General features: G+C 40.5%; 1 long non-coding RNA gene across 1 annotated transcript; it reads left to right on the plus strand.

Moving 5' to 3' along the window:
* The first annotated feature begins 54,829 nt into the window (after positions 1-54,829).
* On the plus strand, positions 54,830-114,309 carry LOC139748628 (uncharacterized). Its single transcript, XR_011712785.1, has 3 exons — positions 54,830-55,709; positions 108,708-108,873; positions 109,549-114,309. It is a non-coding gene; the product is annotated as an uncharacterized lncRNA (long non-coding RNA).
* Positions 114,310-144,179: the final 29,870 nt, after the last annotated feature.

Raw genomic sequence — 144,179 nt, forward strand, 5'->3', positions numbered from 1 at the left:
TTGCTCTTATTCACATTTACTCTTAACTTTCTTCTTCCACACACTTTACCAAACTCAGTCACCAGCTTCTGCAGTTTCTCACATAAATCCGCCACCAGCGCTGTATCATCAGCGAACAACAACTGACTCACTTCCCAAGCTCTCTCATCCCCAACAGACTTCATACTTGCCCCTCTTTCCAAGACTCTTGCATTCACCTCCCTAACAACCCCATCCATAAACAAATTAAACAACCATGGAGACATCACACACCCCTGCCGCAAACCTATATATATACATATATATATATATATATATATATATATATATATATATATATATATATATATATATATATATATATATATATATATACATATATATATGTATATATATATATATATATATATATATATATATATATATATATATATATATATATATATACATACATGTACATATTCATACATACTGCCTTCATCCATTTCCGTTGTCACACCACCACACATGAAGTGGCACCCCCTACCCCCGTGTGTGCACGAGGTATCGCTAGGAAAAGACAACAAAGGCCACATTTGTTCATACTCAGTCTCTAGCTGTCATGTGTAATGCACCAAAACTACAGCTCCCCTTCCACATCCAGGCCCCACAGAACTTTCCAAGGTTTACCCCAGATGCTTTACATGCCCTGGTTCAACCCATTGACAGCACATCGACCCTGGTATACCACATCACTCCAATTCACTCTATTCCTTGCATGCCTTTCACCCTCCTGTATGCTCAGGACCCAATCGCTCAAAATCTTTTTCTCTCCATCGTTCCACCTCCGATTTGGTCTCCCATTTCTCCTCGTTCCCTCCACCTCTGACACATATATCCTCTTTGTCAATCTTTCCTCACTCATTCTCTCCATGTGACCAAACCATTTCAATACACCCTCTTCTGCTTTCTCAACCACACTCTTTCTATTACCACACATCTCTCTTAACCTTTCATTACTTATTCAATCAAACCATTTTACACCACATTGTCCTCAAACATCTCATTTCTAACACATCTACCCTCCTTGCAACCCTGTCTATAGCTCATGCCTTGCAACCATATAACATTGTTGGAACCACTATTCTTTCAAACATACCCATTTTTGTTTTCTGAGATAACGTTCTTGCCTTCCACACATTCTTCAATGCTCCCAGAACCTTTTACCAGAAAAACAGATTGTTATGATGGTATGAATGAATATTGGCTAGAGCATGGAACATATTTGACAAATAGAAATGGAGAATAAGATGAAATTAGAATTGTAGCAATATTATGAATACCTCAGAAACCCACGTGAGAAATGGAATTCTTTTTTATTAGAGAACCAAATAGGGAAAGTTGTAGCAGATATAGGATAAGACCTATAGTAGAATTACCCAGTATGATAGGAATTAAAATCCTCTTTTGAAAATGGAAATTAGATAACTACACATGAAACATTAGATAATATGAGGGAAGACACAATAACCAGAAACCATCGGAGGACTGATAAAGGCATAGTAAATCCTTGAAGAATGATATATATAAACATACAAACTCTTATAAGTGAGAGCGCTATAATCAATATTGATTACATCATTGAATACTCAAAGAATAAGAACAGAATTCTGGTTAGTGTGTCAGAAACTTGGTTGATGAAAATGTAAAAGATGAAGCAAACATGGAACTGTGAAACGTTCAGAGCAGACAGAACCAAATTTAAACAAGGAAAAAAGATAAAGATGAGTTAGAATAAATGTGAGCTAATAATAGTGATGATCAAACCATAAGCATAATAGATGTGGTATTGTACAGACCACTAAAAACAAGATGAAATGACCTCCTAATGATTTCAATAAAATAGGAATAGATTATGGATGCAGATACCATTACGAAAGAAAAAATAATGGATGAGCAGGGAAAGAGAATGGTTCCAAAGACTATTGAATTTATGTAATTCATTCAGCCTTGGTGTAGGTAAACCACAGACCAACAAGAGGGAGTAATATCACAGACATTATTTTTACAAATGCTTTGGTACTATGCAGTTTTCAAATACCAATATCATAGAAGTCACTTGAGTATATGAAATGGAAATGATTGATTATGAACATGAAACAACAGTAAATGACAATGAGTTGTGTGATATGAATTTTCAGCTTGCTAATCAAACAGGAAAAATAGATTGAGGAAATTGTTGACACAAACTGAAACAAGGTCTTTAGAGTCAGTAACATAGTGACAAACATATAAGTATACTATAAGAGATAAGGCCAAGTAATAATTGAGCAGATATCAAAGAGAAAGAAAAGTACAAAATGGAAATTACTCAGTGACATAAATCTGTGGATACATAGAAGGAAGGTAGGGAAAATGAAGTGGATAGTGGTGAAAGAAGCAAGAATAAGAGAACTGGATGGTAAAATAAACAATGCTTATGTTGGAATATTCACATCTCAGTAAGAATAACAAAAAAGTAAAAAAGTTATACAGAACATGGAGAGGAATCTAAAGCTACTGTTCACATATATGAACAAAGCAAAAATCAGGAAAACAGAGACAGGACCATTGAAGGTTGGAGATAGATATGAAAATGAGTCCAAAGATGCCTCTGTATCTGTCAGATGCATAGTAGAGGTTTTTCTTGCAGGAATGGAAGCATTAATCCCCTCTTCCTCAAAGATGACTTCTTCATCCAATCCATGGTTCAACTGTTCCTTTTCTAAGGCTATTCAGGCATAGGATTGGGCATATCGGGCATGGAAAAATTCCCATTCCGCAAGCTTTCATTCTGCCTTTATCACTGCCCGTAATCAATGCAAGCATGTTATCCATGAGGCAAAGCATTCCTCTATTCAAAGTAAGTGCAATAACCTATCCACGACATCAACTGATAGGTCTTTCTAGTTTTTACCTAAGGGTGTAGCAGTTAGTGTTCCTTACTGTGACGCATTCACAGGCCACCCAGGGTTGAGCACATAGGTTCGAATCCTGGTTGCAGCAGTCAGTCCACAATCAACCCAGCTGTTCAATCACCCCTAGGGATTGGTCAATAAATTGAGTACCTGGCTCAGGCTAGGGGATCCTATTTCGTGTTTGGCAGAGTGGTGATGGGAGTGGATGAAGGGAGCAAGTATGGATATGTACACACACACACACACACACATATATATATATATTTTATATTTTATTTTTATTATACTTTGTCGCTGTCTCCCGCGTTTGCAAGGTAGCGCAAGGAAACAGATGAAAGAAATGGCCCAACCCCCCCATACACATGTATATACATACGTCCACACACGCAAATATACATACCTACACAGGCTTTCCATGGTTTACCCCAGACGCTTCACATGCCTTGATTCAATCCACTGACAGCACGTCAACCCCGGTATACCACATCGCTCCAATTCACTCTATTCCTTGCCCTCCTTTCACCCTCCTGCATGTTCAGGCCCCGATCATACAAAATCTTTTTCACTCCATCTTTCCACCTCCAATTTGGTCTCCCACTTCTCCTCGTTCCCTCCACCTCCGACACATATATCCTCTTGGTCAATCTTTCCTCACTCATTCTCTCCATGTGCCCAAACCACTTCAAAACACCCTCTTCTGCTCTCTCAACCACGCTCTTTTTATTTCCACACATCTCTCTTACCCTTACGTTACTCACTCGATCAAACCACCTCACACCACACATTGTCCTCAAACATCTCATTTCCAGCACATCCATCCTCCTGCGCACAACTCTATCCATAGCCCACGTCTCGCAACCATACAACATTGTTGGAACCACTACTCCTTCAAACATACCCATTTTTGCTTTCCGAGATAATGTTCTCGACTTCCACACATTCTTCAAGGCCCCCAGGATTTTCGCCCCCTCCCCCACCCTATGATCCACTTCCGCTTCCATGGTTCCATCCGCTGCCAGATCCACTCCCAGATATCTAAAACACTTCACTTCCTCCAGTTTTACTCCATTCAAACTCACCTCCCAATTGACTTGACCCTCAACCCTACTGTACCTAATAACCTTGCTCTTATTCACATTTACTCCAGATCCATAAATGCTACATACAAATCCATTTGCTTTTCTAAGTATTTCTCACATACATTCTTCAAAGCAAACACCTGATCCACACATCCTCTACCACTTCTGAAACCACACTGCTCTTCCCCAATCTGATGCTCTGTACATGCCTTCACCCTCTCAATCAATACCCTCCCATATAATTTACCAGGAATACTCAACAGACTTATACCTCTGTAATTTGAGCACTCACTCTTATCCCCTTTGCCTTTGTACAATGGCATATATATATATATATATATATATATATATATATATATATATATATATATATCCCTGGGGATAGGGGATTAAGAATACTTCCCACGTATTCCCTGCGTGTCGTAGAAGGCGACTAAAAGGGGAGGGAGCGGGGGGCTGGAAATCCTCCCCTCTCGTTTTTTTTTTTTTTTTTTTTTTTTTTTTTTTTTTTTAAATTTTCCAAAAGAAGGAACAGAGGGGGCCAGTTGAGGATATTCCAAAAAAGGCCCAGTCCTCTGTTCTTAGCGCTACCTCGCTAACGCGGGAAATGGCGAATAGTTTAAAAGAAAAAGAAAAAGATATATATATATATATATATATGGGAGCGGGGGGCTGGAAATCCTCCCCTCTCATTTTTAATTTTCCAAAAGAAGGAACAGACAAGTAAGGCTAAAGTGAGGATATTTCCTCAAAGGCTCAGTCCTCTGTTCTTAACACTACCTCGCTAACGTGGGAAATGGCAAATAGTATGAAAAAAAAAATATATATATATATATATTTTTTTTTTTTTTTTTTTTTTTTTTTGCTTTGTCGCTGTCTCCCGCGTTTGCGAGGTAGCGCAAGGAAACAGACGAAAGAAATGGCACAACCCACCCCCATACACATGCCTTGATTCAATCCACTGACAGCACGTCAACCCCGGTATACCACATCGCTCCAATTCACTGTATTCTTTGCCCTCCTTTCACCCTCCTGCATGTTCAGGCCCCGATCACACAAAATCTTTTTCACTCCATCTTTCCACCTCCAATTTGGTCTCCCTCTTCTCCTCGTTCCCTCCACCTCCGACACATATATCCTCTTGGTCAATCTTTCCTCACTCATTCTCTCCATGTGACCAAACCATTTCAAAACACCCTCTTCTGCTCTCTCAACCACGCTCTTTTTATTTCCACACATCTCTCTTACCCTTACGTTACTTACTCGATCAAACCACCTCACGCCACACATTGTCCTCAAACATCTCATTTCCAGCACATCCATCCTCCTGCGCACAACTCTATCCATAGTCCACGCCTCACAACCATACAACATTGTTGGAACCACTATTCCTTCAAACATACCCATTTTTGCTTTCCGAGATAATGTTCTCGACCCACACATTCTTCAAGGCTCCCAGAATTTTCGCCCCCTCCCCCACCCTATGATCCACTTCCGCTTCCATGGTTCCATCCACTGCCAGATCCACTCCCAGATATCTAAAACACTTCACTTCCTCCAGTTTTTCTCCATTCAAACTCACCTCCCAATTGACTTAACCCTCAACCCTACTGTACCTAATAACCTTGCTCTTATTCACATTTACTCTTAACTTTCTTCTTTCACACACTTTACCAAACTCAGTCACCAGCTTCTGCAGTTTCTCACATGAATCAGCCACTAGCGCTGTATCATCAGCGAACAACAACTGACTCACTTCCCAAGCTCTCTCATCCCCAACAGACTTCATACTTGCCCCTCTTTCCAAAACTCTTGCATTTACCTCCCTAACAACCCCATCCATAAACAAATTAAACAACCATGGAGACATCACACACCCCTGCCGCAAACCTACATTCACTGAGAACCAATCACTTTCCTCTCTTCCTACACGTACACATGCCTTACATCCTCGATAAAAACTTTTCACTGCTTCGAACAACTTGCCTCCCACACCATATATTCTTAATACCTTCCACAGAGCATCTCTATCAACTCTATCATATGCCTTCTCCAGATCCATAAATGCTACATACAAATCCATTTGCTTTTCTAAGTATTTCTCACATACATTCTTCAAAGCAAACACCTGATCCGCACATCCTCTACCACTTCTGAAACCACACTGCTCTTCCCCAATCTGATGCTCTGTACATGCCTTCACCCTCTCAATCAATACCCTCCCATATAATTTACCAGGAATACTCAACAAACTTATACCTCTGTAATTTGAGCACTCACTCTTATCCCCTTTGCCTTTGTACAATGGCACTATGCACGCATTCCGCCAATCCTCAGGCACCTCACCATGAGTCATACATACATTAAATAACCTTACCAACCAGTCAACAATACAGTCACCCCCTTTTTTTTATAAATTCCACTGCAATACCATCCAAACCTGCTGCCTTGCCGGCTTTCATCTTCCGCAAAGCTTTCACTACCTCTTCTCTGTTTACCAAATCATTTTCCCTAACCCTCTCACTTTGCACACCACCTCGACCAAAACACCCTATATCTGCCACTCTATATATATATATATATATATATATATATACAAACAAAGTGCATAGGAACGTTCACCTTCATAGAACATACAAACCTCCAACAGCCAGGATCAAATGCAGGACCCATGTGTAACTGGTGGGAAGGAAACAGACGAAAGAATGGCCCAAACCCATCCACATACACATGTATGTGGGGATAGGGGAGAAAGAATACTTCCCACATATTCCCTGCATGTCATAGAAGGTGACTAAAGGCTGGCGGAAACCCTCCCCTCCTTGTATTTAACTTTCTAAAAGGGGAAACAGATATATACAGGTACACCTCTGAATTTCCAGCAGCTGATGGTTCGGTACCTCCTTTAGTCTAGATAAACTTACATGAGTGAATTTGAAATTACCGCGGCCACCAGACTAGTTTACTGGGCGGCCACAGATGGCATTGTGTGTAGGACGTGCTTATTTACATTCTTTACACTGCACTTGGTGGTGATACCGCAATTCTGCGAGATTCGTAGCTTATTTTGCTTAGAATTAACCCTAGCTATGGCTTCTAAGACATATAAGAGTGTCATTTGTGGCATCAAACATAAACACCAGTTCATATCGATCCAAGATAAAGTAGAACTGTTGTAAAAACGGACCATGGTGTTTCGGTGCATAAGCTGTGTGACATCTCCATATATACACATGTACATACTCATACATGTTGCCTTCATCCATTCCCATCGCCACCCCACCGCACATAAAATAGCACCCCTTTCCCCCCACATGTGCACGAGGTAGCACTAGGAAAAGACAACAAAGGCCACATTCATTCACTCAGTCTCTATCTGCCATGTATAATACACCGAAACCACAGCTCCCTTTCCACATCCAGGCCCAACAAAACTTTCCATGGTTTACCCCAGATGCTTCACATGCCCTGGTTCAATCCATTGACAGCACGTCGACTCCAGTATACCACATTGTTCCAAATCATTCTATTCCTTGCACTCCTTTCACCCTCCTGTATGTTCAGGTCCTGATCGCTCAAAATCTTTTTCACTCCATCCTTCCACCTCCAATTTGGTTTCCCACTTCACCTCGTTCCCTCCAACTTTGTCAATCTTTCCTCACTCATTCTCTTCATGTGACCAAACCATTTCAATACACTCTCTTCTGCTCTCTTAACCACACTCTTTTTATTACCACACATCTCTCTTACCGTTTAATTACTTACTCAATCAAACCACCGCACGCCACATATTGTCCTCAAACATCTCATATCCAACACATCCACCCTCCTCTGCACAAACCTAACTATAGCCCATGTCTCACAACCATATAAAATTGTTAAAACCACTATTCTTTCAAACATACCCATTTTTGCTCTCTGAGATAACATACTCACCTTCCACACTTTCTTCAACACTCCCAGAACTTTTGCCCCCTCCCCCACCCTATGATTCACTTCTGCTTCCATAGTTCCATCCACTGCCAAATCCACTCCCAGATATCTAAAACACTTCACTTCCTCCAGTTTTTCTCCATTCAAACCTACCTCCCAATTGACTTGTCCCTCAACCCTACTGTACCTAACATCCTTGCTCTTATTCACATTTACTGTCAGCTTTCTTCTTTCACACACTTTACCAAACTCAGTCACCAGCTTCTTCAGTTTCTCACATGAATCAGCCACCAGCACTGTATCATCAGCGAACAATAACTGACTCACTTCCCAAGCTCTCTCATCCACAACAGAGGAGACTTGTGTGAGGAAGTACCAGGAGAGACTGAGTACAGAATGGAGAACAAAGGACGTAAGGGGAGTGCGAGAGGAAAAGGGATGTATTTAGGGAAGCAGTGATGGCTTGCGCAAAAGATGCTTGTGGCATGAGAAGCGTAGGAGGTGGGTTGATTAGAAAGGGTAGTTAGTGGTGGGTTGAAGAAGTAAGATTATTAGTGAAAGAGAAGAGAGAGGCATTTGGACAATTTTTGCAGGGAAAAAATGCAAATGAGTGGGTGATGTATAAAAGAAAGAGGCAGGAGGTCAAGAGAAAGGTGCAAGAGGTGAAAAAGAGGGCAAATGAGAGTTGGGGTGAGAAAGTATTATTAAATTTTAGGGAGAATAAAAAGATGTTTTGGAAGGAGGTAAATAAAGTGCAAAAGACAAGGGAGCAAATGGGAACTTCAGTGAAGGGGGCTAATGGGGAGGTGATAACAAGTAGTGGTGATGTGAGAAGGAGATGGAGTGAGTATTTTGAAGGTTTGTTGAATGTGTTTGATGATAGAGTGGCAGATATAGGGTGTTTTGGTCGAGGTGGTGTGCAAAGTGAGAGGGTTAGGAAAAATGATTTGGTAAACAGAGGAGGTAGTAAAAGCTTTGCGGAAGATGAAAGCCAGCAAGGCAGCAGGTCTGGATGCTATTGCAGTGGAATTTATTAAAAAAGGGGGTGACTGTATTGTTGACTGGTTGGTAAGGTTATTTAATGTATGTATGATTCATGGTGAGGTGCCTGAGGATTGGCGAAATGCTTGCATAGTGCCATTGTACAAAGGCAAGGGGGATAAGAGTGAGTGCTCAAATTACAGAGGTATAAGTTTGTTGAGTATTCCTGGTAAATTATATGGGAGGGTATTGATTGAGAGGGTGAAGGCATGTACAGAGCATCAGATTGGGGAAGAGCAGTGTGGTTTCAGAAGTGGTAGAGGATGTGTGGATCAGGTGTTTGCTTTGAAGAATGTATGTGAGAAATGCTTAGAAAAGCAAATGGATTTGTATGTAGCATTTATGGATCTGGAGAAGGCATATGATAGAGTTGATAGAGATGCTCTGTGGAAGGTATTAAGAATATATGGTGTGGGAGACAAGTTGCTAGAAGCAGTGAAAAGTTTTTATCGAGGATGTAAGGCATGTGTACATGTAGGAAGAGAGGAAAGTGATTTGTTCTCAGTGAATGTGGGTTTGCGGCAGGGGTGTGTGATATCTCCATGGTTGTTTAATTTATTTATGGATGGGGTTGTTAGGGAGGTGAATGCAAGAGTTTTGGAAAGAGGGGCAAGTATGCAGTCTGTTGTGGATGAGAGAGCTTGGGAAGTGTCAGTTGTTGTTCGCTAATGATACAGTGCTGGTGGCTGATTCATGTGAGAAACTGCAGAAGCTGGTGACTGAGTTTGGTAAAGTGTGTGAAAGAAGAAAGTTGAGAGTAAATGTGAATAAGAGCAAGGTTATTAGGTACAGAAGGGTTGAGGGTCAAGTCAATTGGGAGGTAAGTCTGAATGGAGAAAAACTGGAGGAAGTAAAGTGTTTTAGATATCTGGGAGTGGATTTGGCAGCGGATGGAACCATGGAAGCGGAAGTGAATCATAGGGTGGGGGAGGGGGCGAAAATTCTGGGAGCCTTGAAGAATATGTGGAAGTCGAGAACATTATCTCAGAAAGCAAAAATGGGTATGTTTGAAGGAATAGTGGTTCCAACAATGTTGTATGGTTGCTAGGCATGGGCTATGGATAGAGTTGTGCGCAGGAGAGTGGATGTGCTGGAAATGAGATGTTTGAGGACAATGTGTGGTGTGAGGTGGTTTGATCGAGTAAGCAATGTACGGGTAAGAGAGATGTGTGGTAATAAAAAGAGTGTGGTTGAGGGAGCAGAAGAGGGCGTTTTGAAATGGTTTGGTCACATGGAGAGAATGAGTAAGGAAAGATTGACCAAGAGGATATATGTGTCAGAGGTGGAGGGAACGAGGAGAAGTGGGAGACCAAATTGGAGGTGGAAAGATGAAGTGAAAAAGATTTTGAGTGATCGGGACCTGAACATGCAGGAGTGTAAAAGGCGGGCAAGGAATAGAGTGAATTGGAACGATGTAGTATACCAGGGTCGACGTGCTGTCAATGGATTGAACCAGGGCATGTGAAGCGTCTGGGTAAACCATGGAAAGTTCTGTGGGGCCTGGATATGGAAAGGGAGCTGTGGTTTCAGTGCATTATTACATGGCAGCTAGAGACTGAGTGTGAACGAATGGGGCCTTTGTTGTCTTTTCCTAGCACTACCTCGCACACATGAGGGGGGAGGGGGTTGTTATTACATTTGTGGTGAGGTGACGATGGGAATGAATAAAGGCAGACAGTATGAATTATGTACATGTGTATATATGTATATGTCTGTGTGTGTATATATATATGAATATGTTGAGATGTATAGGTATGTATGTTTGCGTGTGTGGACGTGTATGTATATACATGAGTATGTGGGTGGGTTGGGCCATTCTTTCGTCTGTTTCCTTGCGCTACCTTGCAAACGCAGGAGACAGCGACAAAGCAAAATAAATAATAAATAAATAATTTTTTTTTTTTTTGCCGCTGTCTCCCGCGTTTGCGAGATAGCGCAAGGAAACAGAGGAAAGAAATGGCCCAACCCACCCCCATACACATGTATATACATACACATCCTCACACGCAAATATACATACCCATACATCTCAATGTGCACATATATATACACACACAGACATATATACATATATACACATGCACACATTTCACACTGTCTGCCTTTATTCATTCCCATTGCCACCTCGCCCAACATGGAAAAACATCCCCCTCCCCCTCATGTGTGCAAGGTAGCGCTAGGAAAAGCGCTCCTTCCAAAGTGCGTAAGACAAGGGAACAAATGGGAACTTCAGTGAAGGGAGCTAATGGGGAGGTGATAACAAGTAGTGGTGATGTGAGAAGGAGGTGGAGTGAGTATTTTCAAGTTTTGTTGAATGTGTTTGATGATAGAGTGGCAGATATAGGGTGTTTTGGTCGAGGTGGTGTGCAAAGTGAGAGGGTTAGTGAAAATGCTTTGGTAAACAGAGAAGAGGTGGTAAAAGCTTTGCGGAAGATGAAAGCCAGCAAGGCAGCGGGTTTGGATGGTATTGCAGTGGAATTTATAAAAAAAAAGGGGGTGACTGTGTTGTTGACTGGTTGGTAAGGTTATTCAATGTATGTATGATTCATGGTGAGGTGCCTGAGGATTGGCAGAATGCTTGCATAGTGCCATTGTACAAAGGCAAAGGGGATAAGAGTGAGTGCTCAAATTACAGAGGTATAAGTTTGTTGAGTATTCCTGGTAAATTATATGGGAGGGTATTGATTGAGAGGGTGAAGGCATGTACAGAGCATCAGATTGGGGAAGAGCAGTGTGGTTTCAGAAGTGGTAGAGGATGTGTGGATCAGGTGTTTGCTTTGAGGAATGTATGTGAGAAATACTTAAAAAAGCAAATGGATTTGTATGTAGCATTTATGGATCTGGAGAAGGCATATGTTAGAGTTGATAGAGATGCTCTGTGGAAGGTATTAAGAATATATGGTGTGGGAGGCATGTTGTTAGAAGCAGTGAAAAGTTTTTATCGAGGATGTAAGGCATGTGTACGTGTAGGAAAAGAGGAAAGTGATTGGTTCTGAGTGAATGTAGGTTTGCGACAGGGGTGTGTGATGTCTCCCTGGTTGTTTGATTTGTTTATGGATGGGGTTGTTAGGGAGGTGAATGTAAGAGTTTTGGAAAGAGGGGCAAGTATGAAGTCTGTTGTGGATGAGAGAGCTTGGGAAGTGAGTCAGTTGTTGTTCGCTGATGATACAGCGCTAGTGGCTGATTCATGTGAGAAACTGCAGAAGCTGGTGACTGAGTTTGGTAAAGTGTGTGAAAGAAGAAAGTTGAGAGTAAATGTGAATAAGAGCAAGGTAATTAGGTACAGTAGGGTTGAGGGTCAAGTCAATTGGGAGGTAAGTTTGAATGGAGAAAAACTGGAGGAAGTAAAGTGTTTTAGATATCTGGGAGTGGATTTGGCAGCGGATGGAACCATGGAAGCGGAAGTGGATCATAGGGTGGGGGAGGGGGCAAAAATTCTGGGAGCGTTGAAGAATGTGTGGAAGTCGAGAACATTATCTCAGAAAGCAAAAATGGGTGTGTTTGAAGGAATAGTGTTTTGAACAATGTTGTATGGTTGTGAGGCGTGGGCTATGGATAGAGTTGTGCGCAGGAGGGTGGATGTGCTGGAAATGAGATGTTTGAGGACAATATGTGATGTGAGGTGGTTTGATCGAGTAAGTAATGTAAGGGTAAGAGAGATGTGTGGTAATAAAAAGCGTGTGGTTGAGAGAGCAGAAGAGGGTGTTTTGAAATGGTTTGGTCACATGGAGAGAATGAGTGAGGAAAGATTGACAAAGAGGATATATGTGTCAGAGGTGGAGGGAACGAGGAAAAGTGGGAGACCACATTGGAGGTGGAAAGATGGAGTGAAAAAGATTTTGAGTGATTGGCGCCTGAACATGCAGGAGGGTGAAAGGCGTGCAAGGAATAGAGTGAATTGAAACGATGTGGTATACCGGGGTCGACGTGCTGTCAATGGATTGAACCAGGGCATGTGAAGCGTCTGGGGTAAACCATTGAAAGTTTTGTGTGGCCTGGATGTGGAAAGGGAGCTGTGGTTTCTGTGCATTATTACATGACAGCTAGAGACCGAGTGTGAACGAATGGGGCCTTTGTTGTCTTTTCCTAGCGCTACCTCGCACACATGAGGGGGAGGGGGATGTTATTTCATGTGTGGCAAGGTGGCGATGGGAACGAATAAAGGCAGACAGTATGAATTATGTACATGTGTATATATGTATATGTCTGTGTGTGTACATATATACGTATATGTTGAGATGTATAGGTATGTATATTTGTGTGTGTGGACTTGTATGTATATACATTTGTATGTGGGTGGGTTGGGCCATTCTTTCATCTGTTTCCTTGCGCTACCTCACTAATGCGGGAGACAGCGACAAAGCAAAATAGATATAAATGAAAAAAATATATATATATCAATTAATTAATTATTTGCTTTATTATACTTAGTTGCTGTCTCACACGTTAGCGAGGTAGCGCAAGGAAACAGTTGAAAGAATGGCCCAACCCACCCACATACACATGTAATACACACATAAACACACACACACACACACACACACATATATACCTGTACATTTCAACGTATACATACATATACATACCCAGATATATACATGTAAAAACATGTACATTTTCATACTTGCTGCCTTCTTCCAGTCCCGTCGCCACCCCACCACACATGAAATAGCACACCCCTCCCCCCACGTGTGCACGAGGTAGCACTAGGAAAAGACAGCAAAGGTCACATTCGTTCATACTCAGTCTTTAGCTGTCATGTCTAGTGCACCAAAAGCACAGCTCCCTTTCCACATCCAGGCCCCAGAAAACTTTCCATGGTTTACCCCAGATGCTTCACATGCCCTGATTTAATCCATCGACAGCATGTCGACCCTGGTATACCACATCGTTCCAATTCACTCTATTCCTTGGATGCCTTTCACCCTCCTGTATGTTCAGGCTCCGATAGCTCAAAATCTTTTTCACTCCATCCTTCCACCTTCAATTTGGTCTCCACTTCACCTTGTTCCCACCACCTATGACGCATATATCCTTTTTGTCAATATTTCCTCACTCATTCTCTCCGTGTGACCAAACCACTTCAGTACACCCTCTTCAGCTCTCTCAACCACACTCTTTTTATTACCACACATCTCTTTTACTGTTTAATTACTTACTTGATCAAACCACCTCACACCACATATTGTCCTCAAACATCTCATTTCCAACACATCCACCCTCCTCCACACAACCCTATCTATAGCCCATGCCTTGCAACCATATAACATTGTTGGAACCACTATTCTTCAAACATACCTACTCCTGCTCGCCGAGATAACTTCTCGTCTTCCATACATTCTTCACCATTCCCAGAGCCTTTGTCCCCTCCCCCCCTGTGACTCACTTCCTCTTCCATGGTTCCATTCACTGCTAAATCCACTCCCAGATATCTAAAGTACTTCATTTCCTCCAGCCTTTCTCCATTCAAACCCACCTTCCAATTGACTTGTCCCTCAACCATACCAAACCCATCAATCCTGCTCCCATTCACATTCACTCCCAGCTTTCCTCTTTCACACACTTTGCCAAACTCAGTCACCAGCTTCTGCAGTGATATAGCCACCAGCACTATATCATCAGTGAACAACAACTGACTCACCTCCCAAGCCCTCTCGTCCACAACAGACAGCACACTCCCCCCCCCCTCCTCCAAAACTCTTGCATTCACCTCCCTAACAATCCCAACCACAAACAAATTAAACAACCATGGAGACATCACGCACCTCTGCCAAAAACCAACATTCGCTGGAAACCAATCACTTTCTTCTCTGCTATTTCCTGTGTGGTGTTGTGGTGACAGGAATGGATGAAGGCAAAAAGTATAAATGTGTACATGTGTATATATGTATGTCCATGTATGTGTATGTATGTGTATGTTGAAATGTATATGTACGTATATCTGCGTGTGTGTGGGCGTTTATGTATATACATGTGTATGTGGGTGGGTTGGGCCGTTCCTCATCTGTTTCCTAGCGCTACCTCGCTGACGCAGGAAACAGCGATTAAGTATAATTGAATAGATAGTTTGATATATACACACACACACACACAGACACACACACACACACACACACACACACACTCACACACAAGGGGTCCTTGACTTATGATCAGGTTATGATCCTGACCCTGTTCATAAGTTGAACTGTTTGTAATGTGGAAAAATAAAGAAATGCATAATGATAGAATTAATACTCATACCTGACTGTAATAATGTATTAGATGTTGTGTTCAGAAATAAATATAGTTGATAGTTAGTTATATTAAGCAACATGTAATGAAAATAGATCCTCATTTAAGTAGTTCCATGGTTCATAAGTAATTGATTTTACATCAGGCTAGGAATCAGATATTTTTTGAAGCTTCTATGTAAGTATAGATGTTCTTTTGTAATACATTCAGGAACCTCCTTTATTACAGAAGGAACTCATGGATAGGAAATGATTAAGTATTCCAACCTGCTTCCTGCCCCAGGAGTCCCTCCTCACTTTATGTGGCTCATACACCCAGGAGCTGGCCACGTCCACTGATCAGGACCCCTGGTCATAAATTGCTGTGATTTGTATGTGTTTGTGTGTAGAGAGTGCAGGGCAATTAAATAGTAAGTGCTTGGTGTCTTCTTTATGGTAATTGCATTGTGGGAATAAAGAATCTTGAGATATGTTGAAAGAGTGTTTGCAGTGTTGTAGTGATGGATGATATCGAGAGTGTATATGGGAGAGAGTGACTCATGTTTGTTTGGGGACTGTGGCTTTAGAAGGGTGTATTTCTGGCAGGTTGAAGTTTAAGAATGTATTGGGAGGTAGGTTGTTTATTTTTCTCAGGTCATATCAGTGAGTATGTGTTTTGTCAATGCTATATTTGTTGATTGTATAAGGGGTCAGTGAGTAAAGGTTAGTGCAGTATGAAGCAGGTATAAGCTTTTTATTTCTTCATGATGTTTGGTGTTTAATATAGAATATCCTGGATGGGAAGGGTTTAGTGCTTTTGCATAGAGTTGTGTGCCAAACATGTTGAGGTAGGACTGAAATGGGATGATCTTTCTTTCATTGTGAAGGTGTCGAGTGTTTGCGGTTTCTAAACATTCTGTGATAGTTTCAAGTTCACTGTTTTGTTATATTTACCTTTGAGTGATCGGGGCCCGAATATACAGGAGGGTGAAAGGCGTGCAAGGAATATAGTGAATTGGAACTATGTGGTATATTGAGGGTTCACATGCTGTCAGTGGATTGAACCAGGGCATGTGAAGCATCTGGGGTAAACCATGGAAAGGTCTGTGGGGCCTGGATGTGGAAATGGAGCTGTGGTTTCGATGCATAACACATAACAGCTAGATACTGAGTGTGAACGAATGTAGCCTTTTCCATCTGTTCCTGATGCTGCCTTGCTGGAGGAGGAGGAGGGGGGTGGGGTGGATGCTATTTCATGTGTGGCAGGGTGGCGACAGGAATGGATGAAGGCAACAAGTATGGATATGTACGTGTGTATATATATGTATATGTCTGTGTAGGTATATGTATGTATACATTGAAATGTATATGTATGTATATGTGTGTGTGTGGGTGTTTGTGTATATACATGTGTATGTGGGTGGGTTGGGCCATTCCTCGTCTGTTTCCTTGTGCTACCTTGCTAACACGGGAGATGGTGGTTAAGTTTAATGATAATCATAATAATAACCTTTGAGAGGGCGGAAGACAAGACAGGTGATGTATAGTTTCAAGTGGAGCTGATGAATTGTTTGTAGAGAATGTTGAGGGAATTTTTTGGCCAAATCTGATGCAGGTTAGTGTACTGAGGCCATTTTATGTGTTTCTTGCTTTTGTTTTGATGTTACTGGTATGGGTCACTCCCATACCATGTGAACCATATGTGATGCATGGAATGTCTGGTGATTTGTTCTTTGGGAGTGACTGTCCATTCAGAAAAGTGGAAATGCAGTAGCCACTCAGACAGGAATTCCCAAATCCCCATCATAAATCCCTTCACCTTCAGCAGAATCATGTGACAAACATCACAGAATGCACACTGTCACTCTTCACAAACAGAAGCCCAGCTACAGATGGAATATTTTGCATCTCAACACCTCTGGCATTAGAAATAATAATACAAAAATAAGCATCCAACTTATAAAACACAACACCCACATAACCCTCATCCAAGAAACAATACTTGCATCCAGATTTACTCTCCCACTTTCCTACAACTACATGACTAAAAGAAATGACAGACAAGGACAAGGACTCATAACACTGGTCCACTAAACTATGCTTTCTCCAACAACATTGACACCAAAGACAGCTCACAGACAATGACAACACTCCAGAAATAAAATCCACAACCCCCACAGAAACACTCCCCAACAGCAGAACCTCACCAACATGCCCACAATCTATCTCTGGAGATTCCATTGCCCACCACTCCTGGCTTTACTGTCACATCCATAATCCCTTAGGTGAAATACTTAGAAATTAGTTGCAACCTCTCAATATCCTCAACCTATGCAATCAGTTAACCAGTCTGCCACCTCCAGCAGCTGACCTTGGCAGACATCACATTCTCCTAACCAACACTGCTCATAAGGACCAACTGGAGTGCCCTACATGAACTATCCTCTGGCCATTTGTCTATCATGATGACACTCCATCAAGCCAGCCCAGTCAACACAACCTCAGAAAAAATTTCACAAATTATAGGAGAGCAGACTAGCCATCATTCATACAGTATATAGAAACAAAAATCCAAAACTTCACTTTATATGATTTCTCATCCCTAGATCTTGCAGTCTTACACTTCATCAATATCACCAACCAAGTGAAAAAAAAATACCACAAGGGCACTGAAAGAAATACAACCTAAACTTCTGACAAGTTTACAAACCTCATGAAACAAAGAAGTCAACTCAGACACAGCCACTCACTGTCAGTAGAAATCAAGATACTATTCCAAACTTAACACCATCACTAACTTAATCACTTAAATACAAACTGAAAGCTAGCACTCTTTCCTCAGTACAGTAAATCACAAGACCCACAATTCTGGCTCAAACAAAAGAAAAATTTACTCTTATTGCACCAGTCCATCCTCAACTCGTGAAGCAATCGTGACCCATTCCAATGAAATCCTTTCGCCCAAAGAAAACACAAACATACTCATGAGGCACAGTAAAAAAATCAACCACAACCCAACTCTTACCTATTGAATAGGAAAGTCATGAAAAACCTAAATAAGTTCTATCCAGAAACAACTACCTACCCACCCTTCATTCCCATTGATAAAAGCAATGCAATTAAAATCTTGAAGAGAAGACCTCAACTGCTACAGGCCTTAGCAACATAATGAATTTTCACATAAATCACTACAGCTTGTTTGCAGTCCGTGCACTTACAGATATTTTCAACTTTAGGCTTCTCAACAAAATCCCCTACATTTGAAACTTGCCAATATAATACCAGTCCTAAAACCCTCCAAACCACCCAGCTCCCTCTCCTCCTACCACCCTGTATCGTTTCTATCCTCAGTATCCAAACTCTTTGGAAAACTAACCCACAACAGAATTCTCTCTCTCTCTCTCTCTCTCTCTCTCTCTCTCTCTCTCTCTCTCTCTCTCTCTCTCTCTCTCTCTCTCTCTCTCTCTCTCTCTCTCTCTCTCTCTCTCTCACACACACACACACAGACACACACATTACTGGTTGCAATAGACATCCAAGCATCTGACATTACCCCTGATATATCCTCACACATGACATTTTTTATACTACCCTCCACAACAATGACAAAAAGTGGTTTGCCAATATCATAGCTGGCCACCATGCAAGTCACTCACAATTCCTCATCTCTAAAGCACTATTTCTACAGTGAAGTTCCCCAGGAGCAGTTCTTTCTCCAACACTTGATAGTCTTTAGCAGCATGACTTCCCACTTACCTCAGGCAAACCTCAACATCAAGCTCCTTTCACATGCAGACAATCTCACTATCACATCACAACACCCAGCCACCACAGTAGTAACATCAAATATGCTGGAACACATTACAGAATTGGAACAACGGCTCATCATGAATGAAAATGTCTGCATCTCCACTCTGTTAAACCTAGACTGACATGGGTCTCACTCACACCCTCCAGTCACTTGTATTAACCAAAGTAGACAAGATATTACAAAGCATAAGAAAACCTTAGCCAATAGTGACATAATTGAGAGACGTCAGTTTTAACTTTATGGAACAGGAAGAACAAGGTTGTGGATTTGATAATAAAACAATAAATGATAGATGAGGATATGAAAAAAAGCATTTAAGGAAAGTAACAAAATTGAACCTGATAAAATTTTACCAAATAATAACAAGGGATGATGTCACTTTAGATCTTACATGTGAAGTAGCACTCTTCATAGACATTGGAATGATTTGAATAAGTACACCAGATCATATCGTTATGAATATAATTAGAACTTACTGCATAGACTTAGAGGAAGAAAGTGCTAAAGCAGTTGTCCATTTTGAAAAGATAAACAAACAAGAATTGAAATGATGAATAGATAAAATTTTCTCGAACTTTTTTCCTCCATATGTGTTCCTGTCCATTTTTCTCTTGAACCTCCTTCTGTCTCTCACTATATTGCCTCCAACTTCTTTCCTTTATTCTATCTTGGTTGTAAGCATGTCTATGTTAGTACTTGTACTTTTTCTGCCAACACTCATTATTATCATTTTCATCCCACAAAGTAGTATTCTTTGTTTTATTTGAAATTTGAACATGCATTTCTCATCCCTCATACACTCTTGGAATTTTTTGTAGCAACAGCTGATTTTGTCTTCTTTTGGGTTTAGTGGATATTTCTGCATTTGTCCTCCAATTTGCAGTTATAGAGAGAAAACAATGGATTTTTCTTATTTGTTGGACTTAGTAGATGCAAGTCTGCATTTGTAACCACATTAGCAATTAGAGGAAGGGGGATTATAATAGAGCTTGAAGAAAAAATTTGAAATGCTGACAAAGAGTTAAAAGAATTTTATTAAAAAGATCAGAGAATAGATGGAGGAAATGTATAAGCATGAAAGAGAATCCAAATTTATTCATTTATGAACAAAATAAAGAACAAAAGAGTTGAGATGTGGTCTGTGAAGCCAAAGAAAAGTCTGTAAATGACCAAGAAGAAATATGCACATTGTATGTAAGTCAGATTTCAATGTATGAAACAAAGAAAATATGGAGGACATGATATTTAGCAATCTGACAGAAATATAATCACAGATGTTTAAGTAAATCCACAGGATGTGATGATAGCGATTGATGAAGTCAAAGAAAATGTAGCTGTGGGACAAGATGGAATTCAAGCTATTTTCTTTAAGAAATACAAAAGATGTCAGATGCAAAATTGATGAGGTCAAATGTTGATGCAGAGCCTAGTGGCACTGTAGCATTAATTCACAAAATAGCTCATGTGTTAGCAACTCACTAAGGGGGATCTAAGCTTCTGATAAAACAATAAAGATATACATTTGACTTCATAGGTAATGAAAGCTTTCATTTACTAATGAACCCTTTAATATGAATTGACATTTATTGCCCTAAGTCTATCAACATCTATAGACATATACAATATCTTCTTTTTGAGAATTCCTGCCACATAATTTTCAAGGCTACTTTGTGGGTAGGGGGATACATGTGCATACCAAATGCTTTTACACGACAGTCACTCACAGTTACTATGCAGGTATGACAGGGAAGGGAAATGCACAGTTTTTTAATGTTGCCAACATTTGCCAATTACTGCTGCTGTATGTACAATATTTATTTATTCATTTATTATACTTTGTCGCTGTCTCCTGTGTTAGTGAGTTAGCGCAAGGAAACAGACGAAAGAATAGCCCAACCCACCCACATACACATGTACATACATAAATGCCCACACACACACTTATATACATACCTATACATTTCAATGTATGCATACATATACATACACAGACATATACATATATACACATTTACATATTCATACATGCTGCCTTCATCCATTCCCATCGCCACCCCGCCACACATGAAATGGCACCCCCCTTCCCCGCACACGTGCGAGGTAGTGCTAGGAAAAGACAACAAAGGCCGCATTCGTTCAAATTCAGTCTCTAGCTGTCATGTGTAATGCACCGAAACCACAGCTCCCTTTCCACATCCAGGCCCCACACAACTTTCCACGGTTTACCCCAGATGCTTTACATGCCTTGTTTCAATCCATTGACAGCATGTTGACCTTGGTATACCCATTGTACCAATTCACTATGTCTTGCACGCCTTTCACCCTCCTGTATATTCAGGCCCCGATTGGTCAAAATGTTATTCACTCCGTTCTTCCACCTCCTATTTGGTCTTCCACTTCTCTTTGTTCCCTCCACCTCTGACACATATATCCTTTTTGTCAATCTTTCCTCACTCATTCTTTTCATGTGACGAAACCATTTAAATACACCCTCTTCTGCTCTCTCAACCACTCTCTTTTTATTACCACACATCTTTCTTACCGTTTCATTACTTACTCGATCAAACCACCTCATTTTCAACACATCCACCCTCCTCTGCACAACCCTATCTATAGCCCATGCCTTGCGACCATATGACATTGTTGGAACCACTATTCCTTCAAACATACCCATTTTTGCTCTTTGAGATAACATTCTCGCCTTCCACACATTCTTCATGTACAATATATCTGTAAATATTATTGATAAAGTTACTAGAAAATATGTTTGTAAATTAGTATTTTTGTAGAGTAATCAAAGCAACATAACAGTCTGTTCATAAATAAGAACGGTAGAAAATATAGATATTGAGACATACATGAGAGTATCACTGTCCACTCATATCACTCATAGCAGTGGAGTGATAGCCCTTCTGTGAGTATTACAAGGCTAGATTTACCTTTATGCTGTTTATCTCTAATTTTGTAAGGACATAAACATCTGTAAGGGTACAAAATCGTTTTAATATACAAGAAAGAAAGAGAAAAAATAAAACTAGAGTTGAAATACATAACAACTCATCAGCAATAACATGAATTTTCACTGGGCAAAAGTACACAGACTTTGTTATTAGCTCACTACATAAATATGAAGCTCTCCTGTAAGGAATTAGAATGAACATTAATATCTTCTCCAGGATTGGTTTGTCTCGTGAGCAATGAGAGATGTCCAAGACCCTCAGGAGAGGTATCTCAGAGTTCCTAACTCCCTACTGTACTGGTGATTCATATGCCCTTTACCCAACATTAATCACCTTCTGGGTAGTTAATGATTTGTCTCAGCATAGGTCTGCCTTCGAACCAGTCAGCAACCTCCACTCAGTGATGATATCATTGTCCCCAAGTTATTGGTTGAAATTCATTACATTACTTTGCAGACATGATGGCTGATTTGTGGCTAGCTAGCTGCTTCCATCCTAAGATGGATTGCATATTTTTTTATTTAGCTAGGACTATGGGTACTATATAATTGACTGATACAATACAGTATTTATATTATAGAAGTTAGTGTTCATAAATACTTCTAAGAAGAGATATGCACTCTTGGTATTCCTGCATAAGATGTGTAAAGAGGGTTTAGTGTATGGTAAGTTATTTCATATGTAGCTTTCTATCTTATACTAGTCACATGGCAGTCTCTTCACTGTTTGCATAGATCATATATACTCTCTACTTCCTACACAATTTTTTTGTTTTGTTTAATTTTTTTTCTTTTCAAGTGAAGGCATTCAGTTTATGGAACACTTCCAGAGGAAGTGCACAGGGAAAGGAACTAGAGAGGTATTGTTCCAGAGTAACAATACTGATTCAAAGCTTAGCGTTGTGATGCATTGTGTCAAATATCACTTAGTCAAGCCTCCTCCGTTAGGGTTCTCTCCTCATTGACCTTGACTGGTGTTTCAGTAGATGAGACTTCCTTAGCATGATCCTAGAGGAAGGGAGTTTCCTTTTCATTGACAAATTTTCCTATAGGGTTGTTAGTACTGGGGGGCAACTTTTAGACAAAGTTCAACCCCTAAGTCTGAGTGTGTAGATTGGATCATTTGTCCCACTTATCTGGCAGTTCCACACCTCAACCATTGCTGCAGAGTGAATCATTGGGTGACCATGGACACATGAAGGGCACAAACAGATAGTAACCTTTAGAAGGGCCAAGCTCTATATATAAAGGAATTTTTTTTTTTTTCTTTTTCGCTGTCTCCCGCATTTGCGAGGTAGCGCAAGGAAACAGATGAAAGAAATGGCCCAACCCACCCCGATACACATGTATATACATACGTCCACACACGCAAATATACATACCTACACAGCTTTCCATGGTTTACCCCAGACGCTTCACATGCCCTGATTCAATCCACTGACAGCACGTCAACCCCAGTATACCACATCGATCCAATTCACTCTATTCCTTGCCCTCCTTTCACCCTCCTGCATGTTCAGGCCCCGATCACACAAAATCTTTTTCACTCCATCTTTCCACCTCCAATTTGGTCTCCCACTTCTCCTCATTCCCTCCACCTCCGACACATATATCCTCTTGGTCAATCTTTCCTCACTCATTCTCTCCATGTGCCCAAACCATTTCAAAACACCCTCTTCTGCTCTCTCAACCACACTCTTTTTATTTCCCCACATCTCTTACCCTTACGTTACTTACTCGATCAAACCACCTCACACCACACATTGTCCTCAAACATCTCATTTCCAGCACATCCATCCTCCTGCGCACAACTCTATCCATAGCCCAAGCCTCGCAACCATGTAACATTGTTGGAACCACTATTCCTTCAAACATACCCATTATCTCGGAGATAATGTTCTCGACTTCCACACATTCTTGAAGGCTCCCAGGATTTTCGCCCCCTCCCCCACCCTATGATCCACTTCCGCTTCCATGGTTCCATCTGCTGCCAGATCCACTCCCAGATATCTAAAACACTTTACTTCCTCCAGTTTTTCTCCATTCAAACTTACCTCCCAATTGATTTGACCCTCAACCCTACTGTACCTAATTACCTTGCTCTTATTCACATTTACTCTTAACTTTCTTCTTTCACACACTTTACCAAACTCAGTCACCAGCTTCTGCAGTTTCTCACATGAATCAGCCACCAACGCTGTATCATCAGCGAACAACAACTGACTCACTTCCCAAGCTCTCTCATCCCCAACAGACTTCATACTTGCCCCTCTTTCTAAAACTCTTGCATTCACCTCCCTAACAACCCCATCCATAAACAAATCAAACAACCATGGAGACATCACACACCCCTGCCGCAAACCTACATTCACTGAAAACCAATCACTTTCCTCTCTTCCTACACGTACACATGCCTTACATCCTCGATAAAAACTTTTCACTGCTTCTAACAACTTGCCTACTACACCATATATTCTTAATACCTTCCACAGAGCATCTCTATCAACTCTATCATATGCCTTCTCCAGATCCATAAATGCTACATACAAATCCATTTGCTTTTCTAAGTATTTCTCACATACATTCTTCAAAGCAAACACCTGATCCACACATCCTCTACCACTTCTGAAACCACACTGCTCTTCCCCAATCTGATGCTCTGTACATGCCTTCACCCCCTCAATCAATACCCTCCCATATCATTCACCAGGAATACTCAACAAACTTATACCTCTGTAATTTGAGCACTCACTCTTATCCCCTTTGCCTTTGTACAATGGCACTATGCACGCATTCCCTTTACTTTCGACATGTTGAATTAGTAAAAGTGTATTTCAGCTCCGTAACGAATTAGCCCTGAGAAATTACGCCTTACCTTATGTTTTGGGCAACATGGGGTTTCAAATGCTGTATGGAATGAAGCTACCATATTTGATTTCATTGAAGATGATATCTTCTTTGAGGTAATCTATCCTGAGAAGGTAAGCTATACATATTGCCTACGTCAAGCAAAAAACTTTGGAATACCATTTGGATTGTTCATTTGTCAGCAAAGCAGTGAAAGCTGAAGAAGCTGGTGCACTTGCTGTTATTGTAATGGATAGCAATCCTGAAAATGATGAACTCTATATTGAGATGGTTGATGATAATACCAACCGAAAGCCAAAGATACCAGCAGCCTTTCTCTTAGGGAAAAGCGGCTGATGGTGGTGCTTGCTGTGGTAACATGGAGATGTTATCCCTTCACTCTCAACGCAGCGAGTGATGCTACTACGTTTGTGAATCAAGAACCATTGCAACACAAACTTCGCCAGGTGGTAGAGTGTCCCGCAGTGTATCGAGACAGACTTCCCCAGAACTTTTTTAAAGGGGAAGTAAATGTTTATAGTTGTGTTACTGGAGTGATAGTTTTCATACGTGGTGCTTTGACAAGAAAATAGTGAAATTGGAAAAAAAAATGTAGCTTAGACATTGAAGCTTATTGATACAGTGGTTAAATTGATGAGAACTACTATTGACGTTTGTGTAAATAAATTATACTTTTCCCTTTTCCATAGCCAGAGGTTGAACCATTATGTGACATTCATTTTCTCATTTCATTTCAAGCTAGAAGTTTCAGTTTTCTAAATTATTTCTTACTTTTTTCATATGTATATATATGTATGTGTGTGTGTGTGTGTATATGTGCATGTGTATGTGTATGTATATATATATGTATATATATATATATTATCCCTGGGGATAGGGGTGAAAGAATACTTCCCACGCATTCCTCGCGTGTCGTAGAAGGCGACTAGAGGGGACGGGAGCGGGGTGCCAGAAATCCTCCCCTCCTTGTATTTTTTTAACTTTCTAAAATGGAAAACAGAAGAAGGAGTCACGCAGGGAGTGCTCATCCTCCTCAAAGGCTCAGACTGGGGTGTCTAAATGTGTGTGGATGTAACCAAGATGTGAAAAAAGGAGAGATAGGTAGTATGTTTGAGGAAAGGATATAAAGGAATGTGAGTATTTATAAAGAAGAGCATGTTTTCTGAGGTATATATAGGTTGAAGTTTGATACCCTCTCCAGCTTCTCTTATGCTATTTCAGATGATGTCCTTTCCCAGAACAGCTTGATTATGGGTTTGGAGACAAGATCAAAGTCAAGTGGTTTTGAACCCTGTTGATATAACAGAGTATTTACAAGCTTAAGATTTTTGACAGGAGGTGCCAATCCCTTCTAAGGTTATAGCTCAGTGTGAGTCCACTACCAGATCAGATAGACCATTGTATGTGCTCCATGTATATGATGGGTATATTTTTATAGAAAAAGATAAGTCTTGAACCTTTAATCATCTCCAGGAGATGTAAGAGATAATATAAGCTGTCCATGTCCTTGAGATAGCACCACAGGTATTAAAGTTTAGGGAGGTTGTAATTACCTATTTATTGCTTATTTGTACTACATGAGAGGGAGTTTTACACTCATGAGACCCTATCCCATGAACATTTTCCACTATGATATGATTTTTGAATTTATGGATAATGTTTGCATTAACCATGCCCTCAGTCAGTATTTTTAATTCATCCACTACTCTTATACTATAAAAGTACTTTACATCTTTTTTAGAAGTTACATGTTTAATTTCATGATATCTCCTGTGGTTGCTCTATCCCTTTATCTCAGAGAATTGTTCACTGTCCACATTCTCTGTTTTAAAGACTTCAAGATTTTATCAGAGCACTCTTCGTTCTTCTTTCTTCCAAGATGAGTAAATCTAAGCATTTCATCTTCCCAGTAACTTGGCTCTCTTAATTCTGGTACCATGTTTTTTGCCCTCCTCTGGACTTTATGGACTTTATTATCTCCAAGTGCTTCTTTAGGTGTTATGACCAAACTTGGGAAGCATGTTATAGTTTTGGCCTTACATAGAATATGAATAGCTTCCTTAAATTTTTTTCCTATCTATATACTTGATAGCTGTTTTGATAGTTGCCAGGAGACAGTTTGTCTCCTGTACCATTTTCCTAATGTTGGACTCTGGCAGCAAGTTACGCACAATGTTGAGTCCCAAGCCCTTCTCACACAAAGAATCCTGAAGCTTATCTCCAGCTAGATAATGATCATGTATAGGCCTTCTTTCACTTTTTCTCATCCCCATTACTTTTGCATGGTTAGAATTTCATCAGTTTATTAAATCAACTTTAGAGTGTTTTGGTCTCTTTGTAAGTTTATGCAATCCTCCACTCTTTTCACTTTTCCTCATGGCTTTTGCTCCATCTGCAAACATATTTAGGTAGAAGTACTTTCAGGCAAGTCTTTCACATAGATCAAAAAGAGTAAAAGTCCCAAAGCAAAACCTTGGGGCACTCTAATGGTGACCTCTACCCATTTGGAGAAGGCTCCTAAAGCATGTGTCCTTTGTTCCTTTCCATTAAGATAATCTACCCATCAAAGTACTCCCCATTATTTCTGCCTGGTATTCCAGCTTCTTAACCAGCCTCTCATGTGATATTGTGTCAAAATGCTTTTTGGCAGTCAGCATATTAACCATTTACCCAGTCTTTCTTTTTGTGTGAGACAGAGCTCACTTTCTCATAGAAATCTAAGAGGGTTATTACGCATAATCTCCTTACCCTAAAACCATGTTGCTTTTCACTCGATAGAATGTCATCCTTTTGCTTTCTGATTAACATTTCCATTATTTTTCAGACCACACTTGTCAAGGAAACTGGTCTGCAGTTCAGTGCCTCTTCCCAACCATTTCTCTTATAGATGAGTGTGACCTTTGCTCTTTTCCACTCCCTTGGCAATTTGCATTTCTCCACTGACATCTTGAACAGTAATTCAGCAGGTTTATCCAGTGTATCTACACATATCTTCAGCACATATGGTGAAATTTCATCAAGACCATGAGCCTTGTATGGATCAAGAAATTGTAATATTCTGTTTATATCTTTTCTAGTTTCTCACTGTTATCTAAAGACTCCTCCCTATCTTATCTCACTAGTGATGGAGCTAGAGTGTCTTCCATTGTGAAAACACTTTTGAACTTGTCACTCAGTTCCACACATATCCTCACATCATCTATTTTTCCATCTGAATCCCATTATCTGAATAGGTTTGTGTGGATCAGGTGTTTTCTTTAAAGAATGTGTATGAAAAATACTTAGAGAAACACATGGATTTGTATGTGGCATTTATAGATCTGGAGAAATCATACAATAAGGTTGATAGAGATACCTTGTGGAAGGTCATAAGAATATTAGGTGTGAGAGGAAAATTGCTAGAAGCAATAAGAAGTTTTTATCAAGGGTGTAAAGCATATGTATGAGAAGGATGGGAGGAGTGTGAATGGTTTCAAGTTAAGGTTGGTCTGCAGCTGGGGTGTGCAATGTCACCATGATTGTTTCATTTGTTTATGGATAGAGTAGTGAGCAAAGTAAATGTTAAAGTCTCGGAGAGAAGGGTGAGTATGCAATTTTTAGGAGATGAGAGGGCGTGGGAAATGAATGTTATTTTTTGCTGATGATATACCACTGGTGGCAGATTCGAGTGAGAAACAGCAGAAGTTGGAAGTGTGTGAAAGGAGGAAGTTGAGAGTAGATGTGAATTAAACCAAGGTAATTTGGTTTAGCAAGGTTGAGGGACAGGTAACTTAGGGTGTGAGTTTGAATGGAGAAAACTTGGAGGAAGTGAAGTGTTTTTTGATATCTGGGAATGGACTTGGCAGCAGATGGAACCATGGAAGTGAAACTGAGTCAAAGGATGGGTGAGGGGGGCGAAGATTCTGAGAGCATGAAGAATGTGTGGAAAGAGCGATCTTTATGTGGGAGGGCAAAAATGGGGATGTTTGAAGTTGTAGTAGTCCCAAAATATCACATGGATGTGAGGCATGGCTATAGATAAGGTTGTGTAGAGGAGGGTGGACATGGAAATGAAATGTTTGAGGACAGTATGTGGTGTTGGGTGGTTTGATTAAGTAATGAAAGGGTAAGAGAGAAAGGTGATGATAAAAAGAATGTGGTTGAGAGAGTTGAAGAGAGTGTGTTGAAATGGTTTTGACATATGGAGAGAATGAGTGTGGAAAGGTTGACAGTGAAGGTATATGTGGAAGTGGAGGGAACAAGGAAGATTGGAAGACCAAATTGGGGATGGAAGGATAGAGTGAAAAAGGTTCTGAGTGATTGGGGCTTGACCATACAGGGGGGCAATTTGAACAATTTGTATACAGGGGTTGACATGCTGTCAATGGACTGAATCATGGTGTCTGAAGCATTCAAGATAAACTATGAAAAGACCCTGTGGAGTTTGGTTGTGAATAGGGAGCTCTGGTTTTGGTGTATCTATTCCTGACACTGCCTCTCTAATGTGGGAAATAGCGATCAAGTATGAAATATATATATATATATATATATATATATATATATATATATATATATATATATATGTATATATATATATATATATATATATATATATATATATATATATATATATATATATATATATATATATATATGGGAACAAACGGGAACTTCAGTGAAGGGCGCAAATGGGGAGGTGATAACAAGTAGTGGTGATGTGAGAAGGAGACAGAGTGAGTATTTTGAAGGTTTGTTGAATGTGTTTGATGACAGAGTGGCAGATATAGGGTGTTTTGGTCGAGGTGGTGTGCAAAGTGCGAGGGTTAGGGAAAATGATTTGGTAAACAGAGAAGAGGTAGTAAAAGCTTTGCGGAAGATGAAAGCCGGCAAGGCAGCAGGTTTGGATGGTATTGCAGTGGAATTTATTAAAAAAGGGGGTGACTGTATTGTTGACTGGTTGGTAAGGTTATTTAATGTATGTATGACTCATGGTGAGGTGCCTGAGGATTGGCAGAATGCGTGCATAGTGCCATTGTACAAAGGCAAAGGGGATAAGAGTGAGTGCTCAAATTACAGAGGTATAAGGTTGTTGAGTATTCCTGGCAAATTGTATGGGAGGGTTTTGATTGAGAGGGTGAAGGCATGTACAGAGCATCAGATTGGGGAAGAGCAGTGTGGTTTCAGAAGTGGTAGAGGATGTGTGGATCAGGTGTTTGCTTTGAAGAATGTATGTGAGAAATACTTAGAAAAGCAAATGGATTTGTATGTAGCTTTTATGGATCTGGAGAAGGCATATGATAGAGTTGATAGAGATGCTCTGTGGAAGGTATTAAGAATATATGGTGTGGGAGGAAAGTTGTTAGAAGCAGTGAAAAGTTTTTATCGAGGATGTAAGGCATGTGTACGTGTAGGAAGAGAGGAAAGTGATTGGTTCTCAGTGAATGTAGGTTTGCGGCAGGGGTGTGTGATGTCTCCATGGTTGTTTAATTTGTTTATGGATGGGGTTGTTAGGGAGGTGAATGCAAGAGTTTTGGAAAGAGGGGCAAGGATGAAGTCTGTTGGGGATGAGAGAGCTTGGGAAGTGAGTCAGTTGTTGTTTGCTGATGATACAGCACTGGTGGCTGATTCATGTGAGAAACTGCAGAAGCTGGTGACTGAGTTTGGTAAAGTGTGTGAAAGAAGAAAGTTAAGAGTAAATGTGAATAAGAGCAAGGTTATTAGGTACAGTAGGGTTGAGGGTCAAGTCAATTGGGAGGTGAGTTTGAATGGAGAAAAACTGGAGGAAGTAAAGTGTTTTAGATATCTGGTAGTGGATCTGGCAGCGGATGGAAGCATGGAAGCGGAAGTGGATCATAGGATGGGGGAGGGGGCGAAAATTCTGGGAGCCTTCAAGAATGTGTGGAAGTCAAGAACATTATCTTGGAAAGCAAAAATGGGTATGTTTGAAGGAATAGTGGTTCCAACAATGTTGTATGGTTGCAAGGCGTGGGCTATGGATAGAGTTGTGCGCAGGAGGATGGATGTGCTGGAAATGAGATGTTTGAGGACAATGTGTGGTGTGAGGTGGTTTGATCGAGTAAGTAACGTAAGGGTAAGAGAGATGTGTGGAAATAAAAAGAGCGTGGTTGAGAGAGCAGAAGAGGGTGTTTTGAAATGGTTTGGGCACATGGAGAGAATGAGTGAGGAAAGATTGACCAAGAGGATATATGTGTCGGAGGTGGAGGGAACGAGGAGAAGAGGGAGACCAAATTGGAGGTGGAAAGATGGAGTGAAAAAGATTTTGTGTGAGCGGGGCCTGAACATGCAGGAGGGTGAAAGGAGGGCAAGGAATAGAGTGAATTGGATCGATGTGGTATACCGGGGTTGACGTGCTGTCAGTGGATTGAATCAGGGCATGTGAAGCGTCTGGGGTAAACCATGGAAAGCTTTGTAGGTATGTATATTTGTGTGTGTGGACGTATGTATATACATGTGTATGGGGGTGGGTTGGGCCATTTCTTTCGTCTGTTTCCTTGCGCTACCTCGCAAACGCGGGAGACAGCGACAAAGCAAAAAAAAAAAAAAAAAAAAATACAGCGCTGGTGGCTGATTCATGTGAGAAACTGCAGAAGCTGGTGACTGAGTTTGGTAAAGTGTGTGGAAGAAGAAAGTTAAGAGTAAATGTGAATAAGAGCAAGGTTATTAGGTACAGTAGGGTTGAGTTTGAATGGAGAAAAACTGGAGGAAGTGAAGTGTTTTAGATATCTGGGAGTGGATCTGGCAGCGGATGGAACCATGGAAGCGGAAGTGGATCATAGGATGGGGGAGGGGGCGAAAATTCTGGGGGCCTTGAAGAATGTGTGGAAGTCGAGAACATTATCTCGGAAAGCAAAAATGGGTATGTTTGAAGGAATAGTGGTTCCAACAATGTTGTATGGTTGCGAGGCGTGGGCTATGGATAGAGTTGTGCGCAGGAGGATGGATGTGCTGGAAATGAGATGTTTGAGGACAATGTGTGGTGTGAGGTGGTTTGATCGAGTGAGTAACGTAAGGGTAAGAGAGATGTGTGGAAATAAAAAGAGCGTGGTTGAGAGAGCAGAAGAGGGTGTTTTGAAGTGGTTTGGGCACATGGAGAGAATGAGTGAGGAAAGATTGACCAAGAGGATATATGTGTCGGAGGTGGAGGGAACGAGGAGAAGAGGGAGACCAAATTGGAGGTGGAAAGATGGAGTGAAAAAGATTTTGTGTAATCGGGGCCTGAACATGCAGGAGGGTGAAAGGAGGGCAAGGAATAGAGTGAATTGGAGCGATGTGGTATACCGGGGTTGACGTGCTGTCAGTGGATTGAATCAAGGCATGTGAAGCGTCTGGGGTAAACCATGGAAAGCTGTGTAGGTATGTATATTTGCGTGTGTGGACATATGTATATACATGTGTATGGGGGGGGGTTGGGCCATTTCTTTCATCTGTTTCCTTGCGCTACCTCGCAAACGCGGGAGACAGCGACAAAGTATAAAAAAAAAAAAAAAATATATATATATATATATATATATATATATATATATATATATATATATATATATATATATATATATATATATGAGGAAGTACCTCGGAGAGACTGAGTACAGAATGGAAGAAGGTGAGAACAAAGGATGTAAGGGGAGTGGGGGAGGAATGGGATGCATTTAGGGAAGTAGTGATGGCTTGCGAAAAAGATGCTTGTGTCATGAAAAGCGTGGGAGGTGCGCAGATTAGAAAGGGTAGTGAGTGGTGGGATGAAGAAGTAAGATTACTAGTGAAAGAGAGAGGCATTTGGATGACTTTTGCAGGGAAATAATGCAAATGACTGGGAGATGTATAAAAGAAAGAGGCAGGAGGTCAAGAGAAAGGTGCAAGAGGTGAAAAAGAGGGCAAATGAGAGTTGGGGTAGAGAGTATCATTAAATTTTAGGGAGAATAAAAGTGATTGGATCTCAGTGAATGTTGGTTTGCGGCATGGGTGCGTGATGTCTCCATGGTTGTTTAATTTGTTTATGGATGGGGTTGTTAGGGACGTGAATGCAAGAGTTTTGGAAAGAGGGGCAAGTGTGCAGTCTGTTGTGGATGAGAGGGCTTGGGAAGTGGGTCAGTTGTTGTTTGCTGATGATACAGCGCTGGTGGCTGATTCGGGTGATAAACTACAGAAGCTGGTGACTGAGTTTGTTAAAGTGTGTGAAAGAAGAAAGCTGAGAGTAAATGTGAATAAGAGCAAGGTTATTAGGTACAGTAGGGTTGAGGGACAAGTCAATTGGGAGGTAAGTTTGAATGGAGAAAAACTGGAGGAAGTGAAGTGTTTTAGATATCTGGGAGTGGATTTGGCAGCAGATGGAACCATGGAAGCAGAAGTGAATCATAGGATGGGAGAGGGGACGAAAGTTCTGGGAGCTTTGAAGAATGTGTGGAAGTCGAGAACGTTATCTTGGAAAGCAAAAATGGGTTTGTTTGAAGGAATAGTGGTTCCAACAATGTTATATGGTTGTGAGGCGTGGTCTATAGATAGAATTGTGCGCAGGAGGGTGGATGTGCTGGAAATGAGATGTTTGAGGATACTATGTGGTGTGAGGTGGTTTGATCGAGTAAGTAATGAAAGGGTAAGAGAGATGTGTGGTAGTAAAAAGAGCGTGGTTGAGAGAGCAGAAGAGGGTGTTTTGAAATGGTTTGGTCACATGGAGAGAATGAGTGAGGAAAGATTGACCAAGAGGATATATGTGTCGGAGGTGGAGGGAACGAGGAGAAGAGGGAGACCAAATTGGAGGTGGAAAGATGGAGTGAAAAAGATTTTGTGTGAGCGGGGCCTGAACATGCAGGAGGGTGAAAGGAGGGCAAGGAATAGAGTGAATTGGATCGATGTGGTATACCGGGGTTGACGTGCTGTCAGTGGATTGAATCAGGGCATGTGAAGCGTCTGGGGTAAACCATGGAAAGCTTTGTAGGTATGTATATTTGTGTGTGTGGACGTATGTATATACATGTGTATGGGGGTGGGTTGGGCCATTTCTTTCGTCTGTTTCCTTGCGCTACCTCGCAAACGCGGGAGACAGCGACAAAGCAAAAAAAAAAAAAAAAAAAAATACAGCGCTGGTGGCTGATTCATGTAAGAAACTGCAGAAGCTGGTGACTGAGTTTGGTAAAGTGTGTGGAAGAAGAAAGTTAAGAGTAAATGTGAATAAGAGCAAGGTTATTAGGTACAGTAGGGTTGAGGGTCAGTAATTGGGAGGTGAGTTTGAATGGAGAAAAACTGGAGGAAGTGAAGTGTTTTAGATATCTGGGAGTGGATCTGGCAGCGGATGGAACCATGGAAGCGGAAGTGGATCATAGGGTGGGGGAGGGGGCGAAAATTCTGGGGGCCTTGAAGAATGTGTGGAAGTCGAGAACATTATCTCGGAAAGCAAAAATGGGTATGTTTGAAGGAATAGTGGTTCCAACAATGTTGTATGGTTGCGAGGCGTGGGCTATGGATAGAGTTGTGCGCAGGAGGATGGATGTGCTGGAAATGAGATGTTTGAGGACAATGTGTGGTGTGAGGTGGTTTGATCGAGTGAGTAACGTAAGGGTAAGAGAGATGTGTGGAAATAAAAAGAGCGTGGTTGAGAGAGCAGAAGAGGGTGTTTTGAAGTGGTTTGGGCACATGGAGAGAATGAGTGAGGAAAGATTGACCAAGAGGATATATGTGTCGGAGGTGGAGGGAACGAGGAGAAGAGGGAGACCAAATTGGAGGTGGAAAGATGGAGTGAAAAAGACTTTGTGTGATCGGGGCCTGAACATGCAGGAGGGTGAAAGGAGGGCAAGGAATAGAGTGAATTGGAGCGATGTGGTATACCGGGGTTGACGTGCTGTCAGTGGATTGAATCAAGGCATGTGAAGCGTCTGGGGTAAACCATGGAAAGCTGTGTAGGTATGTATATTTGCGTGTGTGGACGTATGTATATACATGTGTATGGGGGGGGGTTGGGCCATTTCTTTCGTCTGTTTCCTTGCGCTACCTCGCAAACGCGGGAGACAGCGACAAAGTATAAAAAAAAAAAAAAAAATATATATATATATATATATATATATATATATATATATATATATATATATATATATATATATATATATATATGAGGAAGTACCTCGGAGAGACTGAGTACAGAATGGAAGAAGGTGAGAACAAAGGATGTAAGGGGAGTGGGGGAGGAATGGGATGTATTTAGGGAAGTAGTGATGGCTTGTGAAAAAGATGCTTGTGTCATGAAAAGCGTATGGAGGTGCGCAGATTAGAAAGGGTAGTGAGTGGTGGGATGAAGAAGTAAGATTACTAGTGAAAGAGAGAGGCATTTGGATGACTTTTGCAGGGAAATAATGCAAATGACTGGGAGATGTATAAAAGAAAGAGGCAGGAGGTCAAGAGAAAGGTGCAAGAGGTGAAAAAGAGGGCAAATGAGAGTTGGGGTAGAGAGTATCATTAAATTTTAGGGAGAATAAAAGTGATTGGATCTCAGTGAATGTTGGTTTGCGGCATGGGTGCGTGATGTCTCCATGGTTGTTTAATTTGTTTATGGATGGGGTTGTTAGGGACGTGAATGCAAGAGTTTTGGAAAGAGGGACAAGTGTGCAGTCTGTTGTGGATGAGAGGGCTTGGGAAGTGAGTCAGTTGTTGTTTGCTGATGATACAGTGCTGGTGGCTGATTCGGGTGATAAACTACAGAAGCTGGTGACTGAGTTTGTTAAAGTGTGTGAAAGAAGAAAGCTGAGAGTAAATGTGAATAAGAGCAAGGTTATTAGGTACAGTAGGGTTGAGGGACAAGTCAATTGGGAGGTAAGTTTGAATGGAGAAAAACTGGAGGAAGTGAAGTGTTTTAGATATCTGGGAGTGGATTTGGCAGCAGATGGAACCATGGAAGCAGAAGTGAATCATAGGATGGGAGAGGGGTCGAAAGTTCTGGGAGCTTTGAAGAATGTGTGGAAGTCGAGAGCGTTATCTTGGAAAGCAAAAATGGGTTTGTTTGAAGGAATAGTGGTTCCAACAATGTTATATGGTTGTGAGGCGTGGTCTATAGATAGAATTGTGCGCAGGAGGGTGGATGTGCTGGAAATGAGATATTTGAGGATACTATGTGGTGTGAGGTGGTTTGATCGAGTAAGTAATGAAAGGGTAAGAGAGATGTGTGGTAGTAAAAAGAGTGTGGTTGAGAGGGCAGAAGAGGGTTTTAAAATGGTTTGAACACATGGAGAGAATGAGAGAATGCCCTGGTTCAATCCATTGACAGCACATCCACCCCGATATACCACATCATTCCAATTCACTCTACTCCTTGCACGCCATTCATCCTCCTGCACGTCCAGGCCCCGATCGCTCAAAATCTTTTTCACTCCATCCCTCCACCTCCAATTTGGTCTCCCACTTCTCCTCATTCCCTCCACCTCTGACACATATATCCTCTTTGTCAATCTTTCCTCACTCATTCTCTCCATTTGTTATACAAATGCTCTGTTCCGCATCAGCGAGGCAGCACCAGGAACAGACGAAGAATAGCCCATCCACTCATATACACATATATATATACAAAAATGCCTATATACATACAAATACATACATATACACATATACAGCATATACACATTCGTACTTGCTTGCCCTCATCCATGCCTGGCCCTACCCTGCCCCACAGGAAACAGCCTTCGCTATGCCCCACTTCAGTGAGGCAGTGCCAGGAAAACATACAAAAAAGGCCAAATTCATTCACACAGTCTCTAATGCACTGAAACCACAGCTCCCTATCCACATCCAGGCCCCACAGACCTTTCCATGGTTTACTCCAGATGCTTCACATGCCCTGTTTCAGTCCATTGACAGCATGTCGACCCCAGTAGACCACATCATTCCAATTCACTCTATTCCTTGCATGCCTCTCACCCTCCTGTATGTTCAGGCCCCGATTGTTCAAAAATATTTTTCACTCCATCCTTCCATCTCCAATTTGGTCTCCCACGTTTCCTTGTTCCCTCCACTTGCGACACATATATCCTCTTTGTCAATCTTTCTTCACTCATTCTCTCCATATGTCCAAACCATTTCAACACATTCTCTTATGTTCTCTCAGCCACACTCTTTCTTTCCACACATTTCTCTTACCCTTTCATTATTTACTCAATCAAACCACCTCACACCTCATATTGTCCTCAAACATTTCATTTCCAACACATCCACCCTTCTCTGTACAACCCTATCTACAGCCCATGCCTAGGAATCATATGATATTGTTGGAACTACTATTCTTGCTCTCTGCAATATCATTCTCTCCTTCCACAAATTCTTCATCACTCCCAGAACCTTTGCCCCCTCCCCCACGCTGTGTCTCAATTCCACCTCCATGGTTCCATTCGCTGCAAAGATCATTCCCAGATATCTAAAACACCGCTTCTTCCAATTTTTCTCCATTCAAACTTACACCCCAGCTAAGTTGTCCCTCAACCCTACTGAACCTAATAATCTTGCTCTTATTCACATTTACTCTCACCTTTCTCCTTTCATACACTTTTCCAGACTCATTCACCAGTTTCTGCAGTTTCTCACTCAAATCAGCCACCAGTGTTGTATCATCAGCAAACAACAACTGACTCACTTCCCAGGGCCTCTCATCCCCAACAGACTGCATACTCACCCCTCTCTTCAACACTCTTGCATTTACCTCCCTAACCATGCCATCCAGTAACAAATGAGACAACCATGGGAATATCACACACCCCTGTCACAGAACCAATCACTCTCCTTTCTACTCTTACACATGCCTTACTTCCTTAGTAAAAACTTTCACTGCTTCTAGCAGCATGTCTCCCACACCATATACTCTCAAGACCTTCCACAAAGCATTTCTATCAACCCTATCATATTCCTTCTCCAGTTCTATAAATACCACATACAAATCCACATGTTTTTCTAAGTAATTCTCACACATGTTCCTCAAAGAAAGCAAACATCCTCTACCACTCTGAAACTACACTGTGTTTCCCCAATCTGATGCTCTGTACATGCCTTCACTCTCTCAATAAATATCCTCCTATACTATTTTCCAGGAATACTCAACAAACTTATTCTCCTGTAGTTTGAACACTTACATTTATCCTCTTTGCCTGTGTACAATGGCACTATACATGCATTCCGCCAATCCTCAGGCATTTCACTATAATTGACACATACATTGGATATCCTTACCAACCAATTAATCAATATTCTTTTTTTTTATGTATTTGTTTGCTATCTCATGTATTAGCAAGGGAGCACCACGAACAAATGGAGACATCAACTCTCTAGCTGTCATATATAATGTCCCATATCTATGGTTGCAAGGCATGGGCTATAAATAGGGTTGTGCAGAGGAGGGTGGATGTGTTGGAAATGAGATGTTTGAGGGCAATTTGTGGTGTGAGGTGGTTTGATTAAGTAATGAAAGGGTAAGAGAGAATGTGTGGTAATGAAAGGCGTGTGGTTGAGAGAGCAGAAGAGGGTGTATTGAAATGGTTTGATCACAGTTGTCCCTCAACCCTAACTGAACCTAATAATCTTGCTATTATTCACATTTACTCTCACCTTTCTCCTTTCATACACTTTTCCAAACTCATTCACCCAATTTCTGCAGTTTCTCACTCAAATCAGCCACCAGTGTTGTATCATCAGCAAACAACAACTGACTCACTTCCCAGGGCCTCTCATCCCCAACAGACTGCATACTCACCCCTCTCTTCAACACTCTTGCATTTACCTCCCTAACCATGCCATCCAGTAACAAATGAGACAACCATGGGAATATCACACACCCCTGTCACAGACCGACCTTCACTGCGAACCAATCACTCTCCTTTCTACTCTTACACATGCCTTACTTCCTTAGTAAAAACTTTTCACTGCTTCTAGCAGCATATCTCCCAAACCATATACTCTCAAGACCTTCCACAAAGCATTTCTATCAACCCTATCATATTCCTTCTCCAGTTCTATAAATACCACATACAAATCCACATGTTTTTCTAAGTAATTCTCACACACGTTCCTCAAAGCAAACATCCTCTACCACTTCTGAAACTACACTGTGTTTCCCCAATCTGATGCTCTGTACATGCCTTCACTCTCTCAATCAATATCCTCCTATACAATTTTCCAGGAATACTCAACAAACTTATTCTCCTTAGTTTGAACACTTACCTTTACCTCTTTTGCTTTTTACAATGCCCCTAAAACATGCATTCCGCCAACCCTCAGCATTTCCCCATAATCCACACGTACATTGGATACCTTAAAAACCCAAATTTAAAATCATACTTTTTTTTTTTGTATTTTTTGCAAACTCATGTATTAGCAAGGGAGCACCACAAACAAAAGGAACATCAACTCTCAGCTGTCATATAAAAAGTCCCATATCTAGGGTTGCAAGGCATGGGCTATAAATGGGGTTGGGGCAAAAGGGGGAATGTTGTTGGAAATGAATTTGAGGGCAATTTTGGTGTGAAGGTTTTTGATGAGTAAATAAGAAAGTAAGAGAGATGGGGTGGTAATGAAAAGGGGGGTGGTTGAAGAGCAGAAGAGGGGTATTAAAGGTTTGATCACAGTTGTCCCTCAACCCTACTGAACCAAAATAATCGGCTCTTATTCACATTTACTCTCCCCTTCTCCCTTTCAACCCCTTTTCCAAACTCATTCACCAATTTCTGCAGTTTCTCACTCAAACCCAGCCACCAGTGTTTGTATCATCAGCAAACAACAACTGATCACTTCCCAGGGCCTCCCCTCCCCAAAAAGACTGCATACTAAACCCCTTTCTTCAAAAACTCTTGCATTTACCTCCCTAACCATGCCATCCAGTAACAAATGAGACAACCATGGAAAAAATCACACACCCCTGTCACAGACCGACCTTTCACTGCGAACCAACACTCTCCTTTCTACTTTTACAGATCCCTTTACTTCCTTAGTAAAAACTTTTCATTGCTTCTAGCAGCAATCCCCACACCATAATACTCTCAAGACCTTTCCCACAAAGCATTTCTATAAACCCCTATCATATTCCTTCTCCAGTTCTATAAATACCACTTTCAAATCCACATGTTTTTCTAAGTAATTCTCACACCGTTCCCCAAAGAAAACATCCTCTACCACTTCTGAAACACACGTGTTTTCCCAATCTAGGCTCTGAAAAAGCCTTCACTCCCCTAAAATAAATATCCTCCTATACAATTTTCCGGGAAAACTCAACAAACTATTCTCCTGTATTTTGAACCCTTACCTTTATCCTCTTTTCCTGTGTACAAGGCACTAAAATTTGCATTCCGCCAATCCTCAGGCATTTCACCATAACCACCATACATTGGATATCCTTACCAACCAATTAATCAATATTTTTTTTTTTTTTTTGTTTTTGTTTGCTACCCTCATGTATTAGAAAGGGAGCACCACGCCAAATGGAGACAACCAACCTCTAAGCTTCAATATAATGTCCCATACTAGGTTGAAAGGGCCCGTGGGCTATAAAAAGGGTTGGGAAAGGGTGGATGTTTTGGGAAATGAGAGGGTTTGGGGGGCAATATGAGGTGGAGTGGGTTTTATTTGAGTAAGTAATTTAAAGGGTAAGAAGATTGGGGTAATGAAAAAAAGTGTGGTTGAAGAGCAGAAAAAGGGGGTATTGAAATGGTTTGGGTCACAGTTGCCCCAACCCTACTGAACCTAATAATCGTAGCTCTTAATTCACATTTACTCTCCCCCTTTCTCCTTTTGTACAAATTTTTCCCCAAAATCATTCACCAATTCTGCAGTTTCTCACTCAAATCACCACCATGTTGTACACAGCAACAACAACTGACTCACTTCCCAGGCCTTTTCCCTCCCCCCCAAAAGACCGCAACTCACCCCTCTCTTCAACACTCTTGCATTAAACCTCCCTAACCATGCCATCCAGTAACAATGAGACAACCATGGGAATTATCACACACCCCTTCCCCAGACCGAAACCCTTTACTGCGAACCACTCCCCCTTTCTACTCTTACACTGCCTACTTCCTAGTAAAAACTTTTCACTGCTTCTAGCACATGTCCCCCACACCATATACTCTCAAGAACCTTCCACAAAGCATTTCTATCAACCCTATCATATTTCCCTTTTCCATTCTATAAATACCAACATACAAATCCACATGTTTTTCTTTAAATAATTCTCACACACGTTTTCCCCAAACAAACATCCTCTACCACTTCTGAAAACTACCTGTGTTTCCCCCAAACTGATGCTCTGTACAGGGCCCTTTACTCTCTCAATCAATATCCTACTAACAATTTTCCAGAAAACTCCAAAAAACTTATTCTCCTGTAGTTTGAACACTTTTCCTTTATCCCTTTGCCTGTGTACAATGCACTATACATGGGATTCCGCCAATCCTCAGCCATTCACCATAAACCCCACATCATGGACTCCCCTTTCCAACCAATTTTAAACCCAAAACTTTTTTTTTTTTGTATTTGTTTCTACTCATGTATTTTAAACCAGAGAGCACCAGAACAAATGAGACAACAACCCCCCTAGCTGTCATAATAATGTCCAATATCTATGGTTGCAAGGTGTGGCAATAATAGGTTTGCAGAAAGGGGGGGATGTTTGGAAATGAGATGTTTGAGCAATTTGTGGTGGTGGTTGTTTGATTGAGTAAGTAATGAAAGGGTAAGAGAGATGGGGTAAAGAAAAGAGTGTGGTTGAGAGAGCAAAGAGGGGTATTGAAATGGTTTGACACAGTTGCCCCCAACCCTAAATGAACCTAATAATTCTTTCTATATTTTTACATTTACTCCACCTTCTCCTTTTTATACACTTTTCCAAACTCATTCAAACCAAATTTCGCAGTTTCGCACTCAAATCAGCCACCCCTGGGTTTTATCACAGCAAAAAAACAACTGACTCCATCCCAGGGGCCCCTTTTCCCCAACAACTGCATACTCACCCCCTCTTCAACACCCTTGCTTTTAAACCCCCCCCTAACCATGCCAAACCAGTAACAAATGAGACAAACCCTGGGAAAATCACACACCCCTGTCACAGACCGACCTCACTGGAACCAATCACTCTCCTATCTACTCTTACACATGCTTTAAATTTCCCGAGTAAAAACTTTTCACTGCCTCTAGAAGCATATCCCCACACCATATACTCTCAAGACCTCCAAAAAAGCATTTTATCACCCCTATCATATTCCTTCTCCAGTTCTATAAATACCCCATAAAAAACCACATTTTTTTTAAGTAATTCTCACACACGTCCCAAAGCAACATCCTCTACCACTTCCTGAAACTACATTTGTGTTTCCCCAATCTGATCTCTGTACATGCCTTCACCTCCCCAATAATACCCTCCTATAAAATTTTTTCCAGGAATACCAACAAACTATTCTCCTGTAGTTTGAACACTTACCTTTATCCTCTTTCCTGTGTCAATGGCACTATACATGCATTCCGCCAATCCTAAAGGCATTTCCCCATAATCCACACTACATTGGATATCCTTACCAACCAATTAATCAATATTTTTTTTTTTTTGTATTTGTTTGCTATCTCATGAAATTAGAAAGGGCACCACAACAAATGGAGACACCAACTCTCTAGCTGTCATATATAATTCCCATATCTATGGTTGAAGGTTTTTGGGCAATAAATAGGGTTGTGCAGAGGGGTGGATTGTTTGGAAATGAGATGTTTTGAAGGCAATATGGGTGTGAGGTGGTTGATCGAGTAAGTAATAAAAGGGGTAAGAGATGTGTGGTAATAAAAGAGTGTGGTGAGAAGAGCAGAAGAGGGTGAAATTGAAATGGTTTGATCACAGTTGTCCCTCAACCCACTGAACCTAATAATCTTGCTTTATTCACATTTACCTCACCTTTCTCCTTTCTACACTTTTCCAAACCCCATTAAACCAATTTTCTGCAGTTTCTCACTCAAATCAGCCACCAGTGTTGTATCATCAGCAAACAACAACTGACTCACTTCCCAGGGCCTCTCATCCCCAACAGACTGCATACTCACCCCTCTCTTCAACACTCTTGCATTTACCTCCCTAACCATGCCATCCAGTAACAAATGAGACAACCATGGAATATCACACACCCCTGTCACAGACCGACCAATCACTCTCCTTTCTACTCTTACACATGCCTTACTTCCTTAGTAAAAACTTTCACTGCTTCTAGCAGCATGTCTCCCACACCATATACTCTCAAGACCTTCCACAAAGCATTTCTATCAACCCTATCATATTCCTTCTCCAGTTCTATAAATACCACATACAAATCCACATGTTTTTCTAAGTAATTCTCACACATGTTCCTCAAAGAAAGCAAACATCCTCTACCACTTCTGAAACTACACTGTGTTTCCCCAATCTGATGCTCTGTACATGCCTTCACTCTCTCAATAAATATCCTCCTATACTATTTTCCAGGAATACTCAACAAACTTATTCTCCTGTAGTTTGAACACTTACATTTATCCTCTTTGCCTGTGTACAATGGCACTATACATGCATTCTGCCAATCCTCAGGCATTTCACTATAATTGACAAATACATTGGATATCCTTACCAACCAATTAATCAATATTCTTTTTTTTTTATGTATTTGTTCGCTATCTCATGTATTAGCAAGGGAGCACCACGAACAAATGGAGACATCAACTCTCTAGCTGTCATATATAATGTCCCATATCTATGGTTGCAAGGCATGGGCTATAAATAGGGTTGTGCAGAGGAGGGTGGATGTGTTGGAAATGAGATGTTTGAGGGCAATTTGTGGTGTGAGGTGGTTTGATTAAGTAATGAAAGGGTAAGAGAGAATGTGTGGTAATGAAAGGCGTGTGGTTGAGAGAGCAGAAGAGGGTGTATTGAAATGGTTTGATCACAGTTGTCCCTCAACCCTACTGAACCTAATAATCTTGCTATTATTCACATTTACTCTCACCTTTCTCCTTTCATACACTTTTCCAAACTCATTCACCAATTTCTGCAGTTTCTCACTCAAATCAGCCACCAGTGTTGTATCATCAGCAAACAACAACTGACTCACTTCCCAGGGCCTCTCATCCCCAACAGACTGCATACTCACCCCTCTCTTCAACACTCTTGCATTTACCTCCCTAACCATGCCATCCAGTAACAAATGAGACAACAATGGGAATATCACACACCCCTGTCACAGACCGACCTTCACTGCGAACCAATCACTCTCCTTTCTACTCTTACACATGCCTTACTTCCTTAGTAAAAACTTTTCACTGCTTCTAGCAGCATATCTCCCAAACCATATACTCTCAAGACCTTCCACAAAGCATTTCTATCAACCCTATCATATTCCTTCTCCAGTTCTATAAATACCACATACAAATCCACATTTTTTTCTAAGTAATTCTCACACACGTTCCTCAAAGCAAACATCCTCTACCACTTCTGAAACTACACTGTGTTTCCCCAATCTGATGCTCTGTACATGCCTTCACTCTCTCAATCAATATCCTCCTATACAATTTTCCAGGAATACTCAACAAACTTATTCTCCTGTAGTTTGAACACTTACCTTTATCCTCTTTGCCTGTGTACAATGGCACTATACATGCATTCCGCCAATCCTCAGGCATTTCACCATAATCCACACGTACATTGGATATCCTTACCAACCAATTAATCAATACTTTTTTTTTTTTTGTATTTGTTTGCTATCTCATGTATTAGCAAGGGAGCACCACAAACAAATGGAGACATCAACTCTCTAGCTGTCATATATAATGTCCCATATCTATGGTTGCAAGGCATGGGCTATAAATAGGGTTGTGCAGAGGAGGGTGGATGTGTTGGAAATGAGATGTTTGAGGGCAATTTGTGGTGTGAGGTGGTTTGATTGAGTAAATAATGAAAGGGTAAGAGAGATGTGTGGTAATGAAAAAGTGTGGTTGAGAGAGCAGAAGAGGGTGTATTGAAATGGTTTGATCACAGTTGTCCCTCAACCCTACTGAACCTAATAATCGTGCTCTTATTCACATTTACTCTCACCTTTCTCCTTTCATACACTTTTCCAAACTCATTCACCAATTTCTGCAGTTTCTCACTCAAATCAGCCACCAGTGTTGTATCATCAGCAAACAACAACTGACTCACTTCCCAGGGCCTCTCATCCCCAACAGACTGCATACTCACCCCTCTCTTCAACACTCTTGCATTTACCTCCCTAACCATGCCATCCAGTAACAAATGAGACAACCATGGGAATATCACACACCCCTGTCACAGACCGACCTTCACTGCGAACCACTCTCCTTTCTACTCTTACACATGCCTTACTTCCTTAGTAAAAACTTTTCACTGCTTCTAGCAGCATATCTCCCAAACCATATACTCTCAAGACCTTCCACAAAGCATTTCTATCAACCCTATCATATTCCTTCTCGAGTTCTATAAATACCACATACAAATCCACATGTTTTTCTAAGTAATTCTCACACACGTTCCTCAAAGCAAACATCCTCTACCACTTCTGAAACTACACTGTGTTTCCCCAATCTGATGCTCTGTACATGCCTTCACTCTCTCAATCAATATCCTCCTATACAATTTTCCAGGAATACTCAACAAACTTATTCTCCTGTATTTTGAACACTTACCTTTATCCTCTTTGCCAATGTACAATGGCACTATACATGCATTCCGCCAATCCTCAGGCATTTCACCATAATCCACACGTACATTGGATATCCTTACCAACCAATTAATCAATACTTTTTTTTTTTTTGTATTTGTTTGCTATCTCATGGACATCCTTACCAACCAATTAATCAATACTTTTTTTTTTTTTGTATTTGTTTGCTATCTCATGTATTAGCCAGAGAGCACCAGGAACAAATGGAGACATCAACTCTCTAGCTGTCATATATAATGTCCAATATCTATGGTTGCAAGGTGTGGGCTATAAATAGGGTTGTGCAGAGGAGGTGGATGTGTTGGAAATGAGATGTTTGAGGGCAATTTGTGGTGTGAGGTGGTTTGATTGAGTAAGTAATGAAAGGGTAAGAGAGATGTGTGGTAATGAAAAGAGTGTGGTTGAGAGAGCAGAAGAGGGTGTATTGAAATGGTTTGATCACAGTTGTCCCTCAACCCTACTGAACCTAATAATCTTGCTATTATTCACATTTACTCTCACCTTTCTCCTTTCATACACTTTTCCAAACTCATTCACCAATTTCTGCAGTTTCTCACTCAAATCAGCCACCAGTGTTGTATCATCAGCAAACAACAACTGATTCACTTCCCAGGGCCTCTCATCCCCAACAGACTGCATACTCACCCCTTTCTTCAACACTCTTGCATTTACCTCCCTAACCATGCCATCCAGTAACAAATGAGACAACCATGGAAATATCACACACCCCTGTCACAGACCGACCTTCACTGCGAACCAATCACTCTCCTTTCTACTCTTACACATGCCTTACTTCCTTAGTAAAAACTTTTCATTGCTTCTAGCAGCATATCTCCCACACCATATACTCTCAAGACCTTCCACAAAGCATTTCTATCACCCCTATCATATTCCTTCTCGAGTTCTATAAATACCACATACAAATCCACATGTTTTTCTAAGTAATTCTCACACACGTTCCTCAAAGCAAACATCCTCTACCACTTCTGAAACTACACTGTGTTTCCCCAATCTGATGCTCTGTACATGCCTTCACTCTCTCAATAAATATCCTCCTATACAATTTTCCAGGAATACTCAACAAACTTATTCTCCTGTAGTTTGAACACTTACCTTTATCCTCTTTGCCTGTGTACAATGGCACTATACATGCATTCCGCCAATCCTCAGGCATTTCACCATAATCCACACATACATTGGATATCCTTACCAACCAATTAATCAATATTTTTTTTTTCTTTGTATTTGTTTGCTATCTCATGTATTAGAAAGGGAGCACCACGAACAAATGGAGACATCAACTCTCTAGCTGTCATATATAATGTCCCATATCTATGGTTGCAAGGCGTGGGCTATAAATAGGGTTGTGCAGAGGGTGGATGTGTTGGAAATGAGATGTTTGAGGGCAATATGTGGTGTGAGGTGGTTTGATCGAGTAAGTAATGAAAGGTTAAGAGAGATGTGTGGTAATGAAAAGAGTGTGGTTGAGAGAGCAGAAGAGGGTGTATTGAACTGGTTTGATCACAGTTGTCCCTCAACCCTACTGAACCCAATAATCGTGCTCTTATTCACATTTACTCTCACCTTTCTCCTTTCATACACTTTTCCAAACTCATTCACCAATTTCTGCAGTTTCTCTCTCAAATCAGCCACCAGTGTTGTATCATCAGCAAACAACAACTGACTCACTTCCCAGGGCCTCTCATCCCCAACAGACTGCATACTCACACCTCTCTTCAACACTCTTGCATTTACCTCCCTAACCATGCCATCCAGTAACAAATGAGACAACCATGGGAATATCACACACCCCTGTCACAGACCGACCTTCACTGCGAACCAATCACTCTCCTATCTACTCTTACACATGCCTTACTTCCTGAGTAAAAACTTTTCACTGCCTCTAGAAGCATATCTCCCACACCATATACTCTCAAGACCTTCCACAAAGCATTTCTATCACCCCTATCATATTCCTTCTCGAGTTCTATAAATACCACATACAAATCCACATGTTTTTCTAAGTAATTCTCACACACGTTCCTCAAAGCAAACATCCTCTACCACTTCTGAAACTACACTGTGTTTCCCCAATCTGATGCTCTGTACATGCCTTCACTCTCTCAATCATTACCCTCCTATACAATTTTCCAGGAATACTCAACAAACTTATTCTCCTGTAGTTTGAACACTTACCTTTATCCTCTTTGCCTGTGTACAATGGCACTATACATGCATTCCGCCAATCCTCAGGCATTTCACCATAATCCACACGTACATTGGATATCCTTACCAACCAATTAATCAATATTTCTTTTTTTTTTTGTATTTGTTTGCTATCTCATGTATTAGCCAGGGAGCACCATGAACAAATGGAGACATCAACTCTCTAGCTGTCATATATAATGTCCCATATCTATGGTTGGAAGGCGTGGGCTATAAATAGGGTTGTGCAGAGGAGGGTGGATGTGTTGGAAATGAGATGTTTGAGGGCAATATGTGGTGTGAGGTGGTTTGATCGAGTAAGTAATGAAAGGGTAAGAGAGATGTGTGGTAATGAAAAGAGTGTGGTTGAGAGAGCAGAAGGAGGGTGTATTGAAATGGTTTGATCACAGTAGTCCCTCAACCCTACTGAACCTAATAATCGTGCTCTTATTCACATTTACTCTCACCTTTCTCCTTTCATACACTTTTCCAAACTCATTCACCAATTTCTGCAGTTTCTCACTCAAATCAGCCACCAGTGTTGTATCATCAGCAAACAACAACTGACTCACTTCCCAGGGCCTCTCATCCCCAACAGACTGCATACTCACCCCTTTCTTCAACACTCTTGCATTTACCTCCCTAACCATGCCATCCAGTAACAAATGAGACAACCATGGGAATATCACACACCCCTGTCACAGACCGACCTTCACTGCGAACCAGTCACTCTCCTTTCTACTCTTACACATGCCTTACTTCCTTAGTAAAAACTTTTCACTGCTTCTAGCAGCATATCTCCCACACCATATACTCTCAAGACCTTCCACAAAGCATTTCTATCAACCCTATCATATTCCTTCTCCAGTTCTATAAATACCACATACAAATCCACATGTTTTTCTAAGTAATTCTCACACACGTTCCTCAAAGCAAACATCCTCTACCACTTCTGAAACTACACTGTGTTTCCCCAATCTGATGCTCTGTACATGCCTTCACTCTCTCAATCAATACCCTCCTATACAATTTTCCAGGAATACTCAACAAACTTATTCTCCTGTAGTTTGAACACTTACCTTTATCCTCTTTGCCAATGTACAATGGCACTATACATGCATTCCGCCAATCCTCAGGCATTTCACCATAATCCACACGTACATTGGATATCCTTACCAACCAATTAATCAATATTTTTTTTTTTTTTGTATTTGTTTGCTATCTCATGTATTAGCAAGGGAGCACCACGAACAAATGGAGACATCAACTCTCTAGCTGTCATATATAATGTCCCATATCTATGGTTGGAAGGCGTGGGCTATAAATAGGGTTGTGCAGAGGAGGGTGGATGCGTTGGAAATGAGATGTTTGAGGGCAATTTGTGGTGTGAGGTGGTTTGATCGAGTAAGTAATGAAAGGGTGAGAGAGATGTGTGGTAATGAAAAGAGTGTGGTTGAGAGAGCAGAAGAGGGTGTATTGAAATGGTTTGATCACAGTTGTCCCTCAACCCTACTGAACCTAATAATCTTGCTCTTATTCACATTTACTCTCACCTTTCTCCTTTCATACACTTTTCCAAACTCATTCACCAATTTCTGCAGTTTCTCACTCAAATCAGCCACCAGTGTTGTATCATCAGCAAACAACAACTGACTCACTTCCCAGGGCATCTCATCCCCAACAGACTGAATACTCACCCCTCTCTTCAACACTTGCATTTACCTCCCTAACCATGCCATCCAGTAACAAATGAGACAACCATGTGAATATCACACACCCCTGTCACAGACCGACCTTCACTGCAAACCAATCACTCTCCTTTCTACTCTTACACATGCCTTACTTCCTTAGTAAAAACTTTTCACTGCTTCTAGCAGCATATCTCCCACACCATATACTCTCAAGACCTTCCACAAAGCATTTCTATCAACCCTATCATATTCCTTCTCGAGTTCTATAAATACCACATACAAATCCACATGTTTTTCTAAGTAATTCTCACACACGTTCCTCAAAGCAAACATCCTCTACCACTTCTGTAACTACACCATGTTTCCCCAATCTGATGCTCTGTACATGCCTTCACTCTCTCAATCAATATCCTCCTATACAATTTTCCAGGAATACTCAACAAACTTATTCTCCTGTAGTTTGAACACTTACCTTTATCCTCTTTGCCTGTGTACAATGGCACTATACATGCATTCCGCCAATCCTCAGGCATTTCACTATAATTGACACATACATTGGATATCCTTACCAACCAATTAATCAATATTCTTTTTTTTTTTTGTATTTGTTTGCTATCTCATGTATTAGCAAGGGAGCACCACGAACAATTGGAGACATCAACTCTCTAGCTGTCATATATAATGTCCCATATCTATGGTTGCAAGGTGTGGGCTATAAATAGGGTTGTGCAGAGGAGGGTGGATGTGTTGGAAATGAGATGTTTGAGGGCAATTTGTGGTGTGAGGTGGTTTGATTGAGTAAGTAATGAAAGGGTAAGAGAGATGTGTGGTAATGAAAAGAGTGTGGTTGAGAGAGCAGAAGAGGGTGTATTGAAATGGTTTGATCACAGTTGTCCCTCAACCCTACTGAACCTAATAATCTTGCTCTTATTCACATTTACTCTCACCTTTCTCCTTTCATACACTTTTCCAAACTCATTCACCAATTTCTGCAGTTTCTCACTCAAATCAGCCACCAGTGTTGTATCATCAGCAAACAACAACTGACTCACTTCCCAGGGCCTCTCATCCCCAACAGACTGCATACTCACCCCTCTCTTCAACACTCTTGCATTTACCTCCCTGACCATGCCATCCAGTAACAAATGAGACAACCATGGAAATATCACACACCCCTGTCACAGACCGACCTTCACTGTGAACCAATCACTCTCCTTTCTACTCTTACACATGCCTTACTTCCTTAGTAAAAACTTTTCACTGCTTCTAGCAGCATGTCTCCCACACCATATACTCTCAAGACCTTCCACAAAGCATTTCTATCAACCCTATCATATTCCTTCTCCAGTTCTATAGATACCACATACAAATCCACATGTTTTTCTAAGTAATTCTCACACACGTTCCTCAAAGCAAACATCCTCTACCACTTCTGAAACTACACTGTGTTTCCCTAATCTGATGCTCTGTACATGCCTTCACTCTCTCAATCAATATCCTCCTATACAACTTTCCATGAATACTCAACAAACTTATTCTCCTGTAGTTTGAACACTTACCTTTATCCTCTTTGCCTGTGTACAATGGCACTATACATGCATTCCGCCAATCCTCAGGCATTTCACCATAATCCACACATACATTGGATATCCTTACCAACCAATTAATCAATATTTTTTTTTCTTTGTATTTGTTTGCTATCTCATGTATTAGTAAGGGAGCACCACGAACAAATAGAGACATCAACTCTCTAGCTGTCATATATAATGTCCCATATCTATGGTTGCAAGGTGTGGGCTATAAATAGGGTTGTGCAGAGGAGGGTGGATGTGTTGGAAATGAGATGTTTGAAGGCAATTTGTGGTGTGAGGTGGTTTGATTGAGTAAGTAATGAAAGGGTAAGAGAGATGTGTGGTAATGAAAAGAGTGTGGTTGAGAGAGCAGAAGAGGGTGTATTGAAATGGTTTGATCACAGTTGTCCCTCAACCCTACTGAACCTAATAATCTTGCTCTTATTCACATTTACTCTCACCTTTCTCCTTTCGTACACTTTTCCAAGCTCATTCACCAATTTCTGCAGTTTCTCACTCAAATCAGCTACCAGTGTTGTATCATCAGCAAACAACAACTGACTCACTTCCCAGGGCATCTCATCCCCAACAGACTGCATACTCACCCCTCTCTTCAACACTCTTACATTTACCTCCCTAACCATGCCATCCAGTAACAAATGAGACAACCATGGGAATATCACACACCCCTGTCACAGACCGACCTTCACTGCGAACCAATCACTCTCCTTTCTACTCTTACACATGCCTTACTTCCTTAGTAAAAACTTTTCACTGCTTCTAGCAGCATATCTCCCACACCATATACTCTCAAGACCTTCCACAAAGCATTTCTATCAACCCTATGATATTCCTTCTCCAGTTCTATAGATACCACATACAAATCCACATGTTTTTCTAAGTAATTCTCACACACGTTCCTCAAAGCAAACATCCTCTACCACTTCTGAAACTACACTGTGTTTCCCTAATCTGATGCTCTGTACATGCCTTCACTCTCTCAATCAATACCCTTCTATACAATTTTCCAGGAATACTCAACAAACTTATTCTCCTGTAGTTTGAACACTTACCTTTATCCTCTTTGCCTGTGTACAATGGCACTATACATGCATTCCGCCAATCCTCAGGCATTTCACCATAATCCACACATACATTGGATATCCTTACCAACCAATTAATCAATATTCTTTTTTTTTTTTTGTGTTTGTTTGCTATCTCATGTATTAGCCAGGGAGCACCATGAACAAATGGAGACATCAACTCTCTAGCTGTCATATATAATGTCCCATATCTATGGTTGGAAGGCGTGGGCTATAAATAGGGTTGTGCAGAGGAAGGTGGATGTGTTGGAAATGAGATGTTTGAGGGTAATTTGTGGTGTGAGGTGGTTTGATCGAGTAAGTAATGAAAGGGTAAGAGAGATGTGTGGTAATGAAAAGAGTGTGGTTGAGAGAGCAGAGGAGGGTGTATTGAAATGGTTTAATCACATGGAGAGAATGAGTGAGGAAATACTGACAAAGAGCATATATATGTCAGAGGTGGAGGGAACGAGAAGTTGGAGACCAAATTGGAGGTGGAAGGATGGAGTGAGAAAGATTTTGAGCAATCAGGGTCTGAACATGTAGGAGGGTGAAAGGTGTGCAAGGAATAGAGTGAATTGGAACGATGTGGTATACCGGGGTTGACCTGCTGTCAATGGATTGAACCAGGTCATTTGAAGCGTCTGGGGTAAACCATTGAAAGTTTTGTTGGGCCTGGATGTGGAAAGGGAGCTATGGTTTCGGTGCAGTATACATGACAGCTAGAGAGAGTGTGAATGAATGTGGCCTTTGTTGTCTTTTCCTAGTGCTACCTCACACACGTGCAGGGGAAGAGGGTGTCATTTCATGTCTGGTGGGACGGCGACGGGAATGAATAAAGGCAGCAAGTATGAATTATGGACATGTCTGTATATGTATATGTCTGTGTATGTATACATATGTATACATTGAAATGTACAGGTATATATATGTGCATGTGTGGACATGTATGTATATACATGTGTATGTAGGTGCATTGGGCCATTTCTTTCATCTGTTTCCTTGTGCTACCTTGCTAACGCGGGAGACAGCGACAAAGTATAATTAGATGAATAATTATAAATCTACACCCAGGCATCACAGACATTTCTGTGGTTTCCTTTGACTGCTTTACATGCTCTGGCTCAGTCCACTGCCAACACATCATTCCTTGTATACCACATCACCCCTCTTCACTCAATCTTGAGCATGCCTTATGCCTTCCTGCATGCTTTGGCCCAAGCACTCAAAAATATTTTTCACTCAGTCCTCCCACCTTCAGTTTGATCCTCCTCCTCCTCCTCGTCCCCTTCATTTTTGACACTCTTATCTTCTTTATCGACCTTTTCTCACTCATTTTATCCAAATGTTCAGACCATTGCATCACACTCTCTTCAGCCCTCTCAACCAACCACTTCTAATTACACAGCTTTCTCCTACCCTATCATTCCTTACACAATCAACCCTTCTCACACCACATATTTTCCTCAAACATTTTATTTTCAACCTTCTGCAGAATGCTTACTCGTTCCTGTCTCCAAGTTCCTTGAATTCACCTTGCTAACCACAACATACTTAGATAAAATGTATAGCCATGGCTACATTACACACGATATTATTTGGCTTGGACCAGGTGATGTACTTAGATGAGTTCTCTCTATCTGATGGATCAAACATATGGATGATGAATGTGCCTTAACAGTTGGTTCCCCTGAGAGGTTTTGCCATTGATTACTGTACCTTTTGGGCAGAGTTGATTGTGCATCTCATTGTAGGGTCATGGCAAGATTGTAGGCCAAAATATTTTCTTGGGTAAATGAAAATGTAAAATTTTTTTCTTTTATGATCTTCTAAAAATTTTTATCCTTGAACTGTTTAATATCCTAGTGTTTCAAACATAAGGGGCTATTTAAAAGAGTGTTTCAAACACAAGGGTTCTGCCAGGATCCAGTGAATTGGATAGTTCCCTCTACATCTTTGATGGTTTGGATGGATGCCTTTGTGGAATAGGCTTCCATTCCACAGAAGCTTATGAAATGCACACTTTTAAAGTAGAAGCAATGAAAGTCCTTGCATTTCATTGTAAGGGAGCTGTGTGCTCTATGATTCCTCATCTCCTGGAATGGTTTATTTTTCAATGATGATATGAAGAAAAATCCTGACCTTTAATTGATGTTGACTCCATTGGTGTGTCTCCTTGCTGTAAGTTGATACTGGGTTGCTAATCTGTATTTTTGTGAGGTCCAGTGATGAGTAGATTTGCATATGTCCTGATATCGAATGGCAAAAGTTAACCAATTTTATCTCTCATCCTCAATTATCTTAATGAAGCATCTTTTTCTTAATAGATTATGAGATTTGGTGACTTACAGTGCCAAAACTGGGGAACTTCAATTCTAGTAGTTTGTTCAGCATATCAATTCTTTTCAGCTAATGTCTCAAATTTTAAAGAGCCCATTTATAGATCTTGGCTTGAAAGCCTATGTCAAATTTACTCATACTATACAATTTCCTAGACCTTGCATAGTTCAAGTTGTGAGGAGCTGTTATGATGTTGTCCATAGTAGTTATTTATCAACTCAAAACCTTATCATCAATTAGACTGGAACCTTGTAAGATTCAAGTTCATCAGAGTTCAGAATTTATCTTTCGGAGTTCCTTTCTCTCCATATCTTGAATTATTATGATCAGTGTTTTTACAAAAGTGCTTTGGTGTAGTTTTTGGATAAATCTTTTAGGATTGATATGTTGAGTGTTCTCCAGTCCTTTTTTTCAGGGTAAAGATGTCTCTATTTTGCAAATTTGTAAGGGTTATTAAGTCCCAATTTTCTTACATTTAGAAGAGTTTTTTTCAGGCCTTAAGCTCCTCAGTGGTTTATCATGAAACACCTCTCTTGAGAGCCCATGGTATATAAAGAAGAGTTTGAGTGTTACAATACAGTGACTAGACACAAGTACTATTCTCTGTGGCTAGTGAATATTGGATGAATCACAGTGATCTACAAAAATTCTGAGGTGCATCAAGCTTTAATGTCCAGGGTTCTTAAACCTCAAACAGTTGAGGACATTTCTGCCTAGGACCAAGAGATTCGTTTTTGTGAAACCATTTTCCCTATGCCAGTGGCCATGAGTGCAAGATGATAGCCTTCCTGTTGGCCATTCTGAAAACCTTCCCTTGGAGGAATTTATAAAGGAAATATTTGGTTTTCAATGAAACATGTCTGTCACTGATACCTTACTCCATGTGTTGAGGGTTGTTCTGGTATTCCCTAGTGGGGTTGCCTCCAACAGGGCTGAAAAACCCTGTTATGCTGAGATGATTCTGAAAGTAATGATTTTGCTATACTTGGCCTTTTTGACAAAGGGTTTCTTTCACACACCTCCTTCAGGTTGGCATGCTCACATGGCTCTTGGGACAGACTGACTGTGGAAAGAGATATAAGTTTTGAAGCTTAAAAAACTCAAGAACATTTTCCAGGGTGTTTTCTGCCCTCCCCTCCCATCTGTTTCAAAAATATATTTCTCTAACCGACAGTGACCACCATGGGGTGACCTCTGTGTTCCAAGAGTAATGAGCTGCATCTCGACCAATGACCTGGGACGATGACAGCCATCGCTGAGTATTCAGAGGCCAGTACTGGAATGAACTAAGCCTTTAACTACCTAACAGGTGATTAATGAAAGATGAGAAGTGTGTGCCTCACCAGTAAGATAGGGATTAAGAAGTTTTAACCTCTGGAAATCAGAGATATCTCTCACAGCTTGAGGGACACCATCTGGGAGAGAAAGAGTTTTTTATTTTCTTGACATTGGTAGGGAATTTCACAAAGAGAACTGTAGAATTTTGCTATATAGATCAGCAAAACAAAATATAAAAGGAATATTAGAAAGATGGATCAAAGAGTTTTTAACAAAACAGAAAATTAATGGTAAGTGCCAGTAGAACTGTGAATGAAGCTGTTTTGTCAGAAGTGCCTCAAGGATACCTTCAGTATTGCTTATGATAGAAATATCCAAAACAGAAAAGAAGTTGAAGAAAATGTAGTGAGATATGATGCAGATGGCACCAGACTTAGGAAAATGATAGAATTAAAAGACAAAAAGAAGTTGAAAAAGATTTGTGTACGATATGTTTTTTCATACATATTCACCATTTCCCACATTAGCAAGGTAGTGCCAAGAACAGGTAACAACCTGAGAGGAAAAAATCCTCACTTAGCCCCTTTCTCTGTTCCTTCTTTTGGGAAGGAAAACAGGAGGGAAGGAGTTCCAGTCCCCAATCCCATCCCTTTTAATCACCTACTACAACACACAGGGAATACATAGGCGGTAATCTTTCTCTCCTGTCCCCAGCTACAGACTGAGTGTGAACAAATGTGGCCTTTGTTGTCTCTTCCTAGTGCTACCTCGCGCACATGCGGGGGAGGGGGTTGTTATTTCATGTGTGGTGGGGTGGCAGTGGGAATGAATAAGGGAAGACAGTATGAATTATGTACATGTGTATATATGTATATGTCTGTGTGTGTATATATATGTATATGTTGAGTTGTATAGGTATGTATATGTGCGTGTGTGGACGTGTATGTATATACATGTGTATGTGGGTGGGTTGGGCCATTCTTTCGTTTGTTTCCTTGGGCTACCTCGCTAACGTGGGAGACAGCGACAAAGTATAATAAAAAAAATACATATATATATTTTTTTTTTTTTGCTTTGTCGCTGTCTCCCGTGTCTGCGAGGTAGCACAAGGAAACAGACGAAAGAAATGGCCCAACCCACCCCATACACATGTATATACATACGTCCACACACGCAAATATACATACCTACACAGCTTTCCATGGTTCACCCCAGACGCTTCACATGCCCTGATTCAATCCACTGACAGCACGTCAACCGCGGTATACCACATCGATCCAATTCACTCTATTCCTTGCCCTCCTTTCACCCTCCTGCATGTTCAGGCCCCGATCACACAAAATCTTTTTCACTCCATCTTTCCACCTCCAATTTGGTCTCCCACTTCTCCTCATTCCCTCCACCACCGACATATATATCCTCTTGGTCAATCTTTCCTCACTCATTCTCTCCATGTGCCCAACCCATTTCAAAACACCCTCTTCTGCTCTCTCAACCACGCTCTTTTTATTTCCACACATCTCTCTTACCCTTACGTTACTTACTCGATCAAACCACCTCACACCACACATTGTCCTCAGACATCTCATTTCCAGCACATCCATCCTCCTGCGCACATCTCTATCCATAGTCCACGCCTCGCAACCATACAACATTGTTGGAACCACTATTTCTTCAAACATACCCATTTTTGCTTTGCGAGATAATGTTCTCGACTTCCACACATTCTTCAAGGCTCCCAGGATTTTCGCCCCCTCCCCCACCCTATGATCTACTTCCGCTTCCATGGTTCCATCCGCTGCCAGATCCACTCCCAGATATCTAAAACACTTCACTTCCTCCAGTTTTTCTCCATTCAAACTTACCTCCCAATTGACTTGACCCTCAACCCTACTGTACCTAATTACCTTGCTCTTATTCACATTTACTCTTAACTTTCTTCTTTCACACACTTTACCAAACTCAGTCACCAACTTCTGCAGTTTCTCACATGAATCAGCCACCAGTGCTGTATCATCAGCGAACAACAACTGACTCACTTCCCAAGCTCTCTCATCCCCAACAGACTTCATACTTGCCCCTCTTTCCAAAACTCTTGCATTTACCTCCCTAACAACCCCATCCATAAACAAATTAAACAACCATGGAGACATCACACACCCTTGCTGCAAACCTACATTCACTGAGAACCAATCACTTTCCTCTCTTCCTACACATACACATGCCTTACATCCTCGATAAAAACTTTTCACTGCTTCTCACAACTTGCCTCCCACACATATATTCTTAATACCTTCCACAGAGCATCTCTATCAACTCTATCATATGCCTTCTCCAGATCCATAAATGCTACATACAAATCCATTTGCTTTTCTAAGTATTTCTCACATACATTCTTCAAAGCAAACACCTGATCCACACATCCTCTACCACTTCTGAAACCACACTGCTCTTCCCCAATCTGATGCTCTGTACGTACCTTCACCCTCTCAATCAATACCCTCCCATATAATTTCCCAGGAATACTCAACAAACTTATACCTCTGTAATTTGATCACTCACTCTTATCCCCTTTGCCTTTGTACAATGGCAGTATGCACGCATTCCGCCAATCCTCAGGCACCTCACCGTGAGTCATACATACATTAAATAACTTTACCAACCAGTCAATAATACAGTCACCCCCTTTTTTAATAAATTCCACTGCAATACCATCCAGACCTGCTGCCTTGCCGGCTTTCATCTTCCGCAAAGCTTTTACTACCTCTTCTCTGTTTACCAAATCATTTTCCCTAACCCTCTCACTTTGCACACCACCTCGACCAAAACACCCTATATCTGCCACTCTATCATCAAACACATTCAACAGACCTTCAAAATACTCACTCCATCTCCTTCTCACATCACCACTACTTGTTACCACCTCCCCATTTGCACCCTTCACTGAAGTTCCCATTTGCTCCCTTGTCTTATGCACTTTATTTACCTCCTTCTTTTCTAACATCTTTTTATTCTCCCTAAAATTTAATGATATTCTCTCACCCCAACTCTCATTTGCCCTCTTTTTCACCTCTTGCACCTTTCTCTTGACCTCCTGTCTCTTTCTTTTATACATCTCCCACTCAATTGCATTTTTTCCCTGCAAAAATCGTCCAAATGCCTCTCTCTTCTCTTTCACTAATAATCTTACTTCTTCATCCCACCACTCACTACCCTTTCTAATCAACCCACCTCCCACTCTTCTCATGCCACAAGCATCTTTTGCGCAATCCATCACTGATTCCCTAAATACATCCCATTCCTCCCCCACTCCCCTTACTTCCATTGTTCTCACCTTTTTCCATTCTGTACTCAGTCTCTCCTGGTACTTCCTCACACAAGTCTCCTTCCCAAGCTCACTTACTCTCACCACCCTCTTCACCCCAACATTCACTCTTCTTTTCTGATATATATATATATATATCTTTAGGGATAGGGGAGAAAGGATACTTCCCAGGCATTCCCCACGTGTCGTAGAAGGCGACTAAAAGGGATAGGAGCGGGGGGCTAGAAACCCTCCCCTCCTTGTATTTCAACATTCTAAAAGGGGAAACAGAAGAGGGAGTCAGGCGGGGAGTGCTCATCCTCCTCAAAGGCTCAGATTGGGGTGTCTAAATGTGTTGATGTAACCAATCTGAGGAAAAAGGAGAGATAGGTAGTATGTTTGAGGAAAGGAACCTGGATGTTTTGGCTCTGAGAGAAACGAAGCTCTAGGGTAAAGGGGAAGAGTGGTTTGGGAATGTTTTGGGAGTAAAGTTGGGGTTTGTGTGAGGACAAGAGCAAGGGAAGGAGTAGCACTACTCCTGAAACAGGAGTTGTGGGAGTATGTGACAGAGTGTAAGAAAGTAAACTCTAGATTGATATGGGTAAAACTGAAAGCAGATGGAGAGAGATGGGTGATTATTGGTGCCTATGCACCTGGGCATGAGAAGCAAGATCATGAGAGGCAAGTGTTTTGGGAGCAGCTGAGTGAGCGTGTTAGCAGTTTTGATTCACGAGACCAGGCTATAGTGATGGGTGATTTGAATGCAAAGGTGAGTAATGTGGCAGTTGAGGGAATAATTGGTGTACATGGGGTGTTCAGTGTTGTAAATGGAAATAGTGAAGAGCTTGTAGATTTGTTTGCTGAAAAAGGAATACCTGGTTTAAAAAGAGAGATATACATAAGTATACATATGTAAGTGGGAGAGATGACCAGAGAGCGTTATTGGATTATATGTTAATTGATAGGCATCTGGAAGAGAGACTTTTGGATGTTAATGTGCTGAGAGGTGCAACTGGAGGGATGTCTGATCATTATCTTGTGGAGGCGAAGGTCAAGATTTGTAGAGGTTTTCAGAAAAGAAGAGAGAATGTTGGGATGAAGAGAGTGGTGAGAGTAAGTGAGCTTGGGAAGGAGACTTGTGTGAGGAAGTACCAGGAGAGACTGAGAGCAGAATGGAAAAAGGTGAGAGCAAAGGACGTAGGGGGAATGGTGGAGGAATGGGATGTATTTAGGGAAGCAGTGATGGATTGCGCAAAAGATGCTTGTGGCATGAGAAGTGTGAGAGGTGAGCAGATTAGAAAGAGTAGTGAATGGTGGAATGAAGAGGTAAGATTAATAGTGAAAGAGAAGAGAGAGGCATTTGGACAATTTTTGCAGGGAAATAGTGCACATGACTGGGAGATGTATAAAAGAAAGAGGCTGGAGGTCAAGGGAAAGGTGCAAGAAGTGAAAAAGAGGGCGAATGAGAGTTGGGGTGAGAGAGTATCATTAAATTTTAGGGAGAATAAAAAGATGTTTTGGAAGGAGGTAAATAAAGAGCGTAAGACAAGAGAACAAATGGGAACATTGGTGAAGGGGGGTAATGGGGAGGTAATAACAAGTAGTGGTGAAGCGAGAAGATGGAGTGAGTATTTTGAAGGTTTGTTGAATGTGTTAGATGATAGAGTGGCAGGTAAAGGGTGTTTTGGTCGAAGTGGTGTGCGAAGTGAGAGGGTTAGGGAGAATGATTTGGTAAATAGAGAAGAGGTAGTGAAAGCTTTCCGGAAGATGAAAGCTGGCAAGGCAGTGTGTTTGGATGGTATTGCAGTGGAATTTATTAAGAAAGGGGGTGACTGTGTTGTTGACTAGTTGGTAAGGATATTTAATGTATTGATGGCTCATGGTGAAGTGCCTGAGGATTGGCAGAATGCATGCATAGTGCCATTGTACGAAGGCAAAGGGGATAAGAGTGAGTGCTCAAATTACAGAGGTATGCGTTTGTTGAGTATTCCTAGGAAATTATATGGGAGGGTATTGATTGAGAGGGTGAAGGCATGTACAGAGCATCAGATTGGGGAAGAGCAGTGTGGTTTCAGAAGTGGTAGAGGATGTGTGGATCAGGTGTTTGCTTTGAAGAATGTATGTGAGAAATACTTAGAAAAACAGATGGATTTGTATGTAGCATTTATGGATCTGGAGAAGGCATATGATAGAGTTGATAGAGATCTGTGGAAGGTATTAAGAATATATGGTTTGGGAGGCAAGTTGTTAGAAGCAGTGAAAAGTTTTTATCGAGAATGTAAGGCATGTGTATGAGTAGGAAGAGAGAAAGTGATTGGCTCTCAGTGAATGTAGGTTTGCAGCAGGGTGCGTGATGTGTCCATGGTTGTTTAATTTGGTTATGAATGGGGTTGTTAGAGAGGTGAATGCAAGAGTTTTGGAAAGAGGGGCAAGTATGCAGTCTGTTGTGGGTGAGAGTTCTTGAGAAGTAAGTCAGTTGTTGTTTGCTGTTGATACAGCGCTGGTGGCTGATTTGAGCGAGAAACTGCAGAAGCTGGTGACTGAGTTTGGTAAAGTGTATGAAAGAAGAAAGCTGAGAGTAAATGTGAATAAGAGCAATGTTATTAGGTACAGTAGGGTTGATGGACAAGTAGATTGGGAGGTAAGTTTGAATGGAGAAAAACTGGAGGAAGTGAAGTGTTTTAGATATCTGGGAGTGGATTTAGTAGACGATGGAACCATGGATGCAGAATTGAGTCACAGGGTGGGGGAGGGGGCGAAGGTACTGGGAGTGTTGAAGAATGTGTGGAAGGCAAGAACGTTATCTCTGAGAGCAAAAATGGATATGTTTGAAAGAATAGTGGTTCCAACAATGTTATATAGTTGTGAAGCATGGGCTATAGATAGGGTTGTGCAGAGGAGGGTGGATGTGTTGGAAATGAAATGTTTGAGGACAATAAATGGTGTGAAGTAGTTTGATCGGGTAAATAATGAAAGGGTGAGAGAGATGTGTGGTTATAAAAAGAAAGTGGTTGAGAGAGCAGAAGGGGATATATTGAAATGGTTTGGTCACATGGAGAGAATGAGTGAGGAAAGATTGACAAAGATGATATATGTGTCAGAGGTGGAGGGAAGAAGGAGAAGTGGGAGACCAAATTGGAGGTGGAAAGATGGAGTGAAAAAGATTTTGTGTGATCTGGCCCTGAACATACAGGAGGGTGAAAGGCATGGAAGGAATAGAGTGAATTGGAACGATGTGGTATACCGGGGTTGACGTGCTGTCAGTGGATTGAACCAGGGCATGTGAAGCGTCTGGGTTAAACCATGGAAAGTTTTGTGGGGCCCGGATGTGGAAAGGGAGCTGTGGTTTCAGTGCATTACACATGACAACTAGAGACTGAATGTGAACGAATGTGGCCTTTGTTGTCTTTTCCTGGTGCTACCTCGCATGTGCATGCAGGGGGAGGGGACTGCTGTTTCATGTGTGGCAGGGTGGCTATGGGAATTGATGGGGGCAGCAAGTATGTGTACATGTGTATATGTATATGTATATGTCTGTGTGTGTATTTTTTTTTTTTTTTTTTTTTTTTTTGTCGCTGTCTCCCACGTTTGCGAGGTAGCACAAGGAAACAGACGAAAGAAATGGCCCAACCCAACCCCATACACATGCCTTGATTCAATCCACTGACAGCACGTCAACCCCGGTATACCACATCGCTCCAATTCACTCTATTCTTTGCCCTCCTTTCACCCTCCTGCATGTTCAGGCCCCGATCACACAAAATCTTTTTCACTCCATCTTTCCACCTCCAATTTGGTCTCCCTCTTCTCCTCGTTCCCTCCACCTCCGACACATATATCCTCTTGGTCAATCTTTCCTCACTCATTCTCTCCATGTGACCAAACCATTTCAAAACACCCTCTTCTGCTCTCTCAACCACGCTCTTTTTATTTCCACACATCTCTCTTACCCTTACGTTACTTACTCGATCAAACCACCTCACACCACACATTGTCCTCAAACATCTCATTTCCAGCACATCCATCCTCCTGCGCACAACTCTATCCATAGTCCACGCCTCGCAACCATACAACATTGTTGGAACCACTATTCCTTCAAACATACCCATTTTTGCTTTCCGAGATAATGTTCTCGACTTCCACACATTCTTCAAGGCTCCCAGAATTTTCGCCCCCTCCCCCACCCTATGATCCACTTCCGCTTCCATGGTTCCATCCGCTGCCAGATCCACTCCCAGATATCTAAAACACTTCACTTCCTCCAGTTTTTCTCCATTCAAACTCACCTCCCAATTGAATTGACCCTCAACCCTACTGTACCTAATAACCTTGCTCTTATTCACATTTACTCTTAACTTTCTTCTTTCACACACTTTACCAAACTCAGTCACCAGCTTCTGCAGTTTCTCACATGAATCAGCCACCAGCGCTGTATCATCAGCGAACAACAACTGACTCACTTCCCAAGCTCTCTCATCCCCAACAGACTTCATACTTGCCCCTCTTTCCAAAACTCTTGCATTCACCTCCCTAACAACCCCATCCATAAACAAATTAAACAACCATGGAGACATCACACACCCCTGCCGCAAACCTACATTCACTGAGAACCAATCACTTTCCTCTCTTCCTACACGTACACATGCCTTACATCCTCGATAAAAACTTTTCACTGCTTCTAACAACTTGCCTCCCAAACCATATATTCTTAATACCTTCCACAGAGCATCTCTATCAACTCTATCATATGCCTTCTCCAGATCCATAAATGCTACATACAAATCCATTTGCTTTTCTAAGTATTTCTCACATACATTCTTCAAAGCAAACACCTGATCCACACATCCTCTACCACTTCTGAAACCACACTGCTCTTCCCCAATCTGATGCTCTGTACATGCCTTCACCCTCTCAATCAATACCCTCCCACATAATTTCCCAGGAATACTCAACAAACTTATACCTCTGTAATTTGAGCACTCACTCTTATCCCCTTTGCCTTTGTACAATGGCACAATGCATGCATTCCGCCAATCCTCAGGCACCTCACCATGAGTCATACATACATTAAATAACCTTACCAACCAGGTAACAATACAGTCACCCCCTTTTTTAATAAATTCCACTGCAATACCATCCAAACCTGCTGCCTTGCCGGCTTTCATCTTCCGCAAAGCTTTTACTACCTCTTCTCTGTTTACCAACTCATTTTCCCTAACCCTCGCACTTTGCACACCACCTTGACCAAAACACCCTATATCTGCCACTCTATCATCAAACACATTCAACAGACCTTCAAAATACTCACTCCATCTCCTTCTCACATCACCACTACCTCCCCATTTGCTCCCTTCACTGAAGTTCCCATTTGCTCCCTTGTCTTATGCACTTTATTTACCTCCTTCCAGAACATCTTTTTATTCTCCTTAAAATTTAATGATACTCTCTCACCCCAACTCTCATTTGCCCTTTTTTTCACCTCTTGCACCTTTCTCTTGACCTCCTGTCTCTTTCTTTTATACGTCTCCCACTCAATTGCATTTTTTCCCTGCAAAAATCGTCCAAATGCCTCTCTCTTCTCTTTCACTAATACTCTTACTTCTTCATCCCACCACTCACTACCCTTTCTAATCAACCCACCTCCCACTCTTCTCATGCCACAAGCATCTTTTGTGCAATCCATCACTGATTCCCTAAATACATCCCATTCCTCCCCCACTCCCCTTACTTCCATTGTTCTCACCTTTTTCCATTCTGTACTCAGTCTCTCCTGATACTTCCTCACACAAGTCTCCTTCCCAAGCTCACTTACTCTCACCACCCTCTCACCCCAACATTCACTCTTCTTTTCTGAAAAGGAAACCTGGTTTAAAAAGAGAGATATACAAAGTATCCCTATGTAAAGGGGGAAGAGAGGACCAGAGAGCGTTATTGGATTATATGTTAATTGATAGGCTCTGGAAGAGAGACTTTTGGTTGTTAATGTGCTGAAGGTGAAACCCTGGAGGGATGTCTGATCATTATTTTTGTGGAGGCGAAGTCAGATTTGAAGGGGTTTTTCCCAGAAAAGAAAGAGAATGTTGGGAAATGAAGAGAGTGGTGAAGTAATTGATTTGGGGAAGGGACCTTTGTGAGGAAGTACCAGAGAGACTGAGAGCAAAGGAAAAAGGGTGAGAGCAAAGGACGTAGGGGGAATGGTGGAGGAATGGGATGTATTTGGGGAAAGCAGTGATGGATTGCGCAAAAGAGCTTGTGGCATGAGAAGTGTGAGAGGGAGCAGATTAAAAAAGAGTATTGAATGGTGAATGAAGAGGTAAAAATAATAGGAAAGAGAAGAGAGGGGCATTTGGACAATTTTTGCAGGGAAATAGTGCACATGACTGGGAAAGTATAAAAGAAAGAGGCTGGAGTCAAGGGAAAGGTGCAAGAAGTGAAAAAGGGGGCGAATAAAGATTTGGGGGTGAAGAAGTATCAAAAAAATTTTTAGGGAGAATAAAAAGATGTTTTGGAAGGAGGTAAATAAAGACCCGTAAGACAAGAGAACAAATGGGAACATCGGGAAGGGGGGTAATGGGGAGGTAATAACAAGTAGTGGTGAAGCGAGAAGATGGAGTGAGTATTTTGAAGGTTTGTTGAATGTGTTAGATGATAGAGTGGCAGGTAAAGGGTGTTTTGGTCGAAGTGGTGTGCGAAGTGAGAGGGTTAGGGAGAATGATTTGGTAAATAGAGAAGAGGTAGTGAAAGCTTTCCGGAAGATGAAAGCTGGCAAGGCAGTGTGTTTGGATGGTATTGCAGTGGAATTTATTAAGAAAGGGGCTGACTGTGTTGTTGACTAGTTGGTAAGGATATTAAATGTATTGATGGCTCATGGTGAAGTGCCTGAGGATTGGCAGAATGCATGCATAGTGCCATTGTACAAAGGCAAAGGGGATAAAGGTGAGTGCTCAAATTACAGAGGTATGCGTTTGTTGAGTATTCCTAGGAAATTATATGGGAGGGTATTGATTGAGAGGGTGAAGGCATGTACAGAGCATCAGATTGGGGAAGAGCAGTGTGGTTTCAGAAGTGGTAGAGGATGTGTGGATCAGGTGTTTGCTTTGAAGAATGTATGTGAGAAATACTTAGAAAAACAGATGGATTTGTATGTAGCATTTATGGATCTGGAGAAGGCATATGATAGAGTTGATAGAGATCTGTGGAAGGTATTAAGAATATATGGTTTGGGAGGCAAGTTGTTAGAAGCAGTGAAAAGTTTTTATCGAGAATGTAAGGCATGTGTATGAGTAGGAAGAGAGAAAGTGATTGGCTCTCAATGAATGTAGGTTTGCAGCAGGGTGCGTGATGTGTCCATGGTTGTTTAATTTGTTTATGAATGGGGTTGTTAGAGAGGTGAATGCAAGAGTTTTGGAAAGAGGGGCAAGTATGCAGTCTGTTGTGGGTGAGAGTTCTTGAGAAGTAAGTCAGTTGTTGTTTGCTGTTGATACAGCGCTGGTGGCTGATTTGAGCGAGAAACTGCAGAAGCTGGTGACTGAGTTTGGTAAAGTGTATGAAAGAAGAAAGCTGAGAGTAAATGTGAATACGAGCAAGGTTATTAGGTACAGTAGGGTTGATGGACAAGTAGATTGGGAGGTAAGTTTGAATGGAGAAAAACTAGAGGAAGTGAAGTGTTTTAGATATCTGGGAGTGGATTTAGTAGACGATGGAACCATGGATGCAGAATTGAGTCACAGGGTGGGGGAGGGGGCGAAGGTACTGGGAGTGTTGAAGAATGTCTGGAAGGCAAGAACGTTATCTCTGAGAGCAAAAATGGATATGTTTGAAAGAATAGTGGTTCCAACAATGTTATATGGTTGTGAAGCATGGGCTATAGATAGGGTTGTGCAGAGGAGGGTGGATGTGTTGGAAATGAAATGTTTGAGGACAATAAATGGTGTGAAGTAGTTTGATTGGGTAAATAATGAAAGGGTGAGAGAGATGTGTGGTTATAAAAAGAAAGTGGTTGAGAGAGCAGAAGGGGATGTATTGAAATGGTTTGGTCACATGGAGAGAATGAGTGAGGAAAGATTGACAAAGACGATATATGTGTCAGAGGTGGAGGGAAGAAGGAGAAGTGGGAGACCAAATTGGAGGTGGAAAGATGGAGTGAAAAAGATTTTGAGTGATCTGGCCCTGAACATACAGGAGGGTGAAAGGCGTGGAAGGAATAGAGTGAATTGGACCGATGTGGTATAACAGGGTCGATGTGCTGTCGATGGATTGAACCAGGGCATGTGAAGCGTCTGGGTTAAACCATGGAAAGTTTTGTGGGGCCCGGATGTGGAAAGGGAGCTGTGGTTTCAGTGCATTACACATGACAACTAGAGACTGAATGTGAACGAATGTGGCCTTTGTTGTCTTTTCCTGGTGCTACCTCGCATGTGCATGCAGGGGGAGGGGACTGCTGTTTCATGTGTGGCAGGGTGGCTATGGGAATTGATGGGGGCAGCAAGTATGTGTACATGTGTATATGTATATGTATATGTCTGTGTGTGTATTTTTTTTTTTTTTCTTTTTTTTTGTCGCTGTCTCCCACGTTTGCGAGGTAGCGCAAGGAAACAGACGAAAGAAATGGCCCAACCCACCCCCATACACATGCCTTGATTCAATCTACTGACAGCACGTCAACCCCGGTATACCACATCGCTCCAATTCACTCTATTCTTTGCCCTCCTTTCACCCTCCTGCATGTTCAGGCCCCGATCACACAAAATCTTTTTCACTCCATCTTTCCACCTCCAATTTGGTCTCCCTCTTCTCCTCGTTCCCTCCACCTCCGACACATATATCCTCTTGGTCAATCTTTCCTCACTCATTCTCTCCATGTGACCAAACCATTTCAAAACACCCTCTTCTGCTCTCTCAACCACGCTCTTTTTATTTCCACACATCTCTCTTACCCTTACGTTACTTACTCGATCAAACCACCTCACACCACACATTGTCCTCAAACATCTCATTTCCAGCACATCCATCCTCCTGCGCACAACTCTATCCATAGTCCACGCCTCGCAACCATACAACATTGTTGGAACCACTATTCCTTCAAACATACCCATTTTTGCTTTCCGAGATAATGTTCTTGACTTCCACACATTCTTCAAGGCTCCCAGAATTTTCACCCCCTCCCCCACCCTATGATCCACTTCCGCTTCCATGGTTCCATCCGCTGCCAGATCCACTCCCAGATATCTAAAACACTTCACTTCCTCCAGTTTTTCTCCATTCAAACTCACCTCCCAATTGAATTGACCCTCAACCCTACTGTACCTAATAACCTTGCTCTTATTCACATTTACTCTTAACTTTCTTCTTTCACACACTTTACCAAACTCAGTCACCAGCTTCTGCAGTTTCTTACATGAATCAGCCACCAGCGCTGTATCATCAGCAAACAACAACTGACTCACTTCCCAAGCTCTCTCATCCCCAACAGACTTCATACTTGCCCCTCTTTCCAAAACTCTTGCATTCACCTCCCTAACAACCCCATCCATAAACAAATTAAACAACCATGGAGACATCACACACCCCTGCCGCAAACCTACATTCACTGAGAACCAATCACTTTCCTCTCTTCCTACACGTACACATGCCTTACATCCTCGATAAAAACTTTTCACTGCTTCTAACAACTTGCCTCCCAAACCATATATTCTTAATACCTTCCACAGAGCATCTCTATCAACTCTATCATATGCCTTCTCCAGATCCATAAATGCTACATACAAATCCATTTGCTTTTCTAAGTATTTCTCACATACATTCTTCAAAGCAAACACCTGATCCACACATCCTCTACCACTTCTGAAACCACACTGCTCTTCCCCAATCTGATGCTCTGTACATGCCTTCACCCTCTCAATCAATACCCTTCCACATAATTTCTCAGGAATACTCACCAAACTTATACCTCTGTAATTTGAGCACTCACTCTTATCCCCTTTGCCTTTGTACAATGGCACTATGCACGCATTCCGCCAATCCTCAGGCACCTCACCATGAGTCATACATACATTAAATAACCTTACCAACCAGTCAACAATACAGTCACCCCCTTTTTTAATAAATTCCACTGCAATACCATCCAAACCTGCTGCCTTGCCGGCTTTCATCTTCCGCAAAGCTTTTACTACCTCTTCTCTGTTTACCAACTCATTTTCCCTAACCCTCGCACTTTTCACACCACCTCGACCAAAACACCCTATATCTGCCACTCTATCATCAAACACATTCAACAGACCTTCAAAATACTCACTCCATCTCCTTCTCACATCACCACTACTTGTTATCACCTCCCCATTTGCGCCCTTCACTGAAGTTCCCATTTGCTCCCTTGTCTTACGCACTTTATTTACCTCCTTCCAGAACATCTTTTTATTCTCCCTAAAATTTAATGATATTCTCTCACCCTAACTCTCATTTGCCCTTTTTTTCACCTCTTGCACCTTTCTCTTGACCTCCTGTCTCTTTCTTTTATACGTCTCCCACTCAATTGCATTTTTTCCCTGCAAAAATCGTCCAAATGCCTCTCTCTTCTCTTTCACTAATACTCTCACTTCTTCATCCCACCACTCACTACCCTTTCTAATCAACCCACCTCCCACTCTTCTCATGCCACAAGCATCTTTTGTGCAATCCATCACTGATTCCCTAAATACATCCCATTCCTCCCCCACTCCCCTTACTTCCATTGTTCTCACCTTTTTCCATTCTGTACTCAGTCTCTCCTGGTACTTCCTCACACAAGTCTCCTTCCCAAGCTCACTTATCTCACCACCTTCTTCACCCCAACATTCACTCTTCTTTTCTGAAAACCCATACAAATCTTCACCTTAGCCTCCACAAGATAATGATCAGACATCCCTCCAGTTGCACCTCTCAGCACATTAACATCCAAAAGTCTCTCTTTCGCGTGCCTGTCAATTAACACGTAATTCAATAACGCTCTCTGGCCATCTCTCCTACTTACATAAGTATACTTATGTATATCTCGCTTTTTAAACCAGGTATTCCCAATCATCAGTCCTTTTTCAGCACATAAATCTACAAGCTCTTCACCATTTCCATTTACAACACTGAACACCCCATGTATACCAATTATTCCCTCAACTGCCACATTACTCACCTTTGCATTCAAATCACCCAACACTATAACCCGGTCTCGTGCATCAAAACCACTAACACACTCATTCAGCTGCTCCCAAAACACTTGCCTCTCATGATCTTTCTTCTCATGCCCAGGTGCATATGCACCAATAATCACCCATCTCTCTCCATCAACTTTCAGTTTTACCCATATTAATCGAGAATTTACTTTCTTACATTCTATCACATACTTCCACAACTCCTGTTTCAGGAGTACTGCTACTCCTTCCCTTGCTCTTGTCCTCTCACTAACCCCTGACTTTACTCCCAAGACATTCCCAAACCACTCTTCCCCTTTACCCTTGAGCTTCGTTTCACTCAGAGCCAAAACATCCAGGTTCCTTTCCTCAAACATACTACCTATCTCTCCTTTTTTCACATCTTGGTTACATCCACACACATTTAGGCACCCCAATCTGAGCCTTCGAGGAGGATGAGCACTCCCCGCGTGACTCCTTCTTCTGTTTCCCATTTTAGAAAGTTAAAAAAATACAAGGAGGGGAGGATTTCTGGCCCCCCCGCTCCCGTCCCCTCTAGTCGCTTTCTACAACACGCGAGGAATGCGTGGGAAGTATTCTTTCACCCCTATCCCCAGGGATAATATATATATATAATATATATATACATATATACATACATACACACACACACCCACATATACACACACACACACACATACATATATATACATGTGAAAAATGTAAGAAACAATTTAGAAAACTGAAACTTCTAGCCACTGTGTGTGTATATGTATGTATATATTGAAATGTTTCCCATTTTTTAGAAAGTTAAAAATACAAGGAGGGGAGGATTTCTGGCCCCCCGCTCCCGTCCCCTCTAGTCGCCTTCTACGACACGTGAGGAATGCTTGGGAAGTATTCTTTCACCCCTATCCCCAGGGATAATTTATATATATACATACACACACACATACACACACACACATATATATATATATATATATATATATATATATATATATATATATATATATATATATATATATATATATATATATATATTTTTTTTTTTTTTTTTTATACTTTGTCGCTGTCTCCCGCGTTTGCGAGGTAGCGCAAGGAAACAGACGAAAGAAATGGCCCAACCCCCCCCCATACACATGTACATACACACGTCCACACACGCAAATATACATACCTACACAGCTTTCCATGGTTTACCCCAGACGCTTCACATGCCCCGACTCAATCCACTGACAGCACGTCAACCCCTGTATACCACATCGCTCCAATTCACTCTATTCCTTGCCCTCCTTTCACCCTCCTGCATGTTCAGGCCCCGATCACACAAAATCTTTTTCACTCCATCTTTCCACCTCCAATTTGGTCTCCCTCTTCTCCTCGTTCCCTCCACCTCCGACACATATATCCTCTTGGTCAATCTTTCCTCACTCATTCTCTCCATGTGCCCAAACCATTTCAAAACACCCTCTTCTGCTCTCTCAACCACGCTCTTTTTTTTCCACACATCTCTCTTACCCTTACGTTACTTACTCGATCAAACCACCTCACACCACACATTGTCCTCAAACATCTCATTTCCAGCATGTCCATCCTCCTGCGCACAACTCTATCCATAGCCCACGCCTCGCAACCATACAACATTGTTGGAACCACTATTCCTTCAAACATACCCATTTTTGCTTTCCGAGATAATGTTCTCGACTTCCACACATTTTTCAAGGCTCCCAAAATTTTCGCCCCCTCCCCCACCCTATGATCCACCTCCGCTTCCATGGTTCCATCCGCTGAGAGATCCACTCCCAGATATCTAAAACACTTCACTTCCTCCAGTTTTTCTCCATTCAAACTCACCTCCCAATTGACTTGACCCTCAACCCTACTGTACCTAATAACCTTGCTCTTATTCACATTTACTCTTAACTTTCTTCTTCCACACACTTTACCAAACTCAGTCACCAGCTTCTGCAGTTTCTCACATGAATCAGCCACCAGCGCTGTATCATCAGCGAACAACAACTGATTCACTTCCCAAGCTCTCTCATCCCCAACAGACTTCATACTTGCCCCTCTTTCCAGGACTCTTGCATTTACCTCCCTAACAACCCCATCCATAAACAAATTAAACAACCATATATATATATATATATATATATATATATATATATATATATATATATATATATATATATATATATATATATATATATATATATACACATATGAAAAATGTAAGAAATAATTTAGAAAACTGAAACTTCTAGCTTGAAATGAACTGAAAAAACGAATGTCACATAATGGTTCAGCCTCTGGCTATGGAAAAGGGAAATGTATAATTTATTTACACAAACGTCAGTAGTAGTTTTCATCAATTTAACCACTGTATCCTACTGCCTGGACCATTTCTCTTAACATGAAACTGGAATATTGGCTTATGATATTTGTCAATTGTCTTCATTACACAAAGTACAACCATATCTTGGATACATGAGGGTAGGTAGTTGGTCATCCGCCATAATAAAGCCTTGACAGACCAAAAAGTTTATCTGGACCTCAACTTTTCCAGTGCATTCATGAAAAACGCCTTTTTGCTTTCCATCTCTATCACTTTGAAAAAATGCTCCCTTTGTTCACATTTCAATGAAAGAATAAGCTTCAATGTCTAAGCTACATTCTTTTCCAATTTCACTATTTTCTTGTCAGAGCACCATGGAGAGAATGAGTGAGGAAAGATTGATCAAGAGGATATATGTGTCGGAGGTGGAGGGAACGAGGAGAAGTGGGAGACCAAATTGGAGGTGGAAAGATGGAGTGAAAAAGATTTTGAGTGATCGGGGCCTGAACATGCAGGAGGGTGAAAGGCGGGCAAGGAATAGAGTGAATTGGATCGATGTGGTATACCGGGGTTGATGTGCTGTCAGTGGATTGAATCAGGGCATGTGAAGCGTCTGGGGTAAACCATGGAAAGTTGTGTGGGGCCTGGATGTGGAAAGGGAGCTGTGGTTTCGGGCATTATTGCATGACAGCTAGAGACTGAGTGTGAACGAATGGGGCCTTTGTTATCTTTTCCTAGCGCTACCTCGCACACATGAGGGGGGAGGGGGGTGGTATTCCATGTGTGGCGAGGTGGCGATGGGAATGAATAGAGGCAGACAGTGTGAATTGTGTGCATGGGTATATATGTATGTGTCTGTGTGTGTATATATATGTGTACATTGAGATGTATAGGTATGTATGTTTGCGTGTGTGGACGTGTGTGTATATACATTGTGTATGGGGGTGGGTTGGGCCATTTCTTTCTTCTGTTTCCTTGCGCTACCTCGCAAATCCGGGAGACAGCGACAAAGCAAATAATAAAATATTGAAATGTATAGGTATGTATATATTGAAATGTATAGGTATGCGTGTGTGGACGTGTATGTATATACATGTGTATGTGGGTAGGTTGGGCCATTCTTTCTTCTGTTTCCTTGCACTACCTTGTAAACACGGGAGACAGCGAGTAAGTATGATAATAATAATGATAATATATATTATTTTTTTTATTATACATCCTCTTTTTGTTTCCATACATCTCTCATACCCTTACATTACTTTCTCGATCAAACCACCTCACACTGCATATTGCCCTCGAACATTTCATTTCACCAAATCCAGCCTCCTCCGTACCACCCTATCTATAGCCCATGCCTTGCAACCATATAACATATAACATTGTTGGAACTACTGCTCCTTCAAACATACCCTATTTGCTCTCTGGGATAATGTTCTCTCCTTTCATACATTCTTCATTGTTCACAGAACCTTCACCCCCTCTGCTACCCTGTGACTCACTTCCGCTTCCTTGATTCCATCCGCTACTTCACTTTCTCCAATATTTTTCAATTCAAACTTACATCCTAATTAACATGTCCTTCAACCATATTGGAAAGGAGACTTGTATGAAGAAATACCTGGAGAATTCGAGTGCAGAATGGCAAAAAATTAGAGAGAATGAAGTGAGGGGAGTGGGTGAGGAATGGGAAGTATTTAGGAAAGTAGTGATGGCATGTGTAAGAGATGCATGTGGCATGCAAAAGATGGGAGGTGGGATGAAGATGTAAAGTTGCTTGTGAAAGAGAAAAAAGAGGCATTTGCATGGTACTTACAAGGAAAGAATGCAAATTGGTAGATGTATAAGAGAGAGTGGCAGTGGTCAAGAGAAAGGTGTAAGGGTTGAAAAAGTGGGCAAATGAGAGTTGGGGTGAGAGACTATCATTAAATTTTAAGGAGAATAAAGAGATTTTTTTTGAAGGAGGTAAATAATGAGTGAAAGACAAGAGAACAAATGGGAACATCAGTAAAGGGGCCAAAGGGGAAAGTGATAACAGGTAGAGATGGAGTATTTTGAAGGATTGTTGAATGTGTCTGATGATAGAATATCAGATGTTGGGTGTTTTGGTTGGGGTGGTGTGCAAAGTTAGAGAGTCAGGGAGAGTGGTTTGATAAAGAGGGAAGAGGTGGTAAAAGCCTTGCAGAAGATGAAATCCAGCAAGGCAGCAGTAGTGGATAGTATTGCAGTTGAATTTGTTAAGAAAGGGGGTGACTGTGCAGTTGATTGGTTAGTAAGGATATTCACTGTATGTATGGATCATGGTGAAGTGCCTGAGGTTTGGCTGAATACATGTATAGTGCCACTGTACAAAGGCAGAGGGATTAAAGGTAAGTGTTCAAACTACAGACATGAGTTTGTTGAGTAACCTGGAAAATTGTATAGGAGGGTATTGATTGAGAGGTTGAAGGCATGTACAGATTGGGGAGGAGTGTGGTTTCAGATGTGGTCGAAGGATGTGTGAATCAGGTGTTTACTTTGATGCATATATGAAAAATACTTACAAAAACATGGATATGTATGTGGCATTTATGGATCTGCAGAAGGCATATTATAGGGTTGATAGAGGTGCTTTGTGAAAGGTCTTAAGAATGTATGGTGTGGGAGGTAAGTTGCTAAAAGTACTGAGAAGCTTTTGAGAGAGGTGAAAGGCATATGCATAAATAGGAAGAGAGGAGAGTCATTGGTTCCCAGTGAAGGTCGATCTGTGGCAGGGATGTGTGATGTCACCATGGTTGTTTAATTTGTTTATGGATGGGGTGGTTAGGGAGGCAAATGCAAGTGTTTTGAACAGAGGGGTGAGTATGCAGTCTGTTAGGGTTGAGAGGGCCTGGAGTCAGTTATTGTTTGCCGATGTTACAGCACTGGTGGCTGATTCAAGTGAGAAGCTGCAGAAGTTGGTGACTGAGTTTGGAAAAGTGTGCAAAAGGAGAAAATTGAAAGTAAATGTGAATAGGATCTAGATTATTAGGCTCAACAGGTTTGAGGGACAAGTTAGTTGGGATGTAAGTTTGAATGGAGAAAAATTGGAGAAAGTGAAGTGTTTAAGATATCTGGAAATGGACTTGGCAGCTAACAATATTTTATGGTTGCAAGGCATGGGCTGTAGGTAGGGTTGTACAGAGGAGGGTGATGTGTTGGAAATGAAATGTTTGAGGACAATATGTGGTGTGAGGTGGTTTGATCGAGTAAGTAATGAAAGGGTATGAGAGATGTGTGGTAATAGGATGCGTGCAGTTGAGAGAACAGAAGAGGGTGTGTTGAAATGGTTTGGACATATGAAGAGAATGAGTGAGGAAAGGTTGACAAAGAGGATATATGTGTCAGAGGTGGAGGGAACAAGAGAAGCAGGACATGGAAGGATGGAGCGAAAAAGATTTTGAGTGATTGGGGCCTGAACATGCAGGAGGATGAGAGCCACATACAGAATAAAGTGAACTGGAATGATGTGGTAGACTGGGGTTGACATTCTGTCAATGGACTGAACCAGGGCATGTGAAATGTCTGACGTAAACTGTGAAAAGGTCTGTGGGGCCTGTAGATAGGGAGGTGTGATTTTGGTGCATTACACATGACAGCTAGAGACTGGTGTCAGCGCATGTGGCCTTTTTTTTTTCATCTCTTTCCTGGCTCTACCTTGCCAATGGTGATGCTGTTTCCTGTGTGCTGGGTGTGGCAATGGATGGGGTGAGCAAGTACAAGGCAACTAAAGGAGGCAGGGGGGCTGGAAACTCTCCCCTCCTTGTATTTCAATTTCTAAAAGGGGGGAAACAGAAGAAGGAGTCAAGTGGGGAGTGCTTATTCACCTCAAAGGCTCAGATTGGGATGTCTGAATGTGTGTGGATGCAACCAAGACAAGAAAAAAGGAGAGCTAGGTAGTATGTTTGGGAAAGAAATCTGGATGTTCTGCCTTTGAGATGTATAGGTATGTATATGTGCGCGTATGGACGTGTATGTATATACATGTGTATGTGGGTGGGTTGAGCCATTCTTTCATCTGTTTCCTTGTGCCACCTCGCTAATGCGTAAGACAGCAACAAAGTATAATAAATAATTAATATCTTTTTTTTCTTTTCATACTATTCGCCATTTCCTGCATTAGCATAAGGAAACTGACAAAAGAATGGCCCAACCCACCCACATACACATGTACATAAATACACGTCCACACACGCAAATGTACATACCTATACATCTCAACGTATACATATATATACACACACAGACATATACATATATACACATGTACATAATTCATACTGTCTGCCTTTATTCATTCCCATCACCACCCCACTGTGCATGAAATATCAACCCCCTCCCCCCCTCATGTGGACGAGGTAGCTCTAGGAAAAGACGACAAAGGCCACTTCCGTTCACACTCAGTCTCTAGCTGTCATGTAATAATGCACCAAAACCACAGCTCCCTTTCCACATCCAGGCCCCACAGAACTTTCCATGGTTTACCCCAGATGCTTCACATGCCCTGGTTCAATCTATTGACAGCATGTCGACCCTGGTATACCACATTGTTCCAATTCACTCTATTCCTTGCACCCCTTTCACCCTTCTGCATGTTCAGGCCCCGATCACTCAAAATCTTTTTCACTCCATCTTTCCACCTCCAATTTGGTCTCCTACTTCTCCTCGTTCCTTCCACCTCTGACACATATATCGTCTTTGTCAATCTTTCCTCACTCATTCTCTCCATGTGACCAAACCATTTCAAAACACCCTCTTCTGCTCTCTCAACTACACTTCTTTTATTACCACACATCTCTCTTATCCTATTATTTCTTACTCAATCAGACCACCTGGCACCACATATTGTCCTCAGACATCTCATTTCCAGCACATCCACACTCCTTCGCACAACTCTCTCTATAGCCCATGCCTCGCAACCATATAACGTTGTTAGAACCACTATTCCTTCAAACATACCCATTTTTGCATTCTTAGATAATGTTCTCGACTTCCACACATTCTTCAACGCTCCCAGAACTTTTGCCCCCTCCCCACCCTATGACTCACTTCCGCTTCCATGGTTCCATCCACTGCCAAATCCACTCCCAGATATCTAAAACACTTCACTTCCTCCAGTTTTTCTCCATTCAAACTTACCTCCCAATCGACTTGTCCCTCAACCCTACTGTACCTAATAACCTTGCTCTTATTCACATTTACTCTCAGCTTTCTTTTTTCACACACTTTATCAAACTCAGTCACCAGCTTCTGCAGTTTCTCACACGAATCAGCCACCAGCGCTGTATCATCAGCGAACAACAACTGACTCACTTCCCAAGCTCTCTCATCCACAAGTGACTGCATACTTGGCCCTCTTTCCAAAACTCTTGCATTCACCTCCCTAACAACCCCATCCATAAACAAATTAAACAACTATGGAGACATCACACACCCCTGCCGCAAACCTACATTCACTGAGAACCAATCACTTTCCTCTCTTCCTACACGTACACATGCCTTACATCCTCGATAAAAACTTTTCACTGTTTCTAACAACTTGCCTCCCACACCATATATTCTTAATACCTTCCACAGAGCATCTCTATCAACTCTATCATATGCCTTCTCCAGATCCATAAATGCTACATACAAATCCATTTGCTTTTCTAAGTATTTCTCACATACATTCTTCAAAGCAAACACCTGATCCACACATCCTCCACCACTTCTGAAACCACACTGCTCTTCCCCAATCTGATGCTCTGTACATGCCTTCACCCTCTCAATCAATACCCTCCCATATAATTTCCCAGGAATACTCAACAAACTTATACCTCTGTAATTTGAGCACTCACTTTAATCCCATTTGCCTTTGCATAATGGCACTATGCAAGCATTCCGCCAATCCTCAGGCACCTCAACATTAGTCATACATACATTAAATAATCTTACCAACCTGTCAACAGTACAGTCTCCCCCTTTTTTAATAAATTCCACTGCAGTACCATCCAAACCTGCTGCCTTGCCGGCTTTCATCTTCTGTAAAGCTTTTACTACCTCTTCTCTGTTTACCAAATCATTTTCCCTAACCCTCTCACTTTGCACACCACCTCGACCAAAACACCCTATATCTGCCACTCTATCATCAAACACATTCAACAAACCTTCAAAATACTCACACCATCTCCTTCTCACATCACCACTACTTGTTATCACCTCCTCATTAGACCCCTTCACTGATGTTCCCATTTGCTCTCTCGTCTTACGCACTTTATTTACCTCATTCCAAAACATCTTTTTATTCTCCCTAAAATTTAATGAAACTCTCTCACCCCAACTCTCATTTGCCCTCTTTTTCACCTCTTGCACCTTTCTCTTGACCTCATGCCTCTTTCTTTTATACTTCTCCCACTCATTTGCATTTTTTCCCTGCAAAAATTGTCCAAATGCCTCTCTCTTCTCTTTCACTAATAATCTTACTTCTTCATCCCACCATTTACTACCCTTTCTAATCTGCCCACCTCCCACGCTTCTCATGCCACAAGCATCTTTTGCACAAGCCATCACTGCTTCCCTAAATACATCCCATTCCTCCCACACTCCACTTACGTCCTTTGTTCTCACCTTTTTCCATTCTGTACTCAGTCTCTCTTGGTACTTCCTCACACAAGTCTTCTTCCCAAGCTCACTTACAATTACCACTCTTTTCACCCTAACATTCTCTCTTCTTTTCTGAAAACCTCTACAAATCTTCACTTTTGCCTCCACAGGATAATGATCAGACATCCCTCCAGTTGCACCTCTCAGCACATTAACATCCAAAAGTCTCCCTTTCGCGCACCTGTCAGTTAACACGTAATCCAATAATGCTCTCTGGCCATCTCTCGTACTTACATACGTATATATATATGTATATGTATCTATATTTTCACATCCAGGCCCCACAGACCTTTCCATGGTTTACCCCAGGTGCTTCACATGCCCTGGTTGAATCCACTGACAGCACATTGACCCCAGTATACCACATCATTCCAATTCACTCTATTCCTTGCACACCTGTCACCCTTCTGTATGTTTAGGCCTTGATCACTGAAAATCTTCTTCACTCCATCCTTCCATCTCCAATTTGGTCTCCCACTTCTTGTTCCCTCCACTTCTGACACATATATCGTCTTTGTCAATCTTTCCTCACTTATTTTCTCCATATGTCCAAACCTCTTCAAACACCCTCTTCTGCTCTCTCAAGCTTGCTCTTTTTTCAACTCATCTCTCTTACACTTTTATTACTTACTTGACCAAATCACCTCACACCACATATTGTCCTCAAACATTTTATTTCCAAGACATCCATTCTCCTCCGTACAACCATACGACCATATCTATATCCCATGCCTTGCAACCATATAAAATTGTTGGAACTGCTATTCCTTCAAACATACTTATTTTTGCTCCCCGAGATAATGTTCTTTCCTTCCACAGTTTCTTCATTGTTCCCAGAACCTTCACCCCCTCCCCCAGCCTGTGACTCACTTTCACTTCTATGGTTCCATTCGCTGCTAAGTCCACTCCCAGATATCTAAATCACTTCACTTAATCCAATTTTTCTCCATTTTTAACTTACATCCCAACAAATTTGTCCCTCAGCCCTACTGAACCTAATAACCTTGCTCTTATTCACATTTACTGTCAACTTTCTCTTTTCACGCACTTTTCCAAACTCCGTCACCAACTTCTGCAGTTTCTCACTCGAATCAGCCACCAGTGTTGTATCATCGGCATAGAGCAGGTGACTCACTTCCAGGCCCTCTCATCCCCAACAGACTGCATACTTGCCCACCTCTCCAAGACTCCTGCACTTACCTCCCTAACCACCCCATAGGCCACTCTAGAATCACTAACCTTGAAGATCTCTGGCAGGGATAGAAAGAAACTCAAAATCTTAGAATTTCCAAAATCAGAACCCGAATTTTCAAAGAAAAATTGTTAGGGTCTGAATCAATAAACATAAAATATGGAGATACTCAAACATGTTCCTCATATCCCTGGCATTGCAAGATCTGAGACCTGTATGTGTGAATTCCAAATCCTAGAGCTTTAATGAAGGTTCCTAAAACAAAATAGAATTGGTTTTATAAAACCTGATACATCAGCCGAGGAGAATAATAAGCTGCAAATGTGTGCATCATCCACCTTGAGCCTTAAGTCACTAATTCCATAATCCAGATAGTTGGAGAAAGGTCTCATTAGGAGATTAATGGAGAAGAGATGAATTTTGCTAACGGTTGCAGTTCATGATGAGAAAGAATATTCTGAGAAATTGTTCCACATTGAAGCACAGAATCTAATTAATTGATATTATAACTTTAATCAGTAGCAGGGAAAAATGGATTCCTTTGGAGGTAGTTTTTGATGAGACTGTGCTCCTTTCATCTATTGACAGAGGTACTACTTCACTAGAGGTGACTTTTCAGTCACAGTATAGCTTCATGCAAGTGAAATCACTTAACACCATGAACCTGATAAAACAGGTTAACAACATACTATTGTCCTGTGTCAAGGAGACCCACCAAGAGAGCAGCCCCTAAGTGTTTTTCTTCCTATTATAATTGTAGAAGTCTGGTTAACATGTCGCTACTATCAAAAATATGTACATATGTCTTTTGTGGAATGGAAGCCCTTACTATCGAGGCAAACCAACAAGTGAGTAGAGGGAACTACTTGATTCACAGACCCATGATAGAAACTCTTATGTTCCAGGGCCCAAGTCATCAAGATGATCCTAGAGAGGGGTCCTCTTAAGGTCTAATGAAAGGAAACAGAAAGGCTTGCTAACTCAATTTTTCCCCTAACAGTCTCACCCTGATCCTGCATTGAGTTGTACTGTTAACTTTCTAAAAGAGTTCTTTAATCAGTGTCAAAACCTCTCTTGTGTACCATCTGTGAAGGCACATTAGTGATCAGACTATTCATTTCCATAAGACAGAAAGAACCTGGCTAGGTCATCAGCTAATCATGCCAAGTGAATTCATGGTTGTAAAAGAAAGGCCTGTGGGTGAAATAAAACTTGCTTTGAAAGGTATGTCTGTTATCAAGTAGCATTTATGCATTTCTCTATTAATCACAGCAGTTAGAAAATACTTTAGTGAAAGTAAGACTTTTTCTTTTAAAAGATATTCTGGAAAGAACTGGTAAGGTTGATATTTATCATAACTCAAAGGGTACTGTTGAATTGTCATGTAGGTTTCAAGAGAACCAGAATAGGGTTTTATGAGAACCAGAATAGGTTCTCATTCTAGGATGTGTTGTATATGCCAGTATGTGCACCTAAGCAAACTCTGTTGCCTAATCATATGGATTGGCAGACACTCCATACAACAGAAGGCCATATATGGAATTTCTTTCTGTATATTTCCTCTGTAAGGGTCCTGTACACTGAAAAGCTCCATAGGAATGAAAATCAAAATAACAAGCTTGCATGAAAGGGGATAGGAAAAGGTAAACACATAAACTATGCAAACATTGGACCAGACAGCAAACCCTGTTTACATATCTCTTGTTATGCAAATGAAATACAACTCAGACAAAAGCACTTATCCATGTCTGAATAGGATAAGTCAGTCTAAAAGAAGCTGTCAGTCATAACTTATGCGATGTCATCCTAGTTGTAGGACATAATGAGGTGCATCATGGCCATTGAGCTGGGGACAAGGACATTATTGCTGATTGTGGGTTTTAGCTTGTCAGAGGTGGACCTGAGCTGAGCCATGCCATTAACTATATGGCAGGTGGTTAATGAAGACAGAATTGAGAAGTTTGTAATCCCCAGAGATCTGATGCATCTCTCTCATGGCTTGCAGAATAAATAGACCAAACCAATACTTACCTATAATGAGAATTGCCTTGATGGCATTCCTAGCACATAGTGCTCACCACGTCTTTCATAATAGATAATGATATTTCTTTCTGCTGCCACCTGCATTTATTTATTTATTTGCTTTGTCGCTGTCTCCCGCATTAGCGAGATAGCACAAGGAAACAGACGAAAGAATGGCCCAACCCACCCACATACACATGTATATACATACACATCCACACACGCAAATATTCATATACATCTCAATGTATACATATATATATACACACAGACATATACATATATACACATGTACATGATTCATACTATCTGCCCTTATTCATTCCCATCGCCACCCTACCACACATGGAATAACAACCCCCTCCCCCCTCATGTGTGTGAGGTAGCGCTAAGAAAAGACAACAAAGGCCACATTTGTTCACACTCAGTCTCTAGCTGTCATGTAATAATGCACTGAAACCACAGCTCCCTTTCCACATCCAGGCCCCACAGAACTTTCCATGGTTTACCCCAGACGCTTCACATGCCCTGGTCCAATCCATTGACAGCACGTCAACCCCAATATACCACATCGTTCCAATTCACTCTATTCCTTGCACGCCTTTCACCCTCCTGCATGTTCAGGCCCCGATCACTCAAAATCTTTTTCACTCCATCTTTCCACCTCCAATTTGGTCTCCCACTTCTCCTTGTTCCCTCCACCTCTGACACATATATCCTCTTGGTCAATCTTTCCTCACTCATTCTCTCCATGTGACCAAAACATTTCAATATATCTACTTCTGCTCTCACAACCACACCCTTTTTATTACCACACATCTCTCTTACCCTATTATTACTTACTCAATCAAACCACCTCACACCACATATTGTCCTCAAACATCTCATTTCCGGCACATCCACCCTCCTGCGCACAACTCTATCCATAGCCCATGCCTCACAACCATACAACATTGTTGGAACCACTATTCCTTCAAACATACCCATTTTTACTTTCCAAGATAATGATCTCGATTTCCAAACATTCTTCAAGCCTCCCAGAAGTTTCGCCCCCTCCCCCACCCTGTGACTCACTTCCGCTTCCATTGTTCCATCCACTGCCAAATCCACTCCCAGATATCTAAAACACTTCACTTCCTCCAATTTTTCTCCATTCAAACTTACCTCCTAATTGACTTGCCCCTCAACCCTACTGTACCTAATAACCTTGCTTTTATTCATATTTACTCTCAACTTTCTTCTTTCACACACTTTACCAAACTCAGTCACCAGCTTCTGCAGTTTCTCACATGAATCAGCCACCAGTGCTGTATCATCAGCGAACAACAACTGACTCACTTCCCAAGCTCTCTCATCCACAACAGACTGCACACTTGCCCCTCTTTCCAAAACTCTTGCATTCACCTCCCTAACAACCTCATCCATAATCAAATTAAACAACCATGGAGACATCACACACCCCTACCACAAACCTACATTCACTGAGAACCAATCACTTTCCTCTCTTCCTACACGTACATATGCCTTACATCCTCAATAAAAACTTTTCACTGCTTCTAACAACTTGCCTCCCACACCATATATTCTTAATACCTTCCACAGAGCATCTCTATCAACTCTATCATATGCCTTCTCCAGATCCATAAATGCTACATACAAATCCATTTGTTTTTCTAAGTATTTCTCACATACATTCTTCAAAGCAAACACCTGATCCACACATCCTCCACCACATGTGAAACCACACTGCTCTTCCTCAATCTGATGCTCTGTACATACCTTCACCCTCTCAATCAATACCCTCCCATATAATTTCCCAGGAATATTCAACAAACTTATACCTCTGTAATTTGAGCACTCACTCTTATCCCCTTTGCCTTTGTACAATGGCACTGTGCATGCATTCCGCCAATCCTCAGGCACCTCACCATGAATCATACATACATTAAATAACCTTACCAACCAGTCAACAATACAGTCACCCCCTTTTTTGATAATCTCCACTGCAATACCATCCAAACCCGCTGCCTTGCCGGCTTTCATCTTGCGCAAAGCTTTCACTATCTCTTCTCTGTTTACCAAATCATTTTTGGCTTATCACTTATTTCATCCACATATCAAGTTTTAAATGTTTCTGTAGTTGTTCCATCCATTTTTCTTATTTTTCATGGTAGTATACTGAATAGTTGTTCCAGCTTCTTGAGCAGTCTCTTATACATTTTTGTCTGATTTATTTTTCATATATTCTCTGTCATTCTTGTAGATCTGATAACTCTGTATCTTCCATGATGAAATGCTTTCAGTGTACCACATCATTCCAATTTTCTATATTATGTACACACCTTTCACCCTCCTGCGTATTCAGACCCCAATTGCCCTTAATCTTTTTCACTCCATCCTTCTATTTCCAGTTTGGTCTCCTGCTTCTCCTTGTTCCCTCACTTTCTAATAAAGATTTTTTCTTTGTCAACCTTTTCCCGCTCATTCTCTCCATATGTCCAGAATACTTCACCACATCCTCTTCTGCTCTCTCAACCACACTTGTTTTATTTCCATACATCTCTCTTACCCTTTCATTACTTACTTGATCAAACCTCAAGCCACCATACAACACATATTGTCCTCAAATATTTAATTCCCAACACATCCACCTTCCTCTGTGCAACCCTATCTACAGCACATGCCTCGCAACCATATAGTATTGTCGGAACTACTATTCCTTCAAACATACCTACCCATTTTTGCCCTCCAAGATAACATGCTCGCTTTGCACACATTCTTCATTGCTTCCAAAACCTTCACCCCCTCCACCACCCCATGACTCACTTCCACTTCAATGGTTCCATTTGCTGTCAAGTCCATTCCCATATATCTACAATGCTTTACTTTCTTCAATTTTTCTCCATTCAAACTTACATCCCAACTAATTTTTCCCTCAACCCTGCTGCACTTAATAACCTTGCTTTTATTCACAGTTACTCTCAACTTTCTTCTTTCACACACTTTTCCAAATTCAGTCACCACCTTCTGCAGTTTCTCACTCGAATCAACCACCATTGCCATATTATCAGCGAACAACAACTGACTCACTTCCCAGGGCCTCTCATCTCCAACAGACAGCATACTCACTCCTCTCTCCAAGACTCTTGCATTTACCTCCTTCCCCACCCCATCCATAAACAAATTCAGCAACCATGGTGACATCACACACCACTGCTGCAGACCGACCTTCACTTGGAACCATTCACTCTCCTCTCTACTTACTCGTACACATACCTTACAATCTTGATAAAAACTTTTCACTCCTTCTAGCTGCCTACCTCCCAAACCATATATTCTTGAGACCTTCCACACAACAACTCTATCAGTCCAATCATATGCCTTCTGCAGATCTACAAATACCACATACAAATCCAACTGTTTTTTTAAGTATTTCTCACATACATTTTTCAATGCAATCACCTGATCCACACATCCTCTACCACTTCTGAAACCACATTGCTCCTCCCCAATCTGATACTCTGTACATGCCTTCACCCTCTCAGTCAATATCCTCCCACACAATTTTCCAGGTATGCTCACCAAACTTAAGCCTGTGTAATATGAACAGTTACCTTTATCCCATTTGCCTTTTTACGATGGCACTATACATGTATTCCACTAATCCTCAGGTGCTTCACCAGGCTCCATACATACACTGAATATCTTTACCAACCAATCAACAACACAGTCACCCCCTTTCTTAGTAAATTGAACTGTAGTGCCATCGACTCCTGCCGCCTTGCCAGATTTCATCTTCCATAGGGCTTTCACCACTTGTTCTTTCACCTCCAAACTACTCTCCCTGACTCTCTCACTTCACATACCACCATGACCAAAATACCCTACATCTCCCACTCTATCATCAAACACATCTAACAATCCTACAGAATACTCACTTCTCTCCTCACTTCATCACTGCCTATTATCACTTCCCCTCCCCCTCACTGATGTTCCCTCTTGTTCTCTTGTCTTTTGCACATTATTTACCTTCATCCAAAACATCTTTTTATCCTCCCTAAAGTTTAATGATACTGTCTCGCCCCAACTTTCATTTGCTCTCTCTTTCAACCCATGCACCTTCCTCTTGACCTCCTGCCACTTTCTCTTATACGTCTTCCAATTATTTGCCCTCATTCACTGTAAGTACTGCCCAAATGCTTATTTTTTCTCTTTCACAAGCAACTTTACTTCTTCATCCCAACACTCACTACCCTTTCTAATCTGCCTGCCTATCACCTTTTGCTTGCCACATGCATCTCTTGCACATGCCATCACTTCTTTCCTAAACACTTCCCATTCCTCACCCACTTCCCTCACATCATTTGTTCTCACCTTATGCCATTCTTCACTCAATCTCCCCTAGTATTTCTACACACAAGTATCCTTTCCAAGCTCATTTACCTTAACCACTGTCTTCTTCCTAACACTGTCTCCTCTTTTTCGAAAGCTTCTGCAGGTCTTTCTTCTCGCATCCACAAGATAGTCATCAGACATTCCACCAGGTTTCCCTCTCAGAACATTTACATTCAGAAGTGTCTCTTTTACACACATATCAGTTGATATGTAATCTACTAATGCCTGTTGACCATCTCTCCTACCCACATACGTATACTTGTGTATATCTCTCTTCTATCTATCTATCTATGATGTTGATTCCCTCCGGGGACTCCCATCAAGGGATGGCCATGGCAAAAGAGTTTTCATTAATCCCTGTCCATAAATGCCTTCCTTGCATACACCATTCCACGCACTCTTCCACCATTTCTCTTGCTGCAGTATTCCCCCTCCTTATTTGCCAGTGTCACAGGTGGTCTTCCTCTCACACCAACCCCTTTGATTGGACTATCATACACTTTCCTTGTAAACTCCCAGTCTTGCATTCTTTATATATATATATATATATATATATATATATATATATATATATATATATATATATATATATATATATTCTTTTTCTTTCAAACTATTCGCCATTTCCCGCATTAGCGAGGTAGCGTTAAGAACAGAGGAGTGGGCCTTTGAGGGAATACCCTCACCTGGCCCAATTCTCTGTTCCTTCTTTTGGAAAATTAAAAAAAAACAAGAGGGGAGGATTTCCAGCCCCCCGCTCCCATATATATATATATATATATATATATATATATATATATATATATATAAAGGGGAAGTAAATGTTTATAGTTGTGTTACTGGAGTGATAGTTTTCATACATTGTGCTTTGACAAGAAAATAGTGAAATTGGAAAAAATGTAGCTTAGACATTGAAGCTTATTGATACAGTTGTCAAATTGATGAGAACTACTATTGACGTTTGTGTAAATAAATTATACATTTTCCTTTTTCCATAGCCAGAGGTTGAACCATTATGTGACATCCATTTTTTCATTTCATTTCAAGCTAGAAGTTTCAGTTTTCTAAATTGTTTCGTACATTTTTCGTATGTATATATATGTATGTGTGTGTGTGTGTATATGTGCGTATGTATGTGTGTGTGTGTGTATGTGTATATATATATATATATATATATATATATATATATATATATATATATATATTATCCCTGGGGATAGGGGTGAAAGAATACTTCCCACGCATTCCTCGCGTGTCGTAGAAAGCGACTAGAGGGGACGGGAGCGGGGGGCCAGAAATCCTCCCCTCCTTGTATTTTTTTTAACTTTCTAAAATGGGAAACAGAAGAAGGAGTCATGCGGGGAGTGCTCATCCTCCTCGAAGGCTCAGATTGGGGTGCCTAAATGTGTGTGGATGTAACCAAGATGTGAAAAAAGGAGAGATAGGTAGTATGTTTGAGGAAAGGAACCTGGATGTTTTGGCTCTGAGTGAAACGAAGCTCAAGGGTAAAGGGGAAGAGTGGTTTGGGAATGTCTTGGGAGTAAAGTCAGGGGTTAGTGAGAAGACAAGAGCAAGGGAAGGAGTAGCAATACTCCTGAAACAGGAGTTGTGGGAGTATGTGATAGAATGTAAGAAAGTAAATTCTCGATTAATATGGGTAAAACTGAAAGTTGATGGCGAGAGATGGGTGATTATTGGTGCATATGCACCTGGGCATGAGAAGAAAGATCATGAGAGGCAAGTGTATTGGGAGCAGCTGAATGAGTGTGTTAGTGGTTTTGATGCACGAGACCAGGTTATAGTGATGGGTGATTTGAATGCAAAGGTGAGTAATGTGGCAGTTGAGGGAATAATTGGTATACATGGGGTGTTCAGTGTTGTAAATGGAAATGGTGAAGAGCTTGTAGATTTATGTGCTGAAAAAGGACTGATGATTGGGAATACCTGGTTTAAAAAGCGAGATATACATAAGTATACTTATGTAAGTAGGAGAGATGGCCAGAGAGCGTTATTGGATTACGTGTTAATTGACAGGCGCGCGAAAGAGAGACTTTTGGATGGTAATGTGCTGAGAGGTGCAACTGGAGGGATGTCTGATCATTATCTTGTGGAGGCTAAGGTGAAGATTTGTATGGGTTTTCAGAAAAGAAGAGTGAATGTTGGGGTGAAGAGGGTGGTGAGAGTAAGTGAGCTTGGGAAGGAGACTTGTGTGAGGAAGTTCCAGGAGAGACTGAGTACAGAATGGATGTATAAAAGAAAGAGACAGGAGGGCAAGAGAAAGGTGCAAGAGGTGAAAAAAAGGGCAAATGAGAGTTGGGGTGAGAGAGTATCATTAAATTTTAGGGAGAATAAAAAGATGTTCTGGAAGGAGGTAAATAAAGTGCATAAGACAAGGGAGCAAATGGGAACTTCAGTGAAGGGCGCAAATGGGGAGGTGATAACAAGTAGTGGTGATGTGAGAAGGAGATGGAGTGAGTATTTTGAAGGTTTGTTGAATGTGTTTGATGATAGAGTGGCAGATATAGGGTGTTTTGGTCGAGGTGGTGTGCAAAGTGAGAGGGTTAGGGAAAATGATTTGGTAAACAGAGAAGAGGTAGTAAAAGCTTTGCGGATGATGAAAGCCGGCAAGGCAGCACGTTTGGATGGTAGTGAAGTGGAATTTATTAAAAAAGGGGGTGACTGTATTATTGACTGGTTGGTAAGGTTATTTAATGTATGTATGACTCATGGTGAAGTGCCTGAGGATTGGCGGAATGCGTGCATAGTGCCATTGTACAAAGGCAAAGGGGATAAGAGTGAGTGCTCAAATTACAGAGGTATAAGTTTGTTGAGTATTCCTGGTAAATTATATGGGAGGGTATTGATTGAGAGGGTGAAGGCATGTACAGAGCATCAGATTGGGGAAGAGCAGTGTGGTTTCAGAAGTGGTAGAGGATGTGTGGATCAGGTGTTTGCTTTGAAGAAGGTATGTGAGAAATACTTAGAAAAACAAATGGATTTGTATGTAGCATTTATGGATCTGGAGAAGGCATATGATAGAGTTGATAGAGATGCTCTGTGGAAGGTATTAAGAATATATGGTGTGGGAGGCAAGTTGTTAGAAGCAGTGAAAAGTTTTTATCAAGGATGTAAGGCATGTGTACGTGTAGGAAGAGAGGAAAGTGATTGGTTCTCAGTGAATGTAGGTTTGCAGCAGGGGTGTGTGATGTCTCCATGGTTGTTTAATTTGTTTATGGATGGGGTTGTTAGGGAGGTGAATGCAAGAGTTTTGGAAAGAGGGGCAAGTATGAAGTCTGTTGGGGATGAGAGAGCTTGGGAAGTGAGTCAGTTGTTGTTCGCTGATGATACAGTGCTGGTGGCTGATTCATGTGAGAAACTGCAGAAGCTGGTGACTGAGTTTGGTAGAGTGTGTGAAAGAAGAAAGTTAAGAGTAGATGTGAATAAAAGCAATGTAATTAGGTACAGTAGGGTTGAGGGTCAAGTCAATTGGAAGGTAAGTTTGAATGGAGAAAAACTGGAGGAAGTAAAGTGTTTTAGACATCTGGGAGTGTATCTGGCAGCGGATGGAACCATGGAAGCGGAAGTGGATCATAGGGTGGGGGAGGGGGTGAAAATCCTGGGAGCCTTGAAGAATGTGTGGAAGTCGAGAACATTATCTCGGAAAGCAAAAATGGGTATGTTTGAAGGAATAGTGGTTCCAACAATGTTGTATGGTTGCGAGGCGTAGGCTATGGATAGAGTTGTGCGCAGGAGGATGGATGTGCTGGAAATGAGATGTTTGAGGACAATGTGTGGTGTCAGGTGGTTTGATCGAGTAAGTAACGTAAGGGTAAGAGAGATGTGTGGAAATAAAAAGAGCGTGGTTGAGAGAGCAGAAGAGGGTGTTTTGAAATAGTTTGGGCACATGGAGAGAATGAGTGAGGAAAGATTGACCAAGAGGATATATGTGTCAGAGGTGGTGGGAACGAGGAGAAGTGGGAGACCAAATTGGAGGTGGAAAGATGGAGTGAAAAAGATTTTGTGTGATCGGGGCCTGAACATGCAGGAGGGTGAAAGGAGGGCAAGGAATAGAGTGAATTGGATCGATGTGGTATACCGGGGTTGACGTGCTGTCAGTGGATTGAATCAGGGTATGTGAAGCGTCTGGAGTAAACCATGGAAAGCTGTGTAGGTATGTATTTGCGTGTGTGGACGTATGTATATACATGTGTATGGGGGTGAGTTGGGCCATTTCTTTCGTCTGTTTCCTTGCGCTATATATATATATATATATATATATATATATATATATATATATATATATTTTTATGTTGAAGGCTCCAGTCATGGACAAAACTCGACATCAAGGGCCAGGTCTTAATTGAAATATTGAGAGAATTTTGAAATGAAAAAAGAAAAGACTAGGGAAAGTATTTATGAATTTTTGAGATAGTGAAAAGCCTGTCTTTTGAAGTGGGCTAGGTCATAGTTCTTGGGAAAGACATGAGAGGGTAGAGAGTTCCAGTGCTTCGATGTGTAGGAAAAGAAGCAGGCATCAAAAAGGCCCACCCTTGAGTTGCTAATGGCCACACAATAATCATGTGACACAGCAGCTTGCTGAGTATTGCATGGTCTAGCTAGTGGTGTGGGCACACAAGTAGCCAGCTCTTGGGAGCAAAAACCAGAGTAATACCTAAAGAAGAGGGAAAGTGAACCAGCATTGTAGTGTAGGGCAAGGGGGTCAAGTTTGGAAGTTAGCCTGGGACAGTTTATAAGGCATATCACTTTTGACTTAGCTCTGTCAAGTAAGGATGCAGAGCTAGAACCACCTCAAATGTGAGAGCAGTACTTCAAACATGGATGAATAAATCCCTTATATAAACGGAGCAACCGTTCTGAAGAGAAATTTGACATCTAAAAACAGGACACCCAGTTTCTTAGTGGCAGACTGTACTGTGGGGTTTCCAGAAAGTGTGGATGTTACAGTAATGCCAAGTATGTTCACTGAATCAAGAGGTGGAATAACAGAACCATCAAAGGAGAGAAGAGAGTTGTGAGAAGTTTTCATTAGAGAGATTGGTAGAAACTGGGTCTTTGAGGCATTAAACTTAACAAGATTTTGTATACCCCAATGAGATTTCCTTTCTAAGTTTATTGATGAAGCTGTGTCAAGTGATTGAAGAGGGATCAGAATTGAAGGATGTTCAGTCTTCAGCATATGAGTGCATTGAATTATCTGTGGAGAGGAAATCATTGAAAAAGGAAGAAAAAGTGTAGGGGACAGGACAGAACCATGAGGGACACAACTGCTGTTGCAGAAAAGGGGGTAGAATCTGAGAGAAACAGCTATAGTACTGTCAGAGCAGAAAAGTGATGGGAGGGTAGAATGACAGAAGTTGTTAGAGATGCCCTTAGCTAAAGACCAGAAAGACCTATCAGTGGATGACAAGGATAGGCTATTGCACTTTCTTTGAATAAAAGAACACTTTACCTCACAAATAACATGCTTGCAGTGATAAAAGCTGAATGGGAGCCAGAGGAAGGAGAGTTTTTCCAAGCCTGATATGTCTGATTTCTTGCCTGAGCTGGCCTCAGAACAGTAACAGTTTAACCATAGATTGGATGAAGAGGTCATCTTGGAGGAAGAGGGGTTAAATGCTCTCATTCCTGCAAGATTAACCTCTGCTATGCATTTGGCAGAGAAAGAAGCATAACCATATCAGAGAAAGTAATTTACCCAAGGAAGGTCAGAAAAAAAGTTACATAAGTTATTCCAGTCTGCTTTGTTGAGGTGCCAATATTTATGCTTAGAGGGGGCTGTTGGAGGGGTAGGTGCCGTTAGAATAGATACTTTTATGAACCAAATGGGGGCAAGATTGTGTATTTACTGTGGGCTGGACTGGAGGTGAAAAGCAAATCCAGAATATTAGGAGTGGTCACAGCAGTTGGGAATATGGGTAGAGTGGGAGATGATTTGCTCTAAATCATTGAGAATGGAGAACGCGAGGGCTTTTGTCCCTCCCCCATCTGAATGGGAGGAACTTTACCATTCCCTAAGGTGAACATTGAAATCCCCAAGGTAGAGGATCTTGCCTTGTGGGTGAGAGGATGTCAGTCTCATGGCAGGAGTTTAGATACTTGAAGATGGATATAACATTCATAGAATTAAAAGAGCAATAGGCAAAACAGAGGAAAAGTGTGGAAGTAGGGAGACAGACCTTGAGCTACATAACATCAAAGTTTGGAGACTAAAGGTTCTTGAGGCATGCAACAGGTGTGTTGATGTTGGAATAAGCAGAAACACCATCTTTGTACTGGAATCATGAGTGGAGTTATAGTTAGATGTGAAAAAGGGACTAGTGAAAACATCACCAGACAACTGTGTCTCAGATAGAAGTAAGATATTAGGAGATGTACCAGACAGATGGTGTTCAGCTGAGGAGAGGTTACTAGAGTCCACAAATGTTGGTATAGCAAATAGAAAAAGAGGAAGTTCTCACAGAGAGGGAAAGGTCATGGGAGGGGCCGATACTACTACTGCCAGAGCCCTCCCTCTCATTAGCAGTAGAGTCAGGCAGAAACCTGGAGATTCTTAGCACCCCATGATGCTGGGGACTAGGGGGCCATAGATTTGACAGACTTTGTCATGGTGATACTTATATGTGTTTGAGTGGACAGGAATTGGCAAAAGTACTTATGTGAAAAAAGGTAATAATGATCAGCAAAGTTTGAGTAGGTGCATGGTGTTTGTAAGAAGATAGTAGGACTAACCCGGTAGTCCCATCTTGATGAGACAGAAAGTAAGACCAGCAATCCTCACATGGTGTGTGCAAGATGATTCCTGGCACCACTTTGGCACTCCTCAGTCAGGATGGTAGTTCCACCCTGGATAGCTCTTGTCAACAACTTACTACCTAATGGATTACTCCAAGGGTAAATAAGAAAATCCTTGAATTACCATAGCCTCCCTTTCACTGGTGGCAGAGTCATACCATAAAGTGTAGTCAGAGTATGCCTTAAATTTACAGGGGTCATGGGATGGGCCATTACTCTACTACCTGAACCCTCTTCGCTGGCAACAGAGTCATACTGGGTAAATATATGCATATATGTGTGTGCGTGTGTGTGTGTATTTGTGTCTGCATAACTCATCATGATTTACCAAATCTTAGGCATCTCCACTGCAGAACCCAAGTGTTTTAGAGGTGAAACCAATGTTAGTGACATAGTAAGCTGCCTGAGGATTGGGAAATGTATGTATAGTGCCACTGAATAAAGGTAAGAACAAGTGCAGTGTTCAAATTATAGAAGCATAAGGATGACAGTTTTAACCCCTCTAACACATGGGGGAATATAAGGTGTAGGAATTAAGCTGCTAGAAGCAGTGAGAATTTTTATCAAGGGTGTAAAGGCATGGGTACGAGTAGGAGGAGAGGAGAGTGAATGGTTTCCAGTGTAGGTCGGTCTGCAGTGGTGGTGTGTGATGTTACCATGATTGTTTAATTCATTTATGAATGGCGTGGTGAAGGAGGTAAATGCAAGAGTTCTGGAGAGTGGGGCAAGTATGCAGTCTGTTGAAATGAGAGAGGCCTAAACCACCTCAGGTATTATGTTTCACCCATTCTACCACTCCATAATTTGTATTCCCTGCCATACCACATTTCTCATACACCCCTTCATTTCTTTCTTCATTCCATCTACTCACACTAGATGCTCTTCTCAAATGGCTCATTTCCACAGCTTGGATTCTTGGTCTCTGTAACTCATTTCATGTCTATATTTCGGCTGTATAGGTCAGGTTTAGGGGGACTATGCTGTCTCTTAATCCTCTCTTCCTCTCCATACTTTCACCTCTATCCTTCATTATTCTATTAAGGGACCCAATGGATCTTCTACCCTATATTGCTCTCTCCCTTATCTCTCCTTCCTTATCACCACACTTACCTAAGACAGTGCCTAGATACTTAAATTCTCTCTCTTCTTCCAGTGTTTTTCCCCCAATATCCAAAGCACAATTTAGTACACTTTCTTCTTTCACTCTATCTGGTTTTACAAAATCTAAACTTTCACTGTGTTTCCTTTCAAACACCATTATGTTACTTTTACTTGCATTTACCTTCAATTGCCTACACCTAAACACATCATAAGACACACTTACAACCTTCTGCAACTCCTCTTCAGCAAACAGCTCAATATCATCTGCAGAAAGGCTTCCCATTAGCCACCATATCTCACCGTCACACTCTATCACTGCAACCCTTTTCCCAAGTTTTGCTTTCATCTCTCTTATAACTCCATCCCTACGTATATATTAAAAAGCCACGGTGACATCACACAACCCTGTCTCACATGTACATGTATCCCAAAACCTTCATTCATCTCTCCATCCACTCACGTGCATTTGCTCCTAGAAGGCTTTCACACCATCCAACAGTTGTTCTCTTACACCATATATCCTTAACATATCCCATAAAGCATTGCACTTGACTCTCTCATATGCTTTCTCCAGATCCATGAAAGCTGCATACAACTTGTTACTTTTTGCTAAGGACCTTTCCATGGTCATCTTTACTACAAAAATCTGATCTACACATCCCCTACCTTTCCTAAAACCCCCTTGCTCTTCACTTATTCTGCATTCAGTCACTTCCATCACTCTATCAATTAATATTCTTGCTTACACTTTTCCTGGTATACCTAACAGACTTATTCCCCCATAATTGCTACATACATCCTTAGCACTTTTTCCTTTGAGTAAAGGAACAATAATAGCTTTCACCTAATCCTCAGGAAAAACCTGCTTTTTCCATGCTAAATTACACATAAGATGCACCCTTTCTATCACACATTCTCCTCCATACTTCAGCATTTCAGCTGTATCCCATCCACTCCACGTGCCTTTCCTACCTTCAGTCTCGTTATTGCCCTTCTCCCCTCACTTTTTGATACAGGCCCTTGCACTTGTATCCTCTTCCTAACGCCCTCTATGCATGTAACAACTGCTGCCTCCCCTTCTACTTTCATCACTTCTTCAAAATACTCTGTCCACCATCCTTTCACTTCCTCCTTTTGATTCACCAACCCCCCTTCCTTACTTCTCACATTAACATTTCCACTCTTACATCCTTTTCTTTTCTTTTTCACCTCCTTCCGGTATAGTTTCTCATTATCCTAAAACTTTTCACTTAACTTTCTTCCAAAGTCTTCATGTACTCTTTCTTTGCTTTCCTCTATTAGCTTCTTAACTTTCTGCCTACATATTTCTTCTCTCCTTTGCTGAGCTTCCAATGGCACATTGCTATCAAGCAATTTACCATATGCCTTTTTCTTCTCTTTCACAGCATTTCTAATATCTTCTGTCCACCATGCATTGCCCTTTTTCTTTCCATTTCTCACTACCTTGTATCCAACTACAATTCTGCAACCTTTAATAGTGTTTCTCTAAACACTTTAAACACTTCATTCACACATGACTGGATTCCTACATTCACTGCACTTCCGTCTAAGGTTTCAGTTACCTTCCTTTCATGCTCCTCGCATATTTTCTGATTCATCTTCTTGCTTGCCAACACTTTTACCTCTCCTCTCCTTTTGTCCTTACACCATGCCTCCACTTATGATTAGAGTCTCTTAAGAATCCTTCCATTTAGCATGGTCTTTTTCAGTCTTGCATCCACTGCCATACTGTCAATCAAAGCCTTTTGCTCTTCTCTTCCATCATTCCTCATCTATGTATATCTGTGGATCATCATGTGCTGAAAGGTGTTTGCAAGGAATAAACACCTCTCAGCACAAATATGCACAAGATAACTTCCACTCTCATTTATTCAGGCATTCCCCATTTACCAACTATCTCACCAATTTCATCACATCACACTCGCATTCATATCACCCAGAACGACCACGTTTCTAACATTCTCTAAAACATTTATACAGTCATTCAAATTCTCTTTTTTTTAAACCAGTTATTTCCAATCACCAGTCTTTTTTCAGCACACAACTCCCCAAGCTCTCCACCATTTCCATTTGTAACACTGAATACACCATGTGCACCAAGTGTACTGTTAACTGCCAGTTACTTACCTTCTCATTTAAATCATCCAGTACTAATACCCTGTCTCTTGCACCAGAACTGCTGACCCACTCACTCAGCTGTTCCCAAAGCACTTGCCTTTCATGATCATTCTTCTCATGGCCAGGTGCATATGCACCAGTAATCACCTGTCTCTTGCCATCCACTTTCAGTTTTCCCTACATCAATCTAGAATTTACTTCCTTACAATATCACATGCTCCCACAACTCTTGCTTCAGAAGTAGTGCTACTCCTTCCTTGGCTCTTGTCCTCCCACCAACTCCTGACTATACTCCATTCTTCCCCTTTACCCTTGAGCTTCATTTCACTCAGAGCCAGAACATCCAGGTTTCTTTTCTCAAACATACTACCTATGCCTCCTTTCTTCTCATCTTGGTTACATCCACACACATTCCGACACCCCAATCTGAACCTTCGAGAAGGATGAGCACTCCTTGCTTGCCTCCTTCTTCTGTTTCCTCTTTTAGAAATTGAAATACAAGAAGGGGAGAGTTTCCAGCCCCCCACTCCCGCCCCTTTTAGTTGCCTTGTACAACACGTGGGGAATACAGAGGTAGAATTCTTTCTCCCTTACCTGTATCCTCCATGGTGAAATGCTTTCAGTTTTTGTCATATATTGATTATCATATATCTCTCTTTTCCTCTTTAGGCATTATTGTTTACAGTCTCATGCAGTAAACCCTCAATTTGACAGACTGATATGGAGAAAGGGGGGTGTCCGTTAATGTCAAAAGTCCATTAAATCAAATGTAACCTATAAGGCATTTTTTGATAATATATACAGTAATACAATATACAGTTCACCCACTTTCTTTTAACTCCTTCATCATTTGATGCCATTTTGAATTGTAAGGATTGCAGAATTATTTAATAATAAAGTCACATTTCTTTATACAACCAGACCGCATGATAGCTTGAGGCAGACTAAGACCAAAACAAAGCAAGTATACCCCAAGCTACCAAAAACAAATGTGTTATGAAATGGGCATGGTGTGGCGTTTGATGAGATTTTCAATTTTCTTTTTTATCTCTTAGATTATTAGTAATTATTGTATTATTATTCACCCACTCCATTAGATCCAAAATCCGTTATATTGGGGTTTGTTAAATCAAGAGTTTACTGTAGTTCTTATGTTCCATCCCCTCAATTATGCATGTGAAGTTCTTTTGAGTTCTTGCTGATTTGTTTATGTTTCATTGAAGACCTTGTATTTCAACAATACTCAATTTTGCTTGTATATAGTTTTCTGTTACTTTTTGAGAAAATTTCTCAGAATCATATTACTCATTACTTGGCTCATTAGTGTTACTTTTTTCTTTTTTGATATGTTCTCCAAATTCTAGTTTTTCCTCTATGAAGATACCCAGATTGTTTACATTTCCCTCATTTCATATCACTTTCTATGTTGGGTCTGTACAGAGTCACCAATGTGTTCGTACTTCATAACTTATTTACTCGGATTCATCTTTATTAAATTCAATTAGGTTCATTTCTGCCTATTTGTATATTGAGTCTAGATCATTGTGCATTTCCATTTGATCAGCTTCTGATACAATCATTTTGCTTATTCTGGTCCCATTAGTAAAACTCCTTACTCCTTTTTCTTTTACTTCTCTGACGGTGTCTAATATCATTATATTGTGAAGAATTGAAGACAACACCATCCAACATGGTCCAAACTCTCTGGTAGTTAAAAAATCACTAATCCACTTTCCTGTCTTACTCTTAAAGTTATGTTTAGGGCCTTCCCCTGTAAAGTTCTGTGGTTTACTAGGTCAGATGCCTGTGCAAAATCTAGAAAAACTACCCATTCTTTTTCCTTGTATTAAACTTTCTTACGGATCATTGTAATGGATTAATATTTGGGTTTGAATACTTTTTTTTCTGGTACACACCCACATCGGCCTTTGTTTATGCATTTTCTCTTGATAAGACATTCCAATATATAGCCTTTTATCATTTTTGCAAAGACTTTTATTACATATGATGTTATGCTAACTGGTCTATACTTCCTATGTATTCTTTGTGCATTAGTCAAGTGTATGCCATAGTTTTAATGTCTCAGTTTTGTTTTATTTTTTGTCCTGATTTTGCATTGTGAGTAGCGTCATTGGTTTTGCTATTACAGTTTTTGTCCTGAGGAAGATGGATGGGATTCCATCTGGTTCCAGAAGTGATTGATTGCTCAGATTATAACATCATCCGATATCTCAGTATCTATGAGTGTATTTTTCTCATGTTAGATAAGCACTTCATTGTATAATTTCTTGTATTTTGTGCTGAAAACCAATTTGTATTGTTCAGTTAACATACTGCATATTTTCTTAGGGTCATTTTTATACTTTTCTCCTATTTTAATGAGTCTAATATCTGATTTGTTGTTTTTTGGTTTATTCATATATATGAATTGTAATTTTAACATCCTTTCCATGTTTTGTATAAATCTCACATCATTCATCTTATGTTCTCTTGTAAGGGATTCTATTATTTCTGTATCTGCATTCTTTATTTTCTCAACAACTCTGATTTTTGCTACACTCATTGCTTACCTTTTTATCTTTATCATGATCATCTTTAATTCATATCCTGCCTCCTGTCTCTTGGTGTCTGGAAAGTGATTATATGACTATATTCAACCCTTGATTGAACATCAACAGGTCAACCAAATATAAATGTTATTCTTATGAACACAAAAAGAAAAACTTTGAAGAAGCTTTTTTGAAAATAATTGCTCTTCCACAGATATTTTTTACTACAGTTTTCCTTTCAGTGAAAAAATTACTGATAAGTGATTTTGTGACATGAAAGGAGATACAGATGCCTTTGCTTTATTTTAGCTTTCTTTACTGTAAATAATCAATGGTAAGTAATTTTGTGACCTGAAAGAAGATACAGATTATCTTGCTTCCAGCCACTATTCCATCCATTTTGCACGTTTCATGCATTAAAACATCATTTACTGGTGTATACAGTACTTTAGAGTTGTTAAGCACTTTTCCAAGCAATGCTTGGCTTGGAATGAAATTCAGCTCCAGAATTTTTCTCAAAGTTTGCACACTGGATACACTGTACCTCAATGCAAGAAATTTAAGGGGCTTCTTATTTATGTTTAAGCTTTTGCATAACTAGTGTTGTACATACAATTGTTTATAAACACATATTAGATTGCAAATAATCTGCCTACTCTTGATGGCCTTGAGTTGAACTTAGAAGTAGTCTGACATTTGTTTTGTAAAAACATTCTTTCTCACAGTGCACTTGGTTGGTGGGGGATTCAAAGCCTCTTCCATGTTGACCATTATACAGCATATGTAACTGGCAGATGTTTGTTCATGGATACTCAGCAACAACACAGCATTATACCAAAATCATTCATGTTACAGTGTAGAGTAAATTTGTGCCAAGCAGCCAGCAACCCTTATTCATTACATGTACTCAGTGCTGTGCAGACATGCTGACCACTGCTTGATGTTTGTATGGTCTCAGGACTTCAGAGATGTCAAATGGGTGTAAATGAATTTTATTCATGGTTTTCCATGACACAGATTACAGATGTTATGTTGATGTTGTATCTTGAAAACTAGTATACCATAAGACACCACAAGGAGTGACAATAGACTGCTTTATGGATCAGCCTAACTACCACTATTTTTTTTAGTATCCTGTATATATATTTCTATTTTGCTGAGCTCTTTATAATGTTAAGATTTATGATATTTTTGACTCTTTGACTTGTGGTTAAAAGTAGTGGATGTATCATGCCTGTACTCAAGATTTGATGGTCATATGAAAGGCAGGGAATGATCCAGAGCTGTATCGTAAGACATTATGATGCTGATGCAACCAGATGACTAGTTGATTGTGATCCCACTTGTCACTGTAAATGGTTTTAATCACTCTCCTTCAACAAACTCTTTATTCTGTGCCTCTCATGTGATATACACATTGCATTTTTTCCCTACACCACAAAGAGCAACACAAAAGCAACAAGCAAGCTAAATGCTTTCTGTGAACACTTACTACTACCAAAGTTGAATAAGAAAAAGATTCCATAGTATCCTTAATAAGCAATTAATCCATGTCACCCTAAATTATACCTCAACTGCCAGGTTATCTACCTCTTCAAAAACAAATAAACAAAGTGGCAAACCACACAAAACAGGGAAACTCAGAACATTCACAAGCAACTACAAACACTCAGCACCTACATAATGAAATGAAGACTACCAATTCAAACCCACCTCAACATGCTTGACACTCTGTTCTTTGCAACAGCACAAGACACTTGTCATGATGAAATGAAGACTACCAATTCAAACCCACCTCAACATGCTTGACACTGTTCTTTGCAACAGCACAAGACACTTATACCCCCTGCTTCACACCTCAGAAATGTATATGTGCAGAGTCTCTCTCTCTCTCTCTCTCTCTCTCTCTCTCTCTCTCTCTCTCTCTCTCTCTCTCTCTCTCTCTCTCTCTCTCTCTCTCTCTCTCTCTCTCTCTCTCTCTCTCTCTCTCTCTCTCTCTCTCTCTCTCTCTCTCTCTCTCTCTCTCTCTCTCTCTCTCTCTCTCTCTCTCTCTCTCTCTCTCTCTCTCTCTCTCTCTCTCTCTCTCTCTCTCTCTCTCTCTCTCTCTCTCTCTCTCTCTCTCTCTCTCTCTCTCTCTCTCTCTCTCTCTCTCTCTCTCTCTCTCTCTCTCTCTCTCTCTCTCTCTCTCTCTCTCTCTCTCTCTCTCTCTCTCTCTCTCTCTCTCTCTCTCTCTCTCTCTCTCTCTCTCTCTCTCTCTCTCTCTCTCTCTCTCTCTCTCTCTCTCTCTCTCTCTCTCTCTCTCTCTCTCTCTCTCTCTCTCTCTCTCTCTCTCTCTCTCTCTCTCTCTCTCTCTCTCTCTCTCTCTCTCTCTCTCTCTCTCTCTCTCTCTCTCTCTCTCTCTCTCTCTCTCTCTCTCTCTCTCTCTCTCTCTCTCTCTCTCTCTCTCTCTCTCTCTCTCTCTCTCTCTCTCTCTCTCTCTCTCTCTCTCTCTCTCTCTCTCTCTCTCTCTCTCTCTCTCTCTCTCTCTCTCTCTCTCTCTCTCTCTCTCTCTCTCTCTCTCTCTCATTTACACACCAATCTAGAGTTTACTTTCTTACACTCTATCACATATTCCCACAACTCCTGCTTCAGGAGGAGTGCTACTCCTTCCTTTGCTCTTGACCTCTCACTAATCCCAAGACATTCCCAAACCACTCTTCCCCTTTACCCTTGAGCTTTGTTTCACTCAGTGCCAAAACATCCACGTTCCTTTGCTCAAACATACTACCTGTCTCTCCTTTTTTCTCATCTTGGTTTCTTCCACTTTCATTCAGACACCCCAGTCTGAGCCTTCAAGGAAGGAGGTAAATAAAGTGCATAAGACAAAAGAACAAATGGGAACATCAGTGAAGGGGGCTAATGGGGAGGTGATAACAAGTAGTGGTGATGTGAGAAGATGGAGTGAGTATTTTGAAGGTTTGTTGAATGTGTTTGATGATAGAGTGGCAGATATAGGGTGTTTTGGTCGAGGTGGTGTGAAAAGTGAGAGGGTTAGGGAAAATGATTTGCTAAACAGAGAAGAGGTAGTAAAAGCTTTGCAGAAGATGAAAGCCAGCAAGGCAGCAGGTTTGGACGGTATTGCAGTGGAATTTATTAAAAAAGGGGGTGACTGTATTGTTGACTGGTTGGTAAGGTTATTCAATGTATGTATGACTCATGGTGAGGTGCCTGAGGATTGGCGGAATGCTTGCATAGTGCTATTGTACAAAGGCAAAGGGGATAAAAGTGAGTGCTCAAATTACAGAGGTATAAGTTTGTTGAGTATTCCTGGGAAATCATATGGGAGGGTATTGACTGAGAGGGTGAAGGCATGTACAGAGCATCAGATTGGGGAAGAGCAGTGTGGTTTCAGAAGTGGTAGAGGATGTGTGGATCAGGTGTTTGCTTTGAAAAATGTATGAGAAATGCTTAGAAAAGCAAATGGATTTGTATGTAGCATTTATAGATCTGGAGAAGACATATGATAGAGTTGATAGAGATGCTCTGTGGAAGGTAATAAGAGTATATGGTTTAGGAGGCAAGTTGTTAGAAGCAGTGAAAAGCCTTTATCGAGGATGTAAGGCATGTGTACGTGTAGGAAGAGAGGAAAGTGATTGGTTCTCAGTGAATGTTGGTTTGGGAGGTAAGTTGTTAGAAGCAGTGAAAAGCTTTTATTGATGATGTAAGGCATGTGTACGTGTAGGAAGAGAGGAAAGTGATTGGTTCTCAGTGAATGTTGGTTTGCGGCAGGGGTGTGTGATGTCTCCATGGTTGTTTAATTTGTTTATGGATGGGGTTATTAGGGAGGTGAATGCAAGAGTTTTGGAAAGAGGGGCATGTATGCAGTCTGTTGATGCCACGTGGTGGTATAGGAAGGTTAACACCACGGGGAGATAGAGGAAGGTTGACGCCACGTAGAAGTAGTGGTAAGGATATTTAATGTGTGTATGACTCATGGTGAGGTACCTGAGGATTGGCAGAATGCATGCATAGTGCCATTGTACAAAGGCAAAGAGGATAAGAGTGAGTGCTCAAATTACAGAGGTATAAGTTTGTTGAGAATTCCTGGGAAATTATATGGGAGGGTATTGATTGAGAGGGTGAAGGCATGTACAGAGCATCAGATTGGGGAAGAGCAGTGTAGTTTCAGAAGTGGTAGAGGATGTGTGGATCAGGTGTTTGCTTTGAAGAACGTATGTGAGAAATACTTAGAAAAACAAATGGATTTGTATGTAGCATTTATGGATCTGGAGAAGACATATGATAGAGTTAATAGAGATGCTCTGTGGAAGGTATTAAGAATATATGGTGTGGGAGGTAAGTTGTCAGAAACAGTGAAAAGTTTTTATCAAGGATGTAAGGCATGTGTACGTGTAGGAAGAGAGGAAAGTGATTGGTTCTCAGTGAATGTAGGTTTGTGGCAGGGGTGCATGATGTCTCCATGGTTGTTTAATTTGTTTATGGATGGGGTTGTTAGGGAGGTGAATGCAAGAGTTTTAGAAAGAGGGGCAAGTATGCAGTCTGTTGTGGATCAGAGAGCTTGGGAAGTGAGTCAGTTGTTGTTCGCTGATGATACAGCACTGGTGGCTGATTCGGGTGAGAAACTGCAGAAGCTGGTGACTGAGTTTGGTAAAGTGTGTGAAAGAAGAAAGCTGAGAGTAAATGTGAATAAGAGCAAGGTTATTAAGTACGGTAGGGTTAAGGGACAAGTCAATTGGGAGGTAAGTTTGAATGGAGAAAAACTGGAGGAAGTAAAGTGTTTTAGATATCTAGGAGTGGATTTGGCTGCGGATGGAACCATGGAAGCGGAAGTGAATCATAGGGTGGGGGAGGGGGCGAAAGTTTTGGGAGCATTGAAGAATGTGTGGAAGTCGAGAATGTTATCTTGGAAAGCAAAAATGGGTATGTTTGAAGGAAGAGTGCTTCCAAAAATGATATATGGTTGCAAGGCATAGGCTATAGATAGAGTTGTGTGGAGGAGGGTGGATGTGCTGGAAATGAGATGTTTGAGGACAATATATGGTGTGAGGTGGTTTGATCAAGTAAGTAATGAAAGGGTAAGAGAGATGTGTAGTAATAAAAAGAGTGTGGTTGAGAGAGCAGAAGAGGTTGTTTTGAAATGGTTTGGTCACATGGAGAGAATGAGTGAGGAAAGATTGACAAAGAGGATATATGTATCGGAGGTGGAGGGAACGAGGAGAAGTGGGAGACCAAATTGGAGGTGGAAAGATGGAGTGAAAAAGATTTTGTGTGATCAGGGCCTGAACATGCAGGAGGGTGAAAGGCGTGCAAGGAATAGAGTGAATTGGAGCGATGTGGTATACCGGGGTCAACGTGCTGTCAATGGATTGAACCAGGGCATGTGAAGCGTCTGGGGTAAACCATGGAAAGTTCTGTGGGGCCTGGATGTGGAAAGGGAGCTGTGGTTTGGGTGCATTATACATGACAGCCAGAGACTGAGTGTGAACGAATGTGGCCTTTGTTGTCTTTTCCTAGCGCTACCTCGCACACATGCGGGGGGAGGGGGTTGTTATTTCATGTGTGGCAGGGTGGTGATGGGAATGAATAATGGCAGACAGTATGAATTATGTGCATGTGTATATATGTATATGTATGTGTGGGTATATATATGTATACGTTGAGATGTATAGGTATGTATATGTCTGTGTGTGGACGAATATGTATATACAAGTGTATGAGGGTAGGTTGGGCCATCCTTTTGTCTGCTTCCTTGCGCTACCTCGCTAACGCGGGAGACAGCGACAAAGTATGATAGATAAATAATAGATATATATATATATATTTATTTTATTTATTTATTTTGCTTTGTCGCTGTCTCCCGCGCCTGCGAGGTAGCGCAAGGAAACAGATGAAAGAAATGGTCCAACCCACCCCCACACACATAACCACACATACACACATGTCCACACACGCAAACATACACACCCACACATATATACACACACAGACACACACATATACACACATGCACACAATTCACACTGTCTGCCCCTACTCACCCCCATCGCCAACCCGCCACACATGGAATAACATCCCCCTCCCCCCTCATGTGTCCGAGGCAGCGCCAGGAAAAGACTACAAAGGCCCCATTCGCTCACACTCAGTCTCCAGCTGTCATGCAATAATGCCCAAAACCACAGCTCCCTTTCCGCATCCAGGCCCCACAGAACTTTCCATGGTTTACCCCAGACGCTTCACATGCCCTGATTCAATCCATTGACAGCACGTCGACCCTGGTATACCACATCGATCCAATTCACTCTATTCCTTGCCCGCCTTTCACCCTTCTGCATGTTCAGGCCCCGATCACTCAAAATCTTTTTCACTCCATCCTTCCACCTAAAATTTGGTCTCCCACTTCTCCTCGTTCCCTCCACCTCTGACACATATATCCTCTTGGTCAATCTTTCCTCACTCATTCTCTCGATGTGCCCAAACCATTTCAAAACACCCTCCTCTGCTCTCTCAACCATGCTCTTTTTATTTCCACACATCTCTCTTACTCTTACATTACTTACTCGATCAAACCACCTCACACCACATATTGTCCTCAAACATCTCATTTCCAGCACATCCACCCTCCTGCACACAACTCTATCCATAGCCCACGCCTCGCAACCATACAACATTGTTGGAACCACTATTCCTTCAAACATAACCATTTTTGCTGTCGGAGATAATGTTCTCGACTTCCACACATTCTTCAAGGCTCCCATGATTTTCGCCCCCTCCCCCACCTTATGATTTACTTCTGCTTCCAAGGTTCCATCCGCTGCCAGATCCACTCCCAGATATCTAAAACACTCTACTTCTTCCAGTTTTTCTCCATTCAAACTTACCTCCCAATTGACTTGACCCTCAACCCTACTGTACCTAATAACCTTGCTCTTATTCACATTTACTCTTAACTTTTTTCTTTCACACACTTTACCAAACTCAGTCACTAGCTTCTGCAGTTTCTCGCATGAATCAGCCAACAGCACTGTATCATCAGCGAACAACAACTGACTCACTTCCCAAGCTCTCTTGTCCCCAACAGACTGCATACTTGCCCCTCTTTCCAAAACTTCTTGCATTCACCTCCCTAACAGCCCTATCCATAAACAAATTAAACAACCATACAACATTGTTGGAACCACTATTCCTTCAAACATACCCATTTTTGCTCTTTGAGGTAACATTCTTGCCTTCCACACATTCTTCAATGCTCCCAGAACTTTTGCTCCCTCCCCCACCCTTGGTGTTGTACAAAATAGAAGTTGAGCCTGTAATGTGTGTTTATAAATTTTTCATGAGTTGTATCCATCTATAATAAAGGAGACTGGGAAGAGGTACTGAACTACAGAAGTCTCTTGATGAGTGTGGTCTGTAGGGTACTAGAAAAGTTAATCAGAAAGCAAGTGTGTGGCGTTCTATAAAGGAGAAATTACCTAAGTGAGAGGCAACATGGCTTTAAGGAAAGGTCATGTGTAATGAATTTTTTAGATTTCTATGAGATAGTGAATGAACTGTTACTCAAAAGGGAATACTGTGTAAATTGTTTAGATCTTGACTTCCCAAAAGCATTTGACACAGTATCGCATGAGAGGCTGATTAAGAAGGTAGAATATCAGTAAGGAATATGAGGGAGACTCCAACGGATAGAGGATTATCTTATTGAAAGGGAACTAAGGACACATGTCAGCAGTTTCCTCCAAGTAGGTGGTCACCAGTGGACTTCCCAAAGGTTCTGTTTTGGGACTGCTTCTCTTGATCTGTGTGAATGGCTTTCCTGAAAGTATGGACTCGGACCTGACTATATTTGCAGTTGATACAAAGCTCATGAGGGTAAAATGTGGTGAGTAGGATTGCATCAGCTTAGTAATGGGACCTAAACGGACTGCAAAGCTGGTGTAATACATGGTTGATGAAATTCAACTCAAGCAAACCTAGAATAATGTAGATGGGATGAATTGAAAGAAGGCCTCGAAGCAATTATTATCTAGCTGGAAATAAGCTTCAAGATTCTTTGTGAGAGAAGGAATTATCCCTAATCTGTAGTCAGAGTCCTACATTAGGAGAATAGAAAGGTAGATTTACTGTTTTCTGTAAAGATTTAGCTAGCTGTTCATATCCTATACCAGGTCAAAACTAGAATATGCATCTCAAGTTTGGTTACTGTACCTAAAGAAGCTCTTAGAGCCAGTACTAAATAGGGTTCAAAGGAGTGCAACAAAGATGGTACCAGAATTGTGAGATATATGTGACAGTGAAAGGCTTAAGGCTTTAGATTTGCCTGCCTTGGAAGAGAGAAGAGTGAGTGACCTGACTGCAGTCTTCAAGTTTATAAAACAGATTGATGCTGTGAACAGCAAACAGTTCTTTGACAGATGTAGGAATAGAGATATCAGGGTGCACAACATGAAATTAAGCAAGAACTTAAAAAAAAGATGTAAAGAAGTACTTATATAGTGTAAGAATGTTAGATGAATGGAATAGAATGACGAATGACATAGTTAATGTAGACAGAATATACATAGATTTAAATTCTATGGTAATAAAGAATGTTTGAGAGACATAGCCCCATGAGTGGAAAACTCCCTCCTAGTACAGTACAAACAGATAATTGCACAGACTGGAAGGGCTATTTATGTGTTTAATCCTAAGTTAATAAGCAAGTGTTTGGATGAGCTTTTATGGGAGTTGTTAAAGCTTTTGATTATGATTGTACAAAGTCATGGATGTATACTGGGTGAACATGAGAGTTTCAAGAGCACTTTGAATGAGTCCTATTAAGAATCCCCTGTAGTGTACACTACTGATAATTTTCTTTTCTTAATGTAGGGTATTGCTTAGCTGTTCATAGAGTTTTATTATGTGTTCAGTGGGGAGGATAATTTTTTTGCTGATATTTTAGTACATTTTTATTTTCACCATAGGATAAATAATTTGATTCTCCATTCTAACCTGTCTTCAGAGGTGTGTATAAGGTAAAACAAAACTTAGCATTTTTTGCCTTGGTGTCAGACATGAGCTGTAGTATTAATATATGATTAATAAGTAGTTGAGTTTCATATTCATGCAAGGTGTTTTAATTAAATGCATGTCTTCTTTTAACTTAACATTTTTTTCCAGGAAATTTGATTAATTTAAGCAATATTGAGATAGAGGAATTTACTTAGCATATAGAGTTTTTAATTCTGTTTTTGTCAGATTCTTATTATGACAATGTAATGTATTCACAGATTATTTTGTGCATAGTCACACATTCCAAAAAATTATGGTTTGTTCTCACATGCCTCACTAGCAGTGTAGAACAACATATCTGTTTTACTGCAGGTGCAACAGACCCTACTCACCGTCTCTCATTCCATTTGGCGGATGTTCAGCTTACAATGACAGGAGGTGGAGCAGGGGGATTAGGCTCCTCTGCCTCCCCTTACACCCAGCCTTCCAGACAACGTTGCCATTGTCCTTCTTGTGGACGCATGCTTAGTCAACGAAGGTAGTGTCAATAACGAAATCTCTCTTGATATATATTAGACCTGCCATATGATGGATTGCATGGTCAGCAGTTTTTTATTTCTTTTTTTTATTTGATGAATGTATCACATGGTAATCATTCAGTAATGAGTAATCATCATTATCCTTTAGAACTAGCGTATGTGAATCAGTTATAGTGGATAACACTTTTTTAACATGAATTATATTGATTATTGAGAATTTATGTTTAGACATACCTTTGTCTTACTTTCTGAAAATAATTTTATGACTGAAGCACATTAGATGTGGGGTTCAGGCAAGACTGATACATTACTTGTTAGAAATATGGAATTTTTTAACTTTTATAAAAGTGATTGATAATTATACTATAAACTAGAAAAGATCGCACACCCATCCAGTACGAGAAAATTGTCCATGACATCTTTGATCTTGGTCTTGAGAAAAGTGATTTTCTTGAATATTCTCACAACATAGAAACCAAATCTTTATACTAGTTAGTTACATAGAAACTAGGCTTATTCATTAAGCTAGCTGTATGCAGGATTAATTTTGATGTATATTACTGACTGATATTAGACATGCTTTAGTCTGATTTCTGCTTTTTTTGTGTAGAGAGCCCATTAAGTCTATGACTACACTCATATTTTTGTAATTTACATGACTTTACTACTTACAGGAACCTGAAACAGCACCTCATCACCACACATAAGATGACACCAGATGAAGCCACTGTTGTCGTCAAACGATACAATTTTGAGCTTCTTGTAGATGAGCCTGTAATTCAGCCACTTCCTCAGCCACCACTTCCACATTTGCCATTATTGCCTTCCCCTCCTTTACCCTTGACTATGCTGCCAAATTTAACCCCTGTATCCTCTCCAACTATTATGCTGCCACCAAAAAGTCCACTTCCATCTTAGCCTCTAGCCATCTGTGTTATATCTCTGTTATCCCATATCTTGAACTTTCTGTTTTGCTGAAAGGTAATGATTTCCATTATGGGTTAAGCATCCCTAATCCAAAAATCTGAAATCCAAAATCCTTCAAAATCAGAAACTTTTTGAGCAGGGACCTGACATTACCAGTGGAAAATTGCACACTTAAACACATTATTTTTTCATTGTATTGATGGTATTTCTTATTTCTTAAATGTTATGTACTTATGTGTGAATAAGTGTAAGAAAATGATTGCTTATCAGTGGCATATGAATTCAGAGTCAGGAATGAAGGTGATGCCAAACAACCACAGATTGTACACATGGGCAGTTGAGGTTGCAACACCTTAGCTTTCTGATGGTTCAGTGTTATGTGTTACACAAACTTTGTTTAATGCACAAACAGGTTATGTGTATAAAGTGTATATGAAGCATAGATGGATTTTGTTTTTAGACTTTGGCCCCATCCCCAAGATATCTCATTATGTATATGCAAATATTCCAAAATCCAAAACACTTCTTGTCCCAGGTATTTTGGATAAGGGATACTCAACCTGTATTTTTATTAAAACCAAGATATGTATATTTTAATTCTTTTGAGACTTCACGATATGCAAGGGTTTGGTCCCATAAAGCATTTTTGTTCCCCATCTCCCTACCGAGACCTTGTACAGTACCTAGAGAGCTCACAGTTTTGAGTATTTAAGGATCACAATATTACATTGAAAGTACAATGTATTAGAGGTGTTCATTAGTACTAGTAATTTTGCTATATGGCATTTGAGCTACATTAAGCTGTAGTTTTTTACATGTCTACAAGAATATTTAATACTGCATTACTGCAGTATTTTAGAAAGGGATTCATTAGGTTCTGTAAAAAGTATTTCATACAAGGTCACAGTCTTTCAACATTTCAAGGGAATCAGTGAAGATAATTGTGTGTTTCTTGCTTCTTGAATATTTTCTTTGATGTGAAGCAAGGTTGTGTATTTGTGGTGCTTGATAAAAAAGTGATAAAATGTGCAGCTTGCCTTGTTGCACCCAACCCAGTGATGCTAAAGAATCTCAGCTCTCATAGATATATTAGTAATCTCTCTTCAATTAATTTGATATGACTCAGATTAGCATTCTTGATAATTTGACACACTCTGACACTAGTGGAGGAGTTTGCCATTATTAAGTATAAGATGATATTTTTTGATGCTTTTTATGAAAGGCATACCCATTGTAAAGGCAATGGACTTAAATAATACTGCTCTTTTTTTAGAATGTAGCCTAAAGTGCTCACCACAAGTACAAGTGGCTGGTCCTGTGGAATGCATTGAGAATTCATACCTGGTGTTGAGGTTGCCAGATTCAGTCTTGCTGATTCTGATCATAACATAGAATTTTGATGACTTTGGACTGCTGTTGTCTTGCTGAGTCATAACAGTGAACTCAGCTTAAGCATATGCTGATGAGATTGCTTGACCACTGTTTCATGAATTTCATTGGTTTCCATAGGCCACACATTTAGTTTTAAGGATTTTCTCCAATTTCCAGCTCCACCCATTCATACTAATAAAGAAATTTGGAATGATTTGTCCAATTTTCTGTCTGTATATCTGTGTCCAATATGCCATTTCTAAGAATTCATCATGTGACATGAAGATTCATATCCATGCATCTCTGTTTTTGCACAACTTTGAACTGTGCTTTGAGCTCATGCCCCTCTCAGTCTTCCCACATTCTTCCTTTCATCATGCTCATATTCAGGCATCTAATCATACTATCTGCACCAGTTCTCTTCATATGTCCAAAGTGTCTAAGCATTCCATGCATCAACTTGCTGCAGTCACACATTTCTCTTCAAGAGAGTTATCCATTGAAACATGTTATTGTGTCCCTTCTGAAAATAAGGCACTATAAACACCCTTTGTGAGGAGAATCATACTACAAAAACACAAAGGTCACCCACTCAAATGGTTGGACAGTAGGTGACAGTTACAGTTGTAGCATAATTGACTTTAATTCTCTCAAGTTTGACCTCTCTGTCTGCCAAATGTCAGCTTTGGAGAACATAATTTTTGTAGTAATGAAATGAGGGAAGTGAATGGTTAGATTTTCTTATATGTAAAATGAAGTTGATAAGAAAGTTCACTTTAATCTAGAATTAGACAAAATTTTCCTGTCCTGATTTTTTAAGACTTGACAACAAAGCTTTATGGTGCATGAAAATGAAATTATGATAAAGAGGCTTTGATTTTTGGTTCAATTCCTTTTATATTCTGAGTAAAAGTTTTAGAGTGCATGAAAAAATGAACTTCAATATTCTTAAAATCAATCCTAATTTTTGATCTTTATACCCTTTACAGTTCTTGCAGTCAATGAAGTTTTGTAAGTTGTTTTATCTTTTCAAAAAGTATTGGCATCATTTGAGGTAAATATTGGCTAAGAATTAAATCAGTTTCACTGCTCATGATTTAGGTCTCCAAAGATACAACTATTCTTTCCTCTTCCTCTGTTAAACATTGTACTCCCAAGGGACCCTTTATACTTGGTGTATGTCTTTTGTTAGTAGCACATAGCTGGTTTCTGAAAGTACATAACATGTTTGATTTGCCATCTAGATGATATTAGATACTAAGATTTTGACATTACCATAAATTAGTGAGTCTCATCATATAGGTTGGCTTATGTTGCAATTAGATAATTAGAGGCATGACTGTGGGATTTGCTAATGAATACAGAAAACGAATTTTGATTTGAAAGATTTTCTGCTTGGGCATCACAACGGCAAAGATGCTTATTTGAAAACCTATCCTTTCCTGTTCATTGACTTTTGGAATAGAGCTTTTTTCGGATGAGCTTAATGGACAAGTAGGTGATGGTTATTTACAAGTTTTCCAAGTCAGTAAGTGTTATGACTGGAGGATTCAAATCAACATGTTTTACTTAGTTCATATTTAATAAACTCTCAGTGATAAGTCATTTGAGGAGATGACCACTCTGTTTGGTAGTGTGACTTTCTGTTTCATGAGTGTTTATACTTCCTTTATTTCTGGTAGATCTGAGGTTTTTTCTGGCATTTTTTTTGTTGTTGTTCTCTTACAGAAAGAAGTCTCTCCTGTTCAGCACGAATTATTTCTATCCCATTTTTCAATTATACTTAATTTCTCACTAGATACTCTCCTCTCTCCACATTCCATTCTTATGAGATTGACAATCACAGCTCAATCTTTGTCATTCTGTTATTGGAAGCTGTACATTAAGATATGCTAAACTGTGCCTAATAAACTCTACCACTCCTGCAAACTCATCATCTTTTACCCAACTTGGCATTTCACCGAGTCCCATCATCTCCTAAGATATGACCAGTATGCGCTCCTCCATCTTTAGCAGGAATGCTCTGGTGATATTTGATTATTTGTACCCTCTCATGCTTCACATCATTAAAGCAAAGTTCACATTGGCATCCTTTCTGTACTTAAACATCATCTTGAATTTGTTTCCAGTTTCTTTTTGCAACTTTCACAGTTATCCACATTCCTTTCTAGTGTCCCAAACCTCATCCACTTTAATAATAATTTTTTGAGCTTGACAGAAAGCTGATAGCACTTGTACTCACATCCTTGATGTAGGTATTAGTTTCACACAGCTAAATATATATTTTTTTTTTTTTGCTTTGTCGCTGTCTCCCGTGTTTGCGAGGTAGCGCAAGGAAACAGACGAAAGAAATGGCCCAACCCACCCCCATACACATGTATGTACATACGTCCACACACGCAAATATACATACCTACACAGCTTTCCATGGTTTATCCCAGACACTTCACATGCCCTGATTCAATCCACTGACAGCACGTCAACCCCGGTATACCACATCGATCCAATTCACTCTATTCCTTGCCCTCCTTTCACCATCCTGCATGTTCAGGCCCCGATCACACAAAATCTTTTTCACTCCATCTTTCCACCTCCAATTTGGTCTCCCACTTCTCCTCGTTCCCTCCACCTCCGACACATATATCCTCTTGGTCAATCTTTCCTCACTCATTCTCGCCATGTGCCCAAACCATTTCAAAACACCGTCTTCTGCTCTCTCAACCACGCTCTTTTTATTTCCACACATCTCTCTTACCCTTACGTTACTTCCTCGATCAAACCACCTCACACCACACATTGTCCTCAAACATCTCATTTCCAGCACAGCCATCCTCCTGCGCACAACTCTATCCATAGCCTATGCCTCGCAACCATACAACATTGTTGGAACCACTATTCCTTCAAACATACCCATTTTTGCTTTCGGAGATAATGTTCTCGACTTCCACACATTCTTCAAGGCTCCCAGGATTTTCGCCCCCTCCCCCACCCTATGATCCACTTCCGCTTGCATGGTTCCATCCGCTGCCAGATCCACTCCCAGATATCTAAAACACTTTACTTCCTCCAGTTTTGCTCCATTCAAACTTACCTCCCAATTGACTTGACCCTCAACCCTACTGTACCTAATAACCTTGCTCTTATTCACATATATATATATATATATATATATATATATATATATATATATATATATATATATATATATATATATATATATATATTTTTTTTCATACGATTCGCCATTTCCCGCATTTGCGAGGTAGCGTTAAGACCAGAGGACTGGGCCTTAGAGGGAAAATCCTCACCTGGCCCCCTTCTCTGTTCCTTCTTTTGGAAAATTAAAAAAAAAAAACGAGAGGGGAGGATTTCCAGCCATCCGCTCCCTCCCCTTTTAGTCGCCTTCTACGACACGCAGGGAATATGTGGGAAGTATTCTTTCTCCCCTATCCCCAGGGATATATATATATATATATATATATATATATATTTTTTTTTTCTTTGTTGCTGTCTCCCGCGTTTGCGAGGTAGCGCAAGGAAACAGACAAAAGAAATGGCCCTACCCACCCCCATACACATGTATATACATATGTCCACACACGCAAATATACATACCTACACAGCTTTCCATGGTTTATCCCAGACGCTTCACATGCCCCGATTCAATCCACTGACAGCACGTCATCCCCGGTACACCACATCGCTCCAATTCACTCTATTCCTTGCCCTCCTTTCACCCTTCTGCATGTTCAGGCCCCGATCACACAGAATCTCTTTCACTCCATCTTTCCACCTCCAATTTGGTCTCCCTCTTCTCCTCGTTCCCTCCACCTCCGACACATATATCCTCTTGGTCAATCTTTCCTCACTCATTCTCTCCATGTGCCCAAACCATTTCAAAACACCCTCTTCTGCTCTCTCAACCACGCTCTTTTTATTTCCACACATCTCTCTTACCCTTACGTTACTTCCTCGATCAAACCACCTCACACCACACATTGTCCTCAAACATCTCATTTCCAGCACATCCATCCTCCTGCGCACAACTCTATCCATAGCCCACACCTCGCAACCATACAACATTGTTGGAACCACTATTCCTTCAAACATACCCATTTTTGCTTTCCGAGATAATGTTCTCGACTTCCACACATTCTTCAAGGCTCCCAGAATTTTTGCACCCTCCCCCACCCTATGATCCACTTCTGCTTCCATGGTTCCATCCACTGCCAGATCCACTCCCTGATATCTAAAACACTTCACTTCCTCCAGTTTTTCTCCATTTAAACTCACCTCCCAATTGACTTGACCCTCAACCCTACTGTACCTAATAACCTTGTTCTTATTCACATTTACTCTTAACTTTCTTCTTTCACACACTTTACCAAACTCAGTCACCAGCTTCTGCAGTTTCTCACATGAATCAGCCACCAGCGCTGTATCATCAGTGAACAACAACTGACTCACTTCCCAAGCTCTCTCATCCCCAACAGACTTCATACTTGCCCCTCTTTCCAAAACTCTTGCATTCACCTCCCTAACAACCCCATCCATAAACAAATTAAACAACCATGGAGACATCACACACCCCTGCCGCAAACCTACATTCACTGAGAACCAATCACTTTCCTCTCTTCCTACACGTACACGTGCCTTACATCCTCGATAAAAACTTTTCACTGCTTCTAACAACTTGCCTCCCACACCATATATTCTTAATACCTTCCACAGAGCATCTCTATCAACTCTATCATATGCCTTCTCCAGATCCATAAATGCTACATACAAATCCATTTGCTTTTCTAAGTATTTCTCACATACATTCTTCAAAGCAAACACCTGATCCACACATCCTCTACCACTTCTGAAACCCCACTGCTCTTCCCCAATCTGATGCTCTGTACATGCCTTCACCCTCTCAATCAATACCCTCCCATATAATTTACCAGGAATACTCAACAAACTTATACCTCTGTAATTTGAGCACTCACTCTTATCCCCTTTGCCTTTGTACAATGGCACTATGCACGCATTATAGTGGCACGCATTCCGCCAATCCTCAGGCACCTCACCGTGAGTCATACATACATTAAATAACCTTACCAACCAGTCAACAATACAGTCACCCCCTTTTTTAATAAATTCCACTGCAATACCATCCAAACCTGCCGCCTTGCCGGCTTTCATCTTCCGCAAAGCTTTTACTACCTCTTCTCTGTCCACCAAATCACTTTCCCTAACCCTCTCACTTTGCACACCACCTCGACCAAAACACCCTATATCTGCCACTCTATTATTATACTTTGTCGCTGTCTCCCGCGTTAGCGAGGTAGCGCAAGGGAACAGATGAAAGAATGGCCCAACCCACCCACATACACATGTATACACATGCACGTCTGCACACGCATATATACATACCTATACATCTCAATGTATACATATATATACACACACAGACATATACATATATACACATGTACATAATTCATACTGTCTGCCTTTATTCATTCCCATCACCATCCTGCCACACATGAAATAACAACCCCCTCCCCCCTCATGTGCACGAGGTAGCGCTAGGAAAAGACAACAAAGGCCTCATTCGTTCAAACTCAGTCTCTAACTGTCATGTAATAATGCACTGAAACCACAGCTCCCTTTCCACATCCAGGCCCCACAGAACTTTCCATGGTTTACCCCAGATGCTTCACATACCCTGGTTCAATCCATTGACAGCACATCGACCCTGGTATACCACACCGTTCCAATTCACTCCATTCCTTGCACACCTCTCACCCTCCTGTATGTTTAGGCCCCAAACGCTGACATCATCGAACCACCTCCCCTTAGCTACCACTTCTCTGAGATCATGCTTCTGGCTAGACTTGCTGCATGGCTTCTGCTGCAGTCAGTCAACTTTTCATAGATCAGCATCCGTTTGTTTAATTTTATTAATCTTTTAAGATATGCTGTACATTATATTATCTATATATTTTATTCATTATACTTGATTGCTGTTTCCTGCATCTGCAAGGTAGCACCAGGAAACAGACAAAGAAAGACCCATCCATTCATGTACACACAAATACACATACATGCCCATATACATACTTTTACATATCAACATATACATACATATACATACAGCATATACATACATATACAACATATATATACATATATGTACACAGCCATATACATATATACACATGTACATAATCATACTCAGTTGCCTTCATCCATCCCTAGTGCCACCCCACCCCACAGGAAACAGCATTGCCACCACCGGCATCAGAAAGGCAGCACCAGGAAAACAGACAAAAAAGGCCACATTTGTTCGTGCTCAGCCTCTAGCTGTCATGTGTAATGCACTGAAACCACAACTCCCTATCCACATCGAAGCCCCACAGAACTTTCAATCGTTCACCCCAGATGTTTCACATGCCCTGGTTCAGTTCATTGACAGCACGCCTCTCACCCTCTTGCGTGTTCAGGCCCCAGTCGCTCAAAATCTTTTTCACTTCATCTTTCCACTTCCAATTGGTCTCCCACTTCTCCTTCTTCCCTCCACCTCAGATAGATATATCCTCTTTGTCTACCTTTCCTCACTCATTCTCCCCATGTGTCCAAACCATTTCAACACTCTCCTCTGCTTTCTCTTTTCATTACCACACATCTCTCTTTACCTTTTCATTACTCCTTTGATCAAACCACCTTATACCACATATTGTTCACAAACATTTAATTTACAACACATCCACCCTCCTCCATACAACCCTATTTGTAGCCCATACCTTGCAACCATATAATATTGTTGGAACTACTATTCCTTCAAACATATCCATTTTCGCTCTCCAAGATAACATTCTCTTTTTCCACACATTCTTCATTACTCTCAGAATCATCACCCCCTCCTCCATCTTATAACCCATTTCCCAGGCCCTCTCATCCCCAACAGACTGCATACTTGCCACTTTCTCCAAAACTCTTGCATTTACCTCCCTAACAACCCCATCCATAAACAAATCAAACAACCATGGTGACATCACATACCCTTGTTGCAGACTGACTTTCACTGAGGACCAATCACTCTCCTCTCTTCCTACTCGTGCACACACCTTACATCATTGATAAAAACTTCTCACTGCTTCTTGTAGCTTACCTCCCACACCATATGTTGTTAAGACCTTTCACAAAGCATCTCTATCAACCCTATCATAAGTCTTCTCCAGATCCATAAATGCCACATACAAATCCATTTTTCTAAGTATTCCTCATACGCATAATTCAGAGTAAACACCTGATTCATTCATCCTCTACCACTTGTGAAACCGCACTGTTCCTCCCCAATCTATCACTTTGTACATGCCTTCACCCTCTCGTTCAATACCCTCCCATACGATTTTCCAGGAAGGCTCAACATATTTATGCCTCTGTAGTTTGAACACTCATGCCAATGGCACTATTCAAGCCGGTCACCAATCCTCAGGCACTTCACCATGATCCATACATACCCTTAGTATCCTAACCAACCAATCAACAACACACTCACCATGTTTCTCAATATATTCAACTGCAATACCATCCATTCCTACCACATTGCCAGACTTCATCTTCTGCAAGGCTTTTACCACCTCTTCTCTTTTCACCAAACCAGTCTCCCTGACCCTCTTACTTCATATACCACCACGACCAAAACACCCAATATCTGCCATTCTATAATCATACACATTAAACAATCCTTCTAAATACTCCATCTCCTCCTCACTCTGTCACTACCTATGATCACTTCTCCCCTTACCCCCTTCACCAATATTCCTATTTGTTCTATTGTCTTTCACACATTATTTACTTCCTCCAAAATAAGTTTTTATTCTCCATAAAGTTTATTGAGATACTTACTCACCCCATCTCTCATTTGCCCTCTTTTTCAACTCTTGCACCTTCCTCTTGAGCTCCTGCCACTTTCTCTTATACATCTCCCAGTCATTTGCATTTCTTCCTTGTAAGTATTGTCCAAATGCCTCTCTTTTCCCTTTCACTAACAACTTTACTCCTTCATCCCACCATTCACTACCCCTTTCTTATCTGCCCACCTCCCACCTTTCTCATGCCACATGCATCTCTTGCACATGGTATCACTTCTTCTCTAAGTACCTTCCATTCCTCACCCTCTCCCCTTACTTTATTTCCTCTCAACCTTTGCCATTCGACATTCGGTCTTTTGGTATTTCTTCACACAGTTCTCCTTTCCAAGCTCACTTACTCTCACCACTCCCTTCTCCCCTACATTCTCTCCTCTTTTTTGAAAACCTTTACAAATCTTTCACCTTTGCCCCCACAAGATAGTGATTTGACATCCCTCCAGCTGCCCCTCTCAGCACATTTACATCCAAAAGGTTTTCTTTTACATGCCTGTCAAAAAATACTTAATCTAAAAATGTCCTTTGGCCATCTCTCCAGTCTTTTTACAGCACACAACTCCACAAGGTCTTGACCATACCCTATGCACAACAATTATACCCTCAACTGCCACATTATTCATCTTCACATTCAAATCACCCATCATTAATACCCAGTCTCATGCACTAATACTGCTGACACACTCAGCTGCTCCCTAAACACTTGCCTCTTATGATCTTTCTTCTCATGACCAGGTGCATAAGGACCAATAATCACCCTTCTCTTGCCTTTCACTTTCAGTTTTACCCACATCAATTTAGAATTCACTTCCTTACACTCTATCGCATACTCCCAAAAACCCTGCTTCAGGAATAGTGACACTCCTTCCTTAGCTCTTTCCAATACATTCTCACCCTTTACCCTTGAGCTTTGTTTCACTCAGAGCTAGATCATCCAGGTTTCTTTCCTCAAATATGCTACCTATCTCTCCTCTCTTCTCATCTTGGTTTCATCCACACACATTCAAATACCCCAGTCTGAACCTTCAAGGAGGATGAGCACTTCCTACTTGACTCCTTCTGTTTTCTCTTTTAGAAATTGAAATGCAAGAAGGGGAGGGTTTCCAGTCCCCCATTTTTTTCTGCCACCTTTAGTTACCTTCTACAACACGCAGGGAATATGATGGGAGAATTTTTGTATGATTTTATATAGATTATACTTGTAAATTACTTTATTCTTTCCATTATTACTGCCTGTCATACTTGTATATCAGTTTGACTATCTGTTTATTTCCCTTTACTATAGTCTAGTTGACTTGATTTCAGTGGCATATGTATAGTAATAATGAAAGACTTCAGATGGCAGTTTATTGTTATCAGAAGTAGTATGTTTTTATGGTGGTTGGTTTCATTAGTAGCATGTCTCTGCCTTCCCTCCCTCTCCTTCCCTCATGTATAATGTCTGTAGTGTGTATGCAGCAATACTGGAAGAAATTAGTTGATTTGTTTTTATAACCACTAGCTTTTAAGTGGCCTTTATTTTAATATTAGAATTACTGATTGACCGCCTGTTGGTATCATAATCCTTGTGTCTCTTCCTCATGTTTGCCTCCCTACCTTTTCCTCCTAAATGTATCCCTTTCCTCTTTGTATATTGTACCATAGTGTATATATGGTAACATTGGAAGAAGTAAATTGGCTCATTCATTTTCATATACACTTCGTTTTTAAATGGCATTTCTAAGTTATATTGAAATTATTGAGTGACCAGCAGTTGGTATCATGACACTGTCTCATCATTCCCTCATTGCTATCCCCTTCCCTTCCTCCTGTTTTGGTTTTATTCCAGTCCATTTTGGGAGGCTTTTAAGTGTATGGCCCCTGTAAAGAGGGTGGTATGCTAGCGTTATGGGTTAGACAGTACTATATAGCTGTGATACTGATCCAGACTCTGGTTTGTGCCATTAAAGGGAGGGAATCAACCAGTCATTTCACATTTGGTAGACAAATTGCTCCCAGTATTCAGACCTGGGAAAGGTGAGTCTCTATTTCATGGTACAATGTTTTTTCACTGTGCCAGAATGTAGGGAATGACTTGTTGATAAAGATTACTCTCCCATTCAAGGGTAGGTGAAGTGACCCATTGGCCCACTGGTGAATTCTATACCTTGACCAATATATTGTGATATATTCCTCCTCAAGGTGGTTAAAACATTGAGGTAATCTCTTGCTGAGCAAAAAGTTCTTCATCAAAACAGTGGTTCAAAGAAGAATTTTTTTCATATTTTTTTATTCATTTATAATTACCCAAGAACCAGCTTCTGTTAAAGGACTGGTGTTACAGGACTTCAGCAAGAGAAATGCCTCCAAATGGTTCTAATTGTGAGAGAATTTACCTTCTTGCTGTGCAGACCCTGCCCCTCTGTGAACTGTTTGGTTGGACTGCATGAGGTGTGAGCAAGTAAGGGTCATCTTAGAAATTTGAGACTAAGCCAGTGAGAAATATGCTTTTAAGGTAGAATTTTAATTTGTCACTTCCTCTTCTCCCAAGATAGTGTTCCCTGTGGAAGTTAGGTTACTTTCCAACAACCTTTAGGGTCCAAGAATGAGCTGCATAGAAGGAAGAGCTGGGAAGGTGGCTAGTGTGATGTCATAGATAGTTATGCATGATGGTTAACACTTAGTTGTTGGCTACAGCATTGTGTTTGAAGAGAGCTTTTAGACTGCTAACAGGAAACATTATAGTTTCATTTTTGCATGCATTAAACATGACTGGCATCTTTATTTGTGTGTTCTCTTTAACCACTTTTGGGATAATTGCTTTGGGTGTGAACAAAAGAGCAATTTGGCTCAGAATTTTTTTTTTTTTTGGCTTAGAGCTGACTTTTTCTTTCCATCCTGTATCATTCACTTTATTCTTTTTCACTTGCTTATTCTTTTGTTTGATTTTGTTCCAAACTTACACATGGCAAGTTCATCTGCAGAGACTTTTGTTTATTATCATATTTGCCTCTTCATTACATTGCATAGACTGCTCTCTCCCTTCTCCTTTTCACATTCTCGTCACTTACATTCTCTGCTGCCTACAATATGCTCTCCCTGAAGAGGAACTTCATTCCCTCCACATCATCCTCATCTGTGTCTCCATCTCAACCAGTTTTTCCTCTGTTTATTTATTTATTTATTTATTTGCATTCATGCCTCATATTGTGTCTCTCCATTGCTACCCTTATCTCTCTTCAGCTGAAAAACTGTTATTTGATGTCATAGGTGCAAGCATTTTATGGGGCTCATTTAAGCCCTGATCAAGTCATTATAGACCTACTTTGCAGTGTGGCCCTGTTAATGTTGCCAGTTGAATATTATTTAACATGAGATTGATGTATTTCCAGTTCTTACTTGTGTCATGTTTTCCAGAAGAATGGCCCTGAAATGGCCCTGAATATATATTTCTGTACATAAGAAACATATATATAATAAGGTAGCTTAGAAAACAGTAGAAAGTAAAAATATCATGATTCAATTGAATCACACTTTTTTCTCTGATTGAAGTAATGTGATCTGATTCATTCATATTCATGCCAAACTTGTGTCTACAAGTCACTCAAGAGTCTTCTTACTGTCTCATCTACCTTGTAGTTTGCTTTGCCATGACAACTTCTATCTAAGCTTGATAGGCAAAGACAGATTAAGGTGGGCTAGCACCACCAGAAAATTGGTAACTTAGAAGAGCTTTGTTTGTGTTCTTTGTCAAGGACTGACTATTGATTTTGTTGAAGTGCTAGTAGGAGAATACAGTACTGAGTTGTGTGGAAACTTTTTCTATGTATTGTTTTATCCATCCGAGTTCAGACAAGGATTGTGAGTACAAGTTTCTTCATTCTACTGTTAAAGTTCATTAACAATAAGACATATATTATTGAAGGTCATGTTTTCAGAAATATATTCATTGCATAAGTAAGATTAAAATGCTTTTCACTGAAACAATTAATCTTGTCATACATGCTTCAGTACACAGAATGTCCTTAAGTTCTAAGAATGAGCCAGTGCCATATTTCTTCCAGTAATGGGAGAAGTTTTGTGGTTATATTATAATATATATCTAAACTTTGCATTTAAGAATTGTGTCCCTTTAGGTGTGGATGAAGGAATGATTATGGAAATATAAGAATGACATGCTTAATGCTCATACTGTCACACTTTCTCCTTCTACTGATGTTGAGCATGTGTTGGCTTTTGCCCTATCAAAAACTAAAACAGTGCAGGAGATCAACATTTGGGATGGTCTGGGATGAGCAGTACTTCATAAGATATTTTTATTTTTCTATCACATGGGACTGTTATCCAGACAGTACATAAGGACAACTCCAAGGGTAATGCAGTTGCAATTTTAACAATATTTTAGCAGTTCTGAACACTTTTGTTTTTTCAGAATATCTTAATTGCATAAGATCACATTGCCCAAGTTCTATTGCAAAATCTTGATTTTGGTGCTGCATATTGGAAAATTATTTGCTCCTGTTTGTGATATTTGTATACGTAGCTTTTGACTAAATAATGTTAAAAAAGTATCCATTTTTTCTATGGTTTATTAAAGTATGCCTATTACTCTGTCGTAGATATTAGTCCCCTTTTGCTGATTAATGTTTTAGGTTCTATTTATTTATCATTATATTGAGCAAGAAAAGTCTTTATAGCTGAGAGGCTACTTGGTCAATTAAATCATGTATTAGATATTCAAATATAGGTTGCCAAGTATATTTTTTGTATACTGATTTTAAGAAAATTTTGTGGTCCCCATTGGAGTATAGAAAATTAATAACAGATTAGATTTTTATGTGATCTAATGGAAACAGTGTCTTACAGTTTATAATCTCTCTTTAACAGTCAGTTTTTTTAGTCACAAAAGGATTCTTTATTCTGAATTTGAAGTTGGTAAGAGTTTTTTTTTCTCCGATCCATGTGGTAATCATTCAGTTTCTTTTCTTAATTTCTTGACAAAGAAAAAAATGTTTTTATAGTTTCAGATCTGTTGCACTCCATCTTACTGTATCACATTTAGACGACTTACAGTAGTGTATGAAATTAGGCACCTCTTTTTGAAGATGGTCATTTCTGCCTGTTAGGGCTAAACATGTAAGAAAATTTTAATCTTATTGCAAAAGTAGAGGTAGCAGTAGATATTTACCTTACTGGTCATATCTTTGTGTAGGCAGCCATGCACATAAGAATATAGAAATTAGGAAAGTACAGTTCTGTAAGTAATTCAGAAACAGAAGGAAATGCTTGGCAATATTAGGTTCAAGAAATGTATTATGTAAAAGGGAAATGAATATGTGTGAAGACTATGCTTGGGATAAAGTTGACCATTATACATTAGTCTTTATTGTCTAATTATAGAATTGGTATTACTATCTGCAAGAGCTGGCTGAATGAATTTCAAAGGGGTCCCCAACACATTCAGGATCAAGAGATACTGAAATCATCTGTTAGAATATGATATGAATTAAGCAACATGCTGACAAGGAACAGATATTTGGGGATGTTATATAAAACATATCGTGGAAATATAAGATACTACCCATGAAAAACTTGGGTAGAAGGAAAGTATACGGCAATGTGAGAATCAAACTGAGATGTGTCTGGATTGAAATTATTATTTCTATTTCTTTTATTTGGATACTTTATACAAGGTTGACATATTTTATAATAAATGACATTTATTAGAATGTTCTTGTGATAATCACATTAACTGCAAACAAACATATTTTCATCTAATTTGCATGTATTACAATGTAAAACATGTGGCAGTGTTTTATGGAAATAGCTGCTTCCTTTCACTCTTTTCCATGATAAAAGTTAATATTGTTTTTCAAGTAGTAGCCTTCTTTAAATCTGTTTAAGTACATTAGGCCTAAAATATTGTTAGCCAGTACAAAGCTCATAAAATCATTCTTTATTGTAATAAGATAACTTTTAATCCATAGTATTTATGAATCTAGATATTTGTAAGTAATGGTTATCATTGAATTGGCATTGTATATCACCCAACGAAATTTATGCTATGAAAATATCATGAAATGGAAAATGTAGTATTTTTGTATCTTGAATGTTGAGAAAGAATAATTTTGATAAAAAGTGAAATTTTTAGAAATTGACTAGGGAAAGATGGTCCACAAGTAGTCTTTTCAGTCCTGCTTATGACAGCAAACTGCCGAAGCCCTCAAAACATCAGTTAATGAGGGACATGCATGAAATTTTTTTTCATCCTAAAATTTTTTGGAAGAATATGTTTATCACTTAAAGCCTTCTTTTCTCTAAAGGTTTTTGTCATAGTGCCTATGCCTTGGAATGAAAAGCTACATCCAGGATCATATTTTTATTATTTAGATACTAAAAGGGAATGATTCTCATTGTAATAATATGCCTCATGTGAATTTAACTAGCATCCAAATATGAACTGTCATTTCATGTTTGTAAACAAACATTATTATGGTTTGCTTGTCATGTGAATTTATTATAGAGATAAGTGGTCATTCTCTATCCAACACATGATCAGATACTGCTAATCCAAAGTGCATTGATTTTGTCTTTGAAATTTTGTATCTGCTGACTTCAATACAATGATATCTTTTGTAGCTGTGACTGTAAGACAGCATTTTATAAATCAATTTACAGTAGATATTCACAGCTTATTGACTAACACTGAAATTTTAGAAAGGACAATATGTTTCTTTGTATGGTGAAGAGTTGCTTACAGAAAACCCTTGAAGATCCACTTGACAGGGCTGTCTGGAAGGGTTGAGAGAGAGAGAGAGAGAGAGAGAGAGAGAGAGAGAGAGAGAGAGAGAGAGAGAGAGAGAGAGAGAGAGAGAGAGAGAGAGAGAGTGTAAAGAAAAAAGAATAAAGGTGCCACCTTTTATTATGACCACCTTGCAAACAAGCTCAATTGCTGCTCTTTCAGATAGATTTAGGTAGCCAATGACAAACTGGTGGTGTGTACCCTAATTTTGGTTTGATGTATGCTATAGGTAGTTTTCTGAAGTGTTCACTATCCATAAGTTTGTTGAGTGTATCTGGTAAGAGGTATGGAAAAGTGGGCATACAACACATACCATATAACTTGTAGAAACTATGTTTATATTTTTTCAAAGTTTCATTATATTACTCATTCCTTTCCCTCTTATGCCTTTCAAATGATGGCTTGCTGTTATGCTGTTTTTATCTTCTCAGCAGCACATGTTTTTAAGTTCATTATATTGCCTGGTAAACTGTATCTCCCCTCCATATACAAACCTCCTCATTATAGAGTTTGCAGAACCTTCTTTAGCATTGTTTTATAATCTGCCATTTTCCAGTTTATAGAAATTGAATAGCTCTTTATAGTTACAGCATTTGTAGTTTTTTTGTTTACCTCTCGATCTTCATTTTATCTCCTTACCAGCAACATAGTTAGATTTAAGTAGTGCACGTTTTCCCAAGTGGGATGTTACATGTTACTTTCTCTTTTCAAATTGTTTTACATTGACATAAGACATAAACTGATGGTTTATCAACCCCTTTCACTAATGTGGTAATGGACTTGATATCTCCATCTGAATTCAAACACTCAAAGTCTTAGTAGTTAAAATGAACCATTATTTCAACTTTACCATTTTCAAGAACTACTTGTCTTGCTGCCTACTGATTGTGTCATTGTCATCATTTTCATTGAATCACTGTTTTGCTTCATTAAGATTTGATGAAGGATGGTTCTTCCTGTTGTTAATCTTCCCATAGTGTTCAACTAAAATGGGTCATCCACCAGTATTTCTTAAAATTTTAGGTTGTCCCTCACTAAATGAGTCGACTCCTCTCCTCTTTTGTCTTCTCTTTCCTTTGTTGCTGTCATGTATCATTCAGGAAAACTCGTTGATTTCATCTCGATAAGTTTCATCTTAGTGCGTCTAAGAGTATCTGGTTTGGTTACTTCCATGTAGTCTAACATTAAGCTCCAGCAGTTTCCTTTTACTATGAATCCATCAGTATTTGAATATATCACTTTTAGCCCTACTGAATCACTGCTTAGTATACCACTCCTCTTTGTGCTAGTGGTGGGGATGATCTGCTTTGTAGTCTTCAATGAATGTCCCTCTGCCTCTTGAATATTTTCCTTACTCTGTTCTAACTTTTCCTTTGATCTGTTTCTTGTGATGAAAGCCATATGAATTCATGTTTGGCAATTTCTTTATCTCTGTTACCTACTGTGTTCCATCTTAAATGTAATGTTTACTGGTCTTCCACTTTTCAATGCCTGTATTTTCTTATTCTTTTTCTTTATTCTCTGAAACCACATTTGTCTTATCTATAATCCTGTGTAATTCAAATATCTTAATTTCTCCCTTTACTACCTTGTCCCCTTTTAATTGGGCATTTTTTCTCAGCCCAAAAACATCACTTGTCTCTCACCAATGTAAGTTTGATTTCACCCATTTATTATTTCTCTCAGCTTCTTCAGTAAGGTACAGATATGCTTAAGTACTGTCGGCAACAGAACTAAGGAATTTTGAATGAGATTTGGCCCCAGTTTGTTCATAGGTGTCTCATTTGCCTAATAACAGTAAGTAATCATTATTTTTATAATACTTCTTAACTTTTTTGCCTATTTACAGTAATCTTTATTTTTGTTACACTTCTTAACTTCTTTCTTATGATATTTTTCCCTAATCCCATATATGGTAACTTTCTTTGATAAAGTTACTTTAAAATCACCCCCAGTGAAAACATTTCACATCTCTTACCAGCATCGTGGTGTTGGCATCATTAAGTGACATTTCTCCCATCTTGTGTCATGCTATGTTTACAGTTAAGGTGCTAAATCATTCTCTTGACCTTAATAACATTTGCAAACATATTTAGGTATGAATCCAATCCTTCTTTGTTTGTGTGAGTGTGTGTGGGTGTAAACAACCAGGCAGTCCTATGTAACAGAACATGGGTGTCCTTTGTAAGTGACCATGCACTCTACCAGAGGATGTGACTTGTTTATTGAAGTAGGTTTCGTAAGTCTTTTATGATACATCACAACCAGGTGATAAACTGAGTACTTATGCCAATACAAAAGGGGATTACAATAAAGACGGGCTTTATTACAGTTGCCAAGAAGTTTTATGCAATATCTAGTAATATAATGATATTAAGCTCTTAGTATATCACCTCAGAGTGTACATGAAATTATGCATGTATGTTTCCTAGTTAAAGATCTTTTTCATCAAGTATATTTTTTGTCAGTAAGACTGATGCAGATGGAAAGTTAAGGGTTACCTTTACATCAGTAACCATTACTTAGATTTTCATACTTGATAAAATATATTTGTCTCTATCAGTCCAGGTATTTGTTTCTGTCTGTCCATCTGTGTATCATTTTTATCAGTATGTCTGTCTAGTGTGTCCATCTTTCTGTTTGTCTATATCTACATAAATGTATTTTCATATGTGATTATTATTGGCTTCCTATTGTTTTTTTCTCATCTAATGATTATGATAAAAGATCATGAACACTATGTCAGGCTGTCAGAGTTTCTTTTATCAAAATGCTTTATGTATATATATTTTGTTAAGTTTGTATATACAAACCAATATCTTTAAGCCTTGAATATTTTAGAAATATATCTAGTATTTTTTGAACTCATCAGTTTAATACCATTTGATCTCATATAATTCTATTTGGTGTAACATAAATATCATTGTATTTTTAGATGTTCTCTAAAGATGCAGTTTGCATGATCAGAATTTGTAAACCTGTCTGTATGTTTGAGCTGACAAGTTAGATAGCTAGCAGTCAGGTTCATGTATAAAAGAAATATAAAGTAATGAGCTCTAATACTTTAGCGAAGAGTAGATACAGAATGATAATGATAGTAATTAGCTTAAAACTCATACCACAGAAGGGATCTCATCTTTAAGTTTAGATAATTACACAAACGGCAAGCATGATCAGATAAGTCTAGGAAGTTTTTGAACCTTTCTCAGGATTACTATAAATTTTCTTAGACTAGATACTTCGGTATTCCTTTCACAATTGAAGCGAGTTTTTGAAAATGTTGGGTAAATTGCATATGAATACAGTTACTGACTTTCTTCTTTGCTTGTTTACATATGATATGTGCAATGTGGACGTTTAAGTTGTCAGTGCTGGACACACAATTGTCAGGATATATTTTTTAAAATGTGGTTTATTAAGGATTTTTTTTTAACAGAACTTGCCTTTCTATATTTGTTGGAGAAATGTATGAATGTCAAAGCTGAATTTTCCAGAGTCCAATTAGACAAGAAACAAGTGCGAGAGCTGGATAATCCATATAATATAGTCAGAGCTAGAACACATTATAATAATGATGTGAGAAAGAGATGAGCATTGATTATGTTAGAAAGGCTTGAAGGATGCAAGGCAGAGGATAGGTTGGTGAAGATGTATGTTGAATGACTGAAGACATAAGGAGAAGAGGTAACCTGCTGAAGAGATTGACAAAGTGAATGACTTACTGAGGACTTGAGGTATTTCAGATGAGGATGCCAAGGGAATGATTTGGTGATTGTGTTCTTTTCTTTTTTCCTCCTCTCGTCTGCAGTCTGTCCAGCAGCATCAGATATTCTCAAGAACATTCTTTAGGAAAATCAAGAGTAAACCCTTCCAACTTTCAGTATTTCTGGTAGAAGAGTGCTGACTTCCCTTACCCATTACAAACTAGTCAACCATAGTATTAGCAGCTTGCTCATTTTGGACCCACCTTTGGCTAGTTAGACTGCCAGAGAATGTTTTACGATTGTGTTCTGACAGGATGTCTGTTTCTACAAGGGTTCTTTCCATCTAATGAATCACTATCCTTTTTTCCTATTTCTTTAATTTATTTCTTCATACTGTTCGCTGATTCCCACATTAGTGAGGTAGTGCCAGGAACAAACAAAGAAATGCCATATTCTCTCACATCCATTCTCTATATGTAGTGTGTAATGCACTGATATCACAGTTCCCTGTCCATAACTGGGGCCCCGCTGACCTTTCCAAGATTTACCCAGGCCACTTCACGCGTCCTAGTTCAGTCCACTAACAGCACGTTGACTCCTGTATACCACATCTTTTCAATTCACCCTATCTCTTGAATGCCTTTCACCCCCCTCCCCTTGCAAGCTCATGCTTAGATTGCTCAGAATCTTTTTCACTCCATCCCTCTTCCTTTAATTTGGTCTACCCCTTCATGTTTACTCCATTTCTGACACATTTATCTTCTTTGTTAATCTATTCTCACTCATTCTCTCCTAATGTCCATACTGTTTCAGCACACCTTCTTCAGCTCTCTCAACCTTACTATTTTTATTATCAAACCTATCTCTTACCTTTTAATTATTTACTCAATTAAACCACCTCACACCACATATTGTCCTCAAACACATCATTTCCAACATATCATACTTACCCTTGCCTCACATCAATATATCATTATAGGGACTACTGTACCTTCAAACAAACCCATTTTTGTCTTCCAAGACAATGACCTCTCTTTCCACCTATTCCTCAGAGACTATTCATAATACTCTTAGTGCTATAATTCCTAAAATCATGAGCGTAAAGAAAACTGTTGTTATTGACCCTGTCTTTCCAAAGAAAAATGTAGGGAGACCCTAGGTTTGGGGTTCTGACGCCCCTAATCTTCTAAAGAACAGTTCTAAAGGGCTTCACCATTCTTTTCATACTCCTGTAAGAAGGAAGAGCCTTAGTGCTTCTAAGTCTGACTCTGCCAGAGGCAGAGATACCTTTTCAAGGCAGCCCTTTTGATGCCATTAAGCCGAGTCTTCAGGAAGCTTTTCCTTGAAATAGCTCGTTGCCACTTTGTGGTTGACCTGAGAACCTATGGAAATTTTGGAACTCTAACAATAGGATGCATTTAATGCTAAAAAGAGGACCAGGATGGAGTTTAATATCTCAGCCAGCCTTGGCAAGAAATATTTGAGGCCAGTTCCCAACACAAATATTACAATAAGACAAGAGTATGAGAGACTCTGCAGTAGAAACAGTTTTTATCAGTCACAGACCTTGCAGTAGGAATAGGTTGTATCAACACCCTTTTCCTAATCCAAAAAGGGAATCAAACAGGAAAAAAATAATTTTGGATCTTATCTTTTCTAAACACTCCACATACTGAAATAAAGGATGAAGATGACCATTTTACAGAGCATCCACCAAGCCTTAAACAGCTGGACTATCAGCCTAAACTTAAAGAGATGCCTACTGGCTCATTCCAATACTACCCTAGAAGGAGGAAGTTTTTGGCATTCAGAATGGGGAGACGTACTTGAAAGTTCATGATGTCATTTGGTTTATGCATAGCACCCCAGACTTGGGAGTTCATGGTGATGCCTTTTTGTCCACTCATAGCACCCGAAATTTTCTTTCAGAGTAATTTTGGCCATGCTCCTAAAACTAAAGTCCTCCAAAGTGAGAGTTCAGGCTAACTTTAATAAAAAAAATTTCTTTGTGATTTCAACTTCAGAAGAGGGTTGTTCAAAACAGGGGCTTTATCATCAACTTTGACAGGGTCTGTGTAATTCTTAGTTTGAACTTTACATGGCTGGGAATAGATTGGAACTTTCATTCTGTCTCCCCATGGAAAAAGCTCAAGACTACAGTGCCTGCCTTAAAGTACCAGGCCTTGGTGTTTTCATCAATTAGAGCAACTTGTAGGGAAGTTCTGTGTTATGACTTTGTGCGATGACATGGCATAGCTGCAGGCCTGAAAGGTTACTTCCTGAGGAAAAAAAAAAGATCCTACAAAAAGCAGAGGTCTCCAAATGCTTTTCCCTGGAAACTTTATGAATTCTTAGATTAGTGAACCAGCTCAAGAGAACCTATAAAAACCCATTTCTTGGAGACTCCCTACAACTTTTCTGTTGATCTGGAAGGATGCATCAAATCAAGGGCAGGGCTTTCATTCTTTGGAGGGGTCATATAGTTGTTGTTGTGGGGCCTTTGATGAAATTACAAGAGTCCCTCTTTTTAATTTAATGATAAGGAGCAGTTGGTCCTATGGTTTTTCTGCTCTAGTGTCCTGGGAATGGAATTTTATTTCTGTTGGACAAGAGAATGGGTGTCCACTGCCTAATGAATAAAAGCTATGTCTAAAGGCTTTCTCTGAAAGTCTTTTTACCTCTGAGGAGTATGCAGTGTCTTACAAATGTCCATCAAGATCAGACACAATGTCAGCAAAAATGTCTGGAACTTGTGCATCACTACTGGTGTGTGTATTTCAAGGTTTACATGTTGGGGAATTTGCAACAGGTGCTTTCTTCTTGGACTGAAATTATTGGAACCAGTTTTTTATGTTCTCACCAGTAAATCTGGGAAAATTTGTCATACTAGTTAGGTTTTGGGGTTAAGTCATGCTGATAGCCCCAAAGTGGTACAGATGACCTTGTGCCAGAGACTCCTTCAACTTCTAGATGACCATAGTTTTATGCAGGATGCTGACCTCTAAGTCCTGAATTCAGGAATTTATACATATGGATTTTCTCTCAAACACTTCTACAGTAGATATCTAGAGAACACCTGATAGATGACCTTTCACATAACTTTTGCTCCTCTGCTCAAGACGGGACTAGTAGGTCTGAAAAACCTTACAGGCCTTTTATGGAGAAACTGAAGTTTTGGATGTGATTGATTTGGTTTTTCTCTAACCTTTTTCACAACAAGAATAAGGCTATTAACATTATTACCTCTTAAAAGAGTCCCTTTCAAGAACCTGTCCTTGGGTTTTGGCATTAACTTGACAGGCCCTGTTTGGGATAACTTCTGATCTTTCTTTCTGAGATTGGTTGTCTCTGCTGTAGCTCAAGAGGGAGCTTTGAGAAGTCATATACCTTTTATAGTCTAAGAGTCTTGCTGGCAGTTCCTCAGCATCTTTTTATAAAAACTTTTCCCCATTAGCCTTAGGCTTTGGGATATGTGTTAGTGAATTGCATACTACAGTACTAGTACTGTACGTCCAAACACAAGAATTTTTTGATGAGTTTCTTATTAAACAAGATAACCCAAAGCTATTGATTTCAGAAACTGCCATATCATCATCAATTCATAGGAGATTTCATCAAAATAATATTATGCCTTATGCCCAGTTAAATCTTTAAGAGATCTTTCCAACATCACTAGAGATTACGAGGGGGACCTTTTATTTCTGCATCCTGGAACCTTGAAACCCACATGAAGTTCCTCTATCTGGATTAAGAAACTTATTTTATTGGTTCAGCCTGAGCTTTACACTAGGGTACATGATGCAAGGAAGATAGCCTTTACCATAGCAGTCCTCAGAAATCTTTCATTGGAGGAAATAAAGAAAATGGGTCTTGAGCACTCTTCTGCCACCTTCAGTACACAGTACCTTATTTGAGATGTTGGCAATCAACCTTGCATGGCTCTATTGATTCTTCCTTCTGGGAAGAGAGATTCTAGTTTGCATCTAAATCATCAATAAAGGTATGCATTTTTTGTATTTGGGGTTACTCTTTTCATCTAAAATTTTTCCCTAAATCCTCCTCTTTCATGTGGATAAGCTGTCATGCTTGCAGTGAGATCATAAAGGAAAATGAAAGTCTTAATTTGCTTTACCTTTCCAACTCTGTTTTTGAAATCTTTCTCATTACCAACTGTTAAGGGTCCCTTATGGGTTGATGCTTGTGATCTGCAAATTCTTAACTGTTATTGGCAGGGAGTGAATGGATTGATGACATAGTCTCTGTGGCAGTCTCTCTTTGGCTTGAGGTGAACTCATAGCAAGTGAACAGCTGCAACCATGGTTAAGTGATTTGTGAAGGGTGAGGAAGGTCTGTGCTTCCTCATTGCATATTGTTAGGGTGAGAAGATGCTAACCTTGTGTTTCCTTGCAAATGTCTCATGTTCATGATTCACTGCTATGGAGAGAAAAAAGACTTCACTTTCAAAACCTACATTATTCTTTTTTATCAAAGCTTGAAAGATGAATCAACTAAGTGTGCGAGGTGGATAATGAATAGTGCTCTTTTATGTATAAGACTGTTTTAGCACATGAGACATGAATTAAGACATTAATTCTTTTTATATATATAATCGGTTTTCCGTGTCAGCAAGGTAGCGTCAAGAAACAGACAAAGAATGGCTCATCCACTTATACACACACACACACACACACACATATATATATATATATATATATATATATATATATATATATATATATATATATATATATATATTTTTTTTTTTTCTTTTAAACTATTCGCCATCTCCCGCATTAGCGAGGTAGCATTAAAAACAGAGGACTGGGCCTTTTTTGGAATATCCTCACCAGGCCCCCTCTGTTCCTTCTTTTGGAAAATTAAAAAGAAAAACGAGAGGGGAGGATTTCCAGCCCCCCGCTCCCTCCCCTTTTAGTCGCCTTCTACGACACGCAGGGAATACGTGGGAAGTATTCTTAATCCCCTATCCCCAGGGATAATATATATATATATATATATATATGTATATATATATATATATATATATATATATATATATATATATATATATATAATATATATATGATAGAGTTGATAGAGATGCTCTGTGGAAGGTATTAAGAATATATGGTGTGGGAGGCAAGTTGTTAGAAGCAGTGAAAAGTTTTTATCGAGGATGTAAGGCATGTGTACGTGTAGGAAGAGAGGAAAGTGATTGGTTCTCAGTGAATGTAGGTTTGCGGCAGGGGTGTGTGATGTCTCCATGGTTGTTTAATTTGTTTATGGATGGGGTTGTTAGGGAGGTGAATGCAAGAGTTTTGGAAAGAGGGGAAAGTATGAAGTCTGTTGGGGATGAGAGAGCTTGGGAAGTGAGTCAGTTGTTGTTCGCTGATGATACAGCGCTGGTGGCTGATTCATGTGAGAAACTGCAGAAGCTGCTGACTGAGTTTGGTAAAGTGTGTGAAAGAAGAAAGTTAAGAGTAAATGTGAATAAGAGCAAGGTTATTAGGTACAGTAGGGTTGAGGGTCAAGTCAATTGGGAGGTGAGTTTGAATGGAGAAAAACTGGAGGAAGTGAAGTGTTTTAGATATCTGGGAGTGGATCTGGCAGCGGATGGAACCATGGAAGCGGAAGTGGATCATAGGGTGGGGGAGGGGGCGAAAATTCTGGGAGCCTTGAAGAATGTGTGGAAGTCGAGAACATTATCTCGGAAAGCAAAAATGGGTATGTTTGAAGGAATAGTGGTTCCAACAATGTTGTATGGTTGCGAGGTGTGGACTATGGATAGAGTTGTGCGCAGGAGGATGGATGTGCTGGAAATGAGATTTTTGAGGACAATGTGTGGTGTGAGGTGGTTTGATTGAGTAAGTAACGTAAGGGTAAGAGAGATGTGTGGAAATAAAAAGAGCGTGGTTGAGAGAGCAGAAGAGGGTGTTTTGAAATGGTTTGGTCACATGGAGAGAATGAGTGAGGAAAGATTGACCAAGAGGATATATGTGTCGGAGGTGGAGGGAACGAGGAGAAGAGGGAGACCAAATTGGAGGTGGAAAGATGGAGTGAAAAAGATTTTGTGTGATCGGGGCCTGAACATGCAGGAGGGTGAAAGGAGGGCAAGGAATAGAGTGAATTGGAGCGATGTGGTATACCGGGGTTGACGTGCTGTCAGTGGATTGAATCAGGGCACGTGAAGCGTCTGGGGTAAACCATGGAAAGCTGTGTAGGTATGTATATTTGCGTGTGTGGACGTATGTATATACATGTGTATGGGGGTGGGTTAGGGCCATTTCTTTCGTCTGTTTCCTTGCGCTACCTCGCAAACGCGGGAGACAGCGACAAAGCAAAAAAAAAAGAAAAAAAAAAAAATATATATATATATATATATATATATATATATATATATATATATATATATATATATATATATATATATATATATATTCCCTCAGAGGCCCAGTCCTCTGTTCTTAACACTACCTTGCTAATGCAGGAAATGGCAAATAGTTTGAAAGAAGAAGAAAAGATATATTCCTATGAGTCCATGGGGAAAATGAAACACGAAAAGTTCCCAAGTGCACTTTCATGTAATAATCACATCATCAGGGGAGACACAAGAGAGAAGTGCACTTGGGAACTTTTCGTGTTTTATTTTCCCTGTGGACTCATAGGAATATCTTAATCACATGCAAAATTGTGATCCTTTCCAACATATATATATATATATATATATATATATATATATATATATATATATATATATATATATATATATATATATATATATATATTTATTTTATTTATTTTATTTTGCTTTGTCGCTGTCTCCCACGTTTGCGAGGTAGCGCAAGGAAACAGACGAAAGAAATGGCCCAACCCACCCCCATACACAATGTATACACACACACGTCCACACACGCAAATATACATACCTATACATCTCAATGTACACATATATATACATACACAGACACATACATATATGCCCATGCACACAATTCACACTGTCTGCCTCCATTCACTCCCATCGCCACCTCGCCACACATGGAATACCTTTCCCCTCCCCCCTCATGTGTGCGACGTAGCACTAGGAAAAGACAACAAAGGCCCCATTCGTTCACACTCAGTCTCTAGCTGCCACGCTATAATGCCCGAAACCACAGCTCCCTTTCCACATCCAGGCCCCACACAACTTCCATGGTTTACCCCAGACGCTTCACATGCCCTGATTCAATCCACTGACAGCACGTCAACCCCAGTATACAACATCGATCCAATTCACTCTATTCCTTGCCCTCCTTTCACCCTCCTGAATGTTCAGGCCTCAATCACACAAAATCTTTTTCACTCCATCTTTCTACCTCCAATTTGGTCTCCCACTTCTCTTCGTTCCCTCCACCTCCAACATCATATATCCTCTTGGTCAATCTTACCTCACTCATTCTCTCCATGTGCCCAAACCATTTCAAAACACCCTCTTCTGCTCTCTCAACCACACTCTTTTTATTTCCACACATCTCTCTTACCCTTACATTACTTACTCGATCAAACCACCTCACACCACACATTGTCCTCAAACAAAGTATAAAATGAAAAATAATGTGCATATATATATCAGCTGGTGGCTGATTCATGTGAGAAACTGCAGAAGCTGGTGACTGAGTTTGGTAAAGTGTGTGAAACAAGAAAGTTAAGAGTAAATGTGAATAAGAGCAAGGTTTTTAGGTACAGTAGGGTTGAGAGTCAAGTCAATTGGGAGGTACATTTGAATGGAGAAAAACTGGAGGAAATAAAGTGTTTTAGATATCTGGGAGTGGATCTGACAGCGGATGGAACCATGGAAGCGGAAGTGAATCATAGGGTGGAGGAGGGGGTGAAAATCCTGGGAGCCTTGAAGAATGTGTGGAAGTCGAGAACATTATCTCGGAAAGCAAAAATGGGTATGTTTGAAGGAATAGTGGTTCCAACAATATATATATATATATATATATATTTGTCGCTGTCTCCCGCGTTTGCGAGGTAGCGCAAGGAAACAGACGAAAGAAATGGCCCAACCCCCCCCCATACACATGTATATACATACGTCCTCACACGCAAATATACATACCTACACAGCTTTCCATGGTTTACCCCAGACACTTCACATGCCTTGATTCAATCCACTGACAGCACGTCAACCCCGGTATACCACATCGCTCCAATTCACTCTATTCCTTGCCCTCCTTTCACCCTCCTGCATGTTCAGGCCCCGATCACACAAAATCTTTTTCACTCCATCTTTCCACCTCCAATGTGGTCTCCCTCTTCTCCTCGTTCCCTCCACCTCCGACACATATATCCTCTTGGTCAATCTTTCCTCACTCATTCTCTCCATGTGCCCAAACCACTTCAAAACACCCTCTTCTGCTCTCTCAACCACGCTCTTTTTATTTCCACACATCTCTCTTACCCTTACGTTACTCACTCGATCAAACCACCTGACACCACACATTGTCCTCAAACATCTCATTTCCAGCACATCCATCCTCCTGCGCACAACTCTATCCATAGCCCACGCCTCGCAACCATACAACATTGTTGGAACCACTATTCCTTCAAACATACCCATTTTTGCTTTCCGAGATAATGTTCTCGACTTCCACACATTCTTCAAGGCCCCCAGAATTTTCGCCCCCTCCCCCACCCTATGATCCACTTCCGCTTCCATGGTTCCATCCGCTGCCAGATCCACTCCCAGATATCTAAAACACTTCACTTCCTCCAGTTTTTCTCCATTCAAACTCACCTCCCAATTGACTTGACCCTCAACCCTACTGTACCTAATAACCTTGCTCTTATTCACATTTACTCTTAACTTTCTTCTTCCACACACTTTACCAAACTCAGTCAGCAGCTTCTGCAGTTTCTCACATGAATCAGCCACCAGCGCTGTATCATCAGCGAACAACAACTGACTCACTTCCCAAGCTCTCTCATCCCCAACAGACTTCATACTTGCCCCTCTTTCCAAAACTCTTGCATTTACCTCCCTAACAACCCCATCCATAAACAAATTAAACAACCATGGAGACATCACACACCCCTGCCGCAAGCCTACATTCACTGAGAACCAATCACTTTCCTCTCTTCCTACACGTACACATGCCTTACATCCTCGATAAAAACTTTTCACTGCTTCTAACAACTTTCCTCCCACACCATATATTCTTAATACCTTCCACAGAGCATCTCTATCAACTCTATCATATGCCTTCTCCAGATCCAGAAATGCTACATACAAATCCATTTGCTTTTCTAAGCATTTCTCACATACATTCTTCAAAGCAAACACCTGATCCACAGATCCTCTACCACTTCTGAAACCACACTGCTCTTCCCCAATCTGATGCTCTGTACATGCCTTCACCCTCTCAATCAATACCCTCCCATATAATTTACCAGGAATACTCAACAAACTTATACCTCTGTAATTTGAGCACTCACTCTTATCCCCTTTGCCTTTGTACAATGGCACTATGCACGCATTCCGCCAATCCTCAGGCATATATATATATATATATATATATATATATATATATATATATATATATATATATATATATATATATATATATATATATTATTTATTTTTTTCTATTTTGCTTTGTCGCTGTCTCCCGCGTTAGCAAGGTAGCGCAAGGAAACGGACAAAAGAATGGCCCAACCTACCCACATACACATGTATATACATACACGTCCACACATGCAAATATACATACCTTTACATCTCAACTATACATATATATACACACACAGACATGTACATACATACACATGTACATAATTCATACTGTCTGCCTTTATTCATTCCCATTGCCACCTTGCCACACATGAAATAACAACCCCCTCCCCCCTCATGTGTGCGAGGTAGCGCTAGGAAAAGAGAACAAAGGCCACATTTGTTCACACTCAGTCTCTAGCTGTCATGTAATAATGCACCGAAACCACAGCTCCCTTTTCACATCCAGGCTCCACAGAACTTTCCATGGTTTACCCCAGACGCTTCACGTGCCCTGGTTCAATCCATTGACAGCACGTTGACCCCAGTATACCACATCGTTCCAATTCACTCTATTCCTTGCCCTCCTTTCACCCTCCTGCATGTTCAGGCCCCGATCACTCAAAATCTTTTTCACTCCATCTTTCCACCTCCAATTTGGTCTCCCACTTCTCCTCATTCCCTCCACCTCTGACACATATATCCTCTTGGTCAATCTTTCCTCACTCATTCTATCTATGTGACCAAACCATTTCAAAACACCCTCTTCTGCTCTCTCAACCACACTCTTTTTATTACCACACATCTCTCTTATCCTATTATTACTTACTCGATCAAACCACCTCACACCACACATTGTCCTCAAACATCTCATTTCTAGCACATCCACCCTCCTCCGCACAACTCTATCCATAGCCCATGCCTCGCAACCATATAACATTGTTGGATCCGCTATTCCTTCAAACATACCCATTTTTGCTTTCCGAGATAATGTTCTCGACTTCCACACATTCTTCAACGCTCCCAGAACTTTTGCCCCCTCCCCCACCCTATGACTCACTACTGCTTCCATGGTTCCGTCCGCTGCCAAATCCACTCCCAGATATCTAAAACACTTCACTTCCTCCAGTTTTTCTCCATTCAAACTTACCTCCCAATTGACTTGACCCTCAACCCTACTGTGCCTAATAACCTTGCTCTTATTCATATTTACTCTCAACTTTCTTCTTTCACACACTTTACCAAACTCAGTCACCAGCTTCTGCAGTTTCTCACATGAATCAGCCACCAGCGCTGTATCATCAGCGAACAACAACTGACTCACTTCCTAAGCTCTCTCATCCACAACAGACTGCATACTTGTCCCTCTTTCCAAAACTCTTGCATCCACCTCCCTAACATCCCCATCCATAAACAAATTAAACAGCCATGGAGGCATTACACACCCCTGCCGCAAACCTACATTCACTGAGAACCAATCATTTTCCACTCTTCCCTACACGTACACATGCCTTACGTCCTCGATAAAAACTTTTCACTGCTTTTAACAACTTGCCTCCCACACCATATATTCTTAATACCTTCCACAGAGCATCTCTATCAACTCTATCATATGCCTTCTCCAGATCCATAAATGCTACATACTAATCCATTTGCTTTTCTAAGTATTTCTCACATACATTCTTCAAAGCAAACACCTGATCCACACATCCTTTACCACTTCTGAAACCACACTGCTCTTCCCCAATCTGATGCTCTGTACATGCCTTCACCCTCTCAATCAAAACCCTCCCATATAATTTGCCAGTAATACTCAACAAACTTATACCTCTGTGATTTGAGCACTCACTTTTATCCTCTTTGCCTTTGTACAATGGCACTATGCACGCATTCCACCAATCCTCAGGCACCTCACCATGAGTCATACATACATTAAATAACCTTACCAACCAGTCAACAACACAGTCACCCCCTTTTTTAATAAATTCCACTGCAGTACCATCCAAACCCACTGCCTTGCCGGCTTTTATCTTCCGCGAAGCTTTTACTACCTCTTCTCTGTTTACCAAATCATTTTCCCTAACCTTCACACTTTGCACATCACCTCGACCAAAATACCCTATATCTGTCACTCTGTCATCAAACACATTCAACAAACCTTCAAAATACTCACTCCATCTCCTTCTCACATCACCACTAAGTGTTATCACGTACCCATTTACCCCCTTCACTGAAGTTCCCATTTGTTCCCTTGTTTTACGCACTTTATTTACCTCCTTCCAAAACATCTTTTTATTCTCCCTAAAATTTAATGATACTCTCTCACCCCAACTCTCATTTGCCCTCTTTTTCACCTCTTGCACCTTTCTCTTGACCTCCTGCCTCTTTCTTTTATACATCTCCCACTCATTTGCATTATTTCCCTGCAAATATTGTCTGAATGCCTCTCTCTTCTCTTTCACTAATAATCTTACTTCTTCATCCCTCACTCACAATCCTTTCTAATCTGCCCACCTCCCACGCTTCTCATGCCACAAGCATCTTTTGCGCAAGCCATCACTGCTTCCCTAAATACACCCCATTCCTCCCCCACTCCCCTTATGTCCTTTGTTCTCACCTTTTTCCATTCTGTGCTCAATCTCTCCTGGTACTTCCTCACACAAGTCTCCTTCCCAAGCTCACTCACTCTCACCATTCTCTTCACCCCAACATTCTCTCTTCTTTTCGGAAAACCTCTACAAATCTTCACCTTCGCCTCCACAAGATGATAATCAGACATCCCTCCAGTTGAACCTCTCAGCACATTAACATCCAAATGTCTGTCTTTCGCGCGCCTATCAATTAACACGTAATCCAATAATGCTCTCCGGCCATCTATCCTATTTACATATATATACTTATGCATATCTCTCTTTTTAAACCAGGTATTCCCAATCACCAGTCCTTTTCCAGCACATAAATGTACAAGCTCTTCACCATTTCCATTTACAACACTGAACATCCCATGTACACCAATTATTCCCTCAACTGCCACATTACTCACCTTTGCATTCAAATCACCCATCACTATAACCCAGTCTCAAGCATCAAAACTACTAACATGAGATGGGTTACACTGATAGGTTATTTGAATGCAAAGGTGAGTAATGTGGAAGTTGAGGGAATAATTGGTGTACATGGGGTGTTCAGTGTTGTAAATGGAAATGGTGAAGAGCTTGTAGATTTATGTGCTGAAAAAGGACTGGTGATTGGGAATACATGGTTTAAAAAGTGATATACATAAGTATACGTATGTAAGTAGGAGAGATGGCCAGAGAGCGTTATTGGATTATGTGTTAATTGATAGGCGCACGAAAGAGACTTTTGGATGTTAATGTGCTGAGAGGTGCAACTTGTGGAGGCGAAGGTGAATATTTGTAGAGGTTTTCAGAAAAGAAGAGAGAATGTTGGGGTGAAGAGAGTGGTGAGAGTAAGTGAGCTTGGGAAGGAGACTTGTGTGAGGAAGTACCTGGAGAGAATGAGAACAGAATGGAAAAAGGTGAGAAGAAAGGAGGTAAGGGGAGTGGGGGAGGAATGGGATGTATTTAGGGAAGCAGTGATGGCTTGCGCAAAAGATGCTTGTGGCATGAGAAGCGTGGGAGGTGGACAGATTAGAAAGGGTAGTGAGTGGTGGGATGAAGAAGTAAGATTGTTAGTGAAAGAGAAGAGAGAGGCATTTGGATAGTTTTTGCAGGGAAATAATGCCAATGAGTGGGAGATGTATAAAAGAAAGAGGCAGGAGGTCAAGAGAAAGGTGCAAGAGGTGAAAAAGAGGGCAAATGAGAGTTGGGGCGAGAGAGTATCATTAAATTTTAGGGAGAATCAAAAGATGTTTTGAAAGGAGGTAAATAATGTGCGTAAGTCAAGGGAATCAATGGGAACTTCAGTGAAGGGGGCTAATGGTGAGGTGATAACAAGTAGTGGTAATGTGAGAAGGAGACGGAGTGAGTATTTTGAAGGTTTGTTGAATGTGTTTGATGATAGAGTGGCAGATATAGGGTGTTTTGGTCGAGGTGGTGTGCAAAGTGAGAGGGTTAGGGAGAATGATTTGGTAAACAGAGAAGAGGTAGTGAAAGCTTTGCGGAAGATAAAAGCCAGCAAGTCAGTGGGTTTGGATGGTATTGCAGTGGAATTTACTAAAAAAGGGGGTGACTGTGTTGTTGACTGTTTGGTAAGGTGATTTAGTGGATGTATGACTCATGGTGAGGTGCTTGAGGATTGGCAGAATGCTTGCATAGTGCCATTGTACAAAGGCAAAGGGGGTAAAAGTGAGTGCTTAAATTACAGAGGTATAAGTTTGTTGAGTATTCCTGGCAAATTATATGGGAGGGTATTGATTGAGAGGGTGAAGGCATGTACAGAGTATGAGATTGGGGAAGAGCAGTGTGGTTTCAGAAGTGGTAGAGGATGTGTGGATCAGGTGTTTGCTTTGAAGAATGTATGTGAGAAATACTTAGAAAAGCAAATGGATTTGTATGTAGCATTTATGGATCTGGAGAAGGCATATGATAGAGTTGATAGAGATGCTCTGTGGAAGGTATTAAGAATATATGGTGTGGGAGGCAAGTTGTTAGAAGCAGTGAAAAGTTTTTATCGAGGATGTAAGGCATGTGTACACGTAGGAAGAGAGGAAAGTGATTGGTTCTCGGTAAATGTAGGTTTGCGGCAGGGGTGTGTGATGTCTCCATGGTTGTTTAATTTGTTTATGGATGGGGCTGTTAGGGAGGTGAATGCAAGAGTTTTGGAATGATAGGCAAGTATGCCATCTGTTGTGTATGAGAGAGCTTAGGAAATGAGTCAGTTGTTGTTCGCTGATGATACAGCGCTGGTGGCTGATTCATGTGAGAAACTGCAGAAGCTGGTGACTGAGTTTGGTAAAGTGTGTGAAAGAAGAAAGCTGAGAGTAAATGTGAATAAGAGGAAGGTTATTAGGTATGGTAGGGTTGAGGGAGAAGTCAATTGGGAGGTAAGTTTGAATGGAGAAAAACTGGAGGAAGTGAGGTGTTTTAGATATCTGGGAGTGGATTTGGCAGCA

This window comes from Panulirus ornatus, chromosome 5 (genome assembly GCF_036320965.1).
Source record: "Panulirus ornatus isolate Po-2019 chromosome 5, ASM3632096v1, whole genome shotgun sequence".
NCBI classification, from domain to species: domain Eukaryota; kingdom Metazoa; phylum Arthropoda; class Malacostraca; order Decapoda; family Palinuridae; genus Panulirus; species Panulirus ornatus.